Here is a 121896-nt window from a genome sequence, read left to right on the forward strand (position 1 = left end):
CCTGATGCGAAGAGCTGACTCATTTGAAAAGACCCTGATGCTGGGAAAGATTGAGGGCAGGAGGAGAAGGGGATGACAGAGTATGAGATGGTTGGATGACATCACTGACTCAATGGACATGGGTTTGGGTGAAGTCTGGGAGTTGGTGATGTACAGGGAGGCCTGGCATGCTGTGGTTCATGGGGTTGCAAAGAGTTGGACACAACTGAGCTACTGAACTGAAGTGAATTTGAAAATGTCATACTCGTGCAAGAATAGATAAAGTCACACAACAAAAGAGAGAATACAGAAACAGGACTATAAATATACAGATGTTTGATTTATGACTAGGTGGCACTGCAGAACAGTGGAGAAAGGAAGACTCTTTCAAGTAAACACAGCTAGGTCATTTGGATATCCTTAAGTTAAAATAAATAAAGCAATCTCTACCTCAAACTATGCACAAGATGCAACTCCAGATGTACAGTATATCTAAATGATGAAAGTAAAACCACGTAATAAAGAGTCTGACTCATTTTTTTATGTTTGACTGCCAATAGCTTTTTAAAGCCTCAGCCCTCTCTCTTTCCCTTGTGCCCTCTATTGGCTGAAACTGGTAAGAAAGCCTGATTTCTCTCCTTTGGTACTGGTGGAAGACTCACATAAGGCCTTCCCCATAAATGGGAACACTTACCCCGCCCCCAACACCAAATTTACAATAAAAAGTCCAAGCCAGTCTCTTTGCTTGCTCAGGATCTGCTTTTGAGGGTCTGTCCTGCTCTCCTCAGAGATCTCAACTATGTAAGCAATAAAACTTCTCATAACTTCTTGACATGTGCCTCTGACATCATCAGTCTTGACATTTGAGTCAAATTGTGGGTGGAAGTCTATCTTGTTGTTCTAGGGTAGTCACAACATATCAGAAAGCTTCTAGAATATAACACAGAGGAATATCTTCATGACCTTAAGGATAGGAAATTTTTCTTTAAAGGGACACATAAAACACCATAAAGAAAGGTTGATGTGATCTTTTGTTCATCAAAAGATACCATTAAGAGAGTAGAAAGAAAGCCACAGAAGGGTAAAAGATTATGTGTGTGTGTATGTGTATAGTCAATAATATTATATACATATATGTGACATTTAGTCTATAAATTGGGTTGCATCCAGAGGTCTAAAGAAAAAAATATCTAAATCAATAGAAAAAGGCAGACAAGCCAGTAGACGAATGGGCAAGAGACTTGAACAGGCACTTCACAGAAAAAGATATCTATCTGTCCAGTAAACAAATGAAAAGTTTCTCAATTTCATTAGAAGTCACAGAAATATAATTAAAACCACAATGAGATACAATTATAGGCCTACCTTAAAGTATTCAATTAAGAAGACTGACAATGCCAAAGATGACAAAGTTCTGGAGCAACTGAAATGCCCATACAGACCTGGCAGGAGTATAAACTGGTATAATCACTATGGTAAACTGTTTGGTAGCATCTAGTAAAGCTTGTTGTTGTTTAGTCACTGAGTCATGTTTAACTCTTTTGTGACCCCATGGACTGTATGTATGAATACAGTCTATATGAATCTATGAATGATTCTCAAATGTATGGTCAATTGAGTTTTGACAAGAGTGCCAAAGCACTTCAATGAGGGAAAGAATTTTTAAACAAATGGTACAATGGCAACAGAGTATCTGCAAAGAGTGAATTTGGGCCCCTATCATACCAGATGAAAATTAACTCTAAATGGATCAAAGACCTAAACTTAAGAACTAAAACTATAAAACTCCTAGAAGAAAACATAGAAGAAAGTCTTTAGATCTTGGATTTGGCAGTATTGTTTTTCTATATGATACTGAAAACATAAGCAAATAAAGAAAAAAATAGAGAAACTAGACTTCATCTGAACTGAAAACTTTTGTGCTTCAAAGGACATGTCAAGGTAATGAAAAGACAATCCAAATAATGGGAGAAATATCTGCAAATCATGTATCTAATAAGAGTCTAGTATCCAGAATACATAAAATGCAGCAAGAAAATGGCAAACAATCCAATCCAAAAGACAGGCAAAAGACATGGACAGACATTTCTCCAAAGAAGATACACAAATAGCTAATAAATATATGAAAAAAATGCTCAGTATCACTGGTCAGTAGGAAAACGAAAATCAAGACCACAGTGAGATATCACTTTGTGACCACGAGGATGGTTATAATAAAACAGATAATAACTAGAGTTGGTGAGACTATACTGCTTGTGGCAATGTAAAATGATGCAGCCACTTTGGAAAACAGTCTGGCAGCTCCTCAAAAGGTCAAACATAGAGTTGTCATACAACCCATATTTCACGCTAGGCATATACCCAGAGAAATGAAAACATGTCCATGCAAAAACTTGTACATGAGTGTTCACAGCAGTATTTCTAATAATAACCAAAAGGCAGAAACTACCCAAATGCCCATCAACTGATAAATGGATAAACGAATGTGGTATATGCAGAATGTTTGAATGTTTATCCCATCTAAATAATGGGATATCCCTAAAAGTAATATCCCATATTACTCAGTCATAAAAAAATGAAATACTGATATGTGCTAAAACATGGGTGAAACGTTCAAGAATTCTGCTTAGTGAAAGAAGCCCACCTCAAAAGACCAAACTGTATGATTCTATTTACATTAAATGTCCAAAACAGGCACATCTATATATAAATAAAGTAGATTAAGTGAATTTCTAGGGTTAGGGAATGGGAAGGTTGAGAGGTGATGATTAAAGGATATGTGGTTTCTTTTAGGGTGATGAAACGTTCTTAAATTGAAGGTGGTGATGGTTGCCCAACTCTGTGAATATACTAAGAATCACTTATTTTAATCTTTAATTGGGTGAATTATATGGTATGTGAATTATATTTCAATTAAAACCATTCCCCCAAACACTATTAGCATGAGGGTTTTGTCCCCCCGCCCAGGCCTAAGTAAGAATATTTAGAAAATGATTTAAGACAAAGAAACTATTACTTCATGTTATTTTAAAAAATCCTTTTTATCATCTATACAAAACCAAAATAGATCCTTACATTTAAGATAATTTAGGAATATACAAAGTAGTTTTTATTACTTCCCTACATGTATTATAAAGCCTAAAATTTCATGTGCTGCCTTGACATTCTAAGCCTTACATTAAGGGTCTCAAAGGACTAACTGTGAGTTCTACCCTTGCAGCTTTGCCCTTCACCCAGCAGGAAAGGTCCCCTACTCACTAGTTTCCCTATTGGCTGCACCAGCTGCACAAATGGGCTTCAGCTCCCCACAGCCTGTGGAATTATTCAAACAAACAAATCAGATCTTTTGTGGGAACCAAGGGTCACCTCACCCTTTAGTTACTACAAAGCCTGCTTTCTGCAGCCCCTGTTTGTTCATACATCTGAGAGCAGCCCTGTATGGCACTACATGGTGCTTTGTGCCCTCCTCCCCTGGGATGTGAATATGTGTGATTAAAAAATTGCTGTCAATCGCAGAGATCCGGTGTCAGATGTTGTGTGTTTGGCTATTCCCAGAATCCTAGGGTGGGTCTCTCCCAGTGGGATGAAGAGAAGGTGAACAGGATACTTTATTTCCTACCCAATCAGATCCTGCTTCCTGAAGCTGCTGCCATCGTTTTGTTGCTGCAGCCTTTCTCACTCTCCCATTAGCCTGACCTCTTGCCCCAGGAAAAAACCATCAAATTCAGCAAACCTGGCACCAGCTCCAACCTGTATACTGTTTACCTTACAGATAACCCACAGTCACTGTCATCCCACTAAGCCTTTAAAACCTGTGCTGCAAACTCCTCTACAGCACCTTACACAGTCCTTGCTCCTCTGTCTCAGAGCTGAGGAGTCAGAGCCAAAGACAGTCTTATGCCTTTTCGCAGAGTAGGTCTTTAGTACAGGTTTATTTATCGATTTGGTACCCACTGACAGAGGGTGCTTTTGTGGACAGGGCAATGGGATCAGTGCCTTCCTAAACAGGGGCACATTTATGTAATGAACACATGAATGTATTCATTTAAAATGATGTGGGCATGGGCCTTCGCATTTACCCTTCCTGCTTCATCGTTTATAGAGAACTCTGGAGGGCTACACAGCTGTAAAGGATTCAGACTCATCTGTTTCTAGAAAACTTGCTAAAGTCAGATTCTGCTTCCATGATAATGCTTTGTGTTAATTGCTCAGTCATGTCCAATTCTTTTGCAACCCCATGGACCGTAGTCCATCAGGCTCCTCTGTCCATGGGATTTTCCAGACAAGAATACTGGAGTGGGTTGCCATTTCCTTCTTCCATGATAATGCTACAGCACCTCAATTATTGCTGTAATAGAATTTCTTTAGGAAACTTCAAGGTTATTGATTAACATGTACCGTGGGTCATATCATAGCCTCATAAGAAAAATCCTCACAGAGAGGCCCCTGCTATGATTTTTGTCCCTCAACATAAGCCTTTCCTTTATGTTCCCTGATGGCTCAGATGGTAAAGAATCCACCAGTGGTACAGGAGACACAGGAGATGCAGGTTCAGTCCCTGGGTTGGGTAGATCCCCTCCCTAGAGGAGGGCATGGAAACCCACTCCAGTATTCTCACCTGAAAAAACCCCATGGATAGAGGAGCCCAGGGGTCTACAGTCCACAGGGTTGCAAAGAGTCATACACGACTGAGCACACAAGCACCAGAGGGAAGCCTCTGCCCAATCAGTGAGTCCTTGGGACTCAGTGACAGGAGCTTTAAAAGGTCATCTATTTTGCAAAGGAAACCATCAATGAAATGGAAAGAAAGTCTACTGAGTGAGAGAAAATATTTCTAAATGATATAACTGATAAGGGGTTAATATCTAAAATATATAAATAGTGCATACAACTCAATATCAAAACAAACAAACCAGCTGATTAAAAAATGGACAGAAGACCTGAAAACATATTTTTTCCAAAATGTTCACTTCACATCTGACAGAATGGTTATCATCAAAAAACCACAAATAAATGTTGGTGAGGATGTGGAGAAAAGAGAATTTTCATACACTGTTGGAGGGAATGTATATTGGTACAGCCACTGTGGAAAACAGCATGGAGTTTCCTCAAAAAACTAAAAACAGAACTACCATATGATCCAGTAATTCCACTTTTGGAATTATCCAAAGAAATATCCAAAGAAAACAAAACCACTAATTCGAAAATATACATATATCTCAGTGTTCATGGCCGCATCATTTACAATAGCCAAGATACAAAAGCAACCTAACTGTCCATCAATAGATGAATGAATAAAAAAGTGTGGCTATATATGTGTATGCATATATATACATACACATACCATGGAACACTAGCTATAAAAAAAGTATGAAAATTTTCCATTTGCAACAATGTGGATGGATCCATAGGGTATTATGCTTAGTGAAACAGAGAAAGACAAATACTGTATGTTATCACTTATATATGGAATCTAAAAAATAAGACAAATAAATGTATATGACAAAATAGAAACAGACTCACAGATATAGAGAACAAACGAGTGGTTACCATAGGGAGAGGGAAGCAGGGAGGGGCAAGGTAGGGGTATGGAATTAAGAGATACAAACTACTATGTATAAAATAAATAAGTTACAAGGATAAGCACAGGGAATATAACCAATATTTTATAATAAATTTAAATGGAGTATAATCTATAAAAATTTTGAATCACTAGGTTATATACCTAAACTAATATAATATTGTAAATCAACTATACCTTAAAAAATGTGAATTTATACCTTTGTACCATATACTTGATAAACTTTAAATCAATGGAAAAATTTAATTTAAAAAATCATTCATAGAAAGCTCACACATAAAAATACTAGAAGAGCACATGGAATAATTCTTTTAGAGTCTTGGAGAGAGAGAAGAATAATGAAATCATAAAATAAAGGATTAATTTCTTCTACTACATAGAATAACTTCTGAATGACCTAACACTATAAACAAGGCCAAAAGACAAACTACAACCTGAAAAAATTGCATCTCTTACTACAGACAAAGGCTAATCTCCTTTGTACATAAAAAGTACCTATTAATCGAGTAGAAATATTAGCAGATGACAGAAAATCTATAGAAAAAGAAGTACCAATGACTTAAAAATATGAAAAAGTGTTCAAACTTACTTAAAATAAAATAACGTAAATGCAAATTAAAATCATATCACAAATCCACATTCATAAAATCTAAAAGTCTGACAGCACAAACTTTTGGTAAGCTGAAGAGAAACCAACAATCTTTTACTTCACTGGTGGGAGTATAAAATGCTATAATACCCATGGAGAACAATTTTAGAAATATTATAAATTACAAATACATTTCCCCTTTGACCCAACAAATACAACTCTGGGAAGTATTCTTTTTTTATTTTTTGCCTCCTTTTTTTTTTTGTCTTTATAGGAAGTATTCTTACATTTAATTCCATCTTGGCAACAGTTTTTCAGAGGACCTAGACTAACACATACCCTTTGTTTGGGGAAGTTGGAAAAAGTAAGAATATACATCCATATTTGCTAGTATTACATACTAGAAAGGTTGGAAGAAAATAATAGAAGCAATAGAAATGGTGTGGCAGGGAGAGAACAAGACTTTTGGAACCATGTAAAGGCATTATCTATGCAAAATAAATTTAAAAAATGCTCCTCTACTAACTCTTAGAGAAAGATTTTTTTCCTAAAGTTTCTATTGTGAAATTCTTACAGACTCATGGGAAACTGCAAAGATAGTAGAGGTCCCCTGCACCCTTCACAATTTCTCCCAATGGTTATGTTTTACACAATTATGGTAACATATGAAAACCAGTAAACTGACACTGATAAAATGTGTGTGTGTGTGTGTGTGTGTGTGTGTGTGGTTCTAACCCACTTTATCACATACCAATCTGTATAACCATCACTTCTATCAAGGTACAGAACTATCTCATCATCACAAAGAACTAGGAGAAAAATTTTGACTGCACATTATGGAAGGAAAGGTGTTAGGAATTTAGGCCTAAATCTAGAGCTCAAACTCAGAATGTCTTGCTTTAAAGAAAGCAACTAATATATCTCTCCAACATTAAGGTTGGCTGAGGTGCTAGTTAAGTAGATCAATAATATGTCCATGTCCTCATTCTCATTCTGAGATTGGCTAAGACATGGTAGGATCTGAGATAAAAAGCTATACTTTATTATAAAAACTCATCAAGAAAATTTCCATTAAATAAAAACAGGGGCTAAAAAACCAAGGAAGCCCTTTTCATAGCTGATCCTCAATTCTGAACATTAAATCAGCCTTAACTTGCTAAATTTCAGCTCAAATTCCAGTATTTATATAAGAGCCAGCTATGTAAATGAAGCTAAACTCTATGAGACTGATACCTAGGATCAGTCAACAACACATAAAGCCTTGCTGGTAGGAATGTAAACTGTGACAACTCCTTAAGAAGGCGAAGTGGCTATGGATATCAAAGGCTTATAAATGTGCCAACTTTTGGACTCAATACCACTTCTAGGAATTTATCTTAAGGAAATAATTAAGTGTATATAAAAATCCCATGGACAGAGGAGCCTGGCGGGCTATAGTCCATAGGGTCGCAAACAGTCCCAGAGGACTGAAGTGATTTAGCACACATGAACACAAAAAACCTTATTACCTAGTATGATCATCAAAAGGAATCATTAAATTTCACACTAGAATTGTAACAGGAGGGAAATGGACAGGGCACAACTTTTGAAAGCATGACATAGATAAAACATAAACCTACTAGAATCAAATGGGTCCAAGATGGAAGACAAGTTGACTTCAACTAGACCTTGATCCTCAATCAGCAAGCTAAATGACACACTCAGAGGTGCCATGACAGTTCCAAGGCACTGTCAAAAGACCAAGCAGTGGGCAGTGGCCCAATTCCCGGAAATCTCCATCCTTTCCTCAAAATAGTTGAAATAATCCTCCCACTTATTAGCATAGGCGATTACCCAGCCCATAAAAACTAACCATGCCACTGTTCGCCACTACACTCACCTGTGATGGCCCACACTCTGTCTGTGGAGTGTGTTTCTCTCTAAATAAATCCACTTCTTACCTATCACTTTGTCTCTCACTGAATTCTTTCTGTGGTGAGACATCAAGGCATCTTGTTGTCTGTTTTTCAAGACAAGAACCGGAGCTTCATTAGGTCCTGAAACCAGGTACTATGGGTTTTGGCTGGGTTTGAGTCCCAGCCATGTGGATTAGAGTCCCAAGCAGGGTTTTGGCTGGGTTTCATTCCTGTCCACGTGTGTTCAAGTCCCAATCTAAGGTAAATAATTTCAGAATACGGTCACTTAATGCAAAAGAGGGCAGTAAGGAGGAAAGAGCAAAAAAGATATGAAACAGAGAAAACAAACTCAAAATGGCAGACATAAATCTAACCATATCAATAACAACATTAAATGTGAATGGACTGTGTAACAGTATCTTAGATGGTAACAAAGCTGATTCTTTAGCTCCTGTGTTTGATCTGGCTGCCCACTATAAAATTTCAAACCTTGCCTCAAAAAATAAACTATAGTCCTGAGAGTGAGATAGCTTTTCTGTTTCACTTTGACCTTTACTGACTTCATCCAAAAATCCTCCTCAAATGACCTATCTGCAGACTTCCTGCCATCAGAATTCTAATAGGTCTCTGATTCAACATGAACAATCCTTGGTTTTCTCATCCACCCATCACATTCTCTCAGCATGCTTCACACTGCATCTCAGGGGACATGCATATCCCATGCCTTAGCAGTGAGCCATCTGAAAATATAACCGATTTTTCAAATATAAACCAGGTTACAAAAGTGGCCCCTGGGGAACCTGGAGTCTGTTCAGGTTGCCAATCAAGATCTATTCCAAATATTTTCTCCCATTCTGAGAGCTGTCTTTTTGCCTTGTTTATAGTTTCCTTTCTTGTGAAAAATCCTTTAATTGGGTCCCCATGGTTTATTTTTGCTTTCATTTTCATTATTCTAGGAGATGGGTCAAAAAAGAAGCAAAAGACAAAAGGTTAATCTCCAAAATAAACAGCTCATGGAGCTCAATATAAAAAAAACAACCCAATCAAAAAATGGGTGGAAGACGTAAATAGACATCTCTCCAAAGAAGTCACACAGAACATACAGATGGCCAAGAGATAGGTGAAAAGATGTGCAACATCACTAATTATTATCTAAATGCAAAACAAAACAACAATGAGGTATCACTTCACACTGCCAGAAAGGCAATTGTCAAAAAAACCTACAAACAAAAAATGCTGGAGAGGGTGTGTAGAAGAGGGAACCCTCTCAAACTGTTGGTAGAAATGTAAACTGATACAGCCAATGTGAAGAACACTATGGAGGTTCCTTAAAAAACTAAACACAGAACTACCATATGACCGGAGGCCCGAGTGGGCACCTGGCTTTGACAGGAGAGGCAGACCCCGGCCCAGGCCGCTGGGTGTATCATTCCGACCTCCCCAGGAAGGTGGTGGAACTGGGAGCGGCCGCAACCCCCGAGGAGGCCCCCCTCAGACTGTCTCCTCCAGGCAGGCACGAACGTTGCTGAGGCGCTGATGGAGAGCGCCCACAGGGACCCGAAGCCACAGCTCATAGGAGCGGGCCACCAAGCCCGGGCCGAGCCACCGCCCTCCAGGGGTCCCTCGGCGCCTCATTCGCACGTGCCGTGGCTAGCTGCCGCGCGAGGGCCGAGCGTCGAGGCTAAGAAGGCAGGGCAGGGCGTGCACCTCCCTGCCCGCGGACGCCGTTGCGAGCGTGCGCAAGCGTCGCAGGCTCCCGGCCAGAGGGTGGTGTGCTCCTTCCGTCGGCTGCTCTGCCTCAGCGTGCTTCTCTGCCTGTTCCGCCTGCTCGCGGCACTTGGCCAGCCCCGGCAGGCAGGATTCCTGCAGCCCCGGGCCAGCGTCCCGCAGTCTGACCGTCCGGTAAGCGGGGACGGGGGCGGCGGGGAACGGGCAAGCACCAGGAGGGGCTCGTCTGAGGGCAGCGGACAGCCCTCCGCTGACTCTGAGGTGTGGTATTGTGGCCGCCCCGGAGCGGTACCTTTGTGAGTGGATGAACCTGGAGTGTCCCTGCTTCTACCCTCTGGGAGCATGCCAGAAGCGGAGCTGCCACACAGGGAAGACCCCGTGTGAATGGAGACTCCAGGGCGCTCTCTGCATTTGCTGCCACAGGGAGGCCCTGTGTGGAGGACGCTAGCTCGAGACCTATGAGAGGGCAGGGGTGGTCTCTGGTGGTTTCAGTGGAAGACGATTCTGGAACAGAAGGGAGCCTCAGAAGCCTGCACCGTGGAGTTGGACCCCACAGAGGACTGGTATACGGGAGGACCCGAGTTCTGCCCCAGAACTGCCTGGAAGGAATCTAAGTGGAGGGAGGGATTCAGGAGTATCTTCCCTTACGCTCAAAGATCTCTGGCCTTGACCTCCTTCAGAGTTTAATGTGCCCTAGGTTGTGTCCCTCCAACATGGTCGAGAGGAGGGAGCCCTGTGGGGCTGCACTTTTGTCCATTCCTCTCCCAAATCCCATTAGAATGAGTATGCTCTGTGGTAGCTCAGTTGGCTCCAAGCTGGATGTTAGTGTGGAGGCATTAACTTCTATAAGAGAACAAGGTTAGGGGAGTGGAGGACCAGCGAGTCCTCTGAAACAAAGAAAGGAGATTTGAGACCCTAGACTTGATCCTCAGGAAGAAAACGGTAAAATCAGGTAGAATAACTGACTCTGGCAGGTCTTGTAAAGAAAGTACTTTGAAGGAAAAAAGAAAGGAAATGAAGGTTTATTGAGCACCAGTGTGCTAGGCACTACACTAGCAATGTTTAAACCTATGACTTTTAAAATAACCTTGTGAAATTATCCCTTGAGGGATAATTAAACTGAGACAGATTAAGCAATTTGAGAGAGGTTATAAGGATTAGAATCATGAAATATGTTTTTCAGATTTTATTTGGAAAGAAATAGACTGCAATGAAAATGTATGTTAGTCTAAGATCTAGAACTATTAAACTCTTAAGAGAAAAAAGGAGAAAATCTTCATGTTCTTGGATTTGGGAATGGTTTCTTAAGTATGACATCAAAAGCACAGACAACAAAAGAAAAAATAGAAAAATTGGGCTTTATCAAAATTTAAAATTTTTGTTTATCAAAGGACGCTATCGTGAAAGTGAAAAGACAACCATTGAATGGGAGAAAATATTTGCAGATCTACAGCTGATAAGGGGTTAATATCCAGTTAAAACCAAAACTTTTACATCTCAACAAGAGCACAAAATCCAACATAATTCAAGAATGAGGAGAGGACATGACATGAATATACATTTCTTCAAACAGAAGATATATAAATGGTCAACTAGCACATGAAAAGATGCTCAACATCATTAGTCATTAGGGAAATGCAATGAGATATTTTAAAAAAGTCAAACTGTAATGAGATATTCACATCTGCAGAAGGCTGTTCTTGAGAGAAAAAAGGAATATAACATGTCTGCAAGGATATAGAAAAATTCAAATCCTGCTGCATTGCTGGTGGAAGTGTGAAATGGTGCAGCTGCTGTGGAAAATGTTTCATGGTTCTTCAAAATATTAAAAAGAACTTCCATATGACCTAGCAATTCTACTCTAGGGTAAATATCCAAAAGAAATGTGATGGGTTATGAAAACTGACTAAATTCCAAAATTTAGTAGCTTTCTTTCATGAGCAGAGAAATCATATCTGTTGTATTCGTTACCTAATATCATCCCTACTAACCTTGGCTCACCATTTAGCCTTCACCTCTGAGGAAACACAATGGATATGATGAGCTTGTGATTGCATAGTTTCTAGAAATGAGTTCTGAAGAATTGGTCTTCTCATCCCCCTTTGGCCCACATTGAACTAGAGAGAGGGTCTGACACTGATATAAAAAAAAACCTTTTAGTTTTCCTTACTCGTCTTTTCAACATTTCTTCAAGGAAAATTTATTGAATACCTACTCTATGTAAAGCTGTGGGAACTATCTCGATTGTTCCTCCTTCCTGAACTGAAAAATCTGGGGCTCCTCTTTCCTCTCTGTAAAACCCTTTGTTTTGGGTTGCTTCCTTACTTTTCAAAAGTTTCTTTTGCATTTTCATTTCTTGGGGAATACCCCTGTGCAGGTGTGCTAAGTCACTTCATTCATGTCTGACTCTGTGCAACCCTATGGGCTGTAGCCTGCCAGGCTCCTCTGTCCATGGGATTCTCCAGGGAAGAATATTGGAGTGGGTTGCCATGCCCTCCTCCAAGGGATCTTTCCAACCTAGGATTGAACCCAAATCTATTATATCTTCTGCATTGGCAGGCAGGTTCTTTACCAGTAGCACCACCTGGGAAGCCCTGGGGAATACCCTTCCACATGTTCTGAAGATCACTGTTAATTATATTTTTGAGCCTTTTAGGAATGTCTGCCAATACCATATCAAGAATTAAAATGAAGGCACAAAAGGATAACTTACATTTAATATGCAGGATGAGATGTTTCCAGGCCTATCAGGAGGGCTGAAGGGTCTCCCTAGCTACACGTCTTTATAGAATAAGCTGAGGGAGAGGAGTTCCCTAGATGCCTTCTCCTCTATTTCTTCCCTGGCTCATACTGTGGAATTAGGGTGTGCCTTGCTTATGCACAAATTCCATACTGCAGACATATGCCTTACTGCATTACAGATGCTTCTCTTACTTTCATGGTTACAGCAGTGTATTTTCTATTACTGGGTAACAAATTACTGCAGATGTAGTTTAAAAGAGCCTACAATTTATTGTCTCATAGTCTCTGTGGCCTCAGAGGATAAGATGGTTAGATAACATCATTGACTCAATGGATATGAATCTGAGCCAACTCCAGGAGGTAGTAGAGGATAGAGGAGCCTGACATGCTGCAGTCCATGGGATTGCAAAGAGTCGGACATGATATACTGACTCAACAACAACAATTTCTGTGGGTTAAGAGACCAGCTTGGTCCCCTGCTTAGAGTCTTATAAGGCTGCAGTCAATGCAGTGTTGTCTGGGCTGTGTTTTCATCTGGAGGCTTGACTGGGGAAGAATCTTCCAGGCTCACTCAGCTTGTTAGCAGAATTCATTTCTTTGCAGTTGTGGTACTGAGAGCATAGCTTCTTGCTTGCTCTCAACTGAAGACCACTCTCAACAACAACTAAAGGCCACACACAGTTCCTAGAGGCCACCTGCGGTTCTTGGCCACATGGGCTTTCCCAGCATGGCCACTTCATCAAGGCAGGAGGTAGTCTGTAGAGTGAGTATGGTAGAAGACTGTCTTTTGTAATATAATCATGCGGTGGCATCCCATCCCCTTTGCTGTGTTCTGTGGATTAGAATCAAATCACATGTCTACCCATACTCAGGAGGATGAGATTACACAAAGCATGAACACCAGGTGGGAATCATGAGGAGAAGCCACTTCAGAGACTTTTGCTTCTAACACGGAAAGGTTTAGGTTGTCCTTGGCTCTCATTCTTTCCATTTCATTCTGCCAAATGGACCTATTCAGCTTTCAGGTTCCACTATTATTTGCCACCGCCTTCCCCTGCCCCTTGAAGTTTTTTCCAAACCATTCTCAAGTTACCAGTTTTTTCAGTATTCATGTTGTCCCTATGATAGTATCTTCTCTCTTCCTTGATAAGGACCAAGAAAACCCCAGTTGCACCTATCAGTTAAAGAAGTAATGAATAAGCATACTTTGTTGAGGCTTTGTTAATTGATTTCCTTTTTAACTGGAGTGTCTCCCCTGGGACTTCTGGTACAGAGAAAGCTGGTTGGTTTTCTTTTTTTCCTTCACCAGTCATTTATTTTTACCCATTGCCAATCACTGTTGAGAGGCAAACCACCTTGGGCCTTTAGGATTCCTGAGTGTTCTTACTAGGTATGCCAAGACTGCAAAACCCTGTTTCACAGACCATTTCTCAGGATTGAATTTGCAACAAGCAACCTTGACAGATAAAGCAACATCTCCCCTGGACAAAGATTAGGCCTGCTTCTTCTTACTATAAAAGCAGTGAATCACCAAACTTCATTGCCATACACATTTGCCTTACTGCCTTACAGATATTCCTCCTGTAACACAGCCCACTGTATGTGCAGGCATCTACCATATATCCTGTGCCAACCTCTTGGTACTTGGTAGGCATGGGAAACTGATGCATAAACCTATGCTAAAGCCCTTGCTATGGCTGTGATATGAGTAATAAAACCCTTTACGTCAGATCCAGGAGTCTTGTGTCTTCTGCCAGCATTCATGAAACAGTAACATGATACCTAGAGTAAAATCTCACTCTTTGTGCAGTACTTGACAATCATGTTTATCTAGATGGTAAGCTGATTTTGTTAATTTCTCAAGCACCTTATGTGCATATCTTGGAGCTTGCAGCCCTGAACCAACCCCTCTCTTGGTCCTCCAGCCACCCTGGGTGTAGATATTAAGGAAGGTGACACAGAGACTTGGATGGATGCACATATGAGATGTGAGTAGCCACCGAAGTGTTCCAGTCTGTTGGGTGAAGATTTGGGCTTGATGAGCTCTCGATGGAGCCTAGGTGGTATTGGACAATCTCTGCGGTGGCTGAGGTACAGAGGTGTGTTGAGGGTGAGAGTGAGGGAGGTGCATGTGACTCCCTTTAGCTTTACTTGCTGATGAGCACAGAGTGAACACACTCTGTCACCAGATTGAGACCCTTGAGGAGAGGGAGAAGATGTGCTGTCCACCTCTACTCCCCCAGTGTCAGCAGTGACCTCTTTAGGATGGGCACACGGGCCAGGCTCTGGGGTCGCGATTCTAGGTGTGGGTTCACCAGAGTCTGGAAACCCCCACACTGGGAAGAGGCCACAGCCCTTTCAGCCTCAGGCCCATTTGTTTCTGCCTGATGGGGGTTCCAGGACAACAGATGCTCCCAGCTTGGCAGACAGGAGCCGGGAGGGGTATGGCAGGAATTTTAGCCCAGAAGCCAAGCTAGTCCTGGAACAGGGCTTGGGGTGAGCTGGGCCCCTGAGGGCTCATACATCTAACAAGGGTCAAAGGACCTGGGTATGCCCTAGTGCTTCTGAGCTCCCAGCTGAGTACTGAGGCCACCAGGGATTGGGTGCCCTGATGACTGTGCAGATGCTATTGAGGGAACTATGGGGTCCCTGGACTGCAGATGACTGTTTCCTTCATCAGTGTGTGATGTCTGTGTGCTCAGTGTAGTTGCAGACATTACCCCATGTGTGGCTGCCTAGGGTCAGGGTTAGCGTTTGGACTATGCATGGAATAGCACTGACGTAGTCGTTACAGGTTGCAAGTAAACAGTGGTAAGCATAAGGTAATGTAAAGATTTTTTTGGTAAAACCTACTAATATCACCTTAATGGAGTAGGTCTGTTTGGTTGACTCTTCCTTTAGATTCTTTTCCTGCTGCATCAGAGGACTGACTTAGAGTCAGGGCCCTGCGGCAAACTGGGGACACTCCTGGGGGTGGGAATGGGTGTGTAAGTGAAAGGATGGGGCTGCTGAAGAGGATAGGGACTCACTTGCTGGCTGTGACATTTCTTCAAAGCACACAGCCAAGTTGTTGAGAGCAGAGGTATGCACGTGGATCCAAGACTGTCCTTATTAAAGGACAGGCAATGGTACTGAAATTCCAAACTGGAGTTTAGAGGTGGATGAACAGGCCTGGGCTGAGGTGGCCTAAGAGGATTTATGGAGGAGAAAGACTTTACAGGCTGGATTTGAAATGCATTTGTGTTTGTGGCCTGCAGGATGGGGGCTGTGTCTGTTCCATGTGTGTGGTGCCAGAGTCTGTGGAGCACATCCGACGCTGGGTGTTTCTGAGTCTCTGGAGGTGTGTTTTCTGAACGTGTCTCTGGCTACTTTGAGTTAGTTTCTGAGTGGCATCACTGAAATTATGTCCTCTTGTGTCTGTAACTGTGTGTCATTGACTGCAGTAAGGCTGTGCTCTCGCCTCTCACTTTCCCCTGCCCTTCTCCTCTGATGCACCCCAGCTGCCGGCACTGTTTACCGCAAGAGATGGTTTCCTTTCCCTTCCCGCTGTCTGGATTCCCATGTGTCCGGCTGCCTCCCCGGGGCCCTGCCCCTGGGGCCTCAGTGTGGGGCTTGACCTTGGGAATGATACACTCTGGAAAGCCCCCAATATGCTCTCTGCCTGGCTGTGGACCCAGAGATGTTCCAGTGGAGGAGGGGGACAGGGGGGGAAAGGGGGGCAGTTGGCAGCAGGCACCCCTCCTTCTGGAAACAGAGATTGCCTTCTGGCCCCTTCTCAGGCCCCCTCTCTCCTCCCGTGCTCCCATCAGAGCAAGTACGCAGGGTCCTGGCCTCACTGTGTCTGTGCCTGGAAAGGGACAGTCCTCTGCAAGCCCCGTTAGGCACGGGTCCTCTGCCTCCCCTGGCACCTTGCGTGCCTGCACTGTTCTCATTCCTTATGTCCCCGCCTGCATTCGGTGCTGTCCTCCCTTCTTTCCTCTCCCTGCAGTGGACTCTGTGCTTCCTTCTCTGACAGGTCAGGCCTCTGCCCTGAAGCAGGTGGAGCAACAGGCTTGGCTGACTGGGGAAGAGCAGAGACTCAGCTCCTGTCACATGGCACAGGAAGCAGCATCTCCAGTGGTGTTTATTCCTGTGCCCACCCTGTGTTTGTCGAGGTGGTACAGAAACGAAGCAGCCACGGTCCCTGTTTGCTGAGAGTCAGTGTTTTACAGGAGAAGTGATTCTGTGGAGAAGCCATCCCTCCACTGCAGAAAGTCAGTTGCCTGAAATCCTCTCTCTAGAATTCTGAAAGGCTCTCTGCAGAGATCAGGCTAAAGGCTCCGTGTCAGGACAGGGTGGTACCTCAGAGCGCAGAGGCAAACTCCAAAGTTCCCAAGCAAGCACCACTATATTCTTAGCATCTGCCAGCAGTTCTGGAGTTTGTCCTCTGCTGTGAGGGTTTTCATTCTGATTTTAGCTCTTGAGCCAAGGGGGAGCTGGATGGTGGGGCTTGTGCTAGGGTTATAGGATGGGATGAGTGAGACCTTATCCTGCTACACCATCCTGCGTGAATCCTAGGCTCTGAGCCTGTCTTCTCTCAGCTCTTGATTTTGCTGAGAAATTGAAAATCCTGAAGGTCTTGGTTCCAGCTCATCTCTCTGCCCCCAGCCCTTTATTGCAGGACCTGGTCAGCAGCAGATGCCAGGGCTGGCATCCGGCAGGTAGGATACATCGGAAGGACCTGCTCCACCTAAGCCAGGATGTTTGCACACTAACCTCAGCTTCCCACTTGATGCTTAGTCAGTTCCCTTCATTTGGGCCTCCCTCTCCTTTCCTTCTCTGTGGCTCTCTTTTCAACTGCCAGCAGGCTGGGAGGATGTGCCTGCCACAGGACCTCCTCTGATCTTTGGGGATGCTTTAGGAAAACAATGGAGGGTGTGGCTCAGCAGGCTTGGGCCTTGTGCCTCCTCACCTTGGGGGCACAGTATCACCATGCAGAGGGACACTCATGCTTCTTCCCATCCTGGCTTTTCTGCATCCTGCTCCAGGACACATTGTGCTACATGCTGGGTCCTCACAGAGGAAGAGTCCTGCCTCCACCGCCTGGTCTGATGTATGTTGAGCCATCCTGGATTTCCTTAGGAATCAGTGAGGCAGGGGCACCCCACAGACCCCCACACCGTATCACGAGGAAGCTGCAGCACTTCCTGTCCTTACTGCAGCTTTTGGCTCCTCTGTGGTAGGTCAGAAGGTGAGAATGCAGAAGCGTCACCTTGTGAGAGAAACGAGGTGTGCAAAGCAGAGGTCCCTCCCATCCACTCGGGGCAGCCTCTCTGTGTTTCTGCTTCCCAGTTCTTTCTTTCCACCCACAGACGTCCCTGGTTTTTGGCTGGACACTAGGATGCCACACCTGCAATATTTCGGTGTCTCTAGCCTCATGCCCGAGGCTGCATGCATCTAGAAGATGTCTGCAGTCTTTCCTGCTGCTCCTGCTTCCAGAAGCATCGTCTTCACACATATGATCAGCAACTCAACCACCTTGGACACCTAGTGCTTATGCTGTAATAGTAATTTGCCATGGTAACTTCTAGAATCCATCTCCACCTTTGACTTTCAGCTTTGGTTTTTCATACTCTCATCCTCTACCCTCAGCCTTGGTCCCTTCCTAGCTCTTCCTTTAAGATTGTAAAAAAACGTAAAAGTTTATTTATTTGGCTGTGCTGGGTCGTCATTGCTCTTCTCGGCTTTCTCCATTTTTGGTGAGAAGGGGCCTACTCTCTCTCTGCATTGCGTGGGCTTCTTGTTGCGGTGGCTTCTGTTATTGCAGAGCATGGGCTTTAGACTGTGGACTTCGGTATTTGCTGCACGCAGGCCTAGTAGTTGCAGCACATGGGCTTAGTTGTTCTGTGGCATGTGGAATCCCTTCAGACTAGGGATCAAACCCTTGTCTCCTGTGTTGGCAGGGGGATTCTTAACCACTTTGCCCAGGCTGTCTTACATGTGGGAGCAACCTTTCTTCTAATGTTCAAAGTCTACCTCATTAACGGTTTCTTCTCTCTACTAACCACCAGCCAACTGTCTGTGCTTTTTCCAAGACCAGCTCCAGGACTTGGATATTGGCTCCTATCTCCTTACTGCGACACTACCACAGGGCTCCAGCCTTCTCTCCTTCCTCTTCTGTAGTATCAGTTTATCACTCCTCAACTGCATCATTGATGCCAGCATCCAGCACATTATGTCTGTGGGTGCTTAGTCGCTCAGTTGTGTCCGACTCTTTCTGATCCCACAGACTGTAGCCCTCCAGGCTCCTCTGTCCATGGGGATTCTCCAGGCAAGAATACTAGGGTGGGTTGCCATGCCCTCTTCCTGGGGATCTTCCCAATCCAGGGATTGAACCTGGGTCTCCCACACTGCAGAGAGATTCTTTACCATCTGAGCCACCGGGGGCGGGGGGGGTGGGGTTTGCTCCCCCTTTTAAAAAACCTCTCCCTGGGTTGCATTTCCTCTTATAGCTATATCTTTGTTTTTATGCACCTCTGTGGAACAAACCTCCTTGAAGGAATTGATTACACTTGCTATCACCAACTGCTCTCCTTTCATTCTCTCTTGAATCCACTCCAGTCATGCCATCACCTCCATCACGTGTGAGTCTGTTCTCAAAGCCACAAGTGATCTCTGTGTTGTTAAATCTAGTGGTCAACTCTGCATCCTCATCTTACTTGGCCAATTCGCAACTTTTTGTGTACTTGACCAACTTTCTGCTTGCCATATTCCCCGCTCTTGACTTCCAGTATGCCACACTCTTCTGGATTTCCTTCTTCCTCCCTGGTTACTGCTTCTCAGTCTCCTCTGCTTCCTGGTTCTTCTTTTCCCTTCCAATTTCTTAATGTCAAAATGTCCCAGAGTCCAGTCCGCAGATCTGTCCATTTACACTCTTTCCTTTGGTGACCTTATCTGGCCTCATGGTTTTATATTCCTCTATCTGTCCACCCATCTATCATCTGTAGCCAGTACCCTCCCTGAGCACATAAGGCTTCTGTGTTGAGAACAGACTGTATGGTCTCAGGAAGAAGCAGGGTGATTAGTTATGAAACTACTGCTGTAATCATCGTAGCAGAGGAACCAAGAAGGGGTCATATTCTGGTTTCATTTTGAAGGCAGGGACAGTAGGATTTACTGATGTATTGGAAGCTGATTGTTAGAAACGAAAGTCAGGGATGACACCAGTATCTTTGGCCTGAGCAACTAGCAAGAGACAGGTGCCATTAACTAATGTGGCAAATACAGTGATTGGAGCAGGTTTAGTATGTGTGATTGGGTGGTGGGGGTGGTGGGACAGGGAGAAACACTTTTGAGATAAACACTGGACATCCAAGTATATTTTGATTAGACGGTTTGTGCGTGTGAGACTTTCTACCCCATAAGATAATGACCTTGGTAGTGGCAAGGCGTGTGTCTTGGTGACTGTTATGTCTGACACAGTTCCTGGCACATACTAAGTACTCAGATATTTTAATTGTTAAATGCAAGATGCCTCTCAAGGTCATTTTTATTGTGACCCCTTATGCCACCCTGCTTTCTTTTTTTGGGCTCCAAAATCACTGCAGATGGTGACTGCAGCCATGAAATTAAAAGATGCTTACTCCTTGGAAGGAAAGTTATGACCAACCTAGATAGCATATTAAAAAGCAGAGACATTACTTTGCCAACAAAGGTCCATCTAGTTAAGGCTATGGTTTTTCCAGTGGTCATGTATGGATGTGAGAGTTGGACTGTGAAGAAAGCTGAGAGCCAAAGAATTGATGCTTTTGAACTGTGGTGTTGGAGAAGACTCTTGAGAGTCCCTTGGACTGCAAGGAGATCCAACCAGTCCATTCTAAAGGAGATTAGCCCTGAGTGTTCTTTGGAAGGAATGATGCTAAAGCTGAAACTCCAGTACTTTGGCCACCTCATGTGAAGAGTTGACTCATTGGAAAAGACTCTGATGCTGGGAGGGATTGGGGGCAGGAGGAGAAGGGGACGACAGAGGATGAGATGGTTGGATGGCATCACTGACTTGATGGACGTGAGTTTGAGTGAACTCCGGGAGATGGTGATGGACAGGGAGGCCTAGCGTGCTGCAATTCATGGGGTCGCAAAGAGTCGGATACGACTGAGCAACTGAACAGTCATCTTCATCAGCTGAGTACCTCCTCCTGTGGCAGGACAACACATACCATAGCACTCATCACACTGATGTATTAATTTATCTGCTCCCTCAATCCAGACCATTCAAGTGCTACTAAGGTATTGCTATGCAGGTACCAGCCACTATTCTAAGCCCTGGGAATACTGTAGTTCAGGAAAGAAAGGGTGAAAAACTGAACTATAAGCAGAGACAGTAAAAAATAGAGGAAAGGGGGGCAACTTGATATCAAAATTAGAACCCAGTGACTGACTCGGTGTATGGTCTGAGTAGATGTATAGTGGCATCCATTCCCTGACATTAGAAAACAGTTTGGTGGTGTGGAGGATGTTTGGAAAATTTAACTTAATTTGCACTGTTTGGAGCAAGACAGAGCTTCCCCTGGCTATTGACTGTACAACTAGAGCTCAGAGGAACGGCTAGTGCAGAGAAGTGGCTTTGGGAATTACCAGCACATTAACAGTGAATGATGTTTTGGGTTTGGATATACTGTTATTCTCTTTCTCAGATGAAGAAACTGGGGCTCAGAAATATTAACTAACTTGTCAAATGTCAGATTCTGACTCTGATGATTTTTTTCACATTCCATTCTTGTGAAATTGACCTTAAAGTCTGCGTCCTCTCCAAGGGTCACACATTTGGCCTGAAAATTGCAAAAACACATGCCCAGGGATTTTGTAATGTTTTCCTTGTTTTGCTGCCCTTTATTCATGTTTATCATCATTGTCTGAAATGATTCTCTGGCCACTTTAGCCAGAAGTTTCCTTCCAGAGGGAAAGGGGTGATCCAAATCTTTTACTTTTACTTAACCTTATATTGAGTAGAACAAGTACAGCCTTGAGCTATGCTGTTCTGCCATGAACTTCTTAATGGTCTGTGGTTCCAGTCTTCCAAATCTTTTACTTTTACTTAACCTTACATTGAGTAGAACAAGTACAGCCTTGAGCTATGCTGTTCTGCCATGAACTTCTTAATGGTCTGTGGTTCCAGTCTTCCTTCCAGGGAGACCAGTTCCTGCTCCAACCTAGTTAACAGGAGAAACTAGGACAGGGTCCACTTATGCCTCCTCAGGAGGTCAAGGGAATATGAGTATGATAGCCACCATTAAGAGGTCCATTCTGGCGCTTCCTTGGTGGTCCAGTGGTTAAGAATCTGCCTTGCAATGCAGGGAACACTGGTTCAATCTCTGGTCAGGAAAGATTCCCACATACTGCAGAGCAGTTAAGCCAGTGCACCACAACTACTGAGCCTAAGTGCTACAACTGCTGAAGCCTGCACATCATAGAGCCTGTGCTCCACAACAAGAGGAGCCAGTGCAACAAGAATCCTGCACACTGCAACTAGAGGGTAGCCCCCACTCACAACAACTAGAGAAAGACTGTATGCAGCAAAGAAGACCCAGTGCAGCCAAAAATAATAAAAAGTTGGCTTAAAGCTCAACATTCAGAAAACGAAGATCATGGCATCCGGTTCCATCACTTCTGGGAAATAGATGGGGAAACAGTGGAAACAGTGTCAGACTTTATTTTGGGGGGCTCCAAAATCACTGCAGATAGTGATTGCAGCCATGAAATTAAAAGATGCTTACTCCTTGGAAGAAAGGTTATGAGCAACCTAGATAGTATATTCAAAAGCAGAGACATTACTTTGCCGACTAAGGAAGGTCCGCCTAGTCAAGGCTATGGTTTTTCCTGTGCTCATGTATGGATGTGAGAGTTGGACTGTGAAGAAGTCTGAGTGCCGAAGAATTGATGCTTTTGAACTGTGGTGTTGGAGAAGACTCTTGAGAGTCCCTTGGACTGCAAGGAGATCCAACCAGTCCATTCTGAAGGAGATCAGCCCTGGGATTTCGTTGGAAGGAATGATGCTAAAGCTGAAGCTCCAGTACTTTGGCCACCTCATGCTAAGAGTTGACTCATTGGAAAAGACTTTGATGCTGGGAGGGATTGGGGGCAGGAGAAGAAGGGGACGACAGAGGATGAGATGGCTGGATGGCATCACTGACTTGATGGATGTGAGTCTGAGTGAACTCTGGGGGTTGGTGATGGACAGGGAGGCCTGGCGTGCTGCAATTCATGGGGTCGCAAAGAGCTGGACATGACTGAGCAACTGAACTGAACTGAACTGAGGCTTCCCTGGTGGCTGAAGAGGTAAAGAATCTGCCTGCAATGCTAGAGACCAGGGTTCAGCCCTTAAAAAGAGATCCATTCTGTGGCCAGGCTCCTGGTGGTTGTGGATCATGCATTGGGTGGTGGTGCTGGATGTGGGGGTGGGATGCAGGCTGACTGCACAGGAAGCAGGAAAGAGCTCTAGGAATATCTCAGTACGGCAAGTTATTCAAGAGGCTTCCTATAGCAGTATGTAGGAGCAACTCCATTCAGTCTGTGCAAACATGTAGTTTGGAGGGGCTTACATTTCTTAGCAGCTGCTTACAGAGCTCATCTTGCCTCTCAGCCCCCTGACCTCCTCCCTTAGCTTTCTCCATTCAATCTAAGGGTTTCAGAGAATTTCATGTAATTACATTGATAAAGATATTTCTCTGAATTATCCAATTATTGGACATTGTCAGAGAGAAGTAAAGGGGCCATAGATTTGCAGATGACACCACCCTTATGGCAGAAAGTGAAGAGCAACTAAAAAGCCTCTTGATGAAAGTGAAAGTGGAGAGTGAAAAAGTTGGCTTAAAGCTCAACATTCAGAAAACCAAGATCATGGCATCTGGACCCATCACTTCATGGGAAATAGATGGGGAAACAGTGGAAACAGTGTCAGACTTTATTTTTTTGGGCTCCAAAATCACCACAGATGGTGACTGCAGCCATGAAATTAAAAGACGCTAACTCCTTGGAAGAAAAGTTATGACCAACCTAGATAGTATATTCAAAAGCAGAGACATTACTTTGCCGACTAAGGTCCGTCTAGTCAAGGCTATGGTTTTTCCTGTGGTCATGTATGGATGTGAGAGTTGGACTGTGAAGAAGGCTGAGTGCCAAAGAATTGATGCTTTTGAACTGTGGTGTTGGAGAAGACTCTTGAGAGTCCCTTGGACTGCAAGGAGATCCAACCAGTCCATTCTGAAGGAGATCAACCCTGGGATTTCTTTGGAGGGAATGATGCTGAAGCTGAAACTCCAGTACTTTGGCCACCTCATGCAAAGAGTTGACTCATTGGAAAAGACTCTGATGCTAGGAAGGATTGGGGGCAGTAGGAGAAAGGGATGACCGAGGATGAGATGGCTGGATGGCACCATGGACTCGATGGACATGAGTCTGAGTGAACTCCGGGAGATGGTGATGAACAGGGAGGCCTGGCGTGCTGCGATTCATGGGGTCGCAAAGAGTCGGACACGACTGAGCGACTGAACTGAACTGAGACCCTCTTCTGTTCTGAGCATTTTATCTGATTTTTGAAGATTCATGTGTGGCATTAAATTCTGAATTCCTGGCCACTTTCCATGTCTGTTTAATGGAACCAGACACTTCCCAGAGACTTAAAAGTTTTCTTTTGACAGTCAAGGTGAATCATCTGGTGCTTTCTGAAATGCAGTAAGACATAATGAAGAAATGGGGAAAGATGACAGGAGTGAAGGGCTAGAGCTAGCAAGGTTATATGATGAATCTTTGACTGGGGAAAGGACAGGAATCACCCTCTGAGAGGAAGGCACCAGGCAAATCCTGGCAGGGGCCACAGCTGACTTGAGTTTAGCACCATATAATATACATATATAAAAATATACATGAATATGCAGGGAGGCAAGGCAGGTGGAAAGAAGGAAAGTGGAGAAGGACCCCAGGTGTAGGTGGTGTAGAAATGAGACACAGCAGTAGGGCCGAGTATAGGCTGCTGGCAGTTAACTTGACCATAAGGATCTGTTTAGAAAACCTTGTGTTACTGCCTTATGACTCAGCAATCCCACTGCTGGGCATACACACTGAGGAAACCAAAATTGAAAGAGACACGTGTACCCCAATGTTCACTGCAGCACTGTTTATAATAGCCAGGACATGGAAACAACCTAGATGTCCATCAGCAGATGACTAGATAAGAAAGCTGTGGTACATATACACAATGGAGTATTACTCAGCCATTTGAATCAGTTCTGGAGCCGAAACTGGAGCCGATTATACAGAGTGAAGTAAGCCAGAAAGAAAAACACCAATACAGTATACTAACACATATATATGGAATTTAGAAAGATGGCAATGATAACCCTGTATGCGGGACAGCAAAAGAGACACAGATGTGTAGAACGGACTTTTGGACTCAGAGGGAGAGGGAGAGGGTGGGATGATTTGGGAGAATGGCATTGAACCATGTATACTATCATGTAAGAAACGAATCGCCAGTCTATGTTCGATACAGGATACAGGATGCTTGGGGCTGGTGCATGGGGATGATCCAGAGAGATGATATGGGGTGGGAGGTGGGTTCAGGATTGGGAACTCATGTACACCCGTGGCTGATTCATGTCAATGTATGGCAAAACCAATACAGTATTGTAAAGCAAAATAAAGTAAAAATAAAAATTAAAAAAAGAGAAAACCTTGTGTTTGTGGCACTCTCCCAGAAGCTTCAGTGCTAAACTCACTGCTCTTTATTACACTGTGGGCAAACACTGAAGCTGAGATTTACTTACCTTCTTCCAAAAGGAGGACCTTGAGGTGGCTTTCTGGTTCAAGGTTCTTTTGAACCAAGGTTCTTTTGCTGGTTTTAGATAGCAAACCATCCTTTTCTCTTATCATGCCCTCTTCAGGAACATGTCAGTTTCTATCCCAGGTACTCAGACCCCCATCTACATGATCTCTCTTTCTGTTTCTCTTCCTGCCTACCCATAAGGGAAGGGTCCAGCCCCTTCCCATGTCCTGCTTCTGTGGACTACTTCCCATGTCCATGATCTTCACTCCAGGTGTCATTCATTCCATGCAGCTGATAGGCACTGGGAGTGGGATACAGGCAAGAGAGCTCCAGCAGCCTCCCAGGTGTGTGCGTGCATGCTAAGTTGCTTCAGTCACGTCCAGCTCTTTGTGACCTCATGGACTGTAGCCTGCCAGGCTTCTCTGTCCATGGGGTTCTCCAGGCAAGAATCCTGGAGTGGATTGCCATGCTCTCCTCCATGGGATCTTCCTGACCCAGGGATTGAAACTGCGTCTCCTGTATCTCCTGCAATGGCAGACAGGTTCTTTACCACTGCATTACCTGGGAAGCCCAGAAATATGTAACCCGTAACCAACAGGGGCAGAGAGGAGAGATTCTACCATTTGCCTTTGACATTTGATTATACTGTTGTTCAGTCCCTCAGTCATGTCTGACTCTTAGAATTGAAAGACATGACAGCAGAATTTTTTTAAAAAAGTAAACAATATAGATTTTTGAAGATAGATTTGAGGAGTCTTCCATAAACAAGAGTTCAAAGAAAGAGAAACCAGGAGACCCCCTGGACTGCAGCACACCAGGCTTCCCTGTCCTTCACAGTCTCCCAGAGTTTTCTCAAACTCAAACTCATGTCCATTGAATCGATAGTGCCATCCAACCATCTCATCCTCTTGTTGTCCCCTTCTCTTTCTGCTCTTAATCCTTCCCAGAATCAGGGTCTTTTCCAATGAGTTGGCTCTTAGCATTAACTTCAGCATCAGTCCTTTCAATGAATATTCAGGGTTTATTTCCTTTAGGATTGATTGGTTTGACCTCCTTGCAGTCCAAGGGACTCTCAAGAGTCCTCTTCAGCACCACAGTTCGAAAGCATCAGTTCTTTGTTGCTCAGCCTTCTTTATGGTCCAACTCTCACATCAGTATGTGACTACTGATTGATTATGTTATCCTGCTTTCCCTGTTGTTTCTTTCTGGAACAGCTATTTTTGGCTATTATACTTCCTTCCTTCCTCTCCTGGTTTCTCTTTCTTTGCGCTTTTCTTTCTGGAAGACTCCTCAAATCTGTCTTCAAAACTCTATATTATTTACTTTTAAAAAAATTCTGCTGTCATGTTTTTCATTTCTAAGATCTTATTTTTTGCTCTATGAATGTTCCTTATTGATACTATCTTGTTCCTGTTTCATGGCTACAGCAGTTTTGTCTGTCTCCCAAGATATATTAATGAAAGATTTTTTTCCTCTGCATAAGCTCTATTTCCCCAAGTTGAAATTTTCCTGTTTTATTTGGTCTCCATTTTCCATGTTAGAGCCTTTTCATAAAAATCCAGTGATCCTTCGATTGTTCAGAGGAGCTAACATCCTTATTGAAAGCTCAAGTGATGGGAGCTATTTACCAATTTTGAACTTTCAGTAGGGTGATGGGGGCAGGGTACATTTCTTGTAAAGGTCTTTCCTCTTATCTGGTCAGTATTCCAGGGGAAAGTCTTTCAGTCTCTGAAAGATAAAGGCATCAGTGTCCTGAAAGCTGAGTGGGTAGTAATAGCTTTTAGCACTGAGCACTCAGATGACATGTCGTTTAACTCCCCTGCTTTTTGAATAGTACCAGCACAATCAATGTAGAAGGCAATGGCACCCCACTCCAGTACTCTTGCCTGGAAAATCCCATGGACGGAGGAGGCTGGTGGGCTGCAGTCCATGGGGTCGCTAAGAGTTGGACACGACTGAGCGACTTCCCTTTCACTTTTCACTTTCATGCATTGCAGAAGGAAATGGCAACCCACTCCAGTGTTCTTGCCTGGAGAATCCCAGGGACAGGGGAGCCTGGTGGGCTGCCGTCTATGGGGTCGCACAGAGTTGGACATGACTGAAGTGATTTAGCAGCAGCAGCAGCAGCAGCAGCAGCAGCACACTCAACCATGCCTTGTATAGCCCTCAATCTAGCATCCTTGTTTTACTGCAGAAAATAGATCTCCATACTTAGGTCAGAGTAGTAATGGTATAGCATGAGAGAACAATACTTAAGGATAAAACTGCTTCTCAAATTGCTTTCACCCCACCTTCCCTTATACCCCTACCCCTAGTTCCAGAGGTACTTGCTTCTGCCAGTTCCTGAGTCTGTTGGGAAATGTGCAGTGTAAACCTAGATTGCTCAGTTTCCCGACACTGCTAGCTTAGGATTCAGCCTTCTTAGGTTAACTCAGTTCCAAGTTTTCCATCTACTTTCCAGATTTATAATTTTGTCCCTGTTCTGCCTTCCTGGCTCTGATTCTTTAAAAGAAAAATGCATTTGACTCTAGTTTCAGTGGAGTTTTAGAGGAGAAAAATGATTGCCATCACACCCCAGAAAACATTAAATATTTCTGCTTCTCAACTCAGTTATCCCCAATCTTTATACCTTTCTTAACTTTCTCAGCCCATGTTCATGACTATAAGATAGATTAAATCAGATTTGCTTCAGAGCTGCAGTTCTATTTTAGTTGTACTCTATTTGTAATATTTATTTTAATTTTTTAATTAGAGGGTAACCAACAATGTTGTGTTGGTTTTTGCCGTACAACAACGTGAATCAGTCGTAATTATATGTATATCCCCTCCCTCTTGAGCCTCCTTCTCATCCCATCTCACCCCTCTAGGTTGTCACAGACCACCAGGCTGGGCTCCTGTGTTATATAGTAGCTTCCCACTAGTTATCTATTTTATACATGGTAGTATATATATGTCATTGCTGCTTTCTCAATTCATCCCACTCTCTCCTTCCTCCACAGAGCTGCAGCTATAAAGGCAAGAGGTAGACTACAACAAATTCCTGCAAGGACATTTTATCCTTAAACTTCAGTACACTTGATGGTCAAGAACAATTGGCTACATACATTTTTTCTTCTGTGAGATTTGGCCTGCTCACATATAAACGGCATTTATAATGTTGGTATCATGCTCCCCTGCTTGGAGCCTGGAGGGGAGTATATCAGCAGTAAGTGGTAGTCAGGGGTGCAGGACAGAGCAGGGGGACCAAGGCCCCCTTCCCACAGCAAGCTTCCAGGCTGAAGCAGGCCTGAACTGGATCAGGGAGAGGATTGCTACTGCTCTGTCCAGCTTTGAGTTTTGATTACTATGTGAGAATTCTCTTCTAAATAGTCTATGGTTGCAATTTCTTACCCAGGGCAGGGGTTTTTACTTGGGGCCTTGGACCCACTGGGTCTATGGGTAAAAAATCTGTATTTCTACATTGAATGGGAAAAAATAATGTTTATTTATTTATTTACTAAACTAACTGGAATTTAGCATTTCATTTAGTATAAAATGCTAGCACCAAACTCTAGGAGGATTATTGGTATCTGTGACTGTTATCACCAATAGAAATCACAGATATTTATAATTTACGTTAGATTCTTTGCAGATGTCTCAGAATACCATTTACCTTCATCATGATGTCAAAATTATAGTTGTTAATACACGTACCATCAGTTCTTATAATTTAGTGTGCCAGTAAAGCAGCATCAATACCTGATAGTTCAGTTGGTAAAGAATCTGCCTGCAACACAGGAGACCTTGGTTCGATTCCTGGGTTGGGAAGATCTGTTGGAAGGGATGGGCTACCCACTCCAGTATTCTTGGGCTTCCCTGGTGGCTCAGCTGGTAAAGAATCTGCCTGCAATGTGGGAGACCTGGGTTCAATCCCTGGGTTGGGAAGATCCCCTGGAGAAGGGAAAGGCCGCCCACTCCAGTATTCTGGCCTGGAGAATTCCGTCTATGGGGTCACAAAGAGTTGGGCACAACTGAGCAACTTTCACTTTGATAATGTCAAATATCACAACATTCTTATTTAAAAAAATATTTATTTCTTTGAACTTGTTTCATTCTTTTCATTTTTTTTTTTTTTTTTTTTTTTTTGGGCCATGTCATGAGGCTTGTGGGATTTTAGTTCCCTGACCAGGGATTGAACCCAGGCCCTAGCACAGAGTTCTAATCACTGGACAGCCAGGGAATTCCCCACATTTTAAATATCTTGGGAATAATCTTTCAATATCATTGGCTTCCTTAATAATCTTATCTATTTTATTTTATTCATTTAAAAACATTATGCCAAGGGGATCCTGAGCTTCAGTGGAGTCTGTGACATAAAAAACCCTTGAGACCTTGATCCAGAGGAATATGAAGTCATGAGGCTGCTGAAGTGTGCATTGAGGGCGGGGAAATCTTTACCCCTACTCAGTAAATTCTAAAGGGCTATAGGAGACAGAAGTCATCCAGCATGTCAGGTACACAGGTAACCTGCTCATCACATGCTGTCTGATCAGGCGCTGTGATGGGTATTGGGATAGAAATCATAGGGGGAGAGGCCCTAGCTCAGATCCCAGGGCTGGGCATAGCTGCTGGGAGTCTCTGAATTGAGACTTACAGGACAGAGAGGAGGTGGGCAGGCTGATGCTGAGAACAGACAGAGTGGTGTTCCATGCAAAAAGTGGAGCTGAGTAAAGGGCTGGAGGAGAGAGAACAAGGCTTGACAGGAACAAAGTTTTCCTGTGCCTGACTGGGGGCTTTGGGGTGGAGAAAGGTGGGGAGGAGGCAGAATGTGGATCTTCTTTGTTTATTAAGTTTGTTGTCAACCCCTACCAGAATATAGTCTGCTTAAGATCTGTCTTACTCTGCTTCCCCCGGGTCTAGAATTGCACCCATGACACAGTCAGGCTCAGTAAAAACAACTGAATTAGTGAGAGAACAACTAGGAGCCAGATCACAGAGGGCCTGAGAGGTCGTGTTAAGAAATTTTTAGATTTCATCTAAGAGTAAATATATTTGTTTCTGAAATGACTGATCAAGAATAGATTTGTGACGAATTAAAGAGCATTAATTTTACTCCTAAAACTACACTGGAACTCATAAAACTCCCTTTGAAGAGATGTTTATCCAGCTCTTGAGTTCTACCCTGCTTTACATCAATGGGAAGATGTACCTGAAAACTGAAATTGAAAAATTTTCAGAAAGTCAAAATCCTAAAGACAGTGAAGGACTCTATAAAAATGTATGCCAAATGCCACGAAATGTGGTTCCTGAACTGTCAGCCTGAGAGGTCACAAGTTAAAGGTCCTTAGAACTAAATTCCCACTCTATGGACATTTAAGAAATATAAATTCTCAAATAAACCTGGTAAACAAATGCAGATGAAAAATTAGAACTGGATAGTTATTCCTAAGTTTTGCACTTGAAAATTTATCTTACTCCATATTTTCAAGTTGAAGCAAGGATTTGTGCCTATTTCCTATTTTCAGCTATGAAAACATCTTACTGTCTAGATCTGGAAAGAAAAGATATTATTTTAAGGCTTGCAAAATATGCTTTGTTGGCGATTCATTCCTATCCTGTGGACTTTTGGATATATATGCTGGAAATCCTAGTCAAGAGACATCACAATATATAAACATAAAGGTTGGTTTCTATTTAAATAATCCCAGTACCCACCATCATTTTTACTGTCATGTAGATCTGAAATCCCAGTTGGAGCTCTTCTTCCTCTTAACTACTTCATCCAGTCACCCCTTAATAAATGGAGGGTCTGCATTTACAAGGATTCCATTCTAGTTTTCAGGCCCTCATTTTTCTCTCAAAAGATTTACTTCTCTTTTATGGTTCTGGTTCAAGATGAAAATAGAAAGACATACACTCATCTTCTGTGAGAGCAACCAAAATCACAACTAGCTGTTGAACAACTATCAATAGGAAGACACTGCTGCTGCTAAGTCACTTCAGTCGTGTCTGACTCTGTGCGACCCCATAGACGGTAGCCCACCAGGCTCCCCCATCCCTGGGATTCTCCAGGCAAGAACACTGAATGGGTTGCCATTTCCCTCTCCAATGCGTGAAAGTGAAGTCGCTCAGTAGTGTCCAACTCTCAGCTACCCCATGGACTGCAGCCTACCAGGCTCCTCCATCCATGGGATTTTCCAGGCAAGAGTACTAGAGTAGGGTGCCATTGCCTTCTCCATAGGAAGACACTGGAATCCACCAAAAAAAACCAAAAACAAAAACAAAAAAACACCACATCTAAAGACAAAGAAGCGGTAATAAGATGATGGAGGGGTGCAACCAAATAAAATCAAATGCCATACCTGGCAGGTGGGCAACCCGCAAACTGGAGAACAATAATAGCAAAGAAGTTCTCCCACTGTTGTGAAGGTTCTGAGCCCCGTGTCAGGCTTCCCAGCTTGGGAATCTGGCAAAGAGACTGGGAATCCCTAGGGAATCTAACCTTGAGGGCCAGTGGGATTTGATTATAGGACTTCCACAGGACTGGGTAACACAGAGACTCCAGTCTTGGAGGGTACAAACAAAATCTTGTCCGCACCAAGACCCAAGGGAAAGAAGCACTGACCCCACAGGAGACTGAGCCAGACCTGCCTGCTGGAGTTGGAGGGTCTCCTGTGGAGGTGTGGGTCAGCAGTGGCTCACCTTGGGAACAGGGGCACTGGTAGCAGCAGTCCTGGAAGGTGCCCCTTGGCATGAGGTCATCAATAACCCTATCATAGAGCCCACAGATGCTTGGGCTGGGTTGCCTCAGGCTAAACAACTAACAAGGAGAGAGTGCAACCCATCAGCAGATAATTGGGTTAAAGCTTTACTAAAGCATGGCCCTGCCTACTAGAGCAAGACCCAGTACTCACCTCCAGCCCCTCCCATCAGGAAGCTTACACAAGCTTCTTAGCCTCATCCACCAAAGGGCTTCTTCTGAAGAGGCTAGAACCAAAACCACATTAAAGAAAGTTAATCAGGAAGAAAAAGCAGAAGGTTATGTCCCAGATGAAGTGACAAGAAAAACAACTAAATGAAGTGGAGACAGGCAAGCTTCCAGAAAAAGAATTCAGAATGATGATAGTGAAGTTGATCCAGGATCTTGGAAACAGAATGGAGAAGATGCAAGAAATGTTTACCAAAGACCTAGAAGAACTAAAGAACAAGGAGAGATGAAATGAATATACTAGAACTAATCAATAGCAGAATAATTGAGGCAGAATGGATAAATGACCTGGAGGACAAAATGGTGGAAATCACTGCTACAGAAGAGACTATAAAAAAAAGAATGAAATAAAACAAAGACTGTGTAAGACCCCTCTGTGACAACATTAAACTCACCAACATTAGCATTATAGAGGGTCCCAGAAGGAGAAAAAAGGACCTGAGAAAATATTTGAAGAGATAATAGCTGAAAATCCTAATATGGGAAATAGTCAACCAAGTCCATGTTGCTCTCCAAGCACAGAGAGTCCCAGGCAGGTTAAACCCTAAGAGGAACATGCTGAGATACACAGTAATCAAAAGGGCAAAAATTAATCTACACCACCTTTATGGCAGAAAGCTAAGAGGAACTAAAGAGCCTCCTGATGAAGTGAAAGAGGAGAGTGAAAAAGCTGGCTTAAAACTCAACATTCAAAAAACTAAGATCATGGCATCTGGTCCCATCACTTTATGGCAACAGATGGGGAAACAATGGAAACAGTGACAGACTTAATTTTCTTGGGCTCCAAAATCACCGCAGCCATGAAATTAAGATGCTTGCTCCTTGGAAGAAAAGCTATGACAAACCTAGATAGCGTATTAAAAAACACAGACATCACTTTGCCAACAGAGGTCCATCTAGTTAAAGCTATAGTTTTTCCAATAGTCATGTATGGATGTGAGAGTTGGACCATAAAGAAGGCTGAGCGCCTAAGAATTGATGCTTTTGCTGTGGTGTTGGAGAAGACTCCTGAGAGTTCTTTGGACTGCAAGGAGATCAAACCAGTCAATCCTAAAGGAAACCAACCCTGAATATTCACTGGAAGGACTGATGCTGAAGCTAAAGCTCCAATACTTTGGCCATCTGATGCGAAGAGCCGACTCACTGGAAAAGACCCTGATGTTGGTAAAAATTGAAGGCAGAAGGGGACAACAGAGGATGAGATGGTTGGACGACACCACTGAATGGACATGAGTTTCAGCAAGCTCTGGGAGACTGTGAAGGACAGGGAAGCCTGAGGTGCTGCAGTCCATGGGGTCACAAAGAGTTGGACATGACTGAGCGATTGAACTAAACTGATCAAAGTGCCATGTACTGTTCTCAGCACTTTCCTTACATACACTTATTTAGTCCTCATAACCACTCCATGAAAAAGGTACTGTTATCATCTCTGTTTTACCAGTGAAGAAGCTGGGGTTACACAAAGGTTAAATAAGCTCCTTATTCACAGTTACTGACTAGAAGGTTCATGAGGCAAGGTTCAAACCCAAGCCGGCTGGCTACAGAGCTCAGACCTGTGGCCACTACAATGTACTGCCTGTTATTCTGTTGTGTATGTCTCTGTGTATGTGTGTCTGCAGAAACTCTGCAAAGCCTGCCTTATTTAAACAGTTTTCTTTGATCACCCATTCGAGCACTGTGTATAGCAGAGGGGAGGCAGCAGCAAACAACAGGGATAAAGCTCAAAGAATATGTCTAGTTAAACAAGTATGAGGTCAGTAAGGATGCTGACCAGTTAGAAAGGGTACTAAACAAGTGAGAGCAGGCAGCCGGATCCAAACCAGGATGAGCAGGGAAACTTCCTGAAGGAAGTGATGTTTAGAAGGAGAAGCAGGAGTTAGCTAGGCAGGGTGTTGTTGGCAGGTGTACAGAGGGGTGTCAGAGAAGGGGCTAACCCAAGGTCATGAGAATGGCCAGAGTATGTCCTGCCAGTTTTCTACTAAAGCCTCACTACTCCTGGATATCACACCCCAAAGCTAGTCAACCTGTAGCCCCGCTGGTCGAGAGGACGAGATGTGCCACGGTACCACACACCACCCTTTTCTTCCCCAGCTAGTTGCCCGGGCCAGGGTTTTAGAGGCGCAGTTTCATGTAGGCACATCCTAGAACTAAAATTAATTCAGCAATGCCTGAAGCAAAGCTGGAGGAAATACAAGAAGACCAAAGCAAGTGTTTTTTTTTTTAACTGAATTTATGATGCAGAAAACATAATGTATTCTTTAGACATTTGTACTACCATAAATTACACATTATAGGATAATTATTAGTGGTTTGAAGAGAAACAGTATAAATGAAATACAGCCAATATTATGAAAATGTAAACCATGTAAATCAAAATAATAAAATAATTATTTCATTACTTAGAGGTCTTCTTAATATATATGTATGAAATTTCTTACACATACATATAATAAAAGCCCACAAAAACCATGACTCTGAAGCTAATCACTGTACAAATATGAAAATAAATCTTTAAGCTCAATTTTATCTTCAGCAAGAGGGTTGTGTGGTTTGGGCCTTATGCAAATCACATTTAGTATTAAATAATGAGATGTCACATATGTCATATAAAGCAGCAAGTAGAAAAAAATAAATTATGAAAATGCACGAGGCTAAAAGTTAACAGGGAAAAATGTCTCTATAGCCAGTGTTCTTTTCATGTCGAAACTAAAATAATACCCAGTGTGTCAGGATACATAAAAAAGAGTGTAGTGTAATTGTGATTTTAAAATCTCTACAAGGAGTAATTGAGACAAGATGAGTAGAGTAACAAATTAAGTTCAAGTTAAAAACACTATCTGTTTTTGTTATTACCAAAAAAAACCCTCTAAATTTGGGAACAGCTTCATAAAATCAAATGTTGGTAATAAACATAGTTTCCTAGCAGGGCAGTGAAAGAGCTAGCAGTAGCTTTTCTTTAAATAGGATAGCTAACCAGAGCTGTAAGTCTAAGCTGAAAGTTGTAAGTCTAATTTGAATTTTGTTGCAAAAATATTTATCCACGTTAAGATAGTTAAAGATGTTTGCTTCATTTATCATAGGCACCTATGTGATCTAATCAGTTTGGGTTACTGCCCATATAGTCCAGAAGCAAAGACCAAGATAATACTTCTGTATCAAAGGTATATACTATTATATACATATTGTAAGACAAATATAGACACTGGGGGGGAAAATAAATAAAGACAACACAGTAACATGTATACTAACACAGTTTTGTGCAACTGCACCAAACTCCTAAACTTGAATACCATATATCAACACACAGGTCTGTTAGGTCTGTTTTAACCTGGGCTCCACAGATGCCACCGAGGCAAACAGCAGTGGTAAAATTTTCATCGCACCATGGCACAAAAATAACCATCCCTCCCTGAATCAGTTTGACAGTTCCCCACCAGCAAGGTATTTCTTTTTAGTAAAAAATGTAAACTTTTTTTTTCCCCTCTGGGACCAAAAAACAGGAAACAGGAATCCATGGTAGAGCTGTTGAAGACAGAACCAACTTCCCAGTGAAAAAGAACAAAACTGAACTAGATCTCACCAGTAGAGAGAAGGCACACTTTGAAAAGCTAAATGGATGTTGTGGCTATTTATAAGCTGTGTTAACATACTACCCAATTTTCACTAAAAAAAAAAAAACAAAAACCTTGGAGAATTTAAGGTCTGATCATAAAAATTAGAAGTAGAGTTGTTTTAATTCTATAAGAGGGATGTTTTTAGCTCACATAGTACAATAAATAAGACCTATTATTTTTTTCAGCAGGCTACTTGGGGCCTGGACCTATGAATCACATTAAGTTCAAGTCTCTGGCTGGGAATAACTTAGTTGGTTCTGGCCACTGAAAATTGAAACCAAAGACCACACCTCGCTGACCCACCCCTGGGGTCAGGTATTGACTCCTTTGGCTTTTGGAGACATTTCAGTGGGGAAGTCTGGGAGGCAGCACAGCTTTTAAGGAGAGCAAGACCCCTGAGGCTGTTGGTGAGGATGAGTCCCGAGTCACCTCAGACAAAGGACTGACTCACCTGTACCCTAACCACAATTCCCCTCCAAAAGAGATGATTTTTCAAAACTACACAGAACATTTCTTTCACTGTTCATTATTTAAGGATGTGAATGCTGGCAGCCAAGGTGTTAGTGTATCTGTTATAGAAAAGAGATTATGCTCTTAAGCCATGGGGAGGTTTGAATTTGCATATTTTCATTTGGCAAAATGATAAACTAGTATATTTTAAAAACTATATATATACACCTATATAGTTCACATACCATAACATTCACCATTTAAAGTATACAATTTAGTGGATTTTAGTATATTCACAAAGTTGTGCAACATTAGCACAATATAATTCCAGAACATTCTCTTCATCCCCAAAGAAACTATATATACCCATTAATAGTCACTCTCAATTACTCCCTTTCACCAGCACCTGCAGTCTCTTGCTGGGTTTTTTTTTTTTTTTTTTTTAAAGTGAAGTAGGACAACTTTCCTGGGCATTGTATTTTCAGTAGCATGTGGCTTTATATTTTTCATTAGAATTTTAGCAGTGAATTCAAACCATGGTCTTTATAAGTATTTTGAGATTATAAAATACCCTCTTTAATATACAAACTATTTTTGTCCCCCAAATGTTTTCTTTATATATAAGACAATAGATTTTTCTGTCTCCACTGGAGCATAAAACATTACCTTTCTTTTTTCTCAATTAAATTCTGTTCTTGTACAAGAAGTGAGAAAAACTGATACTTAAATATTTAAAAAGATGAACGACCAGAGTCCTTATAAACCGTGGGCCATCACACTCTCCTCCTCACTCCTTAAAGAGCTTCAGAGCTGAGAGAGCTGAGGCCTGAAAGGCCAAGCTGCTTGTTTACAGATGAGGAAATGGATCTAATGTGGGCTGGTGACAGGTTCAAGACCAGAAGGCTAGTTTACAGCAAAGGTAGGAAGGTAACCCCCTTTTACTAGTTTTCTATTGGGTTGACGAAAAAGTTTGTTTGGGGTTTCCTATAAAATGGAGAAAAACCTGAACGAACTTTGTGGCCAACCCAATAGTACTGAATATTGGAAGTAAATGTCATCTACCACATGAATCTAATTATGTCAGTGAATTTCTTTTATAGCTTTGATCTGAGCATAAAAGACTTTCTAAAGATAAGGCAGGCATATTTAACCAGGGGGCCCAAATCACTCATTGAAACAGCAAAAAAGAGCCGAGGTTCTGGAGGGACCGAGAACACAGTTCAGATTCCCCACACTGTAACTTTCCACGCAAGTGTCTGTAGGATGTACCACTTCATGGAAGAAGCAAATAAGTCATGTACACTCAGTACTCTGGGAATGAAGGCTTCATGGGCCAAGGAGGGTTTGGAGTTAACCATTGCAACAGTTCTTCATCTGGGTTGACTTTTTGGAACTAGTGCCACTCAGATTGGTAATGGATTTGCTGTCATCCTCATCAGTTCTTTTTTTCACTTCCCTGGAGAGAGAAAGAGAGACATACAGACAGAGAAGATTACTGAGGTACTAAATAGAACCATAAACAACTCGGTAGAAATAAAATTGCACTGCTAAGCACTTGCTGTGTGCCATCCAGACAGGGTGCTAAATGCTTTGTAGGTGTTGACATTTAATCCTCACAGGTATGATTTTACTGTGTCTCATTTTATATGTGAGAAAATGAAGGCAAACAAAAAACGTTAAGAAATTTCCCTTAGGTCACATAGCTGAAGAAGTGGCAGAACTTGGATTGCAACCATGCAGGTGAGCTCCAGCCATCTGCATTCTGAACAGTAGGCTACACACTCATGCATGTACACAGAAACACATACCCAGGTGCATACACACATGCATACAGACTACTGTTGCTCGCTCCTGTGGTTATGCATGGTGTATAGTCTGCCACACACACAGCTCTGGAACCTAGTTTCCACTCCCAGCTAATGCTTAACATTAACAAAAACAATGATGGCTTTATAACCATTTTGAAATAATACTTGATCATGGAGATAACAGCAGATAGTTAAAATCCAAAAAATCCTTTTGTGTCTTCCTAAATTTTTTTTAGAATGAACAGAGGCACTTTTAGAATTAACAGAGGAACACTTCATGCAAAGATGGGCTCGATAAAGGACAGAAATGGTATGGACCCAACAGAAGCAGAAGATATTAAGAAGAGGTGGCAAGAACACACAGAAGAACTGTACAAAAAAGATCTTCATGACCAAGATAATCACGATGGTGTGATCACTCACCTAGAGCCAGACATCCTAGAATGTGAAGTCAAGTGGGCCTTAGAAAGCATCACTACGAACAAAGCTAGTGGAGGTGATGGAATTTCAGTTGAGCTATTTCAAATCCTGAAAGATGATGCTGTGAAAGTGCTGCACTCAATATACCAGCAAATTTGGAAAACTCAGCAGTGGCCACAGGACTGGAAAAGGTCAGTTTTCATTCCAATCCCAAAGAAAGGCAATGCCAAAGAAGGCTCAAACTACCACACAATTGCACTTATCTCACACGCTAGTAAAGTAATGCTCAAAATTCTCCAAGCCAGGCTTCAGCCAATACGTGAACCGTGAACTTCCAGATGTTCAAGCTGGTTTTAGAAAAGGCAGAGGAACCAGAGATCAAATTGCCAACATCTTCTGGATCATCAAAAAAGCAAGAGAGTTCCAGAAAAACATCTATTTCTGTTTTATTGACTATGCCGAAGCCTTTGACTGTGTGGATCACAATAAACTATGGAAAATTCTGAAAGAGATGGGAATAACAGACCACCTGACCTGCCTCTTGAGAAATCTGTATGCAGGTCAGGAAGCAGCAGTTAGAACTGGATATGGAACAACAGATTGGTTCCAAATAGGAAAAAGAGTCCGTCAAGGCTGTATATTGTCACCGTGCTTATTTAACTTATATGCAGAGTACATCATGAGAAACGCTGGGCTGGAAGAAACACAAGCTGGAATCAAGACTGCCAGGAGAAATATCAATAACCTCAGATATGCAGATGACACCACTCTTATGGCAGAAAGTGAAGAGGAACTAAAAAGCCTCTTGATGAAAGTGAAAGAGGAGAGTGAAAAAGCTGGTTTAAAGCTCAACATTCAGGAAACGAAGATCATGGCATCTGGTCTTATCACTTCATGGCAAACAGATGGGGAAACAGTGGAAACAGTGTCAGACTTTATTTTTCGGGGCTCCAAAATCACTGCAGATGGTGACTGCAGCCATGAAATTAAAACGCGCTTACTCCTTGGAAGGAAAGTTATGACCAACCTAGATAGCATATTCAAAAGCAGAGACATTACTTTGCCAACACAGGTCCATCTAGTCAAGGCTATGGTTTTTCCAGTAGTTATGTATGGATGTGAGAGTTGGACTGTGAAGAAAGCTGAGCGCCGAAGAATTGATGGCTTTTGAACTGTGGTGTTGGAGAAGACTCTTGAGAGTCCCTTGGACTGCAAGGAGATCCAAGCAGTCCATTCTGAAGGAGATCAGTCCTGGGTGTTCACTGGAAGGATTGATGCTAAAGCTGAAACTCCAATACTTTGGCCACCTCATGCGAAGAGTTGACTCATTGGAAAAGACTTTGATGCTGGGAGGGACTGGGGGCAGGAGAAGAAGGGGACGCCAGAGGATGAGAGGGCTGGATGGTATCACCAACTCGATGGACCTGAGTTTGAGTGAACTCTGGAAGTTGGTGATGGACAGGGAGGCCTGGGCGTGCAGCAATTCATGGGGTCGCAAAGAGTCAGACACAACTGAGCAACTGAACTGAACTGAACTGAACTCAGGCAACACTGCACCAAAGATCTCCATGATCCTGTGAAGTCTCCATGCCCCCTAAGAAAGTCTCCTACCCCTGGGGATGCTTGTGTAATACACACATTCTGAAGTTCCACCTTAGACAAGCTGAATGAAAATGTCATGTGGTGTGGAGTGTGTGACAGCTTGTCCCCAAGATGGCCACAGAGAATTCCACCTTGCCTGTCAGTGTCTGCCATTCCCCCACTAGTGGTGAATGAAGCTTGTGCGGCTCCCCCGTGGTCAGGACCGGCTCTGTAACTGCTCAGTCCAATGGAATGGCGAGGGAATGGTGTGCTGGCACTTCCACATGAGGCATTAATAAGGCCTGATCATTTTGAGCTGCCATGTAAGAGGCCGAGGGCTCCTCACTGGATAGAGAATAGCAGAGAGGTCCTGGGGGCTGAGATGCCACAGGAAGGAGCACCTTGGCAACACACAGCAAACCCTGCCATGACCGTAAATGCATGAAACATCTGAGGGAGAGCAGTCAAGGCCCCTCCAGTGAGATCCAGTCTCTCCTGGTAATTTCAGAAAATAAAAGTTGGTATTGTTCCCGGGGTACTACATTTTGTGTGCTTTGTTCCCAGATCCTGGGAACTGGCATGTTCCCAGCACAGCAGTGCTATTTAATAGAATGTAATTCATATATGTAATTTAAAAGTTTTTAGCAGCCACAGTAAAAAGTGTAAAGAGAAATAGGTGAAATTAATTTCATTAATATATTTTAATCAACTTGGTATTACAACAATACTATCACTTCAGCATGTTACCAATAAAAATAGTCATGAGGTATTTTACAATTTTTATACTGACTTCAAAACTCAGTATTTATTTAATACACCTAGCACATCTCGGCTTGGATAACCACACTTCCAGTGGATAGTGGCCACTAAGCTGGTCAGCACAGCCCCAGAAGGAGCTGATGTGCACTAGTTCTTGCTGAAGACCAGTTAATAAATGCTATGCTACACATTTTCACTTAAGTCCTTATTACAACACACACACTGTGATATGACAGGTGAGCATCACTGTCTTCACAGATGAGGAAACAAAGACTCAGGAAAAGAAGGAGGATACACAGTTCAACCCGTAACACCCTGTAAGACCTGGTTCAGATTTATGACCTCCTGAACTATATTTGTATTGCTTAAGCCACTAGGTTAGTAGGAATTTGTTACAGTGACAACAGAAAACTAACACAGCTTCCAAATGCAAAAGCTTGACCACTGGGTCATTCAACAAGTCTCTGACTTATGCCAGGCTCTGGGATCCTCAACTAGTGAGCTCTGAGAGAGAGCCAGGTATCTTCTAAATAAATCGTTACCAGGTCCTGAAAGCTGCTAACACACAAGCACAGCGGAGCCGACCTACTGGCAGGATAGGAATTCATTTAAAGAGGAAGGGAGGTTCCAGGTTCGGGGAACAGCTTACAAAGAGACAAAGAGGAATAAAAGAACCTGGCCATGACTGGAGGCAAAGTTTGCTGTGTCTAGAGATTATCATTCATTTGGGAAGCAAGAAGAGATGCAAACAGAAAGGTAGCTGAGATCTGGCTCTGGGGGACTGTTAGCCACTTGCTAAAAGAGACTGGGTTCTTTGCTGTAGGTTGGACACCAATGTGGGGTGCAAGCAGGAAAGTATTAATTGGATTTTTATTTACAAAGATCACCCTGATTAGAGAAAGAATATGGACAGATTGAAGAAAAAGTGCAGAGAGGTCACTGAATCATTAGGGCCTCAGAACCCACTAGAGGCAGATGATGAAGAAAGAGGAAGGAGTCAAGACTGACTCTAGGTTACTATTTGTTTTTTAATTATTATAATGTTAATAGTTTCCTGAAAAGGGGAGTATAGAGTGAAGAACAATTTTATAGAAAACACATTAGGATTTAGCTATGTTGGGTCAGTCAGACCTATGGAATTTCTATTTGTTGGTGGGTGGGAACATGGAATTTTAAAAAAGATGGGAGTTAAAAATATAGAAATTGGAAATCACTGTCTAGACACAGTTTTAGGAACCATGGGGATGGAAGACATTAGGCAGAGAAAGTAAGAACAAGAGAGTGCAAAATAGAATCCTGAAATTGCCAGCATTTAAAAGGCAAATCAGAGATTCAAAGTAGTACAAAGTCCTAATTTTGCCACTTAGTAGCTGTGTCACTTTGAGCAAGCAGATAAAACTTTCTAATCCTCAGTTTTCTTATCTGTACAATGGGTACAGTAAACACAGTATCTTCACAAGACAACTCACATCTCTCTCTTCTGGGAGGTCCAACAGGCCCCTATCAGCTATGTATCATATGGCTGCCTGGTCATATTTTTCTTTTTTTCCTCTAATTTTAAATTGCACAGCCTATCTTACATATCCTGATATCTCTACAAGGCCTTCATGCTGAGCACTCATAATAATGCAGACATTACTGAACCTTGAAAGCAAATATTAAGGGAGAAAAACAGGCTGTATTTTTCACTTGGCCTTCAGTTTCCTTAAATCTACTCAAAATGCAGGCACTCCCACTTTAAGGGAATCAGGAAAATATAATTCCAAACATCTAAAACAGGTTTAAGGTTGGGAAAACTAAATCACTTCACCCCAAACTGCCATATGCTTAACAGCATTTTAAATGAATCAGTCTTATGGACAGATTTACACCCAGTGGGTTCAGCAACGGTGCTGAACTAATATATCAGCCTGAGCTTTTTATGTTTTTCTCCAATTTCAGGCCACTGACCAATTTGATGCCTGTTGTACTTGAATCTATTGCAAAATGTTTAAAGCCTGTGGCTCTAGTGGTGGCAGACTGACGTACTGATGGACAGTAGATGGAATGAATGTCCTGTCAGCCCTACAGGGAAACTGAATTTCTAGGAACGACTTTTCCTGGGATTGAGAGGTTTTTCAAGAAAAGGCAAAGGAATTCAGGTTGTTAACCAAACATTTATGGCCTCCCTTTAAAAACAAACACTGTTTCAGACAGTGCAAATCCATAAACTTTTCTAGTTCAGGTTTTAAGACATGACATGGTATGGAATGGAATTATGGGAACTATCTTATGAGATCAAGCCAAGAATTAATGTTTTGCATTATACACAATATTTTGAAGGCTGTAAAACTTTTTAAAGTAATCTTACTGGTGGAAACGAAACCATTTTCATTTAAGACTTGGTACTTTGACAAACAATCAGATGACACGGTATAAAGCAAATTAAAGGCTCTACAGATTTGCTTTATTTATAATTTTCCTATTTAACATATTGTTAACATAAGTAACCTAGAGGTCTCAACAACAATTTAAAAAGCTCTCTGATGAGTGATTCACAAGAAGTGACCTTGTTATCAAAATGCTTCTGCACATAGCTGTTTTAAGTAAAGCTACATTGTAAACAGGGTGGCTGCTAGGCTGACTCAACACACTTATCTATGGACTCATAGGCTGTCAGGACTGGAAAGCCTTATGGATCATTTTCTTTAGCCCCTTCCCTCATTTTACAGATTAGAAATGTCGGACTTAGTCAAGACTCCACAGCTGTTCGGGGCAGATTTAAGATTGGACTTTGAGCCTCCTGACACTACACTCCTCCAGCGTGCTGGGCAGAAGCCCTCAGCCACGCAGAGCGCCTTAGCTGCAGCTTCCTTTCCTGCTCAGCTGGGGCAGCAATGTATACCTGAGGTGAAGGTAGTGCTGAGCCCTTTATTCTACTGAAGTTAAGATTCTTATAAAAACCAGAATCTCACAAATGATCAGAAAAAGAACTACATGCCTAAAGTGGTTTTGCTTTGTCAACAATTAAAGTTCATTGGCTGGATTTTGATAATGCACGTTTTTATATTTTTTTTCCTTTTTTTAAATATTTAAATTGTTAGAGCAGTAAAGAATCATCTTTTTCACTTGTGGCAGAAAACTAGCAGGAGAAATAAGTCTAACAGAAAACGTTGTTATTTCCTAAGAATACTGCAAAGATTGAAATACAGTTAAATCTGAGTTCCTCAATGATGCAGTTTTCATTCTAATCCACATCCCAGAATGTTATTTATTATTAACACCATTGTCTAAGCTTAAAAATTACCTGGGTAAGAATGTAAACAAAATGTTTCCAACTGGCATGATATACAATTTGCTTTGTGAAATTTTTTTCCTTTACCTTGGAAAATGTCATAATAGTTATATTCATAATGGTCTCTTGTGTTTAAAATCTGGTTCCTGGAAATGATTCATACATGTCAACTGTTAGCTTTGTGGTGACATTTTGCAGAAATGTCAATGACATCTCAGGTGCGCCTGCTTTTGTTTGGCAGTAGAAGTATTTTCCCAATGTTCACAGGGAACAAGCAGCATTACCAGTTTTTTTCAAAAACTGTTTCTCCAACCACTACTGAAAGACAAGACAGTGTTCCCCAATACAGATTCACTTTATGATCAATATATTTGACACATACAGCAGCTAAGTGAAAATTCAATCCTACATTCAGTTTTCCAAATATAAGGCAAAACTTTACCGAGCAAGATGGAGAACAGCTTCCACTATATTTGAACCATCTTTGGCGCTTGTTTCACAAAATAATGCCCCATAGGTCTGTTAAAAAAAAAAAAAAATATATATATATATATATATAATATATATATGTATATACAATTAGATGAAGGCTTTGATTAGGTTTCCTGGAATGGTCACTTTTAAAATCAATAAAATAAAAATATTCCCCTGTTGAGTATGCTAAAAATAAGTTAAGTAATTGGATTCAAAGTTTTAAGACTTTAAAAAAAAAAACACACATGAGCCTAGTTATTCCAGTAACAGTTCCTAGTCGAAAGAATTTTTTAAAAAAACTTTTTATTTTTTATTAGGGTATATCCAGTTAACAAATAATGTTGTGATAGTTTCAAGTGAATAACAAAGGGACTCAGCCATACATATACATGTATCCACTCTCCCTCAAATCCCTGTCTCATCCAGGCTGCCACATAACACTGAGCAGAGTTTCATGTGCTATACAGTAGGTTCTTGCTGGTTATCCCTTTTAAATATAGCAGTGTGTACATGTCCATCCCAAACTCCCTAACTATCCCTTTCCCCCAACCTTCCCCGTGGCAACCATAGGTTCCTTCTCAAAGTCTGTGAGTCTGTTTTTGACTTTTAAGTAAGTTCATTTGTATAATTTCTTTTTAGATTCCACATATAAGGGATATCATATAATTTTTCTCCTCTGTCTGACTTACTTCACTCAGTATGATGCTCTCTTGGTCCATCCATGTTGCGGCAAATGGTATTATTTCATTCTTTTTAATGGCTGAATAATATTCCACCCAATCAGAGAATTTTTATTTTGCATCCCCCCCAAAAAAACCCATCCCACTATACAAAATTTCATAGTTTAAGGTTCTTATATCCAAGAGTCACACATGCCACCAAATGTTCTCTATCAAATAACTTGAGAGAGATAAAATGATAGCTTAAGCTAACCACACAGGAATTAAATGTCCATCAGAGGTATGTCTCCTTTAGGCCAGCAGCTAACACACCCCTCTTCACCCTATCGTCCTTTTCTATTGAGATTCAGCAGCCTTTGTGTTGCTAAAACCAAAGGACATTTTCTAGTCCTTTATTATTTAACCTCCCAGTGGTTATACATACAGTCATTGATTGTTATCACTCTTCTGCTTCAGACCTTCTGATGTTCCCCATCCCTTACAAGCAATATTGAAATGCTTACCTGGCTGACAAGGCCTAGGTATGCTTGTATGGGGCCCCAGCCAACCTCTCAGTTCTACCAGTGGCCACTCTCCCTCACAATGCTCAAGTTACCCTGGCCATCCCTCTATTTCTCCAATGCTCCAAATTTTCTCTCACCTTAGGACCTTTGCAGGCTTCCCTTGTAGCTCAATGGGTAAAGAATCTGACTGCAATGTGGGACACCTGGGTTTGCTACCTGGGTCGGGAAGATCCCCTGGAGAAGGGAAGGCTACCCACTCCAGTATTCTGGTCTGGAGAATTCCATGGACTGTACAGTCCATGGGGTCGCAAAGAGTCGGACACAACTGAGTGTTCATTTTCAGGACCTTTGCACCTGTTGTTACCACTACCTAGGTTATCCTATATCCTTAGTAACCCCCTTCACCAGGCTGACTTTTAGCTACCTTTTTGATTTTTAGGTAATCCTTCCTTGAAGTTGAGATTAAGTGTTTCCTAACTCTGAAAAAGTCAGCATTAGGAATCCTATTACAAAACCTCTTGACATGTATTTTTCCAGCACGGCACTTGCCACAATTGTAATTGATGAATTGTGTCTTTGTCTAACAAGCTGGAAACAACTCCTTTCGGAAAGGAGGACTGTGTGTGCTGTGGGGCCAGGTGTGGTTTACCTGGTTCCTGTGTGGGACTGGGAGAGGATGTGATAGATACTCTGGAGCAGGGAGAAAGGAACAGCCAAACAATGGGGAAAGGTTACTGTGAAACTTTTACTCATGACCCCCTCAATCCACAGAAATGCTAGACTAATTCCCCAAATGAATCTTATTTCTAGTAGAAATGGGTAGTGCTGCTGCTGAATTTCATAGTCAGGATGTTACCGGGTGAAATAGAGATGGCCTTTGAGGATGCAGGAGGGTGGCGGACATGAGATGCATAATAAGTAAGCAAACCTTGGGGCATCAATAAGAAATTTTGGAGAAGGAATAAAGTTGGCATGCGGTCAGGAGTGATGGCTCTCTAGGGGGACGAGTGGATTACATAGGTTTAATGTCTGTCTCCCCTAGACAGTAAACTATGTGAGGGCAAGGATGGTCTCTTTTGTTCTATACCCTTTGCTCAGCTCACAATAAAGTACTTTTCACTTGGTAAATACAATTAAATATGTGTTGAATGGATCTTGTCTGTATTTCATTGCCTAGTTTTAATGTTTATCATATTTGGCTCACAGTTATACCATTTAAAATAAGAAACAATTCCAACTTAAAATAGGGAAATTGAAACTTCTTTTAAAATATCACTTGTTTATATTATAGAGCAGTCTTTTCATTGATGATGACAGACAATAATGATAGCTATGTCAAATGAGACTGTTATGGTAAGAACTTATGTGACCCAAGGGCCATCTGATTCCTTGTTTGGGTAAAACAAGTCATAAGAGGGCCACGAAGCATTCTGACACAATGACAGTGATAAGAGAATAAGCACTGCCCACAACAGTAATCTGAACAGAAATGAGGCCCATTCCTCATACAAATGCATAACCAAGAATAATTTTATACTATTCCAACTGAGTACAAGTCTTAGAAAAAAGAACATGTCTACGAATTCTCTTCACCCTGTCACCCAGGTGACACGCTGCATCGTCTGCTGCTCCTCGGCACAGTGACCCTGTGGAACCAAAGTCAACTTTTCCAAACAGGACACCCCCATTCTTACTCCTTCACCTGGATCCCAGGACTAGAGGAGGATTCCAGGAACTGGGGAAGAGTGAGGAAGAAGACAGGAGAATTTTGCCTCCTCTTTGTCACTGATACTCAGTGGGGAAAATGATCACGTGATTGTTTTACCCCCACAGGGGATTTAATTCTTGTTGTTAATTATTTACATTCATGGGGTGGATAGGGGGCACTGGGAATTCTGTCTGTGTAAGGACAGAAGACCCATCAGACAGAGTGGAGGTTTGTCAAACACCCTTTTCAGCACACGTAGAGAAAAGTGAAAGACCCCTTCTAGTTTGGACCCACTGTTACTCTTACCATGGCCAGTTTTTCTCCAAAGTACCCTGGGACACATTTTTGTCCCTCTGCTTCAGCAGCGTCACGAAGATCAGCCTTGTTTCCCACCAACATGATAGGAATGCTCTCATGGGCTGCATCCTACCATGAAGAAAAGAAAAAACGGTGCATACATGAAACACTGGACAAGTTATGAGGATGATGACAGCAACAGCTACCTTTCTGAGTGCCCCTTGTATGCCACATGGTGTATAGACAATATCTTTAAACTCCAAAATATCCCTAAAAGGAGACAGACTTTTCCCCATTTCCAGACCAGAACACTGAAATTCAGAGAGGTTAAATAAGATGTTGTAAGGGTGAGGGCCGAGGTCCAAATGACTCCATCATCCTTGCCACTACAGAAACCGATACAAACTCAAGACGCATCACCTAGAGTTACATCTAGCTGTGGTGCTCACATAATGTGCTATAATTTTCACTCCAAACAGAGGTGATAACAAGCCGGCTTCATTACCCCAGGTACAAAACACACAAATATTCCCTCAGCTATCAGAGGACAAAAAAGGAGTCTGAAAGCTCCACACTCACTGCTATCTGGCTTACGACAAAAGCAAAATACAAAGGCCCTAAAGATCAACATATTTCTTGTGAGGAGTTGATGAGCAATCATTCAAAGCACCAGTTTCTCAGGATAATGCTCCCTAATTAGCGTGTGCACACGTCGTGGCCTTCACAGAGGAGCTGGCTGGCTGACTGGAAGATGTGAGAGGCAGAAGTAAGTTTGAGACTGCACCCCTCCCACCACCTGGCTGCTCACCGGCTGTGACTGCGTGAAGTCCAGCAAGTCTTTTCCTGTTTCTGACTCCATTTCCCTGTCTGAAATGAAGGGGTCAGTAAGGCCCCCTCAGCAGACTATGATGAGAACTGAAGACTACATGACTAGAGAAACAGCCTTTTGGCTCCTAAACAAGCGAAGCAGCAGTGGTGACTGACACGTGGGGAAATGATTCTTTGCAGCGCCTAAACACAGCCGGCTGCTCACCCACTTTGGTGCCACACCTGATACAGCATCAAAAATGAGCCCTGAAACTAAAATTATACTTCCTTTCTCTTCTGACCATTTTCCTCCAACAGAATGCATCAGAGTGAAGTAAAAGCAAAGGGGAGAAGGAAATGAAAAGCCCTCCCCTAGACTAGACACCCCACCCATTAATGTGTTAAGTAATTGCATTCTGTGGGGAACTGCTCATGATTGTATGGAAGCCATTAGTCAAATATTCACTTAAGCCAGCCAAGACTTCTCAAAGCCACATGGGTAAGTAACGGCACCTCCTTCAAGTCTTGACTCAAATATGACCTCCTAGTCTGACCGGCCTGACTGCACCACCTGCAGCACTCTGCCTCACCATAAGGCCAGTTATCCTGGCCTTGTTTTGCTTCTACATCTAGCACTTCCTATCATTCATTTTATTTATTTATGTTGGTTGCCTTTTCAATAACCTCAGATATGCAGATGACACCACCCTTATGGCAGAAAGTGAAGAGCAACTAAAAAGCCTCTTGATGAAAGTGAAAGAGGAGAGTGAAAAAGTTGGCTTAAAGCCCAACATTCAGAAAACGAAGATCATGGCATCCGGTCCCATCACTTCATGGGAAATAGATGGGGAAACAGTGGAAACAGTGTCAGACTTTATTTTTTTGGGCTCCAAAATCACTGAAGATGGTGACTGCAGCCATGAAATTAAAAGATGCTTATTCCTTGGAAGAAAAGTTATGACCAACCTAGATAGCATATTCAAAAGCAGAGACATTACTTTGCCGACTAAGGTCCATCTAGTCAAGGCTATGGTTTTTCCTGTGGTCGTGTATGGATATGAGAGTTGGACTGTGAAGAAGGCTGAGCGCTGAAGAATTGATGCTTTTGAACTGTGGTGTTGGAGAAGACTCTTGAGAGTCCCTTGGACTGCAAGGAGATCCAACCAATCCATTCTGAAGGAGATCAGCCCTGGGATTTCTTTGGAAGGAATGATGCTAAAGCTAAAACTCCAGTACTTTGGCCACTTCATGCAAAGAGTTGACTCATTGGAAAAGACTTTGATGCTGGGAGGAATTGGGGGCAGGAGGAGAAGGGGACGACAGAGGATGAGATGGCTGGATGGCATCACTGACTCAATGGACATGAGTCTGAGTGAACTCCGGCAGTTGGTGATGGACAGGGAGGCCTGGCGTGCTGTGATTCATGGGGTTGCAAAGAGTCGGACACGACTAAGTGACTGAATTGAACTGAAATGAACTAGAATACAAGCTCCAAAGGGCAGGGCCTTTTTAATGGATATACTGCCAACACATGCACAAAACAGGGATGCCCAAAATATTTTTGAATGTGTAGAAGTTGGAAAGAGATTTCATGTCTTAAGTGTCTCCATTCAACTTTTACCCAAATATCCAATCAACAAATTATTAATAACAGGTAAATGGCCATAATTTTAAGATTTTCTAACCTAGTGGTTTTCAGGTTATATTAATTATTAAATATATTAATTATTAATTCAGAGGATCCATTCACCACTGACACTCTACTGCTTCCCAATCCTTTCGCGCATCTGAACTATCTCACTGTTAGTTTTGACCCATATTATAGTGGCCATATAAACTGTCCCAACAGAATTTCCCCAGATGAGAAAAGGTTAGCCATGGTGAAGACTCACTTAGATAAGTCAAAGTCAAATGCCAAGTGGCATCGCATTTTTTCTCCAGTAACAAATTCAATATTTCATCTTGAATACAATTTTCTCTCTTTTCCGACCCTATGAAAGGTAACACCAATAGCTAAATGAATCACTTACGGCAAGTAGGTGCTTACTTACCTAGCAAATTATGGCAGTAGGGCACCTGGCATAGGCCGTAACGTCACATAGGGCTTTTTCAACCCTATGGCTGACCCTGCCTTCTGTGCCTCCTAGTCTTGAGTATAATCCAAAGTCTTAAAAGGGAGATCAAGTCCAAAAGTTTCAACAATAAACAGTTTTGCTATAGACCTTAAATATCTGTGTGTGAGTTAGTTGGGATTATCCATTCTTCTCTCGTTGGTCTCCCCAGAGCTTCCTCTGTCCCCTTGAGTAGATGCCTCTCCTCTAGGCACTAACTACCTTGGAGATCCTTTCTTGATATTGGAGGAGTTTTTCTTAGCCTGCTGCTCATTCTGGAGCTTCATCAAAAGAACAACCAGTGTTGAATCAGGAAGTCGAATTTTCCCTTCCACTCCAGCCTCCAAATGACTACAAGCCAGTCATGCACTTTCTATGCTTCGGGTTTCTCATAAAAAGTGAGGACAACAAGACATTTACTTCCTTTCTCAGATACGTTACAGAGGTGAATATAACATGTAGAAAACTTTGTGAAATAAAAATACTACATAAATGTCAACATGCTTTTGATGTATATATAATTTTCAGTCATGATTTTTCAGTTGAGCAAAATGCATATTTATCATTGAGTCTTATTGCCATTTTTCAACCAGTCATTTCTTACATCTTTAGTTAGAAAGAGAACATATATTTTAGTTAGAAAGAGAACATATTTTACAGGGTATGAAACAGGCCCAACTAAAGAATCTAGAGGCTGATTTGAGATCAGACAGCAATCAGTTCTCTGTTCAGCCACCACTGCACTTAATGCCTGTTAAAAATGATAGATCACAGACATACTTGAAAAATTGTATTAGCCACTAGGTTTTTTTTTTTTTTTTTCCCAAGAGACTACACTGAATCATGGCTTGAACTGTAGGTTTTTTGGTGATTAATGGTGATTAATAATGTTGGCAGAACATTAACTGTGGTCAAAATAGTTTCCTACTTTAAAAAATTATTGACCATGAAACAAAGGATATGAAAGCTCCTCAGATGAAAGACACCATCTCATTTGAGCAAAAGAAAGCAGATAGTAACCACACGTTTAAAATACCAACTAGTATGTTAGTAGTACGTTGGGTATGTAAAGACCCAAATCTCTATCGGAAGAAGGCTGAGAACACGGTTCCTATAGAATTTGGACTGGGTGGTGCCAGGTGGTGATGGTATTTCACTTATACTTCTAGCACACGTGTTGGTGTGCTTTCACCTATACATCTAGCACACGTGGAAGCCCGTATTACACCTCCAGTCACACTACACACCCAGCTCCATCACCCTCTTGTTTGTGAGAACTGCTTTTCCTTGGGTTGTCTGGATTTTCACTTGCTGCCAATCGGGTTCTGATCATATTAAAACCCAGGACTTCCCCCTCTCCCACCACCACTCAGAAGCTCACTTTATTAGTGCCCTTGGTTTCCCTGGTAGCTCAGAGGTTAAAGCATCTGCCTGGAATGCAGGAGACCCGGGTTCGATCCCTGAGTCGGGAAGATCCCCTGGAGAAGGAAATGGCAATCCACTCCAGTACTCTTGCCTGGAGAATCCCATGGAGGGAGGAGCCTGGTAGGCTACAGTCGATGGGGTCGCAAAGAGTCGGACACGACTGAGAGACTTCACTTTGGTTCTATGGGAACTGGCCCGCTACTAAGGAGGAGACCAGTGCTGCTAAGTACTATTAGGAACCCTGCCTCCCACATCCAGTTCTTTCTGAGAGCCTAGATCAATGGTTTCTGAGTTCATTTTTACAAAGGAGAAACAGCATTTCCTGAGATCAAGCCTATAACTCTCCCATGTAATTTTTTTGTTGTGTGTTTTCATTTCTTACCTCAATCATATCTACCCATTCTCGTACATTAAGAAAGCTTTTCTCACATGTAACATCATACAGCAGCAAAACACCATCTGCTCTTCTGAAGTAAGACTTGGCAATGCTTCTGAATCTAGAGAAAAGCATGAGGGTAACAGTTCTAATCAGTCAGTCAGTTTGGTGTTGCCTCATTCTTCATCTCTTTTATGCTCACTTTCCCCCAACCCCTCATCTTTAAAGCAAGGCTTGGGACTTCCCTGCTGGTCCAGTGGTTAAGAATCTGCTTTGCAATGTAGGGGGCGCAGGTTCGGTCCCTAGTCAGGGAACTAAGATCCCACATGCCTCAGAGTAACTAAGCCTAAGCAAAACTGCTAACCCCTTGTGCCACAACTAGAGTGTCTGTGTGCTGCAATGGAAGATCCTGCATGACAACTAAAACCCAATGCAGCAAATAAATAAATAAATAAAAATATTAAAAAGAAAAATCTAAAGGCAACGTAATTCTGTGAAATGGTCATCCCAGAGGCCTAGAATGACCTAGTGAAAGGTAACAGGAGAAGAATCTGCGCTAGTGATTTAGAAAAGTCAATCATTTCCTCCACCAAACAATCTCAAGGAAGTCTACAAAGCCCAGTGCATAGTCAGGACAAAGTTGAGAGCATAACTTCTAAAACTGTCAGCCCCAGAAACAAGCTACTGGAACCCAACACAGAGAAATATGGAAGGAGAGGCACATCCAAGCAAAACTACTTTTTGGGTGGTGGGTAAGGAGTATTTACTGTGGGTGGCTGGAAGAAGACCCAACCATGTGGAACACCACAGGGTACACACATGGGGTGTGGGGGGCTTCCCAAGGGAAGAGCACACCTCAATCTATATGTCCTAACTCAACCAAGTATAATATTTTGCAAGATCTTAAATAGGGCCCTGTCAACCACACGTTTTTTAAATGCTGCTAGAAAATATGAGCTCTGTGTGGGCAGGTATTTGTGTGTGTCTGTTTACTGTTGAATCTGAATACTCTGAGTGGTGCTCTGTTACAGAGGCTGGCAGGTACCCCCAAACTTTTTTGCTGCACAACCAGATTCAGTCTGTTGCCAAAGAGATAAGATTAAGACCTATGCTTCACACTTCTGTCCATCAGCAATGAAAGACAGAGAGGGTGTTGCCATATGCAGCTCTACTGTTTAGTTTGCATCTCTTCCCTTGAACAGAGGAGCTGACAGGTCTTCTTCCCCATCTTCTCTGGTGCCCCAGCTCCCCAGCTGCTCACACTGTTGCCACTTTCAGGAGTACTGCCTCACCGACATTCTCTCATTAGGAAAGGGCACTCTCTTTTCCCCAATGTGTCACCAGTTCAAAGGGAGCTTAGAGGGACTCACATGACTGATGATGAAAGAGTGAAGAAGGAAAGGATGTGGAAAAAAGCGAGCATTCTTAAAATTCTAACACTATATCAGAACTCCATTATCATGAGCACAAAAGATACCGAACGTCCTACAAGGCTTGTCCATGCAAACCCCAGCAGAATTCAAAGCTCTGGGGAAAGCACTTGCCTCTCCTGGCCAGCTGTATCCCACAGCTGCAGTACTGTCCGTTCTCCATCTACGATCAGCATTTTCATTTGAAAATCAACTCCTGAAAAAGAATGTAAGAGAACATGGAGACCACGATGTAAATAATTCCATTGGATTTTACTTTTCAAGCCTTCTTTAGATGAGACAAAAGCCAATAGGGTGAAGTTCAGTGAGACAGCGGAAAGAACCTGGCCTTCAATGAGAGTGACCTTCACATAGTAATTATAAGCCAGACCACACGTGCACATCACAGGTTGGCTGGCTTGGGGAAGGATTTAATCTGTGGACAAAAGGAAAATCTATGCTCTGTGTTCATGTAATTAGATGGACTCAGTTTTATGTGTGTGCATGCACACAAATATGCCTATGTATATATATATGTATTATATATGCATATACATATATATATGTATTATATATGCAGGTATATCCATGTGTGTATGCATATGTATATAGGTACATGTATATGGTGTGTATATATGCCAGGTGCTCTAGCAACTGAACCAAATATTTTAGGCTTTTTATGACTCAAACTGAAGTGAACTTTCAGCTTTGTTATCTTGAAGGGTTTTAACAGTACCATAAATTTACAAAGACATCCATTGTGAAGAGGGTAACCAATCTGTTTTAGGGTTTCTGGTTATCAAAATAAGAGTTCTTTGCGACCCCATGGACGGTAGCCTACCAGTCTCCACTGTCCATGGGATTTTCCAGGCAAGAATACTGGAGTGGGCTGCCATTTCCTTCTCCAGGGGATCTTCCCAAGCCAGGGACTGAACTTGGGTCTCCTGCATTGCAGACAGACGCTTTACCGTCTGAGCCACCAGGGAAGCCCAGATAAAGAATAATAATATATGATAATTTGCATATCTTCAACTTCTTTTTACTAATTATTATGCAAATGTGGAAATGAGGAGACTACTTTTCCTTGTTCTGAGAGGTATTATTCATGTGTTCCATTGTGAGGGAGGGGAGGGAACATACACTCGGCTATAATTCTGACCATGATGACAAACTGGCCATCAGTAAGATCACTTCATCAACATCAAGTGACTCCTGATCAGAAAGGCTTTCCCTGGGCATCCTATGCCAAAGGGCACTTCTCCCAAACCTTGTTTTTAACATGTGTTTCTCATCCGTTTCCCTCTTGGTGGGCTGGGTCTAGCTGGCTTTGTTTACTGTGTATCTGTGGTGCCTGCAGGGCTTCACTGGCAGCTCAGTCGGTGACGAATCTGGCTGCAAGGCAGGAGACTGGGGTTGGGAAGATCCCCTGGAGGAGGGCATGGCAACCCACTCCAGGATTCTCTTGCCTGGAGAATCCCCATGAACAGAGGAGCCTGGCAGCTGCAGTCCATGGAGTCTCAAAGAGTCGGATACAGTTGAGCAACTAAGCAGTGCCTATAACAGTACGTGGCTCACAGCAGGACTCCAGAAGTGCTTGCTGAACAAATGAATCCATCATCTCTGGCGTTAAAATTGGTTTGGTTGATCTCACTGGGTAAGCAGATACCTTAGTCCCTTGTTAACGGATACCTCAGTCCCTTGTTAGTCTTCCTTTCCGAAATTTAGGCCTTGGCCAAAGCAGAGGACTATTCTATAGGGAAGGACATGTGAGCACTGACACACATATGTACATATGTATTATACAGAGGGAAAAGAGACAGATCTCTGGGTCTGTGAATATAATACCTAAAGAAAATACAATCAACCTAAGGAAGGTCATTTTCCCATTATTCTCTGAAAAAGAACCATACCCAGGGTAGCACTTGTGTTTCCTCGAAATTCATTCTTGCAAAGTCTCATGAGGAAACTCGACTTCCCCACTGCAGCGTCCCCGGCCAGCACAATCTTGTAAGCCTTCTGCGAGCTGGAAGATTTATGGCTTTCATCCACCATGTCTGTCTAGGGGAAGGAAGCCACAGTGGGTGACAAAGGCAGTGCCCGCTTTCTTCCTAGTAAGTTATATGACATGAACATGAAGAGTGTTCATGAAGAGAAGTGTCTCTGAAACCACGTACCTGTGGTGAAAGCGCAGAGATGGGCTTTCTTGAGGAGCTAACGATACTACCTTCACTAGCAGATTCTGGGGGCTTCCAGTTCAGGACGGAAGCCACGCCTTCTGAGCCATATGTCTCTTCATCCCTTATATCAGGAACCTGTTTTTTTTTTTTTTTTTAAATCGGTCATTAAAAAACAAAGAAAGTCTTTCATTACACACGTACATTGTGAAATAAAAAGAATAAAAATATGCTGCTGAATCAACAGTCAATGCTGTTAGGGAACAGAGTGGCCACAAAAGGAAATCTATTTTCCTTTTTCCCTAACTTGGTAGAGAAAAATGTTCTCCCAACTATGTTTCACATGTACAACCTTTAAAACAATGCCTCTGACAGATAAAAGCTCAAACAGGGTGGGATATGTATTTCTATGGAAGAAAGGAGAGCAGGCCTAGGACTTGAAGCAGTGACTTCAGGGCTTACGTCCGTGTCCGAAGCATCACCCCCAAAGCTCTCTTGCATGCCGTGCGACTTCTGGAATCCCCTCTGGTGCTTGTACTCCACCTCCGAGTCATACTCATTGGAATCTCGCAGGGTAGACAACCCACTGTCGAAGCAGCTCTCGGGCAGGCTGTCAACATCACAATTCATCCTCTGCATGGGATCACAGAGGGCCAGCGAGTCACAGTCCTCATCCATGTAGGAACAGCGGGATGATCTGGTAATAAAGGAGAGGACTGCTATACCTGAGGGCTAGTGATTCTCAAGATGACACAGCAATGGAATCAGACAGCAATGGAATCAGACAGCAATGCAATCAAGACCAATATTTTTGTTCTTACCAAGAGCGTAATGTATTCCATGATTAAGCATCAGGGGAAATAAAAAACTCAAAGAAACAGTTCATTCTATGCAACAATTGATTAAGATAAAGACATTTAAATCAAGTCAAACATTTAATAAAGGAAGTCATTTAAAAAAATCACCATCCTTATACAAAAAGAATCAGAATGTCCAGGATGTAAATGCAATCTCAAGTTGTGTTAACAAAAAACGTATACAGAACATGGGAACATTTTTATTCTAATGTGATTGGACCATATTCTGAACAGTGTGTTCATTTCTGGATAATATCTCTATTGTGACTTGAGACTTAAAACCCTCCAGTCTGAGAAATGATTCAGTGCACTTGGCTTAAGTTGTAATTGTTTCTTCTCTCCTCAAATACTTGGAAGAGTTAACACTAAGGGCCAACTGATAAACTTTTCCGGGAGTCACATCTCTAATCAACATGGTGAAAAATGACAGGCAGTTAGAAATGTATGACCCTGGAATGGTTTGCATATGAGATGAGTTTTCTGCCACTAAGTATTGACATGTCTGGAAAGACTCTTGATGGGAGGGATTTCCTAAGAAGGTGCACCATAGAAAAACTAGAAATCCTGACTGCTATGGATCTTTCCACTTGGGAAACTCCAATATTTTATAAATGTTCATTTTCTCATTTTATTTTGCTTTTCCATTTGATTCCCTTAAGTATCTAAGTTTAATTGAAAGAAAACAAGAGTAACAACTTATTTAGTCCCTACTACACATCAGAAACCATACTAGCCACTAGATATGATATCATCAGAAAGAGGAAATGGGAAGGAAACATAGATCTCCAGATATGAGAAATATTCTCAATGAATATTCTTAGACAAGAAAGGGTAATCTTTACAGAAATATATGCCATGTAAACCTGAGAAGTCAAAAATATTTTGGTATTATTAGCAAATGTTTACAATTAACTAAAAAAGGTAATTTAATCACCTAACTTTCTGTAAATATGTTGCTCAATTATAAAGTCTTTCTCCTGGGACAGGAATTTCTCACCATATCTCAATCTGCTTAGCTAAATGTGTGTACATTTTTTAAATTTGTGTCATCTTTTATGAAACTCTCCTTCTGACACTGATTTTAGGTCAAGCTGTAAGAAACCTAAAGAAACCGTTTCATTATAATATAATGAAATATATAAAAATATATAAAAATCAGCTCCACGTTATGATCAGTCAGAACATTTTTTTTTAACCTATTTGTATTTCTGATTAGGAATGACAGAGAAAAAAATCCTGATTGAAAAGACACCTTTATACAGAATCTAAATTAAAAATATAGGTATAGATCAGACTTTCTCCAGAGAAGGCAATGGCAACCCACTCCAGTACTTTTGCTTGGAAAATCCCATGGACGGAGGAGCCTGGTAGGCTGCAGTCTATGGGGTTGCTACGAGTCGGACATGACTGAGTGACTTCACTATCACCTTTCACTTTCATGCCTTGGAGAAGGAAATGGCAACCCACTCCAGTATTCTTGCCTGGAGAATCCCAGGGACCAGGGGGGCCTGGTGGGCTGCCGTCTATGGGGTCACATAGAGTTGGACACAACTGAAGTGACTTAGCAGCAGCAGCAGCAGCAGCAGACTTTCTCAAACTCAACTCATATACATACCCTTTCAAAAGTAAACTAGTCTTTTTGCCTGAAGAATATTTTCATTATGATTAAATATGTAAAAATATAACACAAGTTATATATTTTAGAGTTCTTAGAAAAAACACGAAACTAAAACAAATATACAACTTAAAATTCAATAAGGACACAAAAGCAATAAATGAAAATAAATTTACAAGATGCTTTTGATTAAAACATTTTAATTGAAGTATAATTGATGTATACTATTATATAAATTATAGGCACAGAATATAGTGATTCACAATTTCTACAGGTTATATACTCCATTTATAGTTTTTATAACATATTGGTTATATCCCCTGTGTTGTATAATATATCCTTATCTTTTTTATGCCTAACAGTTTGTACCTTTTACTACCCTACCCCTATATTGCTCCTTCCTCCTCTCCCCACTAGTAGCTATTAATTGGTTCTCTATATCTGTAAGCCTGCTTCTTTTTTGTTATATTCACTAGTTTGTTGCATTTTTTTAGATTCCACATATAAGAGAAATCATACAGTATTTGTCTTTCTCTGTATGATTTATTTCACTTAGCATAATGTCCTCCAAGTCTATCCATGTTGCTGCAAATGGCAAAAATTTCATTCCTTTTTTTTAATGCATGAGTTGTATTTCACTGTATATATACACACTACATCCTTTTAATCCATTCATCTGCTGATGGACACTTAGGTTGCTTACATATTGTGGCTATTGTAATGCTACTATGAACACTGGGCTGCATGTATCTTTTAGAATGTTTTTTTTTCCCAGATACATACTCAGACGTGGAATTGCTGGGTCATATCATTTGTTATTTGTGTTCTTTTTGATGATACCCATTCTGACAGGTGTGAGGTGATATCTTATTGTGGTTTGATTTGAATTTACCTGATAATTAGCGATGTTGAGCATCTTCTCATATGCCTATTGGCCACTAGCATACTCTTTAGAAAAATGTCTATTCAGTTCTTCTGCCAATTTTTAAATTTGGCTGTTTGCTTTTTTGATGTTAAGTTGTATGAGTTGGATATTATGTATGTTGGATATTAACTCCTTATCGGTTATATGATTTCCAAGTATTTTCTGCCACTGAGTGGGTTGTCTTTGATTTTCTGATAGTTTCCTTTGCTGTGTAATAGCTTGTAAGCTTAATTAGGTCCCATTTGTTTGTTTTTGCTTTTATTTCCTTTGTTTTAGGAGACAGACCCAAAAACGATTCTATGGTTTATATCAGAATGTTCTGCTTACATTTTCCTCTATGAGTTTTATGGTACCTGATCTTACACTGGTTTCAAATAGGAAAAGGAGTATGTCAAGGCTGTATATTGTCACCCTGCTTATTTAACTTATATGCAGAGTACATCATGAGAAACACTGGACTGGAAGAAACACAAACTGGATCAAGATTGCTGGGAGAAATATCAATAACCTCAGATATGCAGATGACACCACCCTTATGGCAGAAAGTGAAGAGCAACTAAAAAGCTTCTTGATGAAAGTAAAAGTGGAGAGTGAAAAAGTTGGCTTAAAGCTCAACATTCAGAAAACGAAGATCATGGCATCTGGTCCCATCACTTCATGGGAAATAGATGGGGAAACAGTGGAAACAGTGTCAGACTTAATTTTTTTGGGCTCCAAAATCACTGCAGATGGTTGCAGCCATGAAATTAAAAGACGCTTACTCCTTGGAAGAAAAGTTATGACCAACCTAGATAGCATATTCAAAAGCAGAGACATTACTTTGCCGACTAAGGTCCATCTAGTCAAGGCTATGGTTTTTCCTGTGGTCATGTGTGGATGTGAGAGTTGGACTGTGAAGAAGGCTGAGTGCCAAAGAATTGATGCTTTTGAACTGTGGTGTTGGAGAAGACTCTTGAGAGTCCCTTGGACTGCAAGGAGATCCAACCAATCCATTCTGAAGGAGATCAGCCCTGGGATTTCTTTGGAAGGAATGATGTTAAAGCTGAAACTCCAGTACTTTGGCCACTTCATGCAAAGAGCTGACTCACTGGAAAAGACTTTGATGCTGGGAGGGATTGGGGGCAGGAGGAGAAGGGGACAACAGAGGATGAGATGGCTGGATGGCATCACTGACTCGATGGATGTGAGTCTGCGTGAACTCCGGGAGTTGGTGATGGACAGGGAGGCCTGGCGTGCTGCTATTCATGGGGTTGCAAAGAATTGGACACGACTGAGAGACTGAAGTGAACTGTACTAATCTTACACTTAGGTCTTTAATCCATTTTGAGTTTATTTTTGTATATAGTGTTAGAAAATGTTCTAATTTCATTCTTTTACACAAAGCTATCTGGTTTTCCCAGGACAGCTACTGAAGATACTGTGTTTTCTTCATTGTATATTCTTGCCTCCTTGTAATAGATTTATTGACTGTAAGTGCATGGATTTATTTTTGGATTCTCTATCTTATTCCACTGATCTCTATATGTGTCTGTTTTGATGACTGTAGCTTTGTAGCATAGTCTGAAGTCTGCGAGTATGATTCCTCCAGCTCTGATATTCTGTTTCAAGATGATGTTGGCTATTCAGGGTGCCCTGTCTTTCCACACAAATTTTAAAATTATTTTTTCTAGTTCTGTGAAAAGTGCCTTTGGTATTTTGTTAAGGATTACACTGTTAGGGATTGCATTGGCTGTAGATTGCACTGGTCATTTTAACAAAATTCATTCTTCCAATCCAAGAACACAGTATATGTTTCCATCTATTTGTGTCATCCTCAGTTTCCTTCATTGGTGTCTTATAGCAGTAGTCCCCAGCCTTTTGGTATCAGGGACTGGTTTCATTGGAAGGGAATTTTTTCATGGACCAGGGTGGGAGATATGGTTTAAGGATGATTCAAGCACATTACATTTATTGTGCACTTTATTTCTATTTTGTGGCAACCGCAGGATATTTTGCCTTGACTTTAGGGTCAGGGTTCACACTCCTATGAGAATCTAATGCCGCTGCTGATCTGATAGGAGGCAGAGCTCAGGCAGTAATGTGAGTGATGGGGAGTGGCTATATATACAGGTTAAGCTTCACTTGCTCCCCTGCCACTCACCTCCTTTTGTGCAGCCAGGTTCCTAACAGGCTACAGACTGGGGTTGGGGATCCCTGTCTTGTAGTTTTCCTAGACAAGTCTTTTACTTCCTTATGTAGGTTTATTCCTAGGTATTCTTATTCTTTTTGATGAGATGATAAATGAAAATATCTCAATTTCTGATAGTTCATTGTTAGTGTATAAAAATACAACAGATTTCTATTAAATTGATACAAAATTAATACATAAATTACAAATATACAAATTTGTATATAATAATATTACAAATTTGTAATATATAAATTACATTAATTAAATTAATATACAAATTAATTTTGTATCCTGGAATTTTACCAAATTCACTGATGAACCTAACAGTTTTCTGGTAGCATCTTCAGGATTTTCTATGTATAGTTTCATGTCATCTGAGAACAGTGAATTTCACTTCTTCCTTTTCAATTTGAATTCGTTTTGTTTCTTTCTCTTCTCTGAGTGCTATGGATAGGACTTCCAAAATCATGCTGAATAAAAGTGGCAAGAGGGGGCATCCTTGCCTTGTTCCTGATTTTAGAGGAATGCTTTCAGTTTTTCATGTTGAGTATGGTATTAGCTGTGGGTCCATCATATATGGCCTTTATTATTTTGAGGTGTGTTTCCTCTATGCCCACTTTTTGGAAAGTTTTTCAAATCATAAATGGCTACTGAATTTTGTCAAAGGCTTTTTCTTTATCTATTGAGATGACCGTATCATTTTCATTCTTCAACTTGTTAATGTGGTATATCACATTGAAACGGAAAAATCCTTGCATCCCTAGGATAAATTCCACTTGATCATGATGTATGACCATGATGTATTGTTGGATTTGGTTTACTAATATTTTGTTGAGGATTTTTTTGCATCTATGTTTATCAGTGATATTAGCCTATAATTTTCTTTTTTAGTGACACCTTTGTCTGGTTTTGGTATCAGGGTGATGGGGGTCTCAGAGGATGAGTTTGGAAGTATTCCCTCCTCTGCAATTTTTTGGACTAATTTGAGAAAGATAATTGCTAATTCTTCACTAAATGTTTGGCAGAATTCACCTCTGAAGCTATCTGGTCCTGGACTTTTGTTTGTTGGGAGTTTTAAAATTACTAATTCAATTTCATTACTGGTAATTGTTCTATTCATATTTTCTATTTCTTCCTAGTTCATTCTTGGGAGACTGTACCTTTCTAAGAATTTGTCCATTTCTTTTAGGTTGTTCACATTATTGGCATATAGTTGTTTGTAGTAGTCTCTTATAATCCTTTGTATTTCTGTGGTGTTGGCTATGCCTTTTCTTTTTTCATTTCTGACTATTGATTTGGACCCTCTCTCTTTTTTGATGAATCTGGCTAAAGGTTAATCAATTTTATCTTTTCAAAGAATCAGCTTTTTGTATCATTGATCTTTTCTATATCTTTTAGTTTCTATTTCATTTATTTCTGATGTTTATGATTTCTTTCCTTCTACTAACTTTGGGTTTTGTTTGTTCTTTCTCATTGCTTTAGGTGTAAGGGTAGGTTGTTTATTTGTGATTTTTGTTTCCTGAGGTAAGCTTATATCGTATAAACTTTCCTCTTAGAACTGCTTTTGCTGTGTCCCATAGGTTTAGGTCATTATTGTTTAGTTTTCATTTACCTCTTGGTATTTTTTTAATTTCCTCTTTGACTTTCTCAGTTAGCTGTTGGTTCTTTCATAGCATATTGCTTAGTCTCCCATGTGTTTGTGTTTCTTTACAGTTTTTTCTTGTAGTTGATTTCATTTCATTGTGTTGTGGTTAGAAAAATGCTTGATATGATTTCAGTTTTCTTAAATTTACTGAGGCTTGTTTTTGTGGCCTATCATGTAATCTATCCTGGCAAATGTGCCATGTACACTTGAAAGAATGTGTATTCTGCTACTTTTGGATGGAATGTTCTCTCTATATCAGTTAAGTCCATCTGGTCTAATGTCATTTAAGGCCTATGTTTCCCTATTGATTTTCTATCGGATCATCTGTCCATTGATGCAAGTTAAAGTCCCCCCCACTACTATTGTGTTACTGTTGATTTTTCCTTTTTTGTCCATTAATTTTTGCTTATATATTTAGGTGCTTCTATGTTGGGTTTAGATATATTTACAATTGTTATATCTTCTTGGATTCATCCCTTGATCATTATGTAGTATCCTTTTTTGTCTTATAACAGTCTTTATTTTAAAGTCTGTTTTGTTCCAGATTTCTTTGGATTTTCCTATGTATGGAAATCCTTTTCCCATCCCTTCACATTCAATCTGTGTGTGTCTCTAGATCTGAAGTGAGTCTCTTGTAGGCTACACATATATAGGCCTTGTTTTTATACCCATTCAGTCACTCTATGTCTTTTGGTTGAAGTATTTAGTCCATTTACATTGTTGACAGGGTGATTTTAGCAGAAACTAATGTCTGTGGCTGGGGACTTGTTATATAAGTGAACGTTGAAATGTCTCTTGTCAGTAATGATTGGGTAACAAAAGACATATAAATATGTCTCTGGTCAATAATGTATTAAAGTAATTATCAATGTGAAGAATCTTCCTGCCAAGCAGGAGACACAGGTTCAATTCCTGGGTCAGAAAGATCCCCTGGAGAAGGAAATGGCAAGCCATTCCAGCATTCTTGCCTCAGAAATCCCATGGATGATGGAGCCTGGCGGGGTACAGAGCATGGGGTTGCAAAAGAGCTGGACATGACTTAGTAACTAAACAAACAAACAAAAACAATCTTATTGTCATTTAAAATATTATTTTGGTCTTGTTTTGCAGGTATTTTTTCCCTTTCTTCTTCTTTTGTTCTTTTCTCTTGTGATCTGATGACTAATAAGTTTTACATTAGCATTAAAAAGAAAACAAAATATTAACTTCCTATATCAAACTGTAACTACCCCCTAAAGGAATATCAGTCTGGATCATGGTGGCCCTCTAGTGACTGTTCAAGGTTATGAGCACAGAAGGGCTACATTCCTGTCACTTTGAGGCAATGGGATGTGATGACTTTGTCCCTTAGTCATATTGCTAAGGAGCTCTTTGTTTAGTACTACCAGCCTTATTCATGGTGTCCACTATTTCCAAAAATGAATCATGGTGAAATTTCTGAAATAATTTACAGTAATCTAGCTTTTCCCTTATTTGCTTAGAACTGACCTTAAGCATCAGTAAAGAAAAATAGCATCACACCCATATATTTTAAAAAGTAATATCTACTTCTCAAAAACAGAAAAGCCAGATGCCTAGAGATACCATTAAAATTTTTTATTTCACAAATCAGTGAAAAATTCTGATATTTGGATAAAATTTTATTAAAAGTGATCACCAATAACCTTGAAAATAGACCTGGAAAAGCTATCTGGCCATTTTGCTGTTGCCAAGATATTAAGCACATTATTCTTTAGCCCAAAAGTTCTCAAATGGAAAGGGAAGGAACATAAAATATGAAAGTGGCATGAGAAATGGAAGGCCAGAGATCTACAGTTTATGCACTCACTTCTACCATCAAACTTTGATACACTACAAAATGAGCCTTCTAAGTAGCAACACTGGACACGTATGGTAAATCTCCTACATATGAACCTTCAAGTTGTGAACTTTCAAAGATGTGAACATGCATTTCATCAATGTCAGGCATGAGTGAAATTGCCCTCCATCTCCTACTGCTGACAATCCTTCAGCTCTACCATCTCCCACCTCCTCTCCTATCTCCATTCAGTAACTCTTCTTACCTGTTCACTCACTGCCAGCCCCTGTATGCCAGCTGCTGTACTTACTACTGTACTTTCCAAGGTACTGGACTGTAAGACTAAAAATGTTTGCTTTATTTTTTGAGTTTGCTTTTTACGTATTATTTATGTGAAAATATTATAAACCTATTACAATATAGTATTACAGAGCAGGTTGTATTAGTTGGGTACCTAGGCAAACTTTGTCAGACTTCTGAACTCTGTGAATGTGCTCTTGGAATGGAACTCATTTGTATATAGGAGATTTATTGTATATGTACACACATGTATACACAAATATAATCTTTCAGTTTTCATTGCTAGATCTCAAGTTATAGCAGGGCCAATATTTCACTTCATTTGATTAAAAACAGAGCTAAATTCTCACTTCTGGAAAGCCTCTGTGACTCCTTTAGTACATTAACTCATAAACATCTACTCTCTACATTTCTGTTTGTTTCGAAAGTTTCCCTTTCCTTAAACATAGCTTGCATAATACATACTGAGCTGCTAAACATTTACAGATTGTTCCAAGAATCTTAACATCATACACCACAACATCACGTGTGGTAGTTCCACTGGCTTCCCTGAAACACCTCTTACAAAGGGCACTTCTAAGAAATAAGACATAATAGGGATGAAGTAAGGGTGAGCATACATAAAACCAAGTCATAATAACATCTTACAGAAATCACTTTGCCCTCTCTGAAACATTTTAAAATACTTTAATCGTTATGTGTTTCATGTTTCAGAAATTTACAGAGAGTAGAAAATATAAATTAGTGCCCCAAATATATTCTTTTCATTCACCTCTAAGGAAATGTACTTTCAACTTTGATCCAGAATTCAAACAAAAAGTTAAAAAGGTGTTAACATACCTGTCATAGCCCAGAGGTTGAGGAGAATGAAGATTAAATTTAGGACTGCTTCTAGAAATTGTATTCCCTGGTGAGATATTATTTATGCGCTGTAATACATAAAATACAGAAGTAATATTTTGTCATTCCATTTAAACATTTTATATACATTTTAAAAACCTGTAGTACACTAATTTACTAATGTAATTGAGAGTTTGGTATCCTACATGAGAAAATGTAAGCACAGATAGCAAGGGAAAAAGTGCAACAAATGCCCAAAGGACTCTGTCTCTTCATTATGTCTGAAGTCCAAATCCTGCCATATAGGCCCTCAAGGGGCATCCTGGCTCCCAGATTTGCCAGGACCCTGCAGTACCAGCTTTGGATTAGTCTCTTCTCAAATCATCATTTGACTTAGTGACTGACTCATCCACACCCAAAGCTGTGGCACTGGAACCCCAACCTTGAAGCTGCCCTCCAAAAGTCAGGGAAGAGGCTTTCTGGCTTTCTGGTTTGGAAAAGGTCCTCAAAATTCTAAATAGGCCTTAGCTTGTTTCTGTAGGAGGGTTTAAAAGCCCAAAGTCTCCACTCTGGTATCTCATAATCACAAAGAACAACCAAAGAGTCTACATAAACTCCTCGGCCAGAAGCACTCTCCCTCTTCTCTCTACAGGGAAATAGTTATTTCTACCTCCATGAGACATCTTACTTTTTATATTAGTGGTATCTGTGCACATCTTAATTCCCTGCATGTGTGCAAAGTTGCTTCAGTCGTGTCCGACTCTAGGCAAGAATACTGGAGTGGGTTGCCATTTCCTCCTCCACGGGATCTTCCTGACTCAGTGATCGAACCCATGTCTCTTATGTCTCCTGCACTGGTAGGAGGGTTCTTTGCACTAACACTACCTGGGAAGCCCCCTTAAGTCCTTACCACACTAGAAACTTTTCCAGGATCCAGGCCACACCTTTTATATCTTTCTCTGGTTTTCTGGAACATTGGACAAAGCGTTGGCAAACATCTACACATTATTCAGAGGAGTGGCATATTTTTTAACTTGGGAAAATGTTGCCTCCTTTTATGATATGAAATTGTTTTCTCATTCTTATAAGTTCTAAGAAAATACACGGTTTTTTAATCAAAATACTCTACCACAAGAAAGAAGAAAATGCGTTATAAAATTCTGTGGCATACCAAGGATCTGCTGAACTTGCTGTAGCTGTTTTCAAGGGCACTCCTTAGGCCGTCGTTACTGTCATGCAGTTTCCTGTTAGCTGTTCTACAGAGTAAATACATACAATACATAAGCAGATAAGGAAAGTATTAATGGGATCAATGTCACCACTTTCTTTTCAGGCTGTGATGTTCAGAGCATGGACCTATTACCTCTTGTAACTTTCTACCACTTCCCTTCAAATCTAAACTGAGATGTTAATTCATTACTAGAAGTGCAACTTAACAATGTGTCAACTCTCTTTAAAGGTCTCCAGGCATTTTAGGAGTGAGTCAGTCATGCTGTGGAAACTGCTTCTCCTTCAGGGAGCTCCACTGTTAAAGACAGGTTTGGTGCAGGCCTTTCTGTTCCCTAAAGGCCTGAAGCCAGCCCGCCCCACTTACTCTCTCTCCCCTCCATGCTGGGGGATAGATCTGCTGTGTTCTGTCACACTTCTTTCTCCTGGCTCCTCCTACTTGTGGCCTGGTTCTGTACTGCCAGGCATGTTATATACCAGTTAAAAACTCCAGTGTTACAGCTACATGCAAAAAAATGAAATTAGAACACCTCCTAATACCATACACAAAGAGAAACTTGAAATGGATTAAAGACCTAAATGTAAGACCAGAAACTATAAAACTCTTAGAGGAAAACATAGGCAGAACGCTTGATGACATAAATCAAAGCAAGATCCTCTGTGACCCACTTCCTAGAATAATGGAAATAAAACAAAAGTAAGTAAGTGGGACATAATTAAACTTAAAAGCTTTTGCACAGCAAAGGAAACTATAAATAAGGTGAAAAGACAACCCTCAGAATGGGAGAAAATTCCCTTTTTCTCCCAAAGGAAACAACTGACAAAGGATTAATTTCCAAAATATATAAGCAGCTCATACAACTCAATACCAGAAAAACAAACAACCCAATCAAAAAGTGGGAAAAAGACCTAAACAGACATTTCTCCAAAAAAAACAACCATACAGATGGCTAACAAACACATGAAAAGATGCTCAATACTGCTCATTTTTTGAGAAATGCAAATCAAAACTACAATGAGATATCACCTCACACTGGTCAGAATGGCCATCATCAAAAAGTCTACAAACAATAAATGCTGGAGAGGGTGTGGAAAAAAAGGGAACCCTCTTGCACTGTTGGTGGGAATGTAAATTGATAAAGCCACTATGAAAGATGGTATGGTGATTTCTTGAAAAAACTAGGAATAAAACCACCATAAGACCCAGCAGGCCCACTCCCAGGTATATACCCTGAGGAAACCAAAACTGAAAAGGACACATGTATCCCATTGTTCATTGTAGCACTATTTACAATAGCTAGAACATAGAAGCAACCTAGATGTCCATCAGCAGATGAAGAAATTTTGGTACATATACACAATGGAATATTATTCAGCAATAAAAAAGAACACATTTGAACAGTTCTAATGAGGTGGATGAACCTAGAGCCTATTATACAGTGTGAAGTAAGTCAGAAAGAGAAAGTTAAATATCATATACTAATGCATATTTGTGGAATCTAGGAAGGTGGTACTGGAGAATTTATCTACAGGGCAGCAATGGAGAAAGACATAGAGAACAGACTTATGGACACGGGGAGAGGGCAGGAGAGAGTAATATGGAAACTTACATTACCATATGCAAAACAGATAGCCAATGGGAATTTGCTGTATGTCTCAGGGAACTCAAACAGGGTTCTGTAGCAACCTAGAGGGGTGGGATGGGGAGGGAGGTAGGAGGGAGATTCAAGAGGAAAGGGACATATGTATACCTTATGGCTGATTCATGTTGAGGTTAGACAGAAAACAACAAAATTCTGTAAAGCAATTATCCTTCAATTAAAAAATAAATTAGTTAAAAAAAGCTCCAATATTGACTCAGGGTTCAAACCCCAACTCAGGCACTTACTTTCCATATATCTTACAGAAGCCATTTAAATAGCCAGAGCCTCAGCAACCTCTAAAATCAAATAGTCTCTGCCTTAGAGACCAGCTACTCTTTCCCTGCTTCAGGTTTATTCATCCTTCAGAACTCAATTCAATTGTTTCTTCCTCTAAAAACACTTTCTGGACCTTCCTGGATAGGAGAATGCCCTTATGAGATACATGGTTCCCCGTGGCCCCCCTCTCTCCTTTGGCACGTTATATTTAGAAGTACTGATCAGGTTCCATCTTCTTCCCCTAGATTAGCCCATAAGGAGAGAGGCTAAGTGCCTCTCTGAGTGTCAGCTCCTGGCATACCTGAACCATAAAAGGTGCTAAATGAAAACCTGCTGAATAAATGAACAGATGAATTAACAGGATTTTTACAACATATCAACTCTATCAGTGCCACAGGTGAAGCTTAATAAGCATTTGTAATGGTGAAAAAATCATCAAGCCTGACTTGACATTATCTGGGGGAAGTAAAACCAGAAGAAAATATTGCCTGGGAGAAAAGAGAGAAAGGGTGTCAGGGAAGAGGGAAGTGTTGTCAGTGAGGTCCTCAGAGAATGGATTCTGCAGCTTAGTTGCAGAGCTGACACAGCAGGTGCAATATTTCCAAGAGGTTTGAAAAAAAGAAAAATATACTGCTAACCAGGCACAATAAACTGAGTGAGAATGATCGTGTATGCCTAGTGATGTGACATGCACTATGCGGGATGCTTGAAACCTCTCAGTGTGCCAAGCTGCACAGAAAGCTGATGAGTTCAGGGCTGTTGTTCTTTACAGTATAATCAATGTATTATAAAGATACAATGGACATACCAACCTGATTTAAGAGGACTTTAGAGAATTATAATCTTGTTCCTAAATTGGAGGAGTTTATGTAGGATTAGCAGCATCAGAAAGCTAAACTAATGTGCTAAAGTCACCATATCAAGAAGGAACATGTGTGGGTCTTCGAACCCAGCCCCTGATATATGGCAACTCGTGTTATATGTGGCATGTGTTTTACTAACAAAATATAAGTTAAATGTAAGTGTGATGAGAAATATGAGAACTTACTGGAGTATTTCAATTTGCCTCTCAAGACTATTTCGATCTTCTGTGTATTCTCGGATTATTTCCAGATCCCTGTAAAATTACATTTTATGTTTGAATGAGCATTAGGTGTTCAGTCCTGCCTTACCTATACCTACTCTCCCAGACTCCTTTCCACCTCTTCCAAAGTCCTGTGTCCTTGACCATGGTTTCTATCTCTCCATGCTCCTGCTCAGATTCTCTCAGCCCATTAGCAGCCTCTTCTCCCCTGTGAGCCACAAGCATACCCACACCTCTGCTTCCTCCTGCAAGGCTCTGCTTCCTCCTGCAAGGCTCTGCTTCCTCCATTCCCCTCTGCAGCATCCACAGCTCCTCCACCCCAGCCCACTGCCCTGGGCTCTGTTCCTTACTGGGACTGAACCCCTGGCCTTCTACTAAGCCTGTTCTCCACAGGCGCTCACATTACCCATTCAGCCCAACCCACTCTCTCACCTCTGCTTATTCTGCTTTTTCCAAGCCTTACTGCTACTGCTGCTAAGTCGCTTCAATCGTGTCCGACTCTGTGCAACCCCAGAGACGGCAGCCTACCAGGCTCCTCTGTCCCTGGGATTCTCCAGGCAAGAACACTGGAGTGGGTTGCCATTTCCTTCTCCAATGCATGAGAGTGAAAAGTGAAAGTGAAGTTGCTCAGTTGTGTCCAACTCTTCGTGACCCCATGGACTGCAGTGCACAAGGCTCCTTCATCCATGGGATTTTCCAGGTAAGAGTACTGGAGTGGGGTACCATCAAGCCTTATGCAACCCCAGTCCCAGCTATATTAATATTCCTTTCTCATCTCTGTGCTCCCAGCCCTGCTGGCCCTCCCCTCCCCACCCTAAGCCACAAAGAGATCCACAGAACCAGGCTTTCTCTGTTCACTATAAACTCATGCTCAACAAGTCCTCTGTTGCTTTATTATGAAGCGGTCCTGGCCGTCTCCTTAAAATGTCCATTTAGAACATCAGCCACTTCCCTCCAGCCCCTATCCCACCCCAGCCCCATTTCTAAGCCGACAACCCCCATCACTATCTTCCCCAGACCCTCAGGCTGTCAAATTTTGTCCATAATAACTAACTTGCCCATTTGTACTCTTAATAAGGCTACAAGTTTCCCAATTGTCTCTAGGAATTTAAGTTCCTTAGCCAAAGATTCTGGGACCTTACATTACAGCCTTAAACTGGTTTTAAAACTTTTTAATTTTTTAAAACTTTTGCCTTTCCATTCAAAATATCTTTTCTGTCCACGGGCCTGACCACTGTTCCCCAAACTAATCATATCCCTCCTTATGTCCTTGCCTCTGCTTTGGATTTTGCCATACATGGAATGTCTCTGAGACTCTCTTTCCATCCGTAAAATGGGGATAAGGAAAGTTCCTATTGCATAGGAAACTGTGACTGAGTTAATGCTGCTGCTGCTGCTGCTAAGTCGCTTCAGTCATGTCCAACTCTGTGAGACCCCATAGATGGCAGCCCACCAGGCTCCCCCGTCCCTGGGATTCTCCAGGCAAGAACACTGGGGTGGGTTGCCATTTCCTTCTCCAATGCATGAAAGTGAAAAGTGAAAGTGAAGTTGCTCAGTCGTGTCCAACTCTTAGCAACCCCATGGACTGCAGCCCACCAGGCTCCTCCGTCCATGGGACTTTCCAGGCAAGAGTACTGGAGTGGGGTGCCATTGCCTTCTCCGAGTTAATGCTAATGAAGTACTAAAGACAGTGTCAGGCAGTTGTCAGTGTCAGGCAGTTGTCAGTGGGACCCTTGTTGACAGGCTAACTCAAGCGTCTCTTCTTTAATAAAGTCTCCACCTTTCTGAACTATAAAGAACACTTTGTCTACCATCTCATGGCAATAAACCCAACGTGTGACACTGCTGGTGGTACTTTTTCTGACATTGTTGAGTTCTTGTGCTGTTTAACTCCTCAACCTTTTAGCTTTTAAGCTTCCCAACTAAATCTGAAGTTCTCAAAGAGCAGAGGCCACATCTTTTCTATTTTTAAAATGTACTCCACACTCATAACTCCTTATCTAGCTCAGGGGCCTGTATATAGTAAGCACTTAATAAATGTATGACTGCTTTTCACTGTGCGTGTGCATGCTCAGTCATGTCCGATTCTTTGCAACCTCACAGACTGTAGCTAACCAGGCCCCTCTATCCAGGGAATTTCCCAGACAAGAATACTGAAGTGGGTTGCCATTTCCTACTTCAGGGGATCTTCCGGACCCAGGGACCAAACTCGTATCTCCTGCATTGGCAGGTGGATTTTTTTATCACTGAGCCACCTGGGGAAGCTTTCCATTACAGGATCTTAATTCTGAATAAGGTTGGGGAAACAACAAACAAAACACAAGATATTTTTCTCAAGTGTACATGTACTAGGGGATACATGCATACAGTCATGCATATAGATGCATGTTCATATTTATAATACTCCTATATAAATATCTATGTGTATCCTCTTTATGTATAATTACATGCCTTTGTGTGTACATATGTGTATTAGATCCTATATTATTAACACCATATTGCAAAACTAAAGCATAGTAAAAATAAAATGACTTCCTATGTTGCAGGGCTGGAATTTCTACCTTCAAAGCACCTCAGTTAGCACTGCCTCTTGATACTTTAGGTATATTCTTCTGCTCCCATTTAATTCAAACATGTCTAAGCCCTGCACTGTTCTGAGCAGTCAATAATTTAATTAATCAGTTTGTTTTTTAAAAAAATTAAAAACTAGATCTGACACTAAACATAAAATCTTTAGAAAGCAAAGAAAATATTAGCAAAGTTAATAAATAACCCCTTATTACTATGTAGCTAAGCTTCATTCACATGGATGTTACCCTAATAAACATTCCATTCAAACTACAAAGTAAAATGTGAAGTTTCATACCTTTCAGAATTCAGACTCTGATCAGCATAATCACTTTTCAAAGAATCTAATTCACTCTGAAGAAAGGCTATGTTTGTCTGTGCTTCTAAAAGATCTTTCTTAACTTTCTGATTTTCCTAGAGGAAAGGAACAGTGCAGGTCATTAGACTCAGAGTTTCTTCCACCGGGAGACGTGAAGTCAAGTACAGTGTAACTTTCCCACATGTCACTCTCACCCCTCCACAGTCTTCAAACCTTGGTGTTCAAATAACTAATTATCAAGTCAAGGTAATTTTAAATTTTAATAAAGCATTAAAATGTCAAAACTAAATCCTCAAAGTTGTTGTTGTTCTTCTTCTTTTTAAATACTTGGGCATTTGGTGCAAAACTATAACAGTAAGAGTTTATCATGAGGATACTTTAACATGTTATTGGTAAAACAATGGAGACCAAACATTTAAACATCTGCTTTACTTAATGAGAGCTGTGGAATTACTGATAGTGTGTGGAATTGACAGTATCTATTACCAGGCAGACGGGCTACTTTTCATAATAAATCCTATCACCTAACATTGTTAAGTTTTACACTTAAAAATAAGCCTGTGCAGTTAGGAAATTTCTATATTTTTCTTAAAAACAAAAGAACAAAAAAAAATCACTGGAAGTTTCTGGTTAAATATGGTAGACTGGGCACATGAATTAGTCTTCTTTCCCTTTTGAGACCCTATTAACAAGAAATACCAAAGGCAATAAACTAATAAAGGATGGAAGAGGGGCCAGTCAACAGTCAAGTGATCTAAAAACATTGCTGGAAAAAGGAAACTGGATGGCAATGCACTGACAAAGGGAAGAAAGAAGGGGAAAATGAGGTCCAGATGATAGGTGTTGAAGGTTCTGCTGTAGAGCAGAGCGGAGACAATTAATTGGTCAGACAGAAGCCCAGAGAATGAGAAGAGGGCTGAAAACAGAGATTAAAATTGTATATTAAGTCATGCTGCCTCTCAAGCCCATACCTGCTCTTACTCTAGGAAAGAAGAGCAGAAAGCCAGAGCTGATTCCAAAGGCAACAAGTTATTTAAAAATAACTGAATGATTCCCCAAAGGAAAGCTAAGGCTTCTCTTTGTACATATCCGTGCCTCATGCATATGGTAACTGGGGTTTCATGTCTGACAGCCAGCTTTACATACAGAGCTTCAAGGAGACTGTCTTTCAGAAGAGAGGCCCTGAGGTAAACAGAGATATTTGCCTAGCTGCACAGGAATCATACATTGGCTACCTGAAATGGTCAGAAATTCCAAGGTGACATTTGGGTAGCAAATTTAAAAAGCAATCAATCCAATAAGAATTGAAATCTCCTGGACTCCAAAACTTCTCCAATATTTTCAGGAGAAGAAAAAACAAATTCCATGTACTGGAAAGAATAGATAGAAGTTGCAAGGTATCAGGGATATGAAGATGACAGAGTTTCTTTTTATAAGTAGCCAAAAACCCCACCAAGAGAGTCCAAGAGAAGTAAGCAACTCTTTAAAGTCATGATTCAAGCACAAAACCAACTAAGAGGTAGCAAAATCTGGAACTGGTAGTGCATAAATGGATCCTAACTGCAAACCTGGGGGACCTTCTCTTTTTGAGCGGCACAGGGATAATAAGTGGAGAGAAATAAATATAATTCTAGCTCATTCATGCTCACTTCTTGGGTCTGCAGGGGAGACTACTTAGATTTATAATAAAGGAAATATTCATGATTGGCTTTCAGTGTTTGAGTCAACCTGGAAACTAAAGAAAATGAAGATGATGAAACAGATATAGATATTATCAGTTCTGGCAACAGAAATTCTAGAGATATTGTCAGCAGAAGATGGAAAGGGACAGCAAGAGGAAGGATAGGGCAGTAAGACCTCATCTTACAAAGCTAGAGAAACAGATCTGAGTTGATGTTATATGAATGCAGGGGTTAACTAATAAATGTTTAAAGGCCACATAATCATTGCTCTGAGTAAAAAATAAATAAAAGCATTTACAATAGGTATTAGGTAATAGATTGAGGGAAAAGTCTGCCAAAATTGTAACACCTTTAGTCAGAAGTATTTCAAAGACTCTCTAACTGTAGTATTAATTTCTCTTTAAGTTTTTATTCCTGGAACACTGAAATCATAGCATGATTTTATTTAAGAAACAGTAGTCTAACAGGAAATACATTACCAAAAATGAAAAGGTAATTCTTACCATTGATAAGTCATAAATTTGTTTCTTTAATGCAGCCACATCTTGTTTCTGACTTATGTGTTTTGATTGTTCTTCTAGCTGAAAAAGCAAGTAAAAGTTGAGCATTTACAAACTCACTTTTAGTTGGTTCCATTAAGTTTAGGAATATATTCACATTCAGATATGGGAATTCTAAACATCTTCAATTTTGAACATTATACAACCATATAAGTCATTAAATGTAATCCATAAGAATTTGAAATTTTGCTTTAAATAATTAAAATCTTTGAAATGGGGGTTTATTTATTTTTGCCAGGTCCTACTTAAAAAAATTTATTTATTTTAATTGGAGGCTAATTACTTTACAATATTGTGGTAGTTTTTGCCATACATTGACATGAATCAGCCATGGGTGTACATGTGTCCCCCTGTTCTGAACCCCCTCCCACCTCCCTCCCCATCCCATCCCTCTGGGTTGTCCCAGTGCACTGGCTTTGAGTGCCCTGTTTCATGCATCAAACTTGGACTGGTCATCTATTTCACATTTGGTAATATACGTGTTTCAATGCTATTCTTTCAAATCATCACACACTCACCTTCTCCCAGAGTCCAAAACTCTGTTCTTTATATCTATGTCTCTTTTGCTGTCTTGCATATAGGGTCGTCATTACCATCTTTCTAAATTCCATATATATGCGATAATATACTGTATTGGTGTTTTTCTTTCTGATTTACTTTACTCTGTATAAGAGGCTCCAATTTCATCCACCTCATTAGAAATGACTCAAATCTGTTCTTTTAATAGCTGAGTCATTGTGTATATGTACCACAACTGTCTTATCCATTCATCTGCTGATAGACATCTAGGTTGCTTCCATGTCCTAGCTATTGTAAACAGTGTTGTGATGAACACTGGGGTACATGTGTCTCTTTCAACTCTGGTTTCTTTGGTGTGTATGCCCATCAGTGGGATTGCTGGGTCATATGGCAGTTCTATTTCCAGTTTTTAAAGGAATCTGCACACTGTTTTCCATAGTGGCTGTACTAGTTTGCATTCCCACCAACAGTGTAAGAGGGTTCCCTTTTCTCCACACCCTCTCCAGCATTCATTGTTTGTAGACTTTTGGATAGCAGCTATTCTGATCAGCGTGAGATGGTACCTCATTGTGGTTTTGATTTGCATTTCTCTGATAATGAGTGATGTTGAGCATCTTTTCATGTGTTTGTTAGCTAACTGTATGTCTTCTTTGCAGAAATGTCTGTTTAGTTCTTTGGCCCATTTTTTTGATTGGGTCGTTTATTTTTCTTGTATTGAGCTGCATGAGCTGCTTGTGTATTTTTGAGATTAATTCTCTGTCAGTTGCTTCGTTTGCTATTATTTTCTCCCATTCTGAAGGCTGTCATTTCATCTTGCTTATAGTTTCCTTTGTTGTGCAAAAGCTTTTAAGTTTAATTAGGTCCCATTTGTTTATTTTTGCTTTTATTTCCAATACTCTGGGAGGTGGGTTCTAGAGGATCCTGCTGTGATTTATGTCAGAGAGTGTTCTGCCTATTTTCCTCTAGGAGTTTTATAGTTTCTGGTCTTACATTTAGATCTTTAATCCATTTTGAGCTTATTTTTGTGTGTGGTATTAAAAACTGTTTTAGTTTCATTCTTTTACAAGTGGTTAACCAGTTTTCTCAGCAACACTTGTTAAAGAGATTGTCTTTTCTCCATTGTATATTCTTGCCTCTTTTGTCAAAAACAAAGGTGTCCATAGGTTTGTGCATTTATATCTGGGCTTTCTATTTTGTTCCACTGATCTATATTTCTGTCTTTGTGCCAGTACCATACTGTCTTGATGACTGTAGCTTTGTAGTAACTTTGAAGTCAGGCAGGTTGATTCCTCCAGTGCCATTCTTCTTTTTCAAGATTGCTTTGGCTATTTGAGGTTTTTTTGTGTTTAAATACAAATTGTGAAATTATTTGTTTTAGTTCTGTGAAAAATACCATTGGTAGCTTGATAGGGATTGCACTGAATATATAAATTGCTTTGGGTAGTATACTTATTTTCACTATATTGATTCTTCCAATCCATGAACATGGTATGTTTCTCCATCTATTTGTGTCCTCTTTGATTTCTATCATCAGTGTTTTATAGTTTTCTATATATAGGTCTTTTGTTTCTTTAGGTAGATATACTTCTAAGTATTTTATTCTTTTCATTGCAATGGTGAATGGAATTGTTCTCTTAATCTATTATGGGCAGTGTGGGGTCAATTCAGTTTAAGATAGTTCCTTGTTCCAGCTTGTACTTGTTCTCAAGGTCTATAGGCCCCCTCCAATGCATAGTCAATGTTAACTACAGGGTTTAATCTGTTGCACCTGTCACTTCCATAGCAGTTCCCTCTTTTCTGTTTATTTTGCAAGTCTCTTCAATGTCTAATTTCTGCCCTGACACAAGGGGGGAAAGGGGGTCACTTATTTAGGCTCACTTGTTCAGTTGTGCTGTGGGGAGGGAGGGACACTGCAAACAAATATTGCTGGTGTGTGTGGGGAGTGCCTGCAGTGTATGGACCACACTGGGTCTGCCACAGCTCAAGGTAGCATGTGCTTCCCAGGTCTATACTGCTCAGGCTCCAGGGTGCTCTGCAAGGGCATTGTCTGAAGTGGGCCCTACATTTCATATGTTTCCCAGGTCTAAGTCCGTCAGGTTCTCGTGTACTCTGCAAGGGCATAGACATGGATTGGTGTGCATTTTGCACCCTTCCCAGGTCCGAGCAATTCAGGTGACCAGGTGCTTGGCGAGAGCACTGTCCTGGGGGACTATGCATCTTAATCACCTCCCTGGTCCCAGCTACTCAGGGTGCTTTGCAAGAGCACCATCTCAGATGTGCCATGTGTCTCCTCTGGGGAGCTGATCTCAGGCTGCAACCCTCCTGGCAGATGTCAATCCTGTCCATCCAGGATCCCATGAAGACATGGTTAGCAACTAGAAGCATGCTCACAGTTTGGTGGAAGATGCTGTCTCTGGGGCTGAGATTGTAGCAGCCCCTTGCCTTTCGGCTCTGGCTGTCACATGCCTGCCTCCGGGAGGGTGGGGCGAAGGGGCTTGTGTGCAGTCAGCTAGCTCTCTTTTGGTATTCATTCAATCCATTGTTTTGTGAGTGGGCTAGGCTGAACATTAGAGCTTTTGCGGGAAAGTTCTCTTTGTTTTTTCTCTCTCTGGTGATCCCACAGTTTGGGTTGCTCACTTCACGTTAGCTTCTTCAGATTGCCCTCAGGCATTCAGACTCAGTCCTTACTTTAAGCACTGATGATACAGCCTGCATCTGTTTGCCCAGTGCCCCACTCACTGGTGGTGGATGCAGGTGTCTGGGCTACTTCTCCACTGGCAGTTGAGGTTAGGCTTTGAACAAGCTATTAAACCTGGAACTCAATGTCCTCAGTGGTAAAAGTGGGAAACTTATACTTTCCTCAGAAAAAGTTTGAGAATTCGATTTTCTTAAATAATGAAGAAGAGGTTAATAAGCTACACAGTCAATAAACATCAGTTATTATGGTTAGATGGGACAGTTTATTATTAATCCCATTTTACAGATGAGAAGCTAACCATCAGAATCATGAAGCCAATTGTCCTAGGTGTTACAGGAAGGAATTGGCACAGCCTCGATAAAGACTCAGGTCTCATCACTCCTGACTCTTACTGTTTAGTGCCTTTTTGGTCTTTATCATTATGTTGTATGAGGGCAAGAAATTCTTGTGTCTCCTCTTTTTTTATTAAAATATTTATTTATTTATTTTTGGATGTGTCAGGTCTTAGCTGTGCATGTGGGATCTTTGTTGTGGTGGGTAGGCTCCAGAGTGCTTGGACTCAGCAGTTGCAGCCTGCATGTTTAGTTGCCCCATGGCATGTGGGATCTTAGTTCCCTGACCAGGGACTGAACACGTGTCCCCTGCAATGGCAGACAGATTCTTAACCACTGGACCACCAGTGAAGTCCCTCTGTGTCTCCTCTTGCAAACTTTATCTTAGTATAATGATTTGGGATGACATGGAAATAAGTAAGGACAGGGACTAGGAGAATCTACGACTCTAGCATAAAGCAAAGGATTGGTCCATTCAAATTCTGTAATACAAGTATTGTATTGTGGTCTAATGACCTCTGGAAATCACATATAAGGTTGACATTGATAATACTTTTCCAAGAACAATGCTGGGGAGAATTCTTAATATGTCAGAGGTTTAAATTACAATAACCCACAAAATACATTTGTCACTTAATCTCATTCAGTATGAGCACTGAAAGGAGCATTAAAGGTTATTGTACGACCGATAAGAGAAGCAAAGTGATGTGCCCACATTCACGGTGCCACTTGCAGGGACGACTATTTTTTAAGTACCTGTTTTCATTTTAGCTAAGATATTTCTATTAGTTATGGAGACAATCCACATGCAGGAAGTGAATCCAATACTTTGCTGGAGAAAATGTATATCAGCAGGTGAGAGCCTATTTATTTTAAGCAAGACTTCCCAAACTGCATTCAGTGATGTCAACTTGGCAGCTTGAAATTGGTAATGGTGGAAATATTTATACTAAGGAAATTGGCAAATATCAGAAATCCTCCTTCTTTCCTCCCCTTTCCAGAGCCTGCTTTTTTTTTTTTTTCAGGCTGTGCCAGGTATGGCATGTGGGATCTTATCCCCATCAGGGATCTAACCCACAACCCCTGCAAGGGAAGCTCAGAGTACTAACCACTGGACCACAGGGGAATTCCTCCAGAGCCTGTTGTTAAACACCTACCAGCACACCACACAGTAAAATGGACCCTAATCTTTAGAAAACAAATAGAACAAAGGCCAAAACCAATCACACCTTTGCTTTCACTTCAATAGGTTCTCTCCCACCCTGTGCTCTGATCAGGGGTCCTCTAGATCTGGAACTTGCTACAGAGAAGAGAAATATTCATTTCATTTAATAAATATCCAGTGAATACATGTAACCTGTAGTAAGCTGGTGAAGGACTACATGACCAGGAAAGACTGTTGCTGCTGTCATGAGAAGATAGTCCACCAGACACATGAGACTCAAGGGCACTTGGTAAAGACATGGAAAGAAAACTGAGGTTTGATGGACAACTGTTCAAGGGATCAGAAATATCCATTAGATCTACGCAAAAGATATGCTGCCCTTAGAAAAAGAAATTGAGGCCTTTAAAAAAATTCTTGCCAAGGAGTCCAATTTGATTCTGATATCTGATCCATCCACAGCTTCAATATGATTCCCTATGTTTTTAGTTGCTAAAAATTTAGACACACTGAGATACTGAAGTTATCCCTCAGTCGAGCTGCCCTATACCTACCTTCTTGAGTTTCTTTATCGTCACCTGTAGGTCTCCCACTTCTGTTTCATATTGACGCCTGAGGTCACTCAGGGCTTCCTCAGCTTTGCGTTTTTCCTGGAAAAAAAAAACCACACACACAACAAAACCAATTTGTTGATTGAAATAGGCTCTTCAAAATACTATAGGTGAGAAACATTTTGTGTCAAACCAAGAGAGTTGGACTATAAAGAAAGCTGAGCACCAAAGAATTGATGCTTTTGAACTGTGGTGTTCGAGAAGACTCTTGAGAATCCCTTGGACTGCAAGGAGATCCAGCCAATCCATCCTAAAGGAAATCAGTCCTGAATGTTCATTGGAAGGACTGATGTTGAAGCTGAAACTCTAATACTTTGGCTGCCTGATGTGAAGAGCAGACTCATTGGAAAAGACCCTGATGCTGGGAAAGACTGAAGGCTGGAGGAGAAGGGGATGACAGAGGATGAGATGGTTGTATGGCATCACTGACTCAATGGACAAGAGTTTGAGTAAACTGCGGGCATTGGTGATGGACAGGGAGGCCTGGTGTGCTGCAGTCCATGGGGTTGCAAAGAGTCAGACACAACTGAGCAACTGAACTGAACTGAACTGAAGGCTGATCCCAAATCTTCTACACAGACATGGTGAGAAGGCATAAGGGAAGTAACCAAACTTAAGATGCCCAGCACTTCCAGAATGGAAACCTACAAGAGTGAAGGAACTGCAGAATCCTACAACCTATATATACACATTACCTGGGGTGACACCTCTAAGGCCACTACTTGATTGTGATAGAGGGCTGTAGCACATCAATTAACTAGCTAATTAAATACTGCTATGTTTAATGAAAAGCTCTGGCTCAGCCAAGGGCCCCATCACTTGCCTGAGTCCCATCATGTTATCAGGACTCAGGAAGACCTGGTGTGTTCACTGTTTTTTCAAGGCTTCCCTGGTGGCTCAGATGGTAAATAATCCACCTGCAATGCAGGAGATCCAGGTTCAATCCCTGGGTTGGGAAGATCCTCTGAAGGAGGGCATGGCTACCTACTCCAGTATTCTTGCCTGGAGAATCTCATGGATAGAGGAGCCTGGTGGGGTACAGTTCATGGGGGACACAAAAGAGCTGGATACAGCTGAGTGACTAACACTACAACTATATCTTCAGTTCAGTTCAGTCGCGCAGTCGTGTCCAACTCTTTGCGACCCCATGAATCACAGCACGCCAGGCCTCCCTGTCCATCACCAACTCCCAGAGTTCACTCAGACTCATGTCCATCGAGTCAGTGATGCCATCCAGCCATCTCATCCTCTGTCGTCCCCTTCTCCTCCTGCCCCCAATCCCTCCCAGCATCAGAGTCTTTTCCAATGAGTCAACTCTTTGCATCAGGTGACCAAAGTACTGGAGTTTCATCTTTAGCATCATTCCTTCCAAAGAAATCCCAGGGTTGATCTCCTTCAGAATGGACTGGTTGGATCTCCTTGCAGTCCAAGGGACTCTCTAGAGTCTTCTCCAACACCACAGTTCAAAAGCATCAATTCTTTGGTGCTCAGCCTTCTTCACAGTCCAACTCTCACATCCATACATGACCACAGGAAAAACCATAGCCTTGACTAGACGGACCTTAGTCGGCAAAGTAATGTCTCTACTTTTGAATATACTATCTAAGTTGGTCATAACTTTTCTTGCAAGGAGTAAGCGTCTTTTAATTTTATGGCTGCAGTCACCATCTGCAGTGATTTTGGAGCCCCAAAAAATAAAGTCTGACACTGTTTCCACTGTTTCCCTTATCTAAATACAAATCACACCAACTGCAAATTTCCATGCAAAGTGCTGCTTACAGGCTGGTACTTCTCATATGTATTGCCCCTGGTACAGAGAATGGCAAAAGGGCACCCTTGGAGGTCAGGGGCTATAGCTCTCATGAGCCTAAATAGCTATTAATTTTCTTTTTCTCTTAACATATTATGGAATTTTATATCCTGTGTTCTGTATTCCAGTAAAGTTTTAAGTTTATAGTGTAAAACTGAGTGTAATAAGACCTAAATAAACAGAGAATATATTAAGTATGTGGATCATTCATTATTATTAAGATGCCAGTTCTCCTCCAATTGATCTATAGATGCAATGAAGTCCAGCCGAACCCCAGCAGAGTTTTGTTTTGTTTTTTTAAACTGACAACCTGAGTCTTGGAGGAGGAAATGTCAACCCATTCCAGTATTCTTGCTTGGAGAATTCCATCGACAGAGGAGCCTGGAAGGCTACGGTCCGTGGGGTTGCAAAGAGTCGGACACAACTTAGCAACTAAACAAACAACAACCTGATTCTATGGAAATTGAGGACCTAAAATAGAAACTTTAAAAAAGAACAAAGTTGAAGAATTAATTTTACTTGATTTCAAGAGTTATTTATGAAGCAACAGTCATCAAGACAATGCAATACCAGCATTGTTGCCATTGTTGTTCAGTCGCCGAGTCGTGTCCAACTCTTTGTGACCCCATGGAACAGAATGGAAAGCCCAGAAATAAACTCAACACAGATAAAGAAAAATGATTTTGGACAAAGTGCAAAGGCAGTTCAACCGAGAACAGACAGTATTTTCAACAAATGGGCTGAAACAATTAGACATGCACATGCAAAAAAATACAAACTTTGATCCATGCCTTGCAAAATGGATCCTAAATATGAAACCTAAAACAATAAAACTCAGAAGAAACATGGGAGAAAAATCATTGCAACCTTGGGTTAGGCAAAGATTTCTCAAATATCAAAAGCAGGATACATGAAAGAAAAAACTGACAAACTGCACTGAAAAAAACCCAAAAAATGTCTACTCTTTTAGAGACACTGTTAGGAGAATGCAGAGATAAGTCACAGTCTGGGAGGAAATATTTACAGATAAGAATATATAAACAACTCCTAAAACTCAATAATAAGAAAACAACCAGGGACTTCCCTGGTTCCCAGCGGTTAGCACTTCATGCTTCCACTGTGAGGGGAACAGAGTTGATCCTTGGTTGGGGATTTAAGAACCCACACGTTTTGCCCTGTGGTGTGGCAAAAAAAAAAAAAAAAAAAGAAAGAAAGAAAGAAAAAAGAAGGCAACCAAACGGAGTTTTAAAAATGAACAAAAAATTCTGACAGATGCTTCACTGGAGAAGATACCAAACGGTTCTGACAAGGAGGGGCTGAGAGGCAGGCATGACACAGGGGCATGGAAACCAGCAGTATGCGAATGTAACCATTATCTTGACAGTGATGGCGGTTCCTCAGTATATATAAAAATCTCATCATATTCTACTCCTTGAATATATACAGTTTATTGCCTGCCCATTACACCTCCATAAAGCTGTTAGAGCATTTATTTTTTAAAAACTAATTGACACAATGGGCTAAACACTACCTGTGCAAGAGCAGTCAAGGTCAGGAGGAGGTGAATGTGGCTGCAGGACTATGGCAGGGCACTGGGGAGAAGGGAAGGCTTTCTCTGAGCTTTGCAAAATTTAGGAAAGTGGAAAGGAGTCATCAAGGCCAAGAAAACAGCTGGAGTGAAAGCACAGCAATAAGCCGTGGAGAGCCAGGCGAGACATGCTTAGTAGAGGTAAGTTACGGAAAGTCTTCAATCAGCCTAGACATGTTATTCCAGACAGACTAGGAGACTGGGACAGACTAACAAATAGGTGTCATCCCACGGTCAAATGTGCTCTGCTGGCAGCATGTGCTGAGGTTTTCAGAGACTGTGTCTGTGCAGTGACTCACTGGCTGCTTATGCCATTTCTGTGGGACACAGCAATGCTGCTGTGGATGCCACGTATGCACCACCCCTGTACCAGAGCCAAGGAAAGCGAGGAAGATGTTATAATGAACAAAACATGAAGTTATAACGGGTAGTCTGTGGTCAGGTATCCACTGTGTGCTAGTGTGTGCTTAGTCATGTCTGACTGTTTGCAACTCTATGGACTGTAGCCCACCAAGCTCCTCTGTCCACAGAATTTTCCAGACAGGAATACTGGAGCAGGTTGCCATTTCCTACTCCAGGGGAGTTCCCCACCCAGGGATCAAACCAGCATCTCTTCTGTCTCCTGTACTGGCAGGAGGATTCTTTACCACTGTGCCACCTGGGAAGCCTGGGTATCCATTACCAACAACCAATTTGGGAAATGCTTAGCTGGATGAGGCAGAGATTTATTGCAGAACAAAACATGTGCTTGATATGTGCAATGAATGAATGAATGCAGATTAAATGGCTGGAGAGGGGAAAGGCAGAAAAATTAGGATGTTATTGTTTTTAGACTAGAAAGATAAAGGGCTAACAAAAGAATGAGATAACCATTACATTAACCCTGGACCATGGACTCTGAGCCATTTACATGACATGATATCCAAACAGTTATTAAACACGTTATTAAGAGATAAGAGAACAAAGTGACCTGAAGGCATATATGTGGTAAAGCAAAGCAAGGTGAAGAATCTGAAAGGTTACAAGGTATGCAGAGCAATGGGAAGAGGAGAATGGTAACAGCCATGGTGCCCCTACCACGCCTCAGCACTAGGCTAGGCATGCATATAGACCATCAGGCTCCACCCTCCTTAAAGCAGGTTGGTGGCTTATCCTATCTAAAGTTGGAACAACAAAGGCTCAGAGGTCAGGTGATTTTTCCAGTGCCACTTAACTGAGATGGGGCAGAGCCGGGAGGCAAACTAAGCCCTGCAGTTTAGTTGCTAAGTCCTGTCCGACTCTCGTGACCCCTGGACTGTAGCCCACCAGGCTCCTCTGTCCATGGGATTCTCCAGGCAAGAATACTGGAGTGGGTTGCCATGCATTCCTCCAGGGGATCTTCCCAGCTTAGGAATCGAACCCAGATCTCCTCTATTGCAGGTCTATCAGAGGCCAATAACCAGGCCTTTCTCACTCAATTTTTTCCTTCTCAGAGTTAATGGGGAAAATAAACAGAAAAAAGAGAATGTTCAACCTAACATTAGCTACTCAAAAGAAATACGTCTCTTTTCTGTTTTCAGTAAACATTAATCACTCAAATATACTTTATAATGAAGAAGGACAATTATTTCTCCTATGGAAGTCACTAAAGGTAACGCCCAACTTCCAACTATGAGAGTTCCTGTACTGATAAATAAAAGCATATCCCACCATAATAGAGTGTTTTAACTTCATTGTAATCTAGATTTATTTACTTTATATTATTTATTTATTTGACTGCCCCAGGTCTTAGTTGCAGCATGTGGGATCTAGTTCCCTGCCCAGGGATCAAACCTGGACCATCTATATTGGAAGCTTGTAGCCTTAGTCACTGGACCCCAGGCATGTCCTTGTAATTTAGATTTAAAGCAGTAGTGGCCATGGGCTGAGAGACAGTGGTATTAAGGGTGAAGCCAACCTCCTCTAAGAAGATGGGTTCGGCCTTCTCTTTTAGGCCTCAGCTCTCCTGTCCCCTGTTCAAGGAGGCCCCTGACCTCCAAGTCTGAAGCAGCCTGTCTACCACACATGATATTTCTTCACTGAGCTTGTTGCCATCTGAAATTAGCCCCTGTATTTGACTGCTTATTTTCTCTCTGTCTCTTTTTCCTTCATCTATCCCCCTCAAAACCAGCACCAACAAAGCCCTTGTTGAGAGTGCCTGTGGCAACCTGGATGTGCTGTACCCAGAGAATGCCCCGTGCCCCGTACATAAAAGGTAGTCCAAGGATTCACTGCATAAACAGGCCGGGCCCACAAACTCACATCTTTCCGTGTCTTGTGTTCTGCAGCCTGAATCCTCTGATCCATTTCCTCTTCCAGCTCACTCAGCTGCATGGCTGCCTTGTCCTGGGCTCTGAAATTCAAGAGGGTACACACCTTTTCATTATACTCTTGGCCTTGCAGCATGAAGAGAAAATTCTGACCTCAGCTATTTCAAGCTATTTTACAGATGAGAAACCTACCATTTAAAATAATATTCCCCATTCCTTCCACATAATAAAGTGAGATTGGCAATTTGACCAGCTGGGTGTAAAGGGACATTGAAACTAGATATTAAATAAATGGAACAGAATAGATTAAACGGTATCAAACTATACTGTAACAAAGAACAGAGAAAGATACCAGATTACTGAGAGGCTCTCAGTAAATTCTGAAAATTTTTTTTGCTGCTGAGCCACAACACTGAAAATCTTTTTTGCTGCTGAGCTAAAACACTGGATTAAAAAAAAAAAAAAAAAACCCTCCATGGATACATACAATTCTGAAATTTTATTACATGAAACACACAATGCTATATGCTATAGTTAAGTGGGAAAAAAGATCTCAAAAATTATTTCTAGTCAGTTTCCTAAAGTTTTGCAATGTAGATACTGTTGCCCTTTAGAAAATTCCTATTTCTTTTATGAATATAATAAATGTTATTTCTATGGCGGCAGAGCATACTGAACTGCTAGAAAGTTAGAAACAGGAAAATTTCTTTGAGATGATGTTCAGATAGTTTTATTTAATAATTGTCCAGTATGAAGACATCTGTCACTTTACAATAATTGAGGCTTCAGATTAAGCCCTAAATTTTATTTTTGTTCTATCTCAGCTCGATGTCCAATTATCTAAATTTTCACATGCATATGTCTTGTCTACTCAACTAGATTGTGACTTGAAAGCAGCCACCATGGGACTTAGAGTCAATTTACTTGCCCCAATGATATGGTGTTGATAAAAGGAGAAACAGGATTCAGTAGAAGGCCTTTGTCTTCCAGTCTAATGGCTTCCACCACACCATCCTACCTGCTTCTAATTCATTTACTCCCTCTCATACAATTTGCTCATTAGTTTAATTTCTATATAAGGTTCCAAACAAGCATTGATGGGTGAAGGGAAGACCCCAAAGTAAAATTCTGGGTGACTTATCACTGTTTTCGCTCCCGTTACCTTCCTCCTCACCTTACAGCCTGCTGAGGTTATGTTAACCAAGTCTGGACTGTCATCTAGTTTTAGTCTGTTTAAAACACTTGCTATTTCAAACGCAGGCACCATGTATCTCCACAGAAACTTTCAGGTTTTATTGGTCAGCTCTGGGGCTGTCAGCAGCTAAGCCACATGTTTGTTTCTCCCTTTATATGTTCATTTTCCTCAGCCATTTCTTCTAGACATCCAGTGCCAAACATCTGGGCATTCAGGACTGCTCTCGAATGTGTCCTCTCTGCCTTCTTAACTTCTAAAAACTCTTTTCTTCTTTCTTTTTTTTTTTTGGAGGGTTAAATCAGGGTAGTCTATAATGACACATTGTTTGCCCCAGTAAGACTCAGTCAATCAGTTTAGTCGCTCAGTTGTGTCCGACTCTTTGTGACCCCATGGCAGTAAGATACAACTCCCAGTAATGTGTCCAGCATGTTGGGGATGCCCACTTTAACCTTAGTCCAGGGCTCCTACTAGGACACTGGGAATCCCTTCTTCAGATGCAAGGGTGGAGTGAAAAGCCTGAGGCCCTCCCCCAACCCAAAACACATGAGGACGGATGGTCCTTAGTCAAGAAGCTAAGAGAATGTTTACAGGAGTCACCTAAACACCTCAGTGAGGTTTCTGTCAGCTCAGTGAAGCGGCCTTTAAGAGGCCTTGTGTTTAGACCAGAGCCTGACTTCGGATCCCACGCACAGAAGTAGAGGGGAGAGACGCATCAAGAGTTCCACTCCCTCCACAGTGGACAGCAGCCTGGCTGGGAAGGAGAACAGAGGGGAGAGAACGCCATTCTTTCTTCCCGATGGGTTTACACAGGACTATCCTTACAGGCCACCTGTGTGAATGTGTATATCTATGTGTGTCTCATGTATCTGTGTGGGTACATATATATACAGGGAGTGAGTGTGTTTTCACTGATGTTTGGATTGTAACATATAAATTATATTTATATTGCAAATATAAATTTTTCTTTGGCACTGTATTGCTGTTAAAACCATTAAAAAAGTCTGTGTGAGCCAGCTGTGGCTTTCTCATAAACTGTCTGATGAGAGTCAGGGGCTAGAGGTTTTCAGACTTTCAGTTTAAGCTGGTGAGGAGGGCTAGAGAGAGGGAAAGGAGCACTGCTGAGCACTCACCATGTGGTAAGCCCAGTGCCAAGGGCATCACCCATGACTCACCCATGAAGTCTCCACACCCTGAGGAGGTGAAAATTTATAGCCTCACTTTGCAGCTGCAGAACCTGAGACTAAGGGAGAGAAGTAATCCACCCAGAGTCACTCCCCTGTCAGTGACAAGGTCAGGCTTCAAATAGAGTCTCTGCCTGCCTCTCTCTGGATGAAAAGTTTCCTGTAGGTTTCAAGTGGCTGGATATAAGATAATGAAACTCTTTGAGCAGTTCCATATGGATCACAGCCCTTGAAAGGTTTATATGACAGGATCATGGGGACATGCTGATGGACTGCTGGCTGACATTACAAAGTACTGCCAGACTCAGCTTCCCTCGTGCTGGCTTAGTTCAGAAGGCTCCAGATTCCTCAGGTTTGGGTAGTCCCCCCCGTATCATAACATGATAATGTGTTTCATCTTGTGCCACTTGGTCAGAGAGCCAGTTAAAGGACCCCTTTTGCCATGGAGAGAGGAAAGACTTTAATACCTCTTCACTGCAATGGCCAGGTTTTCCATTTCTGTGCTCTGAAGTTTGATCTCACGGATAAAGTTCTTTATAACATGTTCATATGGTTGAATCAGTCTTGGCTCCACGAGGTTGATGTTTTGATACAAGGTACTAACTTGTTCTTTTCTGTCCAAAAAAATTAAATTAAAAATTAAATAAAACCAAGTAAAAAAATTCAAATTTTCAGAATATGTTTCAAAAAGAGATATTTAAGAACCAATGAAGAAAAATGTAACAACAAAATGACCAGAATGGAGGGAAAACAGAAGTCAGAGATGCTAATGCATTATTCTACATATTATTATTATTTTTTAACAGTGAACAGCAACTTCATTTTTTCCTGGCTTTATTATGATTGACAAACAAAAATTGTATATATTTAGGTTGTACAATATGATTATAAAAGGTGTACAATGTGTACAAAGTGGTGATTTAATATCAGAAGATGGAGGCCTTCTTCACAGGTCTGATAGGGAAGGATATTTTTTGTCACTGCTGGCTATTTCCTTTCTTTTACACATAGATTTATAGAAAAAAATTAGGCAACCAACTAATTACTTATAACATGTTCCACCAACCCCTATAAGACGTATTTCAGACTTTATGATCATAATAGTACATATACCTATAATTGTATAGTCAGTTAAAAATTATTTCATTTATTTATATGTGAGAATCCTCATACCTGTTATTATTTGTAAAAGCCAAATATTTTGGGGTCATTTCAAAAGAAAACCTGGCAAGACTGGGCAGCTGACCTGCTGGGGAACAAAGGACTGAGTCAGTGAGGCTAGTGGTGTCCTTGACCCAAGTCTGGGAGCTCACATGCTGAGAGATACCGAGGGAAGACCATATGAAGACACGGTTAGACGGCCAGTGACAAGCCAAGGGGAGAGGCTCTCACCTGCAACCCTCCAATACCTTGATCTTAAACTTCCAGCCTTCAGAATTGTGCGAAAATAAATCTCTCTTGTTTAGGCCACCCAGTCAGAAATATATGCTATCAGAAATACCTAGGCAACCATAGCAAACAGTGAAAGTTTCCAAGCTCATATACTGACTGAATGGTGGAGTTGGGATTCAAACTCAATTTGATACTACAGATCACAAGGCCAACCATTACATTATATTGCTTCCTAGTGGTGTCAAACATCTGAAACTCGGCAGAAGAAATGGGATTCAAACTCGTTCCAATCACTATGAAACACTGCAAAGTGTCAGGTATACATTAACCCGAAGCTTAGTTAAGCATGGCCCTGAGGTGTGTCCATGTAGTTATAAACTCTCCAAGGGTTTGCTCTTAAAAATAAACTGCTTGATGTATGTAAAGGCCAATTATGATCCAAAAGAATGGCTCATGTGAATTATTATTAATAAATCTGCAGGAATATGTCAATTTATTTGGTGATACGAGGTACTCATTCCTATCAGAGCTGAGTACAAACACTGCCCACAGTAGTCAGCCTTACATTAAAGGGCAGCAAAAAAAAAAAAGAAAAAAAAGTCTACTTTTAGACTGTCCCGTACTTTAATGGATCACTAACTTCTTTACCTTTTTTCGTGTACTGACTACCAGTGGTATACAAAGCATAAAAACTTTCTTGTTAATAGGAACCTGCCTGTGAAGGATGGCCATTAAGATGGTGCTCTGTAACAACCTAGAGGGGTGGGATGGGGAAGAGGTTCAAGAGGGAGGGGACATATGTATACCTATGGCTGATTCATGTTGATGTATGGCAGAAACCATCACAATATTGTAATTATTCTCCAATTAAAAATAAAATAAAAAAATAGTCACCAAGAGTCCTTATCTCTTGGCTAACTGTACAGCAATAAAATGTTCAGAAGTAGATATCTCATAAAATTCCCTGAATTTCTGAAAATTTCTAAAATAAGAAAGAAGCATAATGTATGTACATTCTCTTGGGTCCTTTGCTGGTTCTGTTATTATACAGAATGTCAGGAATAGTTTACAGTGAAGGGTACAAATAGGTTAATTGTAGGAAATGTCTGCCATTAGCAGGAAATATGTTACATGGTTAACTGTTGTATCAGGGACTAGCTGGGATCTACCCTGCTTTTTTTGTTTGTTTTCTTTAATCGATTAATTTAATTGGAAACTAATTACTTTACAATATTGTAGTGGCTTTTGCCATACATTGACATGAATCAGCCATGGGTGTACATGTGTTCCCCATCCTGAACCCTCCTCCCCCCTCCCTCCCCATCCCATCCCTCAGGGTCATCCCAGTGCACCATCCCTGAGCACCCTGCCTCATGCATCAAACCTGGACTGGTGATCTATTTCAGTTCTAATGAGGTGGATGAAAGTGGAGCCTATTATACAGAGTGAAGTAAGTCAGAAAAACATCAATACAGTATATTAATGCACAGATATGGAATTTAGAAAGATGGTAACATTGACCCTGCTTCTTTTTATAGGGGAGAACTGATTCTTCAGCACCCTAGGCAGGTATGCTGGAGCCATGTGACTAGTTGTAGTCCATGGAATGGGAACAGAAATGATGTGTTTGCCACTTCTGTGCTTGGCTGCTAAAACCCTTTGTAAAATGCTAGCTCAAAACTAGCTGATATTCATGCTCATTATCTCTTTCTTGTATCTATTTCGCTTGCACTCTCACACCCCTGCTCTCTCTCCTCCCCACCCCCACCACTACCTGTCTCCTCCTCTGCCTCTCTCCTCCTTTCCTCACCCTCGCAGCTGAAGTGAAAATCTCTAGCATGGCCAAACACGTGATGAAATGTGTTTGGATCACCACGCTGAAAGACATTGCCTGACTACATCAATCTTCCCAACATGAGAGAAAGAAGTTAGTATTTTGTAGAGCTTAAGACTTGGAAGTTCTTTGTAAAAGTCAACTTGGACTTAAAAAGTTGGCATTACACTTTCCTATTTTGTTTTTTTTTTAATCATCATCTTCCAGATTAAATTACCTTCTTCCTTCCTTCCTTGATAGCTTCATATTAACTAAACAATAAAACTTCTATGACGAAGGTAAATCTTTACTGCCACCATCTACTCTCTTTCAACGGAATAAAAGACTATTCTGAAGCATTTATATAGTGAAGCAGACATTTATTAAGCTCCTAGTATATGCAGTCCTGGGGTGATCTCAGCATTTACATGTACTAGTCACTTAACGTTCGTGACAACCCTATGAAGATGTTATCACTGGTATGCTATTCACCACAGAGGAAAGGAGGTAAGTGCCATGCTGGTCTCAGAGCCAGGATTCCAATTCACCCCATCTGGCTCCAGAGTCTAGCTCTCAGGGAAGAACTAGCTCTAGGCCTAGAGTAAGCACTAATGTGCTGTTCAAGGGTCTGAAGGGCATATTTCCAATGGAAAAAAACTGATGTACCAAGATGTTTTGAAAATTATTTTAGAGGAAGATAAGTATTACTACTATAAGGACCATCTATATTACAAAGGGACTCCTTTAAAGAATGGAGGCATGACTAAGACTAAGATGAGATGACCTTATCAATTCTTATTTACCTAAAGCTATTTGGGGAAAGCACTACTGCACACTTCCAACTCCCCCTCCTTTTGCCCGCTTGCTTCATCTAGTCCCTATCTGTGAAACTAGAGAACCACTGGGATTATGCCAAGAGACTGGAATGCAGTGCAGTTGGAGATTTTCACACCTGATGGAAAAAACAAAACAAAAACAAAAAATACTTTATCTGAACAAAAGATGATACCTGGTCCCTCTATGTAAGACCCTGTACAGGCAGCTAAACACCTACAGATTCTTCAGCTCAACAGGCTGGGTGCCACTGCTTGGTGCCAAGACAGTCTTTTGTTCTGCTTCCAAGAGGACAGGAGTCACCAGCCTCTCCCAGTGTCCTCACTCCTGACGTCAAAGGTTAGACAAGCAGACCGCACAACAGTGTACATACAGCTCTTGTCTTCTCCTGGCCCTGACCCAGGGTGGTACCTCTGGGTGCTAAGAAGGGTGCCCAGTAGTGACAAGGCTCTGAACATTCTGAATTCATTAAATCCAGGGTTAAATCATATGATTCATTAAATCATATAAGACAACTGGGCTTGGATTCACAAACACTGCGTAGACCTGTTTACAGGTATACTGGACAAATACTGGGTAAAAATTCAGGGTTGGGTTGTATGCGTTAGTCAGCCAAGATGAAAAACAGTTTTTTCTTCTGTTCATAGAGAGTTACTCATACCAAAAATTATCTAATTTAAATGTTAAGGAAAGAGATCAAATGAAGTGAGAAAAACGTGCTCTGGATTACCAACTGGTTTTAGATGTCTAAAATCTGAGCCTTTTCATCTTCTTGTTTGATAAATTATAAGACTTTGTATAAAAGACAGTGCTAGAGGCAAACTGCTGATGAAAAAGTCACAACTTAAAAATGTAAAATTATCCCTGGAAAACAGACATTGCAAATTGTAAATATTTCCATTAAAGCTGAGAGGGAAATTATCTGAAGTTAGGAGAAAAAAATAGGTATCATTAAGATGGGTAAAAAAAATCTAAAGGTCACATACTTTCACAGGATTAATGTTTTACATATTTAATATGTTAATATTACATATTAACATAGCACATATTTGTCTGTGTTTATATATTGGTAATGTAGTAGGGCCTCAGATGGTGAAGAATCTGCTTGCAATGCAGGACACCTGGGTTTGATTCCTGGCTTGGGAAGATCCCCTGGAGGAGGGCATGGCAACCCACTCCAGTATTCTTGCCTGGAGAATCCCATGGACAGAGGAGCCTGGTGGGCTACATACAGTCCATGGGGTCACACAGAGTTGGACAAGACTGAGCAACTAACACACAATGTAGTAAGGCCAGTATTTAGAAAGCCTGGACCCCTTTAGTGTCAGGACAACCCTGGGGACTATAGTCAGGTACAGGCAACACCACTCCAGGCTAAAGAACATGGTGAACCAGTAAGGTGGATAGGAAAATTTGCCCCCTAGATTCCACGTCTTGCTGTTTTAAGCACTGAAATAGAGAGCTAAACTACTTATTTAAACTATAAGTTATATATATTTAAAACTTTAAATGACTTTCTGTAGACAAAAGCAAAGAGTATTCATGCCAATGTCTGTATCATTCTACATTCAGTTTAGTTGCTCAGTCGTGTCTGACTCTGCGACCCCATGAACTGCAGCACATCAGGCCTCCCCTGTAATCATTCTACATTAGGGATGGCTGGAAGACTGATGCTATGACCCTAACATCTGAGCATGGGAAATGAAATACCCACACAATCCAAAGGGCACTATGTTAGATCCTAGAAATAAAATGCTAAGTAACAGACTGAGTACCTTCCCTTATGGGGCTCACAATGAAGATTAAGTATAAGATGCTCTGACAGCCCAGAGCAGGTGAACGAGACCAAGCCTTGGGGGATGATGACCTGAAACATGACTAAATGCGAATGAGGCAGAAGCGGGGTATGGGTAACCTCTCCCAGGAACCAATAACCATAGGCTGAGGGGTTTGGAAGCAAGGGAGGGGCCAGCAGAAGTCCCTGTAAGTGGAAGAGGCTGGGGAGCTTGGAGTGGGGGAGGGGCCAGCAGCATTAGATTGGGAGAGGTATTAACAGGAGCAAGGTGACTGTACAGAGCCTGAAAGCATGACAAAGATAAGACATGCAAGGAAGCAGTTATCTTGAGAGGGTGGTAAGACACTGGAAGGTTTAAAGGAAGAGATGACATGATCAAGTTTACATCTTAACTATTCCCACCTTCACAAAGTTCTGGCTGAAGCAGAGAATTAAGCAAAGGATTGTGAAACAAGTTTACAGATACAAAGGTAAACCTCAGTCTACTGTAATTTAATCCAGCAATGTGGGGCCTCAGGAATTTTCATGAGCTTCTATTTTCCTTTATTATGCTGCTGCTACTGCTGCTAAGTCACTTCAGTCATATCCGACTCTATGTGACCCCATAGAGTCAGCCCACCAGGCTCCCTCGTCCCTGGGATTCTCCAGGCAAGAACACTGGAGTGGGTTGCCATTTCCTTCTCCAATGTATGAAAGTGAAAAGTGAAAGTGAAGTCGCTCAGTCGTGTCTGACCCTTAGCGACCCCATGGACTGCAGCCCACCAGGCTCCTCTGTCCATGGGATTTTCCAGGCAAGAGTACTGGAGTGGGGTGCCATTGCCTTCTCCGTTCCTTTATTATAGAACATGTAAAATTATAGACAACTAAATGGCAGAAAGTGGAGAAGAACTAAACAGCCTCTTGATGAAAGTGAAAGAGGAGACTGAAAAAGTTGGCTTAAAGCTCAACATTCAGAAAATTAAGTTCATGGCATCCGGTCCCATCACTTCATGGCAGATAGATGGGGAAACAGTGGAAACAGTGGCTGACTTTATTTTTCTGGGCTCCAAAATCACTGCAGATGATGATTGAAGCCATTAAATTAAAAGACACTTACTCCTTGGAAGGAAAATTATGACCAACCTAGACAGCATATTAAAAAGCTTTGCCGACTAAGGTCCATCTAGTCAAGGCTATGGTTTTTCCAGTAGTCATGTCTGGATGTGAGAGTTGGACTATAAAGAAAACTAAGCACTGAAGAATTGATGCTTCTGAACTGTGGTGTTGGAGAAGACTCTTGAGAATCCGTTGGACTGCAAGGAGATCCAACCAGTCCATCCTAAGGGAGATCAGTCCTGGGTGTTCATTGTGAAGGACCAATGTTGAAGCTGAAACTCCAATACTTTGGCCGCCTGATGTGAAGAGCGGACTCACTGGAAAAAGATACTGATGCTGGGAAAGATTGAGGGCAGGAGAAGGGGACAACAGAGGATGAGACGGTTGGATGGCATCATTGACTCAATGGACATGGGTTTGGGTGGACTCTGGGAGTTGGTGATGGACAGGGAGGCCTGGCATGCTGCGGTTCATGGGGTCGCAAAGGGTTGGACATGACTGAGCAACTGAACTGAACTGAAAATCTGATTGTATAGACAAACACATCAGTGGAACAGAAGAGACAGCCCAGAAGTAGACCCACGTAAGTACAGTCAACTGAACTTTGACAAAGGAGCAAGGAGAACACAATGAAGCAAAGACAGTCTTCCAACAAATCATGCTGGTATAACTGGATATCCACATGAAAAATCGTGAACCTAGATACAGATTTTATGATCTTCATAAAAACTACCTTAAAGTGGATCACAGATCTGAATGTAAAATGCAAAGTTGTCATACTCTTAGAAGAGAAGCCTAGGAGAAAATCAGAATAGGCTTGGATATAGCAATGCCATTTTAGATTAATACCAAAGGCATGATCCAAGAAAGAAGTAATCAATAACCTAGGCTTCATTAAAATAAACAGCTCTGCAAAAGACAATGTCAAGAGAATGAGAGGATAAGTCAAAAGCTGGGAGAATATATTTGTAAAATAAACATCTGATAAAGGACTGTTTTCCAATACATAAAAAGAACTCTTAAAACTCAATAAGAAAAATGACCTGATTATAAAATTGATCAAAGACCTTAATTGATATCGCATCAAAGAAGATATACAGATGGCTAATGAATATGAAAAAGATACTCTACATCATATGTTATCAGGGAAATACAAATGATAACAATGAACTATAACTATATACATATTACAATGGCCAAAATCCAGATCCCTGACAGCACTAAATGTTACTGAGGATGTGGAGCAACAGGAACTCTCGTTGGCTGCTACTGGGCATGCAAAATGGTATAGCCATTTGGAAGACAATTAGGCAAATTGAAATAAAACTAAATACTCTTTTACCATATGATCCAGCAATCGATTTCCTTGTTTTTTATCCAAAGGAGATGAAAACATAAGTCCACACAGATTTATTCTTACAGCAGATTTATTCATAACTGTCAATATTTGGAAGTGACCAAGATGTCCCTTAGTAGGTAAATGAATTAATAAACTGTGGTATATCCAGACAATGGAATATTATTCAGCAACCAGACAACGGAACATTTTTTAGCATTAAAAATAAATAAGCTATCAAGCCATGAAAAGACATAGAGGAACTTTAAATATATATTACTAAATTATTGTTGTTGTTCAGTTGCTAAGTTGTGTCCAACTCTTTGTGACCCCATGGACTGCAGCATGCCAAGGTTTCCTGTCCTTCACCATCTTCCAGAGCTTGCTCAAACTCATGTCCATCGAGTCAGTGATGCCATACAACCATCTCACCCTTGGTCGCTCCCTTCTCTTCCTACCCTTAATCTTTCCCAGCATCAGGGTCTTTTCCAGTGAGTCAGCTCTTTGCCTCAGGTGGCCAAAGTTCAACTACATGACGTTATCAAAAAGGGAACATTTCGAGATAGTAAAAGTATCAGTGGTTGTCAGTGGTTGCAGAGCAGGGAGGTAGATGAACAGGTGAAGCACAGAGATTTTTAAGGCATTGAATATACTTTGTATAATACCATAAAGAAGGCTACACATCATTGTACATTTGTCCAAAGACATAGAATGTACAACAGCGAGACTGAATCCTAATCTAAAACAAGGAACTGGGTGATGACGTATAAATGTAGGCTCATCAACTATAACAACTGTACCACTCTGGTGGGAGTTGTTGCTAACGGGCGAGGCTGTGTACATGTGGGAGCAGTGCAGTATATGGGAGATCTCTGTACCTTCCTCTTAATTTCGCTGTGAACTTAAAACTGCTCTAAAATAAAGACTTGAAAAAAATCTGATAGTTATTTCTCTTTGGGAGTAAGAATAATAAATATATTCCTATTCAGGTAATACCAGCAGAGTATTGCCTTGAACAAACCAGACTGTCATATGTCAATTGAGGGGACATACAAGTTAATGAAAATGAATGGTTTTAAAATTTATTACATAGTACACGTACTCTCAGAATAAGCCCCAACTAAGTGGAAAATAAATTCCAGCAGCCAAACTCCAGCAGTGCTGCTAGAACAGGGCAGCATTAGTTCCCAGCATTAATTCAAGGCTTGCTTTCCAGACAGGATATGCCTCTGCCTGCTAACAGCCTAGTGCTGGCCGCCTGTAACTGGAAGTGATTTGAGTCTATGTTCTCACAATAGGTTTGGATCTTCATTAACTCAGTTATGGAACTGTGACTGGTTCTCCCTTCTAGAGAAAACAAACAATGGTCTATTCAACTTGGTGCTGCTCCCCCAAGACTGGGAAAGACATCCAGTCCAGTGGCCTGGACTTTTTCCAGTTGTTTTGATGCTGCAGAGTCAGAGGATGACCTGGTCCAGGTATTCAACCACGGTTGAATCCCTCAGTTCCCCCAGCCTGAATACACCTCCTGTAGGTAAAATTCCTCCTGGGTTCATGCCACCCTCAAAATATCTTACTTGCCTAAGTACTTACAGGAAGTGGAAGGTCCCTGGAGGAAGGCATGGCAACCCACTCCAGTATTCTTACCTAGAGAATCCCATGGACAGAGGAGCCTTGCGGGCTAGAGTCCATGGGGTTGCACAGAGTTGGACATGACTGAAGCGATTGAGCATGCACACAAAAGTACTTATTTGGCTAACAATTCCTCATAAAGGTTTAAAATGGAAACTTCCTGGAAGATGAGCATGTTAAAGAGATGTATTAAAAGTCTAGAAACATTTCAAATTGAAAATTTCTTTCTATTTAAAATCATTGAAATTTAGTTTCAATGGGAGTTTGCCAATGGAGGGAGGAAGACAGAGCCAGCAAGAGGTACTGTGCTGAAGGTTTAGAGATGGCTCACATCCAACAGCTGAGGGCTTCTGAAGTCAGGAAGGAATAGCGCATGGGGTATGCCTGACAGCCTGGCCAAATTCAAACGCTTCCTCAGCACGTCCTGGCTTCTTGACCCAGGGCAAAACACTTAATCTCTTGAGCTCCAGTGTCCTCAGGTACAATGTGGGTATAGTACTGGAACCTATCACGAAAATGAGGATTAACTGTACTGAAGTACACTCAACAGCACAAGGCATGCTGTAGGTAATTGATAGACGTTAGCCATTGTTACAATCCATTATTCTTTTTGACTCTTCTACTCAAATGAGTTAGACAGAAGTAGGTGATAATTTCCTGTCTGCTTCTATCAATACATTGTGTTTTGGAAAAAGGCTGAAAGGAAGAAAGTTGTGTGGTGTGGAAGCCCCTTGGACAGAAATGTCGTCTTCTGGGACCAGTGCAAGGGAAACTGACAAATGAGAGTTGGGTCACACTTGAGGTCAGTCTGCAAAGCGTATATAGTCCAGGGGTCAGTAAATCTTTTCTTATAGCACCAGATATAAAATATTACCATCTTCGCTGTTACTACTTAACTCTGCTATTGTAGCATGAAAGCAGCCATAAACAATAATCAATGAATGAGCTTGGTTGTGTGCCAATAAAACTTTATTTATACTAACAGGCAAAGGGCCAAATGGGCCTTACTTTGATTCCTGTTATAGTCTATTAGCATAAGGCCCTGAGCACAGGAATGGGGATGGGGCAATAATCCAGGAAAATAAGCCTTTGCTCACATCTTGCCCCTAGGTCCATAACAAATTTTTTCATTTATGGACATCACATTATCAATGTGCTTATATATGCAGATTGTAAACAGGTATATGTGGGAATATGCACCTCTTTATTTCAGAATTCTTAACTTATAATGCACATCCACTCTCCCAATATTTCTCTTCTATGAATTTACCTCAAGTCAAGTCAAATGTAGGCATAATCTAGTAATGTTAGTGCAGTCTAGCAATGTTAGTGTCCTTGCTACTGTGATTTAACCATGTTTAGTATGGCTTAATTGTATCAGTAATGCTTTTTATATTTGGGAAATAAATCCTTTTAGAATCCTTTTAGTAATGTTAGTACAAAGTTAGTGTATTATAGTTATTTTTCACTGAAAATGTCTATTTTGGCAAGAAAGAGAGGGATTGGGAAAAACTGAAGAGTGTCATGTCAGTTTCTATGCTAAATTTTCCCTTTAGATGACACATATCACCTTCTCAAGTTTGCCAGGAACAATTTCAGTTTAAGCCTGTTGTCCTGTATTCAGTCCACTTTAGTATTTATCATTTCGCCTTTTCGGTAATCAAAACGATTACACCGTGCATTAAAGTTATAAACAGCTGTGTTAAAATAAGTCAAGATGAGTTGGTAGATGTGCTCTTTTCACCTTTGTTCAGCTGGTAGTGAGACATTTGTGCAGTTGGAAACATTCTCATTAATGTGTAGCTAAATCAGAAGACAATCAGTGATAACTCATCTCTCCTATCCTGACTCTCTCTAGACACAATATAACTAAGATTTTCCTTGCAGGAGTGGGGAAACAGGGATACTCACTGATAAAACAAATTAAGCATAGGCAAGAGAAGCTGGAGACAGATCACTGTGACTGGTCTCAATGCTGATGGAGAACGATGGAGAGGGCTGCCCTGCAGGCCACCGGGAGAACCCGCCAGCTGTGCTGCTGCCTGCAGATGCACAGCGCTGCAGGGCAGCCTTTCAGCCAAACTGACAGGAAACTAGGAAATCACAGGCACAGTGTATGTGGAATGGGTATAGAAAACAGAAGGGGGAGAGCCCTGCTACAGAGCAATAGACAGTAACTAGAGTGTCCTTGCTACTGTGATTTAACCATTTTTAGTATGGCTTAATTGTATTGGTAATGCTTTTTATATTTGGGAAATAAATCCTTTTAGAAGCAATGTCTTCACATAACAAAAGTGCATGCCTAATGCACCAAAGTTCCTGTCCTTAATAAAGATGCTGATAAATGTGTAATCTGCTTGAAATATTTAACTGTCCAAGATGGCCAAGAGGGGCCTAAGGAGATATGACAACTAAATACAATGTGGTGCCCTGGATGGAATGATGGAACTAAAAAAGGACACCAGGGAAAAACTGAGGAAATCTGAATAAAGTAGGGACTCTATTTGCTAATGATGTGTCAATATCATTCCAATGACTTTAACAAATGTACTACACCAGTGCAAGATGTTAATAATGGGGGAACGTGGATACAGGTTATATACGAACTCTCTGTACTGTCTACACAATTTTTCTGTAAATCTGAAAATATTCTTATTAGCGTCTTTAAGATTCTATAAGCTTAAAAAAAATGGAGAAGGAAATGGCAACCCACTCCAGTATTCTTGCCTGGAAAATCCCAGGGACGGGGAGCCTGGTGGGCTGCTGTCTATGGGGTCGCACAGTTGGACACGACTGAAGCGACTTAGCAGTAGCAGTAGTAGCAGCAGCAGCAGCAGCAAGCTTAAAAATAAGCTTATAGGGGCTTCTCTGATGGCGCACTGGTAAAGAATCCACTTGCCAACGCAGGAGACGAAGGTTTGATCCCTGATTCGGGAAGATCCCACATGCCACAGGGCAACTAAGCCTGTGGGCCATAACTACTGAGCCTGCACAGTGCAACTACTGAAGCCTGAGCACCCTAGAGTCTGTGCTCTACCACCACAATGAGAAGTCTACACAACGCAGCTAGAGAGTAGCCCTCGCTTGCCTCAACTAGAGAAAACCCTGTGCAATAACAAAGACCCAGCACAACCAAAACTAAATAAATAAAATATGAAAAAAATAAGCTTATAAAAAAGTCTGTCAACATTTATTCTCCATATGAACCAGAAGACACAAATATGAAGAAGCATCAAAATCTTTTAAATTTACATCTTTTATCAAAATAAAATGAATTTGAAAAAGCCTATAATCTTGAAGCATCTATGTATGGGAAAACATTCATGGGTCTTCAATGGAGACAACTTACTTGATAAGTCTTGTCTCATAAAAGCTAAGAAACTTGTCAAGATATTTGTCAAAGAAAGTACTTTGAAGGGAGGCAAAAAACATAGAATTTGTGACAATCAAGGGCTGAAATATTTACAGAAGTCCATATTTGTACATGTCAATATCAAAAGAAAAACAGAATTGAGAATATCTTCCATTTTGTAGAATTTGCTCTAAGCTTATCACATAATTTGCTCTTAAAGTGCTCTGCAGTCCTTGTACAGAGAATAATTTTCTTAATTAAAATATTATGACCTTCAGAGAAGAGTCAATTGCTAATTCCAACAATTTCAAGTTTAATAATCATAAAATATAACTCTAAAAAAGATTACAAGCAATTTGATGGGGGAAAAAAGCATAATAAAGTCACACTGAAAAATACATATATTCTTCAGAAAAGTATTAGAGGTACACATGAAAAAGTAACTGATTAAAACACTTACCTATTTTCCAAAACTAACTATTCTGCTTATGTAATTTTAAAATATTCATGGAATTAACAAAGATTTTCTTTGTGCTAATACACCTAAAATTTTTATGTTTTAGAAATAACTTTATTTTTTATTTATTAAAAAAGTTTTCATATAGAACTCTTTTAAAGGACAACATATATAATAAAAATAATTTGTCAGACAATAATATAATACTTAGATAATATTAGATAATTTTAAGTATATTAGTCCTTCTCATTTTACTCATAGGAAAATTCTGGTTTGGAAACTCATTCTATGGCCACTCTACTTGCCTATCTCATCTCCTTCAACTTTCCCATTTTCTAAACACTGTTAGGTGCACACAGTCCCAAGTATTTTGCACCATGCCCAACACACAATACATAAATTTTCAACAAAGGAGACAAATGTATTATCTTAGTTGATTTCACATCATTCCATCCCTTAACTTTTTTTTTCTTTCAATTTTTGAGACTGAAAAGAGTTGGGAAACAGCTTTATCTTTTAATATTACTCTCTGACCAAAACCCAAACTTTTTGCATTTCCTACCTAGAAACCAAACCCTGCTTATCATTCAAGGCTCTTCCAAAAGTCACCTCTTCCATGAAGCATGCCCTGACTGATTCAACCACAAAAAGATTCTTCCCCTGCCACATTTTATCTGAAACTCTATGTACTGAGTTTTTTGTGGATGTCTATATCTTTCCATATCTCTTGAAGCATTCAGAGATCTGACCAGCAACAGATCCTGCATGAATGAGTGAGTGAGGCTGGAGTCTGAGGAAGGAGGACACAGTGGGAGGTGAAGTGAAGAAGGTGGAGCTTTGTTTGGATCTGAGGCAGGCGAAGGACTCTGTCTTACGGAGGGCAAAGAAGACAGTGGTGAGGAGGGATCAGAGGGGACTTCAGGGCACAGGATCAGGAAGGAGACACACTATGGTGAATCTGATTGCCAAGCTGAAACAGGTCAATCCCCTTCTGAACACAGTGAGAAAAGAGAGATTCTAGAAAACACACCAGACTGCATCTGAATTCTACAGGCAGGAGGTTTCAAAATCTACACTCCTCTTCAACCTGCTGGCTGCCTTTTGCCTTGACTTGATTTTCACCTTTTTGTTTTCACGTTGTTTCCAGCAGGGGAAGTGTCCAATATTTGCTATGTAACATTTACTAAGAAAGCTGAAAAAGAGTCAGAAATGGTCAATTGGAGAAACTGTCCTGGGAGGATTTTTAATATTTCTGATATACAGAGGCCCCTTCAATTTCCTCCACCTCGGACTTGTGTTTTTGTGGGCTGAGGATGCTGAAATCAGAACTCCAAGCTGAGTGGGCTACAACAATGCTGTGAATTCCAAATATATTTCAAGAAATTAAACTAAGTATACATCTTAAACCTAGATGGCATATTCAAAAGCAGAGACATTACTCTGCCAACTAAAGTCCGTCTAGTCAAGGCTATGGTTTTTCCTGTGGTCATGTATGGATGTGAGAGTTGGACTGTGAAGAAGGCTGAGTGCCAAAGAATTGATGCTTTTGAACTGTGGTGTTGGAGAAGACTCTTGAGAGTCCCTTGGACAGCAAGGAGATCCAACTAATCCGTTCTAAAGGAGATCAGCCCTGGGATTTCTTTGGAAGGAATGATGCTAAAGCTGAAACTCCAGTACTTTGGCCTCCTCATGCGAAGAGTTGACTCACTGGAAAAGATTCTGATGCTGAGAGGGATTGGGGGCAGGAGGAGAAGGGGACGACAGAGGATGAGATGGCTGGATAGCATCACTGACTCAATGGACGTGAGTCTGAGTGAACTCCGGGAGTTGGTGATAGACAGGGAGGCCTGGTGTGCTGCGATTCATGGGGTCGCAAAGAGTCAGACACGACTGAGCGACTGAACTGAACTGAACTGAAACAAAGTAATATTTATACTTAAGTTTATAAATATTATTACATATATATGTGAATTTCAAAAACATGAACTAAATCACATGATTTAATGAAGATCAACACGGACTTAAAATATTGTATTACATAGATAATTCATCACCAGTTTCTACAGAAGATAAAGATTTGCTTGTCTTTTTAAAATCTCTCAAACTTCTTAACATACTCCAGAATCATGAGCTCCAAGAAAGAACTCATTTTCTCTCCTAAAATTAGCATATTCTGGGATTTAAGTGTATTCTATCTGTTACTTCAGCAGTAAATTTATTTCTTGAATTCGTACTTTAACATACATTTAATACCTACTGCTAACTACTGAATGACTGGCATTTCACTCTAAATTATTATTGATATTATAGAACTGTTAGGTGCATAAGCTATAGTCACATTTTCTTCAACAGTTAAATCTCGACCTTAAGCTTGAGTATACATCATACTGGCAAGAAGATCTGTTGGAGATTACACATGACCTGCACTGGCCTTCTTTAAAGTTTTTCTCACAGGTTATAAGAATTTGCTCTGAAAATCATGTAATTAAATGAGAATTTCTTTTCTATTAACATGGCATCTTTGAACTATCTTAAAACTATTTGTAAACATTTAGTATTTTTTTATTGTGTAAAAATATCACAGAAGAATTTTTAATCAACTTTTAGAATCATTGCCTTTACCTACCTACCTTGCTACCTAACCATCAAACACAAAGATAAACCAATAATGGTCTTTCAGTCTCTCTGTGCAGAGATGGACCAAGAAATATTAAACGAAAACAAAATTAGTTGTAGAGATTTTCTTACAAATCTACTTGAACACACTTCCCCTTTAAAATAAAATGTTGTTGGGACTTCCCTGGTGGTCCAGTGGTTAAGACTCCCTCTTTCAATGCAGGATGTATAGGTTCAATCTGTGGCTGGGGAGCTAAGATCTCACATGCCTCGCAGCCAAAAAAACCAAAACATAAAACAGAAGTAATGCAACAAATTCAATAGACTCTAAAAATTGTCCACATCAAAAAACCTTAACATAAAATGCTGACATCTTCAATTTCAACATTCCAACAGTTAAAACCCTTTGAGAGGTTCTTGGTCTCATTCAACAATGCCTGGGGTGTATTCTCCACAAGGTGGAAGTTTCCTGAGATTAGAGCCCGCTGCTCATCAACTTTGCCATTCATTCCTTCCCTAGCAAACTGCAGGAAAGTTTAATTACTTTTCATTTGGTTTTCTGAAGAACTATAGGGTGATTTTCTGAAATGTGATTTTAAAAAATGGTAGCCAAAAATCCTGTTGAAGCGTGACTTTCTCACATTGTATCAGGATCAGTTGCGCTGAATAGAGTCCACTTTTGTGTTCCTAGAGCCACAGCCCATGAAAAAAGCAAATGACCTGCAGATCTACAAATCCTATCTCCTGATGGAATCTGACCTCAACCACTCAGGAGAGCCATGCAAAGAAACACCAGTCTTAACTGAGTCATCATCTTAATTCACTGGTTCATTAGATCATGAAAAAGCAATTTCAGTCAGCTGTGCATTTACATTTATTTCAGTTTACATTTTTCACCCCAAACTTTTATCCTTCCCTGTTTCCCAGGTCTTGTTCCTGAGGTATGAGCTACCCTCTCTCACCTACGTGGGCAACATCCCTTCTGAGCAGTACAAATGGCCTAATAGCTACAAAACAAAATGAAAAATAAGTGCTGAATGATTGTTTTAAATACAAGTGATACTAAAGAAGGAGCTGTAAAAAGGTTATTATGATAATCCACGAGTGGCCAAGAGGAACCCACACAGCAGTAGTATCTGTTTACCCCCATGTACAGTTTTTGTAGCTTTTCCCCAACACTCAAAAAAAAAAAAGAAAAGAACATTAAAAATAATTTGAATAACCAACCTTCGGGCTAGGGGCCCAAGATCCAGGTGCAAGCTCACATCTTGTCAGACTCCTGTGGATTCATCTCAGCTCTCACATGTATTCATAATAATATAAATGCACGTTTTGTGCTTACTTTTCTAGATGGTATAACTTCTACAAAGACAATTTAGAATTGCAGTGTCTACCCTGGGGTACTTTCAGAATGAACAAAAGGGGGCAAGGAGTTAAAATATAAATAAAAATGGAAAAAGAACACTACCAATAATAATAATTTTAAAACAAGGGCAGCATTCCAGCTATCTGAAACTCAGTTACCTGGCACCATAAAGAATTCAAAAGAGGACTGAAAATCAAGAAACTGTGAACAGCAGCCTGTGAGCCACCTCCTCTTGGCCCAGGAATAACCTGCATTCAAAAGGAGGTTTTAAAACACAATTCTAGTATATCTGATCATTTTGCTTTTCTGCATCTTCAGCATACTAAGGTGCCCAGGAAGGACGGAAGGAAGGAGGAACTGACAGTGGTAAACTAACCTGGCAGCCTGACAGTAAGAACAGAAAATGCACACAGGAACTCAAAAAGCCAAGCTGGACTGCGATCCCCACAAATGCTGGGGACACACTACACCATAGTCCAGAATGAAACTCAACTCCATAATGATGACCCTGAGTTCGCAAGGAAAGCTGAAGTTATTTTGTGAACAGTTATTAAAAGCAAGGCATTGGGTGGGGTTTCCCTGGTGATCCAGTGGTGAAGAATCCGCAAGGGACACCGGCTTGATCCCTGGTCTGGGAAGATCCGACATGCCATGGAGCAACTCAACTTACACACCACAGCTACTCAGCCTGTTGCTCTAGAGCCCATGAGCTGCAACTACAGAGCCCATGTGCCCTGGAGCCTGTGCTCCACAACAGAAGCCACCTCACCACAACTGGGGAGTAGACCCCACTCTCTGCAGCTAGAGAAGGCCCGCATGCCGCAGTGAAGACTCCCCACAGCCAAAAATAAAAAATAAATACATCTCTTTAAGAAAGGAAAAAAGAAAGCAAGGCATTGTGTGAGCCCACATGCTGACCAAAAGCTGTGTGACCGATGGCCCACCGCAGCACGATACGTAATAGCCACAAGGTAGAAACGACTCAAATGGCCATGAACTGTGAAGCGGATAAATAAGTTGTATCTTCACACAATGAACACTCTACAGCAGTGGGAATGACAAGCATAACGTTGAGTGCGAGAAGCCAAACCACGTAATAAGGAAAGAACACATAGGAGATCAGGCCTGGAGGTCAGGGAGGGACTGTAGTGATTGCAAGGGAGCACAGAGGCTTCTAGGTAACATGCTGTTTCTTTTTAAAGTTCTTTTTAAACATTATTATTTATTTTTAATTGGGGTATAATTGTACTACAACGGTGTGTTATTTTTTGGAGGGAGAGGATGTATGTATACATAAAACTGATTCACGCTGTTGTTACAACATGCTGTTTCTTGATCTGGATTCTGTCAATGTGGAGTCAGCAAGCTGTACACCAAGCTCATGGGGAATTCAGTCACTAACATGTCGCAATTCAGATTTCAAGTTCAGAGGCAACCCAAGACAAAAATTTTGAAGCAAGTGATGTTTACCTTTTCTACCTCAGTAAACATTCTCTTTCTGGGGCTTTTCTATGTTTTTTTTTTTTTTTAATTATTTTTACTTTTCTGGGGTTGTGCTGGGTCTTCACAGCTGCATGCAGGCTTTCTCAAGTTGCAGAGAGTGGGTGCTTCTCTCTAATTGTGATGCATGGGTTTCTCATCATAGTGGCTTCTGTTGTTGTGGAGCACAGGCTCTAGGGCGTGCAGGTTTCAGTAGCTGCATCTAATGGACACTGAAGCACAGGCTCAGCAGTTGTGGCACATGGGCTTAGTTGCTCCATGCCGTCTGGGATCCTCCCAGACAAGGGATCAAACTGATGTCCCCTGTATTGAAAGTGGATTCTTAGCCACTGGACCACCAGGGAAGCCCCTTTACCTTTTTAACAGGAATTCTCGACCACATCCCACACTCTCACTTCTCATTTCTTTATCAGAGTTTAAGACATACAAATCACCCAGGGACCTTGTTAAAGCACAGATGCTTCAGTAAGTCTGTGGTGGGGCCCAGTGTCTGCATTGCTAGAGAAGTTCCCAGGGGTGGCCAGTGCCCCTGGTCTGAGGCCTCAAGCGTCAGAGAAAAGACGTGTCTGCTGAGCTCCTGGGAGCGGAATAATGTCTGGTCCCGGGAATCTGAGCATGGAGCTCATCGCTTTCTAATGGCTGAATTTTAGGACCTAGGTCTGGTGGAACATTCTGGGCTTCCCTATGCCTCTCGGATTGCACCCCTGTTATTAAGCTACCAACTCAGGGACAAGAACTAGTAGTTGGGGACAGTAAAGTAAGAACTGTTCCTACCCTACAGAGTTTTGTACTGTTTCTCATTCAAATATCATCTTTGGACTTCTGAGCACAGTGCTTTTCCCACAGCTTATGCAGAAGGGAGGGAGGAGAGGAGGGAATAAAGGAGGGGAGCAGGCAGTTCATTTGCCTGGGGAAGTGTAGCAATGGTAAGTGCTGGTGTGACTTGCCAGACGACTGAGGCTGCTTAAATTCAAGATGTGTCTTCCACGAGGGGCTCAGTGTGGTTACAGACATTTTAATGAGTGAGACTGGAGGGTGAGCATGGAGGAGCAGACACCAGGGTGATTAAGCCCTCTTCTCCCAGGGGGTCATCTCGGAGCCATGAACACAAGGAGGCAAAGCCTTTCCTTGGCAGACAGAAAAATGTTAATAAATTTTAAAGCTGCCCCAGAAATTTGGAAGTGTTTAGGCATTTGGAAATAGTACAAGGGGAATATAATGTATGTGGGATTTTTTTTCAGATTTAAACAAATATTTGAAAAATTTCTAGTGCACGTTTTGTAAGTTGGAAGCAATAAAAAATGCTCTCTGATGTCTCCAGAGGTGATTCCCATAAAACAGGGAATCTCAGAAACAGAGTATTTGGACAACTTTTTTTAGTAGCTAAGATGGTTAATGTCATGTGGCAACTTGGCTAGGCTGCAGTGCTTAAATACTTGGTTATACATGTCTGGATGTTGCTATGAAGGTCCTTTTTAAATTAAATTTATTTTAAATTGAAGGATAATTGCTTCATGAAGGTGTTTTGGACATGAGATTAACATTTCAATCAGTTAACACTTCGGGTACAGCAGATTACCCTCTAGAATGTGGGCAGGCTTCATCTAATGAGTTGAAGACCTTTAAATGAAGACTGAATACCCCAAAGGACGAGGTAATTCTGCCAGCCCAGGGCCTTGGGGCTCAAACTGTTTTATCACCTCTTCTCTAGGTCTCCAGTCTGCTGGTCTACCCTGCAGATTATAGCCCTGCTAGCCTCCACAATGGTGTGAGCCAATTCCTCAAAATAAATCCAACCCTGCCCCCCTTGCTCCCCCCACACTCCCCATACTGTTCCCTAGCCACTACATCTTATTGGCTCTATTGCTTTGGTGAAGCCTACTAACACAGTGGCTTATATCACTGTATTTTCACTGGGGTTAATCACATAAACAAATGCACCATCTTCACAGTGAATATATGCTAGCACTGCCTAAAACAGTTGAATCAAAATTAAATTCAATAAGAACTGAATTATTATTCAGTTGCTGAATAAGAACCTTAATTTTAAATATTACTCAACAGAACAGGTCACTTTTTAATGGTCCAAATGCTCACCTACAACATAATTTTATAATAATTCTCATCAGGGTTCATTAGGATTGTTAACAGCCTATCTAATAGATCTGTGGGCTTCTGTGGACTGATATCTATTCGCCTGAAGACAGCTTGTTCACTGTAGTTTTTTGGCAGACAGGCAATGCATTATCCTTTTAGACCAATGTAAATCCTCTGGACTCATACACATAGAATCAATCTAACCCTCATTTTTGGCTTGGTGCCTTGCTTTAGTCTCCCATGAATTTGTACTCACGACTAGGACTGCTCAGACACGGTGCATGTTCCTACAGCATCAATTAGCTTTCCCCTTCATTAGTAGGTGAATGATGCAGAACTGGAAGTTGCATTTCCCAGCATGTCAATGCTCTGCACCCAGGTAGCAGCCACCCAGTGCAAGCCCATTACCGCAGCTGAAGGCAGCTGGCTGCAAGTGGACACGGTGCTAGACATGATGCCCACTTCCTGGGGTCTTCTTGGCACAAACTGTCCACAAAATGGCCACTTGAGCATGCTCCATAATTGTAATGCTCACGAGAGGATATCATGGCTGAACATTCCCATAAAATGTCCCCAAAACTAAAACTGAAGAGAGCGGTTGTTTTCAGTACATGTGGTGGGAAAGAGCACCCAGAATGTGTCATTATCACAGATGTTTCTCCTTGGTTACTTAAACGTGACAGGTGTGAGTACATTTAAGGGGCCACCCTTGAGGGAGCCTATATTTGGGACTGATGCAAGTAGATATGAGACATAGAGCCTTTGTAGCTATCCAGATCGTTTACCTCTGTAAAAAAAGAAGTTTTACATTCTACACGTTTGCTTTTCTTGTGGTTAAGAAGCATATAACACAAATCTACGTTCTTCACAAACTTTGAAGCGTACAGTGTTGTTGCCTACATGCCTATTTTCATGCAGATCTGTAGAGCCTTTTCCATGTCGAATGACTGAAGCTCCGTAACCCACTGAACAGCAGCTCTTCATTTCCTAATCCCCCAGCCCCTGGCAATTACCATTCTACTTTCTAAAAGTTGTCTACTTTAGATACCTCATATAAGTGGAACTGTACAGTATTTGTCCTTCTGTGACTGGCTTACTTCACTCAGCGTAATGTCCTCAGGTCCATCTGGGTTGTCACATACTGCAGAAATTCCTTTTTTTTGTACAGCTGAGTAATATTCCACTGAAGTATATACCATATTTTCTTTATTCATTCATCTGTCAATGGGCATGTGAGCTGTTTGCACCTGCTGGCTATTGTTACTAGTGCTGCAATGATCATAGGAGTGCAGATATCTCTTCAAGATCCTGATTTCATTTTTTTGGGGGATATACATGCAGAAATGAGATTGCTGGATCATATGGCAGTTCCATTTGTACTTTTCTGAGGAACCTTCATACCATTTTCCATAGTGGCTGCACCAATTTACATTCCCATCAACAAATATACAAGGGTTGCGATTTCTGTATATTCTCACTAGCACTTATAATTGTTTTCTTGATAACAGCCAATAAGTGGCAATTTCCACTGCAATTAAAAACCTTATTTATTTTTAATTGATGGGTAATTGCTTTACAGTACTGTGTTGGTTTCTACCAAACATCAACATGATCTGTTGCAGTTTTGATCTGCGTTTCTCTGACGATTAGTGATGAGCATCTTTTCATCCTCACAAAAATCTTTTCTGACTGAAGGAAAAAATATTCCAATAATGAAAGGATATACCACTATGTTACCAGAAAATATAACCTCTTATCACTAAATTCCCTTATTTTTATTCCATGCCGATTGATTTTTTTCCATGTCTTAAATCTATGACAAATACTTTCAGCTTCAAATGACGAGAAGGAAAGACATCAGGGTAACAGGTGTTTTGGACATCTCCGTGCTTTCAGAGCTCAGCCCTCTTCCCCTAGGGACACACTTATCAGAGCAGCATAACCGGGAGACAGAAAATACTGTACAGTAGCATCTGATAAGCTTGAACTTGGTAACTGGGGAAAGTACAAGAACAGGCAAGAGCAAAAAAGACAGTAAATATAGACTACCTTTGAGTCAAAATACTATCCCACAAACTTGGATGGGGAAGAAGCAGCATGTTTAAGGTTCTAAGCTAGAGTGCCATGGAACCACATGTTCATATCAACACAACCTTCAGAGCAAAGATCACATCTGACACTTGAACTTACCAGTGCACGTTGTCAGGCAGGAAACAGGCTGCAAACTGGGAAAAGTATCTTTCCCACTTTTGTGCTCTGTCCTTCACAGAGAGCACAAAATTGGAAATTCCTGCATAAAATCTGGATATCTTACCATCCTTTGTAAGTTGGCATCAGTGACAACACCAGGCCTACCTCCTGCATGGCAGCATGTGTGTCTATACTAGCAGATGATGCAGAGGTGGGTACTGGGCCCCAACTCCACTCCACCGGGTCGACGTTACCTACCTAACCCCGGAGGCCTTGGTGTCTATGAGCTCCCAGTCCATTACATTAGTCAGAGTCCCCCAGAGGGACTGAGGAGACAATCTGATCCGAGCCAAGAGTCTCTCTTGTTGGAACTGTAACACTAACATGCAAGATAACTGCTCTACTAAAGAGAAGAATAAACTCCCTGAATTTAGTTCATCTGCTTGTTTCCTGACTCCCACTGAGAGCTGGACTCAGAATTTGTGATTTTCCCTCTTCATTACATTCCCTGGTGCCATCACCTCTGGAGAGAGAGCAAATGGCCAAGAAACTTTGATTTTTCGACTGGATACAATTTTAAAGCACCCAGTTTCTAGCGCAGTCCCAGGCACACATGGATTACAAAAGTGTTTTAAATGAAACAGTGAATGAATGACATAGGAAAAAGGCAAAAAGAGTTTCTTCTTTGGGCAAATAACAAAAATGATCCTTAAGACTGAGAGCAATTTAAGTTGAACTTCTTCCACAATATTGATATTAGGCCTTCAATTTATTATTTTTTAATTAATTAATTTTAATTGGAGGCTAATTACTTTACAACACTGTAGTGGTTTTTGCCATACATTGACATGAATCAGCCATGGGTGTACATGTGTTCCCCACTCTGAACCCCTCTCCCATCTCCCTCCCCATCCCATCCCTCAGGGTCATCCCAGTGCACCAGCCCTGAGCACCCTGTCTCATGCATCGAACCTGACCTGGCGATCTGTTTCACATATGATAATACACATATTTCAGTGCTATTCTCTCAAATCATCCCACCTTCACCTTCTCCCACAGAGTCCAAAAGTCTGTTCTATACATCTGTGTCTCTTTTTCTGTCTCGCATATAGTGTCATAGTTACCATCTTTCTAAATTCCATATATATGCGTTAGTATACTGTATTGGTGTTTCTCTTTCTGACTTATTTCACTCTATATAATAGGTTCCAGTTTCATCCACCTCATTAGAATTGATTCAAATGCATTCTTTCTAATGGCTGAGTAATATTCTGTTGTGTATAGGTACCACAGCTTTCCTATCCATTCGTCTGCCGATGGACATCTAGGTTGCTTCCATGTCCTGGCTATTGCAAACAGTGCTGTGATGAACACTAGGGTACATGTGTCTCTTTCAATTCTGGTTTCCTCAGTGTGTATGCCCAGCAGTGGGGTTGCTGGTTTGTTTTATGCCTTCAATTTAAATGATGGACAAGACTGATATGCAATGAAAATCAGGGAAGCTAATGTTTTCCATTTTATATAGTTCTTGAGGATTTCAAGTTCTCAAGAAACAGTATTTCTCCCACTTGATAAACATGTAGTCCTTACTAAAGAAAATATCTCCTATGGATTCCAGAGGTGACATAAACATTGTTTATATCATGTTACTTAACTATGAACAAACATAAACCAGATATAAACTCCTTATCCTTACAGCTCCCAAGCACTTATGTGACCAACACATGTTTGGAGAATCGAGGGAGTGAGAATGAGCAACGTTTATTTAATCTGACAAGGGACACTCCGCTGCTAAAACTACAGCCCCAAAGCCAATAGCATCATGGTCCTGGAAGCCTGTGTGCTGCACTCTCCAGCCACACTCACAGGATCAAAACCCTGTTCCCCAATCACTTTTCGACTGAGAACGCAGACAACCCAACACTCTGTGTTGCTGGTCACCTTCAATTTACATGGACACGTCATCTACACCAGGCCCACAGCTGTGCCTTCCTCATCGCCCATGACAAGGAACAGAGTTCTGTGGATGCCACACCACCTTAAACACCACAGAGGCAGGTTCTGAAACAGTCAGTCAAATCTGTCATGTCACAGTCACCTGCTGCTGCTGCTAAGTCACTTCAGTCGTGTCCGACTCTGTGTGACCCCGTAGACGGCAGCCCAACAGGCTCCCCTGTCCCTGGGATTCTCCAGGCAAGAACACTGGAATGGGTTGCCATTTCCTAGGTGATCCCAAATCTGCTCAAATTAATTTGTTTTATATTATCAGATAATGATAACATAAAATGAAAACAAAACTGTTTAGTCTTCTAAGATTCCCAAGCACACATGTAAAGACCCAAAGGTCCCCCAATTTGAGAAACTATCTTGCCATGAAATGTCTACATTTTGGAGATATACCCGGAGGCACTTTTATGCATTTATTATACTGCATCTCAGCTCCTTTGGGTGTCAAAAACTCCTAGGTATTCAAAAAGGTGATAATAAGCTGCTTGAAGGTCAGGGTCAGGTCTGCAAGGGAGTCTCTCTAGTGCCTGGGACACTGGCAGGCACATGAATACTGGGGGAATTAGAGAAAAATGAAAGAAACACGCCTGACCCACTGCATCTATACGTCTTGCTTTAATAAGGCATATAGACGAAGGCCTCAGGAGTTAAAATTCACCTCTCTCTTTTTATAATTACTCTGACAGAAGCAATTATAATTTGGAAGACCCCACCTATTTACCAGTTGAAGCAATGAAATTGGTTTTTTTGAGGAACTAATATCAAAGAAATCATACATGTCATTCCATCATTACAACTTTCCTCTGGGAAACAGTGTTTACTTTCCATTTTATAACCTGATATGAGACTAACAGAGTTAGAAAGGAGCAGTCCGAATACCCATGATAAATCGTCTCTTCCCATTTCTTCCCTCCAACAATAGACTGCAGTCAGGTACAACTAAACTTTAACAAGCTATATGGGAAGCAAGAAAGTATCTTGTGTGTATTCTCTTAGGAGAAAAATGCAGACATCTGAATCACCTTGGCACCCTAACCTCACCATCATCTAAAGGCTCTGCAATCAGCCTCTACGTTGCCATTCCAGGAAGATTAGCCAAATTTGGCTACTTCTGTTTTACAAATAAAATCAAATCATATAACCTGGGAAGAAATCCAGAAACAGGTTTTACATGCTCAAAGTGATAGGACTGAATGTCAACAGCGATTTAGGAGAGGAGTAAATGAAAAATTCAGGCTAAAAGACAAGCTAGAGGAGTCTGTAGTTATTGGAGAGTAGTCTTCCAATGGCATCCCGTCTTAGGCATTTTACTTGGTACCCACACCATAAGGGCAGAGCAAACAATCTCTCCTCAAAACGTGACAGCAGTACTTTGAACAGTCAGTGAGATCTGAGTTCAGAGCAGCCCCCTGTCCATATGGCCAAAGCTGGCAGTCCTCTAAGGCTGGGAAGGCCAGAATACCTTTCTGGGTCCAAGAGGCCAAAAAGAAACTACCCTGAGATGAAATTCCAATATCAGAACCAGAAGGGGCCACCACCAGCAAGCAGAGCTCATAAAACGTAAGCCACACAGAGACGCCTGCCAGGCCCAGGAGTAAGGTTTGGAAGGTTCAAGGAAGGGCTGTGGTATTAACAGACAGGTTTCTCCCACTCAGCAGTAGGGTAATGACACAGATAATTGTGAAAAGAAAAAACAAAAAGCAACAGACAAGCAACAGTTAGAAATAAAGACATATATAATCTATATAGAGACATACAGACACATAAAAATATATAAAATATATGTATTACAGTCAAAAACATCTCTGAACGTCTTCCAGGACTGAGGTCCAACCCACTCTGGTACCTCAAGGTTAGAGCAAATCTTTATTTCTGGATGAACACCGGACATGATTGGTCACATGAGTGACAAATATGTTTATCTTTAAACACTACAAACACCATCCAAAGCACCAGATGCTCACATATGGAAGATACATTTAAGAGCTGCGCTCAAGCAGAGAAGAGCTAATTTAACTCTCGCACCTCAAGCTGGCTCAGCGCCAGAACCACACTGAGTGGGAAGAGAGGGGAAACTGAGGCACTACCGAATCAGTCATCAGTGTCTCTCCATCTGCCTGTTGGTCTCCTGCCTCCTCTCACCCTGCCCTCCTCACCCTGGGTCTCCAGCCGTCTCCCTCTGTTTTCCTCTCTCCGTGCATCCCTCTCTCCTCTCCCTTTTCCATCTTGCCAAGCACCACATTGTGAAGTGGTGAAGTGGGCTTAGGAAGCAACGGCACTGTTACAAAAGAAGATGATCAGAGCCCTAAAGTGGACCCCAAGAAAGGGAAACGTAAAGGAAACTATGCCTCTGCCTACTGTAGCTTCGTCCTACAAGTTAAGTGGGATTGGTTGTCAGCCGTTGTATTTCCACTTCATTTTAGTTGTCATCCTCATAGTTTGCTGAAGCAAACTGTTTTGATGATCCACGTGACAGTTCACACGTGGGTAGTTTTGGTTCTTCTCAATTAAATTTCTTGTTTCTAAGTCATTCAACAAAAGACTTCTTCAACACTGCATGTAGAAAGGGCACAGACCATGTGGAACAACTGACCACGTGGGTCTAATTTTGGTGCCTGAACAAATCCCGCCCTAACCCTGACTGGCAGGTCATCAGCTGTGCAAACCCTTATTACACCAGAGGCACCCACTCTGGGTCTGCTCTAAATACTGTGGCAAAACTCGTGCCCATTCACAAGTCCATTGTGGTTTTGGTGCCAGCTGGACCCTTGTGCTTCTGTTTATGAGAATGTGGGGTTCTAAATTATTAATCAGTCCACAAATGACACTCAAAATTTCTACAGATGGAACTGAGAACACTCTGAAAAGTTCTGGCTCTGACTAAACAAGAGAGATGAATTCCTGCCATGCCCTCTCCTCGGTCAAATGGTCAATGCATGCATGCACACACACACACACACACACACACACGCACGCACGCACCTTGTATCCTTCTCTCCTTGCCAATCTCAGGACACATGAGCTCTCATCAGGAACTTGCAAATAAAGGGAGGGAACCAACAAAAGAAATGAAGAGAATGCATACAGCATGAACTAACTGCATTGTCAGGATATGAAGCAAGGAATCAAAGAACACTGAACAAATATTTATTGAGTACCCACTGTGTAAAAACCTTCTTTTCACCAACATCATGCCTGTGGCCCCAGAAACTGGCTCCACTAGGTGGTTACAAGTCTGCTCTCTGTTTCTCCGCAGACATTCTCTCCCCACTTCATGAATTTTTCTTGGCCTGATGCAACCCTCCTTCTGGAATTCTCTTACATAACTACACTGCCTTGCCTGTTCTGGTTTCACCTGCTGACTGACCTTGTTCCAGCTTACTAGGAAATGGCAATGGCCCATCCTGACCCTCTGGACCATTTACACCTGTCCACCTCAGGTGTGCAGGTCACGCGGCTACTCGGGACGCTTCCCTCCCCAGGCTTGAAGGCAAAGACTCCCTCAGTTTTCGAAGGGAAAACAAACTTATGAGGATATTAACACATACCCCAGAGACCATTTTTATTCTTTCACAATACAAATTATTTTTCTCTAATACCACAATTATCAATGACTGAGGAGTTTAACCCAAATTTGCTTAACATTTTCATCTAAGAGCTTGAATGATCTTTGAAATGGAAATCACCACCACCAGTTTTGCCTCTATAGGAACCAAACCAATCACTCCCAGTTTTGCCTCTATAGGAACCAAACATTCCTACATCTGATATCTGTTCTCCTCAAATTGTACATGAATACTCCCCAAAGACAGGGATGGGACAGGATGCTATCCAGAGGAAGATGGAGTGCCAGGTGGGAAATTAAGGCACCAGGTGAAATGGCACACTTTCCCAGAGAGACAGTTTTTCCTCTGGAAGAAAATATGATATTTTATGTTAAACCAAGTCACAAGATATTATACAGTAAAATGAACAAATACACGACTTCTTTTTTGAGATAAAAATTCAAAACTTCAGAGAAAGTTCCTGCTTGCTGGCAGTCTGTTGGGCTATGCCCACAATTCGCGGTGTGCTAAGTCGCTTCAGTCATGTCTGACTCTTTGCGATGCTTTGGACTGTAGCCTGCCAGGCTCCTCTGTCCATGGGATTCTCTAGGCAGTAATACTGGAGTGGTTGCCATGCCCTCCTCCAGGGGATATTCCCGACCCAGGGATCCAACCCCAGTCTTGTGCAACTCCTTCACTGCAGACGGATTCTTAACCACTGAGCCACCAGGGAAGCCCACAGTACGTGGAGTTTCCTGCAAATAATTTTTCCACTTTTACATGCCCTCTAAGGAAATTTTTGAGAAATATTTCACTCACACTATGAACTTGAGGGCATGAACCACGGTCTCCTGCTCTTTGTCTCCAGGGACCTAGGACAGTACCTAAGACAGTGGTTGGCACCAAGGAGGCCCTCAACAATGTTTGCAGAATTAATTTGGCTAAAATAATGACAATGGCATTGTCAATAACAACAGATTTTTATCAAGTTTGAATGGGAGAAAGAGAAGGTGAACAGCTATATGAGGAAGTGGAATAGAAGGAACCCAATTTACCCAAACAGTTAATGGCTGCCATAGAAACAATCAGATGAAGCAACTCAGTTTAGTTTTTCAACAAGTACAGGAAGACAAATATTGTATTTGTTAATCTCACAGAGGGCAGGGGTGGGGCTTAGGACACAAGTCTACCAGGTGACACTGGTGCCATTAAATTTAATAGGTTCTCAAGAATTGGAAAGGCACTGTGATAAGAATAATGCCACCAATAATATTAAGTCCTGTTTGTATCCTGACCTTAACAAAATAATTTTGATCATTTAGAGGCTGAGTCAAGTATTTGCTGCTGAGACTTGACAACTTTGAAAATTGGTTTTTTTGTGTGTGCATGTATAAAATATGGCACGGGTGTACCTTTTCTTATTCTTAATATTATTACCTTTTTACCTAGCTGGACCCAAACCAAGTTACAGATGGAAGCTGATTCAAAGTATATACATATTTTTTTTTCTATTCAAAGTGTTTTTTTTTTTTAACTTCCCTGATGGAGACACTGCATTTTCACTCATTTATACGTAATAGGAAAGATGGGTATCACACCCACTTTCTCTACACAATTCCTCTTATACTGCAGTGAGTCACTTTCCATGCCCAGTATTCCCTGAACTTTTCAAACTGGAGGGACAAGAAGCTGGGCGGTGGAGGAAGTGAGAACTCCTAGCCCTGTAGGTGTAAGCTGTGAATGGGTGAGCCAGGTCACTGCTGCCTTCCAGAGCTATTTCCTTTTCTCAGTCTTCTGTCTCAGATATGTGAACTGCCAACCAAAATGATGCCTTTCAGATCTTCCCAACAATGACAGCCAGAGACCCATATAATTTCAATGAAAATCCAGAGAGCAGAAAAACATTTTATAGTATTAAGATGTTTGCAGCGCCCAAGGAAGATGTGAGAATGGCTCAAGACATAAAATGACTCGAAGCAGAGACAGATGCAAATTAATCTTAGTAAAACCTGAGTATCTTTCCCACCAAGTCCTGAACCTGCAGGGATCCCCCTTTTGCCTGAAAAGTAACTTGATCCTATGCTATTTCTGTCAGAGCTACAAGAGTAGTTTATTGTGTGATTTAATAATTTTATTCTGTGGTATAAAAAGTGAGAGTTTTTCAGTTCACAACATCTGGGATCAAATACTGCTCTTTCAGCAACTGGACAAGTCCCTTAAAGTCTTTAGATCGAAATTGCTCCATCGATCAAAGATAAGAAAGTCCACCCTCAAAGTTATTCTGAATATTAAACGAAAGAACTTGTAAAGTGTTCAGCACGTAGCAGCGATGAATATTTGTGTGCAGCAAAATAAATGCACACCAAGGTTTTGTTTTCTACGTAGGAGAAAATACCAAAAACTACTATAGAGAATGCCAAATTGGCTAGCGGCCCGGGTCACCGCTCGGGGCTGCCGCTGCGGGTGCAGCCTGGAGGCCAGGAGTAGGAGCCGATATAATCAAGTCGCCGAGGTTTGGGGAGCACTCCTAAACCAGTGTCTTGGAAGAATCTCCAGACGCTGCGGGTTTCACTCTGGCCTGTGTAACTAACAAAATGCCCTTTGCAGCTGAGCGGATTCTCGTTCCTTAAAGGGTCTCATCTAGGAACAGTTAAAGTGAATCAATAAATGGAGACAAGGGAGAGACAGGATGCACGGGGTCTGCACACTCCGAAGGTAAGGGGGAGAGACGGCAGGGTCCCGGAAAAGACAGGAAACACCACCACCACCTCCCGCCCTCCAAACCACACTCGTACCTGGGGATGAACTTGACCTCGTCCCCGAGTCGCGCCTGGAAGTCCTGCCAAGCCTGGCCGGAGCTCGCCGGGTCCCAGGGAGCAGCCAGAGCCGCTGCCGCGTCCTCGTCGCCCTCGTCCTCCCCGCCGGACCCGGGGTCGGACCCCACCAGGGCCGCGGCGGGCGCGGGCTCTCGCGGCCCCCAGCCCCGGCGTGGACCCCCGCGGCGGGCCCCGCGAAAGCCGCGCGCGAACTCCTGGAAGGTGATGGCGCCGTCGCGGTCGGCGTCAAGCCGCTGGAACACGGCCTCGGCGTCGGCCGGCCGCACGCGCAACTCCGCGCACAACGCGCGGAACTCCTCACGCTCCAGGCGCCCGGAGCGGTTCGCGTCGCAGGCGGCGAAAACGGAGCGTAGCCGGGCCAGCTCCTCCAGGTCCCCATCCGCCTCCATCCCGCTCGCGAGGGCTCCGGGGCGCGTGGCCCACCTCGGCTGCGGCGACGGTGGGGAGTCCGGGGCCACCTGCTGCCGCTGGGAGCTGAGGCGAGTTCGGCGAGTCGGGCAGGTTAGGCCACTGGCGCGGACGTCGGGGCGGGGCGAAGCGCCTGAGTGGGTCGGTACTGTGCGCTCCGACGCGGCTCCGCGCGCCGACCTGTGCCGGCTCTGCCAGTCCCAGAGCCGTGCGAGCGCGTCTCTGGCCACCCTCTGCCCGCTCAGCAGCGCCTGCAGCGACTGAGAGCCTTGCGCGGCCGCACGCACTGGCCCGGAGGCGCCCGGCTCCGCCCAGCCAGGGAGGAGGAGCGACCGGCTCCAGTTCCCACGCTTTCGCGTGCAGGGCTCTGGAGCCTGGGTTTGGGGCTTCTGGAGTTGGGGGACCCGGTTGGAACTGGGGGGAGGCAGTAGCGTTGCCAGGCCCTTGGCGTAAACAGTGTTTGCTCGGGTAAATCGAGCGCTGGTATGAGGAGCTTACTACTGGATAGAAAGAGGAAAGGAAGGTTAGGGGTAGGATTGCAAATTAGTTAATGTTATGTGTATCTTATTATTTTCTGATTC

The 121896-nt window shown here is 41.5% G+C and overlaps 1 protein-coding gene across 1 annotated transcript; it reads right to left on the minus strand.

Annotated features, from left to right (window-relative positions):
• Window positions 1-37694: 37694 nt before the first annotated feature.
• RASEF (RAS and EF-hand domain containing) lies at window positions 37695-121296 on the minus strand. Its single transcript, XM_052645325.1, has 17 exons — window positions 120866-121296; window positions 89511-89657; window positions 86660-86750; window positions 80925-81020; window positions 75603-75680; window positions 73397-73512; window positions 70495-70563; window positions 67472-67556; window positions 66301-66389; window positions 56613-56847; window positions 56151-56288; window positions 55887-56034; window positions 54112-54193; window positions 52574-52688; window positions 47858-47977; window positions 44629-44705; window positions 37695-37800 (listed from the first exon to the last, which is right to left on the minus strand). The coding sequence occupies exons 1-17, from the start codon at window positions 121294-121296 to the stop codon at window positions 37695-37697; spliced, it is 2223 nt and encodes a 740-aa protein (XP_052501285.1).
• Between the last annotated feature and the right edge of the window lie 600 nt (window positions 121297-121896).

The sequence above is a fragment of the Budorcas taxicolor genome, chromosome 8 (assembly GCF_023091745.1).
Source record: "Budorcas taxicolor isolate Tak-1 chromosome 8, Takin1.1, whole genome shotgun sequence".
NCBI lineage: Eukaryota > Metazoa > Chordata > Mammalia > Artiodactyla > Bovidae > Budorcas > Budorcas taxicolor.

What these genes read in the sequence shown, in the direction of transcription:
- RASEF (XM_052645325.1), bottom strand. Translation starts at nt 121,296, where the DNA reads ATGGAGGCGGATGGGGACCTGGAGGAGCTGGCCCGGCTACGCTCCGTT. An exon ending in GAGGTCAAGTTCATCCCCAG is followed by an intron (nt 89,658 to 120,865) that starts GTACGAGTGTGG and finishes TTTTTTGGACAG; the next exon opens with AAAAGAACAAGTTAGTACCT. An exon ending in CGATAAAGAAACTCAAGAAG is followed by an intron (nt 75,681 to 80,924) that starts GTAGGTATAGGG and finishes TTGCTTTTTCAG; the next exon opens with CTAGAAGAACAATCAAAACA.